The 144,179-nt window shown below is 40.2% G+C and overlaps 1 protein-coding gene and 1 long non-coding RNA gene across 2 annotated transcripts; one reads left to right on the forward strand and one right to left on the reverse strand.

Annotated features, from left to right (window-relative positions):
* The first annotated feature begins 1,801 nt into the window (after window positions 1-1,801).
* On the forward strand, window positions 1,802-99,643 carry PARM1 (prostate androgen-regulated mucin-like protein 1). The gene is made up of 4 exons (XM_081061740.1): window positions 1,802-2,108; window positions 62,712-63,416; window positions 84,335-84,413; window positions 95,654-99,643. Exons 1-4 carry the CDS (start codon window positions 2,066-2,068, stop codon window positions 95,736-95,738), a joined length of 912 nt encoding a protein of 303 aa, XP_080917866.1. The 5' UTR covers window positions 1,802-2,065; the 3' UTR covers window positions 95,739-99,643.
* Window positions 27,814-62,223, reverse strand: LOC308503025. Its single transcript, XR_013994122.1, has 3 exons — window positions 62,085-62,223; window positions 46,369-46,543; window positions 27,814-29,491 (listed from the first exon to the last, which is right to left on the reverse strand). It is a non-coding gene; the product is annotated as an uncharacterized lncRNA (long non-coding RNA).
* Window positions 99,644-144,179: the final 44,536 nt, after the last annotated feature.

Here is a 144,179-nt window from a genome sequence, read left to right on the forward strand (position 1 = left end):
ATTAGTATGTGAGCGTCACCATCCAAACAATCATCTTAGATATCAAAGTCAGAGTCACACATGCCTTGCACTCCAGGGGGACTTCATTCAAGTTTTATTGAATTTCAATTGAATCATTTTTTTCTGTGAAGTGGTTTTGAAAAGGCTTTATTTCTGTAATAGAATTACTTACTTAAATGGTCCTATTTAAAGGCACCAGTTCCTTATAGGATGGCCCTGCAAAAATTCATCTGTGTGTGGTACCTGCCTCCATGACAACTACAACCTAGATGCAGAAATTCTTCATAATCATGTAGATTACACTAGAAACCAGGAAGATCTCAAGTTCAAAAGCATTCAGAAAATGTGTTTAACAGATGGAATTTGTGGTTTCTCTGGCCAGGGAGGGGGGAAGAGGGTGGGCACTGGTTGTATTAATATCTTACTTCTCATTCTGAAAGGAATCAATAAATTTACCAAAACAAAAGAAAAACTACGAGCACCAGTTTTTCTTTCTGGTTATGGAAGCATGACAAGTTCTACAAGTAGTAATGGTGGTCAGGCAGAGGAATTGACCTTGTCACAGATAAAGTGATGAAGCCCAAAAGAGTGAGAAGATAAAACCTGAAGCTCTGATATATGAGCAAGAAGTCACAGAAAAATAAAGCTGTTCTCCAGTGCTACTAATGGTCTCGAGCAAATCAATTCTTTTGGAAGGCTCATTAATTCCTGCAGCTTCCCAGCTCTAGAGCCTAGAGGACCACTCGGCTCATCATCACATAGATATTGGGAGATGACCTGGCATCTGGTCTGATAGAGATGTGAGAAATAAGCAGGTCGAAGGTGGTGGGGAGGATTAAATGAAAGATCAGCTTTGATCTGTGTGAATACACAGAACCTTTGGGCTTTTGAAGAGAAAGTAGAGTACAGGGGATGACCCAGGATGCCTTGGGCAGGCATCTTATTGGTACTATTAGTTAGCTGTGTGACATTGGACAAGTACTTAAACCTGTCTGTGCTTCCATTTCCTCCTCTGAAAATGAAAACAGTGCTCACCTCAAAAAATTGTTGTGAGAATTTGACTTAGTTAAAACCTGTACAGCACCGTTGTATAGCATGCAGCATTACTCAGGAAATGTCAGCCTTTGCTGTTATGGACCTGGTGCACAAAAATTGTTCGGTTATGGGGTCCAGCCCTTACCCACTATGCAACCTTCAGCACATTACTTCTCTGTGCCTTAGTTTTCTCATCTGTAAAATGGAATAATAGTACTTCTATGTCGTAGGGTGGTAAGAAGGAGTGATGATACAACATCTAGTATGATGCCTTGCTCATAGCAATCTCGTGATCAATGCTACCTGACGTTAGTAATGTTTCTTCTAGTAAAAAGCTGAATAGGACAGCAGACATCCTCCAGGACTGGATGTGTGTGAGGGTTTAATACACAGGCAAGACCATTTGGTGAAAGGAAGGAAAATGTTCTCCTGCTTGGAAAGAAATATGTGTGCTTTCTTACAATGGTGGGGTCTGGCTCCTGGAGGCGACCCCTAAAGTGAGATATGGTCACCTGTTTAAAGGCTGTAGGCTCCCGTAAGAAAAGCTGAGATAAATTCCTGAGGGCAGAGTTCTGCTCACACATCCTTGCTTCCCCTTAGTTCCCAAGTGCTAGACACCCCAAATATTTGCAGAACCGTCAAAACTCGGATCTCGCGCCCTGACTGACCAGCAGAGGCCGCCCTGGGCCGGGGCTCACGGGACCCCAGCACTGGGAAAGGGAAGACCAGGGGGTGGCCCTGTTGTCGCTGCGGGGCTCGGGTGGGAGGGGTTTGTCGGTAGCCGGCGAGGCGGCCCAGTGCTCAGGCGGCTGGGATGGAGCAGAAGCGCACCGGGTGCCGCAGGACACACAACTGAAGGAGACACTTCGCCTTCGCCTGGCTTCCCTGCGGGCCGCGGGCGCGGCGCGGGACTCACGGTTCGCAGCGCAGCCCACCGGAGAGAGGAGGCACAGTCCGCCCCGTGCGCGCTGGCAGTCCGGCAAACTCTCCCGCCGCCTGCGCCGTGCTCGGCACCAAACACCAGGGAACCATGGTCTGCAAAATTCTCTTCGTTCTCTGCATTTTCACGGCAGGTATTTTGGGGCGCCGTTCTCCCGGAGGGGCCGGGAGTGGTGTGGGCCCTGGCAGCCAGCACCGGGGTCCGGGCCGAAGCGGGGGAACCGGGAAATAAATCGCCGCGCGCAGGTGGTGCGAGCCTCGGGGATAGCGCGAGTGGATGTGCGCGCTTGGATTTGGGGTGATGAGCGCCTTTGGCGATCCTGGTCTGTGACGGACCGAGGGGATGGCAAGGTCCTTCCTGCCGCAGCCCGCACCCGCACAAACTCTGAGTGTTGTAGAACAGGTGGCTGCGCGGCGCGTTCGAACCCGGGTTGGGAGACACTGGCTGCGACTCGGGGCTTCTCACGTCCCCGAGCGTACCCTGCCAGAGTCGGGGACCAGACTTCTTATCGCGGTTGGACTCGGGGAGGGATGAAAAAGTGGGAGAAGCAGTGGGGGGAGGGTGTCGCATCTGGGAAGGCTTTAAGCAGTGGCTGCGCACCCGGCGGGGTTTGACTGCGTTCCCCGAGACTTGGTCTCTGGTCTCCGGCGTCTCTTCCTAGTTTTGCTTGGACATGATGCAGCATTTAAGTCCCAAGGAAGCTGCCTCGACCCGGTTCAAGCTGGCGATCACCGCTACGGGTTTGCAGTTCTTCCCAATGGCCTCCCCCAAAATGCGTGCCATGGCAGAAACTGATAACTTGGCTAAAAGCAGCATGCCCGCGGTCCACCCACGACCCCCACACACGCACGGCCTCGGGACCACTACCCTCTCCGCGCCTGGCGCGTCTGGCGACCGCGGACAGCGGCGGCCTCTGGCAGGGGATTGAGGACAGAGGGGCAGGGGGAATGAGCTCGGCGTGGTGGGGGTCGGGGAGAGAGTCAGAGCAACGCTTTGAGGCTAGAGTCGTGGGTACCCAGTTTTTCCAGAAAAATGCAGCCCGACAAGGGACAACTGACTATGGATGAAGCAAATAGTAGCTCGAGTGCATGGACACTGACATGTTTAGGTAAGAATGTGCCAAAGCCGCACACACACGCGCGTTTGACTCCTGCTTGTAGTCCGTGTATATTTTTCCTCCTGACTTGTTTGGATTCCTTTCATTGTGGACACAAGTCTCTACAATCCCTCGAAAAGAAGCTAGGGGTTTCCCGGCAGCTCCCAAAGGATAATGCAGTTTTGAGGAAAAGTTTCCCAACTGAAGGCTATCGCGTGCGTTTTTTCCTCTACTTGCTGAAAGCCTGAGAAAACTCCCTTTTCTGTGGTGTCTGTACGGTTTGGAGACGGGCCCGCAGAAGGTTCCCGAACAGTCTCTGGTGGCTTTGGCTGCGTGCGCGGCCCGCGGGGCTGGGAGCGCGCGGATCCCGGCAGGTGGAACAGTGGCGTCCAGCCCGGGAGTTGCTCTGCCTGGCGGTTCCCGTAATCCTCCAAGCTAACGATGTTTACAAAATGACATGAAGGGGTGCCTTTACTTTCTCCTCATTAGAAATCCTTTCATGAGGCTCGAGGCTCAGAAAACTTTGAGTGAACCAGTAGAGCTAGTAGGTAGGTTTGTTTGCTACTTTTATTTCATGGCTTGTGTTTTGTTTGTTTTGTTTTATAACAGCTCTGGCAGTTGGCAAAATTGGGATAAATCCTATTAGGTAGTGCATTGTGGCTTTTTTTTTTTTTTTTCTAAAGAGGTCAAGATCTTTTTCTCTCGGGCAGTTTCAGAGTTTAGCCCCTCTATTCCCGGGGGCAGGAATACTGCCCTTGTTCCCAGACAGAGTGAGGAGGCTGGTGGCTCAGGAACCAGCTTCTCAGCCTCATCCCCAACCCTGCACGTGTGTGTCGAGATCAGAGTCAGGAAAATCACAGCCTCCCAGTTCTGCAGCTCTCCTGACTCCGCAAGACATAGTCATGTTTCTGTGTATATCTCCCCAACAGAGTGATAGAGTTTCCTTCTTTCTTCTGAAGGAATCTCTTTAGGGTCACGGGGTGTTAGAACTACTTGCAATCGTTGTCAGGAAAATAATATAAAAATTGACATAAATACCTCACGAGGCCCTTTGCATCCCAAAGTAAAGGGTTTACAGAAACTAAAAGATCACTTTTTTAGAATAAAGATATTTTTGGTAAAGGAAAGAGGGGTGAGGGTTCTTGAAATGAAAGTGGCATGAACGTTTCAGTGCCTCATCTCTGAGCTCCCTTGGCAAAGCTCTAGCTCATTTCACCAGGCTGTTACTCCTTTTCTGTCCTGCCCTGCCCCTGCTTCCTCCCACCCCCAACCTGCAGCTTTAGAGGCTTCAGGAAAATTTCTGTAAAACTCTTAAGGTGATGCTGTCTAGAGCCAGCAGTGGGGTTTGGCAGGGGACTTTTTTTAGCTTAATAAATCAATATATGTGTACACAGCATTTCCTCCAGCGTGTATAATGGACACTTGCAAATATATGTGTATTGTCAACAACCCAGAAAAAGTAGCTCTCTATATTTACTCACTTGAATTTTTAAAAGAAGGAAGAAGAGAAACTGTGGTGTGTCTTCAGTTCTCTCAAAGTTGACTGGTAGAAAACCAGCATGTCTTTTGTACAAACCATTCCCCAACACCCCTAAGGAGTGTACAAGGCATATAGGAGTCCTGCCTCCCAACTAAAATACAAGCCAGAACCTGTAAGATTTGGCAGCAGAACCAAGAGCAAGGGAGGATGGCCAGCCCCGGGAAGCTTCCATCTTCACCCCTCCTCTCTCCCCTCCGGATTCTCTTCCTTCATTCCCACCACCATCATTGCTGCCCTCCCATGTTCTATGCCCCGATTTATTTAAAAGCTCCCTCACTGAGACATCTGAGATATACAGGAACTTTCAAACGGCCTTTTGCAAACTCTTATGAAGGACAAAGGGGAAAGAAGCATAGGTAAGAGAGACACTGACCCCAGGATCTGACTTCCTGGTCTGGGTTCCGCCCTGTCTGTCCCTAGTCTCCCTCCAGGTTGGTGACTGCATTCCACCCCACTACTTGGTGATCAGGACCAGGAGAGCTAGATTTTAGTCAGCCACCCAGCTAGAGAGTCTATTTGTGTTCTGGGCCTGTCATAGCTCTTCTCCCGGTGACTAACATCTAGAATGTCCTTGTCCTTGATGAAAGACCCCACCCTAAACATTTACGGCTCTGTTCTTACTACACATCCTGAGCATTTACGGCTCTGTTCTTACTACACATCCTGAGCATATCATAAGCATATTGAAACCTCATCATAAATCTTGTCATAAACATTAAAAATATGCACATGCATTTATAGGAACAGCGAGGTTGCCTATGGGTGGTTCCTTTAGCTTGGTTACCTTCTATTCCCCTGAAGTCTGTGTCACAGTTCAAGAAGTGACACCTCCTTCACATGAAACCTGATCTAAGAAGGTGGAAGCTCTTGTTATCTGATACATTTACCGAGGCGGTATTGCAAAGTGGTAGGTAAGAGCTTCAGCTAGATTGCCTAGGTACAAAGCTAAATTTTATGGCTTACTAATTGTATTATTTAGGGCAAGTAAGTCAACCCCTCTGAGTTCTCTTATCTACAGAATTGGGGGATTAAAACCTCATAAGGTTGCTGAAAGTGTTAAATGACTGAAGATACCTACAGTGCATGGGATGCAGTAAGCTTTCAATAAATGTTAGCTATTATTATTGATATTATTCTTATGAATAAAGTTTGCTGTATTCGGCATCAATTAGGTCATCCTCTCCAAAAGCAGAGTTCATATATTTACTCTTGGACTATGTTCTCAACTAATATCCAGGACAGTGCCAGGAGTTCTGGCAAACCCTTATGTGCAGATTAAGAAAAGATTCAGCTGAGCCTACTAAATGGCTAATTTGAAAAGGTTAATGACATACCAGCTCAGATTTAGCACGAGTCCCCAAAATGCTCGGTAACAAATAGAAGTACAGTCTCACCAAGGACTTTATTTTGTCCACAAAGTCTTTTGCAAACTGGTATGTTTCAAAAGCTCAACTCAGCTAAACCTTAAGGTCAGGTTCCCAGAGGCACAAATTTTGGATAATTCAGATCAAACAATTTAGGAAAAGAAAGTCCATGGTATCTAAATGATCCAAATGGCTCTCTCCAGTACCCCAAATCATAATGGTCAGATAGCTAATTTAACTTGAGCATTTGGGCCTGGTCTAATTGTGCTTGTGTTTTTATAAGGAAAATATTGGCCAAGTACTTTCACTGTTTGAGCAGACTTTCTAAAACAGTGATTTTTCCCTTGAGGGCAGCGGGGAATAGCATCCACTGGAGAGAGACATTTAAGAAATATTTTCAAAAGGAGTTGGTTGTCTTAATACGCAAATGAAAGGAATCCTGCCATAGCATTTACAACCGTTTGCTTCCTTTTGTAAGTATCTGTTACGGAAATTGGACATGTTGGTTTAGGAACCAAATACATGCTTGTCTAATAAGAGACTGAATAAAATAGTCACTTGGAAAAATTAATGTTTCATTTAGAAGATAGACGCAGCTCTAAAAAGAGGTGGGTGAGTAGTAAGTACATGTGCCTTATGCAATGAGTACTTTTTACTTAGAAATGCAAGGTTATCATCCCGCTAATGTGGAAGCAGGGTGACTGTAAAATAAGACTAATTTGTGTATGTAGTTCATGATGTTACTTTTTTCAGTCACAGCTTAAATTATTGAAATGACAAGGATTGATGTAACATCAGACTTTCTGATCTGCAGATCTTTTAATGTTCATCATAATCCTTTACTGGCATAGCCTATTTCTTTTACCTGTTTTAATGTTGTTTGTAAACCTTGAGTCCTTTGCCATTTTATAAGTAATAGAAATCATTAAAACAAAATAGACAATTAGATAAATCCTTTCATCTGTGTTTTTCATTGGTGCAGGGTGGTGTAATGTCGATTAAAAATAAGCTGTTTTAATTTTCCTTTGACCAGTGTTACCAGATTTAGCAAATGAAAATACAGGTTGCCCAATCTGATTTGAATTTCAAATAAACAGCAAATTCTAAGTATGTTCCACACAATACTTGGGACATACTTAAATAATTCTTCATTGTTTGTCTTGAATTCAAATTGAACTGGGCATCCTGTGTTTTATGGAGAAACCCTACCTTTGGCCTTTCATTTGCATTCCATCTATGCAATGGGTTTGATATAGGATTAGCTTTATTTTGAATCCTATCACACCCAGATTTAGCTGGGAAGACACAGAGATTTCAGAGCAGCTCTCTCCCAAACAGCAACTACAAGGATTAGTATTCAGGGGCAGCTCTCCAAGGAACTATTTTAAATCTGACTGCATATCTAGTACAGTTCATCGTTGTGTTTCTGAACAACTGGTGGGATTTCTGTAGCCTCTCTGAGGCTACATCACCTGACTCCTTAGTAATCCTTCCTTTTCACAAAAACAATATATTTTAAATGGTAGCAATGTTCTTGCATAGGAGCTGGAACTAGACGCCTTCTAGAATCCAGCTGGCAGCTGATTAAAAAAGAAAGTTATAGAATAGCTTTGGATTTCAATGCTCTCTTCTGTGCCAGGATCTTAATACATCTCAAAAATATTAATTATATAAGGTTTACATAATTCCTGAGGGATAGCTCCATTGGTATCTCTTGAAAGCTATGGCTATATAGAGCCTGAAGCAGCATATTAGGCAAAATTTCAAAGCAGATTGAAAAAATATCCTTTAAGCTATTGGACTATGGTGGAAATTTGTACCTTTTATACCCAAGGTAAAATCTGTAAATAAGTAACCGTTACCGTGTTTCCCCGAAAAGAAGACCTAGCCGGACAATCAGCTCTAATGCGTCTTTTGGAGAAAAAATTAATATAAGAGCTGGTCTTATTTTACTATAATACAAGACTGGGTAAAATATAACATAATATAGTATAATATAATATAGTATAATATAATATAGTATAATATAATATAATATAATACAATATAATATAATATATATAATATAAGACCCGGTCTTATAGTAAAATAAGACCGGGTCTTATATTAATTTTTTTCTCCAAAAGACGCATTAGAGCTGATTGTCCAGCTAGGTCTTATTTTCGGGGAAACACAGTAAGTGGAAAACAAATTGTGGGAAGTTATCAGATGTGATTTTAGAAAACATACCTATTCAATACCAAATAAGATGAATGGTAAAATACAACTTTGATGATAATATCTTCCAGTTGCAATCCAAATTCTGACAACCTGATTTTCTTTTCCATCAGGGAGGAAATAAGGACATGGGAACTTTAATGCAGGTGTTAAACATGAAAATAAGTGGAGAAGAGAAAGTTTTGTTTGAATTTTTTGTTTGTTTTTTTGCCATGGTTGTAAACTTGAAGCTATCATTTAGACTTCCCACTGGTTAGAACATATTATATTTTTCTATATGAGGTTATTAAAATATGTTACCTTTTAGATTACGATATTTTTGCCAGCTTTTGTAGTCCAGAATCATAACGTTATTACTGACAGAGCTGATTTACCCAGTGTTGTATTCACGATGGATTGTTACTAGTGCTATCTGCCTTTTATGAAATCTTTTCAGTTTCTGTTGGAAAAGCCTTTGTGATCTCATCGGTAGACCACAGACAGTTACTATCATACTGGCATTGAACTTTTATTTGATTGTTAAACACTTCATACTATATATGATTCTTGCTTTGTACTGTGATTTTGGTTCTTTAGGAAGAACAATAACAATTATTGTAAGGATAAAAGGATGCTCTTTATTCACTATGCAAAAGCTACAATGCACTGTCTCCATGTGTTTAGGGAAATTCACAGTCATTCTATTGAGTTAATATAGTGTGTTATATTATGAAAGGACTGCAGTACATCTCAGCATTACAACATGAGGGGCATTTCGATGCCCATTTTTTCAATAGAGAATCCTAAAGAAATCTGGTGGACTGAACCCCTCTCTCTTGGCTTGGGAGAAGAGGCAAGGTATTGGTGGATCACACACTCTGGATTATGGGAATTTTTGTTGTTGATAGAGGCAACATCAAGATGGATATGGCCATCACCCAACCAATAGGCAGCCCCAAATGTCTTGTCTAAAAACTTACAATGTTGATGGGATGATATTCAAGAGGAGAGAGCCCTGGAATTCTCTTTTTTGAAAAACTGTTCAGACAGGTCTGAGCAGGAGAAAGGATTATCAAGTTTTGAGGCTAAATGACCATTGATCATTTACATTTTAGGGAATGTTCATGAGGAAGGGAGTATGATATCAAATTACATGTGGAAACTGGGTAAAAATGGGCAATAGGAAGGGACAGCAGCTGTTTCAGAATTTCTGCATAGGATACATGGGAGAAGCTGAAGGACTGGGAGACTATCAGATGACTGAATGGGGGGGGGGGATAATTGGAAATTATTTGGGGCTACAAAAGACCAAACAACCCTCTTGATGCTGCTTCTGGGAATGGAAAATTCATCAAGTTTTGTTTTTAGGGGGTGGGATAAGAGATTCCTCCTCAAATATATATGAATCTAAAAGCCTATTTTCTTATACTATTTTAGATTTGTGAAAGGTTGCAAATGGAGCCTTTCGAGTTAAACAATGTGGGGGCCCTAATGGCAGGTAACTAAAGTACCCGCAGCATTGTGAAAGGGGGAAAGAATGAGAACATGCCCTGAGATGTCAAGAGGAATTCTTCTGCATAGTTTCCATCCATTAAGGAGGGATGAGTGGCCTGGGGTCACTCACTACCAGGAAGACTTTCTGGAACTGAATTTCAAAAAGAGTCCTATTTTGAGCCTATTTTCCTTTAAATGCTTATCTGCGGAGAAACACAGCCCTGATATTTATCAGGTGAGGATGAGATTTGTGTTACTTCATATGAGAAGCAACATGGTGCAGTAGAAGGAGCTTTGGAGTAAGACACGCAATCATGGAATGCCAACTCTGGGATCTTAGTTTCCTCCCTTGTAGGGTTATGATAGAGCGCCATGTGAGCCCACATTCGACAAATGTTTATTAAGCAGGTATATCAATAGGCAGAAGGTTTATTTATTTATTTATTTTACTTCATTTGCTTGTCTGCCTTTTGGCACTGGATTTTAAGGTGCATGAGGGCAGAATTTTACCTGTTTTGCTCCTGTTTTGTCCTCAGCATGTAGAACAGAGCAAGACATAAAGAATGCTTAGCACATATTTGTTAAATTAATTTTTAATGGACAATTTAAGTGTGCTAAATACTGTCCAAGGCTCTGGGGCTACAGCAATGAAAAAAAATAGACAAAACTCAACCCTCAGGGAACTTACATTCTATGAAGATGATTCATTTTGATTTGGTCATAAAAAAATCAATAGTTGAATACCTAATCATCATCTCCAACTCAACATGTCCAAATTTGAACTCTTGAGTTTCGCTCCACCAAGAGGCTTCTCCTGAAGCCTTCACCATCTCAATTAATGGCAACTCCAACTTTCTAGTTGCTCAGGCTGAAAATCATGAATCTACTTTGAGTCTCTTTCAACACCTCTCATCCAGTCCTTCAAGGAAATCAGCTTGTCCTATATTTAAAATATATACAGAATTCAAACACTTCTTGTCATCTCCATTGCTCTCTTTCTGGTGTGAGCCACCCTCCTCTTCCTCCTGGAATACTGCAGGGACCTCCTCTCAGATCTCAAAAATGTATTTTATTCATTCAGTTTAACAAATAGATTTTGGGAACCCCTTAAGTTTTTCCTCTTTCCCTCCTAAGATCTGTTCTTTGCATAGCAACAGTTGATCCAGATGTATCAGGATCAGGAAATGTATCAGATGATGTCATTGCTCTGTTCACAGCTCTGCAGTAGCTTCCCATTGAATTCAAGAGTAAAATCCTGAGTCTTTAAAGCGATCGTCAAGATCTCATGAGCTGCTGCTCCACTCATTCTTGAATCTGGGCAGCTGCCTCTCCTTTGCTTATCCTACACCAGCTTTCTTATACCGTGTTTCCCCAAAAAGAAGACCTAGCCGGACAATCAGCTCTAATGTGTCTTTTGGAGCAAAAATTAATATAAGACCCCATCTTATATTATTATAAATAAGACGGGGACTTATAGTAAAATAAGACCGGGTCTTATATTAATTTTTGCTCCAAAGGGCGCATTAGAGCATCTGATTGTCTGGCTAGGTCTTCTTTTTGGGGAAACACGGTAGATATGGTGGCCGATTCCTCTGTCTGGAACATATTTTCTCTCCATATATCCACCTGACTAATACCCTTATCTCCCTAAAACCTTTTCTCAGATGTCACCTTCTCAGTCAGACTTACCCTGACCAACCCTGTAAAACTGCATTCTGTTCCCCTTGCCAACGCCATATTCCAGTTCCTCTTTCTTGCCTCTTGCCTCGTTTTCTTTAATCTCTACCTCTCTCCATCCCTTACCCTCCCGCCCCCACCCAAGGGATTTTGTCCCTTGCTTACTGTGGTCTCTCCAGTGCTAAATATGGTGTGGAACTTAAGGGGTTCCCAAAATCTATTTGTTAAACTGAATGAATAAAATACATTTTTGAGGGCTGGCCAAATGAAGACTTAATTCAAAAATTTCCTTAGATCACCAGAAAGAGGCATTGGCAAACTTGCTTGCTATCAGGTGCTTATGTTTAATGTTTCTAAATAGCTTTTTTGAAAAATGAGCCAGGCTTTTAGTTTCCATTGAGGGTTATGAAAGCTAAACTTTAAAATCAGATTCTTTTTTTTCTTGTGGTTTTTTTTTTTTTTTTTTTTGGAGCTATGCACATACAGAACACTTCTTTTCAAAATGTAAGCTTTTTGTTTTTTTCCTTTGCCATGGGTACCACTTTAAAATAGCTTAAATTTCTTAAACTCTCTTGCCAATTAAAAAAACATCACCTTTGAGCTTAACTACAGAAGACAATGATACCTCTACTATTTGAACATCTTTGAGAACCTTTTGAATAACTAAAAATAGTTATTCATAGGTGATTCTGAAACGCTGACTGTGTTTTAGTCCAAGCAATCAATAGAAGTGATGTAAAGTCCTGGTGAAAGTCAACCCTGCAGACCTGACACCCCTTGACATGGCGACTGCTGACATCACTCAGGCTGGCATATCCCCCAGCCTCATCATCCGACAAATTCTCGTGGTACTTTCTGCCTTAAATAGGAATGTTTAATTATTTAGCAGGTACCAAAAAGAACATGAGCTTAAAAAAAACAATATATCAGTATTGAAGCCTTAGGGATAAGGGTAAAATTTCAGATTATATCAACTTGAAGAGCAACCTACACAAAACCCAAAGAAGAGCAAAGATAACACTATACTAAAAACATGTGCCTTGCTTGTTCAGTCATGTTCACTTGTCCATTCTTGAGGTGGGAAGGCTCTCAACCATCTTGAAATGCAGCAGCATTAACTGTAAGCAGAGGAGATGCAAGGGAGAGTAACCGTGACCTTCGGCTGGACAATGGACAGGGAACTGTGTCTGGTTTTGTGCGTGTGACACTGGGGGACACGTGACCATTCCCCCAGCTGTCCTCCAGGGGAGATACCACATTCCCTGATTAAAATGAAAAGCAGGGCCTGAATTCTTGCTGGAAGGAAAAGGAACACGCATTAACAAGAGAAGGCTTGTGATACCCAAAATCTCAAAGGCAAGTGTGGCAGCTGAAGGAGTGAAAATTACTACTTCACTAAGAATAGAGTTTCAGTGTGAACAGTTTTCAGAAAGAGGGGAGATGTGGTTTTGAGATTCAGAAATTTACAGCCAAGTTTTGTTTAAAAAAAAAAAGTCACCAACAATAGTTATTGTTCTCTTATGACAGTTTTTAAAAGCTGCACTGAAGCATTGATTTAAAAAAATATTTTACTATGGAAACTATAAACATACACAGAAATTGACAAGAAAATATCTATCCCCTGTCCGGACCTGATTTAAAGTCCTGTTTGTTTGTTTGTTTTGGTTAAGAACTTTTACAAATATTAATACATTGGAAACAATGTAAATGTCTAACTGTAAAGTGCTAGTCAGATAAACTAGCATACGTTCAACGTTCAACCTTTATTCAACTGGGAAAGACTAAGCAACTGTTTAAAAAGAATGAGGTGGTTCATTTATGTACTGACACATAAAAGTGGTCAACATATATTGAACTCATATTTGTAACTTTATATTTCACAATATGTTGAAAAAGCAAGCTACGGAATAAAATGTACATTGTGATAAAATGTTCAAAACATTATGTTTATGTGTATGTCTGGGGAGAAAATGGTTTAGAAGGATACAGTGGTTAACTTTGGCAAGTAAGCTTTGGGTCAGTTTCACTTTTTACGCCCCTTTGTTTTGCCTGAATTTTTAAAGTTTGTATTGCCTTCAGCATTAAAAAATATATTATCAATAGTCTACTCCTTCTTTATCAACAGTTAATATGGTTGTAGTAACTGCTAGATGGCTATTCCTATCCTCAAAATCTTGATTCCAAAAATTCTGATGGAGCTCTCAAAAATAAGATCTTACAAAAGCAAATCATCTCTGAAAGGTTTATAGGATATCATAGGATATCACTGACGTAATGGGCAGGGACAGTTCTGGGAAGGAATTGACTTTAAGTAATATCGTATTTTCTGAAACCAAAGTGCTGCATAAATCATTGATCAGGACAATCATCTTGGATAGTATTTTAAGAGCCTCTGAGATAACTGATCAGTACTTAAGGTACTTTGTTAGTTTTTAATGTCTTCAGCATTTGTCACTTATGGGAGCAATTTTAAATTAAAACACTATTCTCTAAGCTTTTCTAAAATGGAATTTGTCAACTTGGACATCAAATAAGAAAAATAGCCTTCAGAACAATATATGATTTTTTTTTCTTTTGGCAATATTAAATTTGTTATATCATCTTTTCAATAAAATAATCAATAAAATGTGATTTATGCAAATGCTAGGGGACCCATTATTAATTCTCCATGGCATTATCAGAGAACCATGAAAGTAGGACTAGAGCAAGGTCTGGAACACATGGCACTGGAAGAGGCTTTGCAATCTCTGCCAACCCCTTCACATTACAAATAAAACCACACATGTTGAAGAGCAGGGGGAAATCCACAGTTTAAATTTTTAATTGTACTAGGTAGGTATCACACATTCTATCACGTTCATTTCATTTGCAACTTCACCTAAGATTCCCAACCACCCCATGAGACAGGCAAGACTATTCCCATTCAGTAGTTCAGGCCACTGAGTCTCAGAAGTTAAGTAAAGTTAAATAATGAGCTATAGATTACATAGTTGGTGTGGCAGAGCTATGCTTTGTTCTCTTTACCCATCTCAGCCTCTACAGCTGCTGAGCTCCCAAATCAGTTGATAAATCCTTTTGTGTAAATTCAGTCTCTAGTATTTCTCTCAACTCTGATCCTCTTCTCCATCCCACAGATACTATATTGGTTGAGAATCTTATCATCTCATCCGAGACTCTTATAGTAACTCCTAAATAGTTGCAGGTCACCCTTTTTCTTTTCAGTCTCTCACCACTCTTTGGGGACTCATTCATGCCAGGCCAAATTGCCTGCTCCCCTCCAAAGAAGGAGAAGCAAACCCAGATCTGCTTAAAGGTCTTCCAGGTGCTCAGACTGAGGCTGCTAATTTCCATTTCTACTAAAAAGAATGAAAGCTCCTTGGAGAAGTGTCTCATTCCATGTCTGGGTCAGGAAGTGTATATGATGAGCCTTGAATATCTTGTGATATCAGACAGCAAGGATGCTAACAAAGATTACCAGGTTCCTATCAAACGGACTCAGAACCACTTAATGAGACTCCCACTGGCCAAAGATGGAACAAGTTCAGCATTAATACAGATAATTGCAATAGACTGAATCATATTTTAAACTCATGAGTTCATAATGATACCAAAAACAATGGTAACACAAACCATTAATCTCCATTGGAGGATACTTATAAACCAACACATTATTTTGAAATTTAATAGATAAATAGGATTAAGTATTCTTGATTGAACTTATTTTTGCCTTTATGTTATGAGGTATATGACTGGGTGACCAAATATTAAATGATGGGATGACTGACTGTCTCTACACAAGTATTCCAGCTAATAAATAAAGACAACATTGTAGAAATAGAATGTCACCATATGGCATGACCTAATGAGTTAATGGATCTCAGCACTGACCATCAGTGGCTGCCAGCATTATGAAGTGTAACACAGCCAGATATATATCTCTTAATGGAAGACCACACCATCCTGTATAAAATAGTTTTGCCACATTTAAAGGAAACTACATCTGATGAGGCCTCCACATCTAATAAGTAAGTCACAGGAAATATAGAGGACCCAGGCAGATGTTAAATAAGATCATAGGAATGAAATCAGCAAATTCTAGACTATAGAAAACTCTATGGGACAACCTGTTTTTTTCTTTTTTCAATAAATAAATTGCAAGGAAAAAAAGAGTGAGATTGAGAGAAAGATGTGAGAGAAAGGGCGGGATTTATAGACTAAAAAGAGATATAGTAGACATGTCAACCAATCACAATTGTGGACCTTATTTGGATTCTGAATTAAACCAAAACTATAAAAATAAATGATGACATTTATGAGACAATTTTGAATTTAATCATTGGCTACATATTTGACGATATGAAGATATTTTTTATTTTCAGCATGATAATGATATAGCCCTTATGTTTTCAACAAAAGTCCTTATCTTTTAGAGATACATATTGTTATATTTATATAAGAAATGCTATGATGCCTAGGATAGGGTTTTTATAGAAAAAAATTATGGTGAGCTAATTCTTACAACTGAGCAGAGGGAACATAGGGGTTCATTATAGTATTCTCTCCCATTTTGTAGATTTTTCCATTATATAAAATTTGTTAAATTTTCCATTATAAAAAAATTGCAAAAAGAATCTTTCAAAACTCCCTATTTCTTACAGAAACAAGCCCAAACTCCTTAGCAAGTAGCTCAAGCTCTGAATTAGAGGCAGAACAACAAAAAAAGAGGTACTGGTAGTCATGGTGCGAAAGGCTAGAGAGGCATATAGGTCATCCTTGCCTGGGAAGTCTTTCCCAGACGGAAACACCTGCCACATATCTTCAGCCCTTTGCCCATGCAAGTTCCTCATTCTAGACTATCATACTCCATGATTCTCTACCACCAACACTCTCTTCATCCTGTGAGCTCAAATTCCTCCGGAAGTTGTTTGCCTATGGTGGCCCTATTAGACTTTTGGCCTTTGGAGAGCAGGGATCCAGTCTAAATTTTATATCCCTCCATCGCATGCATGACAGCATACACTGTGGGTGCTCAGTACTTGTTGAATTTGTACTAAAGTAACTGAGGCTTAAAGATGTGGACCCTGAGGCCTCCCAGCTTATGAGGGGCTGAACTGAGACTAAAAATCTCAGGTATATAAGAATGTAAGTCCCCTGAGTCTCCAAAACCCCTTCAGCATTGTGCACCACACTCCTCCCCTTGAGAGTCAGGATTTAAGATTCATGGTTTCTGAGAGAAGTAACACATTCACTTAGAGTAGCTAAAAGTTATTTCTCTAATGCCATGGCCATGCAGTGGCCTACAGGACAAATGCTTTTTGATAGTGGAAAGTGGCCTGGGAGCTAAGATAGCACGTAGATAAGGAGTTGCACAATGAGAGGCACTGGACACCAAAAGCCTCCCCCCACCCTGCACACCCCCAGGGAAGCACAGAAAGGAGAGGAGATCCATTTAGCCTCCTTCATACGGACACACCTCAGCACATAAAATTGGGAAAGGGACTGTCATCACTTTCCAGACAAGCTTACTGTCTTTGGGCAACCACCTTTACCTACCCATCGTTATGAAACAAAATTTCACTCAAGATAAGTGAGTCCAGTAAAAATTGCCTTTTAAGCAGAGAACCCTATGATTTCACTGATATGTGGTATATAAACCAAAAACAACAAAAGAACAAGACAAACAAATGAGAAAGAAAAACTCATAGACACAGACAATAATTTAGTGGTTACCAGAGGGTAAGGGGGTGGGGGGTGGGTGATGAGGGTAAGGGGGATCAAATATATGGTGATGGAAGGAGAACTGACTCTGGGTGGTGAACACACAATGGGATTTATAGATGATGTATTACAGAATTGTACACCTGAAATCTATGTAAATTTACTAACAATTGTCACCTCAATAAATTTAATAAAAAAAATTGCCTTTTAAAGGATCCACAGGTAAAGGAATTTTAAAAGGAAGTGTGTTCTCCTGGTAGAAAGCAAAAACCTTCTCCTGTCTTCTAAGTTACCCAGCAGCAGAGGCTGCCAGTAAGTAAATGACCTGTCCCTAAACATTACCTTCCCTCAAACTGCTGTGAACCCCTTGCTCCCTGGAACTATGCCAACTTGCTAAGCTTAGGATAAATATAGATTAACTATTGTCTTAGTTTGAAATCAAGGTTTCAGCAAGGCCACGCTCCCTCCCAAGCCTGGAGGAGAGAAGCCTTCCTTACTTCCCGTAACCACAGACATTATGCAAGCAATAGCTCCAGTCTCTGCCTGTCTTCACATGGCCTTCCTCCCACGGAGTCTGTCTACACTCAGATTCCCCGTTTACAAGGACACTAGTCATCCAGTCATAGGGGATTAGTTCTCGCCCTAACTCAGTAGGCGCTCATCTTAACTCGATTACATCTACACATTCACAGGTGCCAGGGGTTATGGCTCCAGCATATCTTTCTATGGGGACACAATTCAACTCATACCAACTATGTTATTTTCACATCTAAGCCATGTTCATGAAAGACCCTTCCCCACTGATAACAGAAGCAGTAAATAACTTCATCAATTATAAGTTACTTTCATTCAAGATTGCAGCTGCTACATATCACCTCAAGTTGTTTTTTTTTAAATTTGTTCACTTATTTACTTGTTTATTGAGTGAGTGCTCTTGTAGAAGGCTGGTTGAGGCTGTTTAAATCAGGTATTTCTCAGCCAGAGTGCTATGGGCATTTGAAAGGGACAGAACACATGGAAACAACATCCTGGTCCCTGAGCACTAAATAACAGAGGATCCCACAGCCATCGTGACAGCAAGATTAAAGAAAAATACTGGGGGGGGGGGGCGGTGAAGGAACGGAGGGAAGGGAGGAGGAAGGAAATAATGCATTTCTGAACTTATCAAACTCATTGAAAACCAACAATCTAAATTGACGAGATTTTTAACGGCCCTTCTCAGAGCCCCTGCAGAATGGGATGCACTAAAACAACAGCAGTTCTGCTTACTCAACCAGCCTAAGAACCGCGAGAGATCTCTAGTAGCCTCAGAAATGCTCTGATCTGGACATGGCTAGTAGCGTGGGCACTTTTTGGGAGGCATGTGGCAGATTTTAAGGGTACTATTTCACTTAGTTTATGCCATATAGTATAGTTTAATACTGTATTGTTTTCAACATTGTACCTGAGTAGAGACAGAAAGAGAACTGAAAGAGCAAAAGTTGCAGAAGATAAAAAGAGCCTCTATTCTTTCTCAATGCAGCTCATTGCCCTGTAGATCTAATGCCTTTCCTCTGTGTGCAGGGAAGGAGGGATCCACTCCTTAAAAGTATCTTCCTCTTGGTTCATTTTTTAAATTAAATTTATTGGAGATAATAGTGATTAATAACATTATATAAATTGCAGGTGCAGAAACATTATTGGATGTGGGACTTTGGAGATCACAGGAATCTTTCATGGGAAAATGTAGAAATCATGACATTCTAGAACAGGAATTTTTGTCTGTCAGTGTGAAAGTGTGTATGTGTGTGTGTGTGTGTATGTGTGTGTAATATGTGTATATGTTTATTTGTGAGTGGGATGTGTGTTTCCCTTCTTTTTACCTGCTTCCTTCCTTACTAAAATAATTAAAAGAATTTTAAAAGGGGAAGACCAAGTAACACTAGAAAGAATGTCTTTTTCAGGGAAAATTAACATTCATTTTGTGAACTATCTAAAATTCAACTCTCCTACCCATAGAAAAGCAGGATATTCTATACATTTAGCAGCTATAATCATATATACCCATGTCTTCTGATTAGTAACTAGGATGTTTATTAGGTAGAAAATGGATATTTATTTGGTTTTATAGCTACTATTCAATTTTTTAAAACATTTTTAGAATCATATAGCTTTCCTTATAAATCAGAGTGAATATCAACATGTGAAATTCTTTTCCTTGGAAAAAATGTAATTTCACCTAGAGAAGGTTTAGTTACTTAGTTTCATACATATAGGCAAGAGAAATATTCTAAGGAAAGTGAGAGGTCTACTGTCAAAAGTTTTATTGATTTGGGTTATTCTTAAAAGGATAAAAAATTTTAAAGCTCTGATACGAAAAACAAAGATCCTTGATGAGAACTGAGTTCATGCTGAAATAAAAAAAAATTACAAAGCAAGAGAACAGCCTCATTATATTTTTAAATCCCTGGGAGAGCCATTGTTTTGCCAAAGCAATGTGGTAAGACAGCCTGGGACCCAACACCAGTGCCCAGGAGACTGGGAGTAAAGAGCTTTAGAAGCTTTGATTTTTTTTCTAAAACAATTAAGATTAAAGGAGTTAATCAGGAAATCTGAGGTTATATAAGGGGGTGAGCAGGTCAACCAGCTCATGTATCAGGTTTGGGGCACACGTTTGAGATGACCAAACTTTTCCATGGAAGATTGTACTTTATGATAATTGGTCCAGAATGAAAGAAGTAACAAGAAACATTAAAGTTTGAAAAGTGATCCCCACCGCCCCTGATATCTGAGAACATCCTGGCCTCTCCAGAGACATCTGACGGAGGAAAGCAGATGAGCCAGCTGGGGCTCGAACCTCGAAGGGTCCTACAGGAAGAGGAAGGAAAGTGGGTCATGTTTGGTGAAGCAGCTTGTCAAGTTAGGCTGGCCAGTGTGGAGGCTGCCACCTCTACTGTGGCTGGCCTGGCTACCTCAAGACCGCCTCTCCAAACGTGGCATGCTTACTGCTTGAGACTTTACGTGGCACTGAAGTCAGAAATTAGAGGTAGATCTGGAATATATCCTCTGAAGCTCTAAAGCTCAATACCCACAATAAATTCTCAAAATTAGTAGGGAGAAATCATTCACTGTTTGAGCAAGAACCACCCCCAGAAAAAACAAAAGCCTTTTTAGACGGTATGTGAAGGGACAGGAGTTTTAGGGAAAAGACTCAACTTCTTGATTTAATCAGGGTTGGGTTTCTAGGAAGGCACAGAAACATGAACTAGAGCGTCAAAGTTCCTTAACAAGTACCAGTTGATACCTCCTTAAGTCTTTGCTAGTCAAAGTGACATCATTTATCTTTCTGATGCTGTGCCTTTTCTGGTCAAACTTTCGTGACAGCAGCTTGGATTTGAAAGGGCACGCAATTCTCTGCAAAGCACGTAGGGCAAGTTTTTTGACAATCCATATTTGACCTGTGTTTGATTAAATAATGCCCAACCAAAAATAAATTATGCTGTTTCGAAGTTACACAGCGAGCAATGTGTCAGCTACACATTGTACACAGCTATACCTCGCTGTAAGTTCAGTGGTTCTACCTGCTCACGTTCAGAAAACAGGAACAAACTCCTGTGCACCTTGAGCCATGTCCAGTGGTTGGGATGACAATGAATAAGTAACAGGCCCCAGATTCCCATCTGCAATGGGAATGATGGCTCTCATCGCCCAGACTCTGAAATGTGGGACTTATATATGTGTATGCGTTTTCTTGACTTTATTTTTATAAAAATATACTTTTTTTTTAGCATCGGACTTAAGCAACACTTGATTTTTCGTTTTGATGAGGAATTTGGCAGAGCCCAGACGGTTAGCTATGAGCTATATAAATTTAGGAAACCTGATTAACAGATCAAAATTCATCTAAGAAGTGATGTTTAAACCCTGGTGGATAAAGTATGCTCCTAAAAGCATTAGCAGTTTGACTTTAAATGGGACATCAAATTAATTCAATCTATGCTTCCTTGCTATACAGCATAGTTTCAAAGTATAAATCCAATTTATGGTATGGAAAATGGATATGAGATGCATAAGCTTGCTTTGATTTTACTCAAAATGATGGATTCAATGTTCCGGTAAATAAAATATTCCAAATAACTAAGTGGTCTCTATATAATGTAGGTTGGTGCTTTTTACAAATGGACAAAAAAACACACACACACAACATATTTAAAACGATATTTAACATTGATAGTAAGGTCACTGCTAAGTTATATGCTTCCATTTGTCATTTGCTAAATAAGAGTATTATAATACATGAGATGAGCTTTTTATCTGCTCTTTATGATCTAAAACTGACTTTTAACCTCAGGTCTACCAAAATGTAGATGATCCATAAATGAGCACCATGAAACACCTAAAACTGTATCCAACATTGCTTGTATGTGCTTCTGTGCCTTTTTTTCCCCTTGGGAGAAGATCCATAGATTGTATCCATACTTGAACTCTGGGTCCCCAATAAGGTTAAGAACATCTAACATTCATTCTGCAATTAATATGACCCTTAAATGATTTACTGTTTCTTTGAAAATTCATAAGGCTCCTCGGGATGACCTGGTGTTTGACAGTGTCCTTATACTAACCATAGTACTGGCCCAAGTTCACTGGGGCCATGGCTTTCCACCTACCCATAGCTCTGGCATGCATTCCTCTCACCCTCGGATCACCCACAAAGGTAGAGATTGTCCTTTCAAACTACGGATAAGGAAATGGGGGTGCAGAATGAGGCAGTCAGTGAGAGCCCTAGGAGTCAGTCATATGTGTTTTGATCTCCTGCGCTGGTGTTCTTTCCATTATAGTCAGTTATGTAAAATGCCATGAAAGCTACTTTTAATGCACACTAGCTCAGTATTTTGGAAGCCACTTATATAAGCTAAAGTCTCCAAACTCTAAGACCCCCCCCAAAAAAAAACTGATCCAAAATTAATCAAACTAATGGCAACTATGAATTTCAATGTAAAAATGGAAAATACTGCCCTGTATACAGTTCAGACCTCTGCTCCTTAAATTCTAATATAAACATTTGAATAGCACCTTGGGGGTTCCACAGAGCTTTCAGGTACAAATTAACACTCAGTCCTCACAAGCTCTTGGCAGTCAGTTAGCACCCCCATTTTGCAGATAAGGAAAAGTGAGACTCTTAGAAGTGAAGTGACATGCCCAAAACCACAGAGAAAGGGGCAGAGCCAGAACTCAGCACCCATCCCAAATTTGCACCTGTTCATTATACCACAACTGTCTCTGTAGTGTTCTTAGGGCATTGCAAGTAGAGAAGAATTTCACAGGCTAGGAAATATGTTGTCAGGTGAGACCATTTTCGTAGACTCATGCATTGGAGAGGGAGCTGTGTGCAAAAGAAATTTCATAGTAAGATAAACAGTTATTCCCTGGAGTCTAGATTTGAAGAATTTTTCTAAAAGTTCGGAATCTTCCTCCATGCCAAGCAAAGGGCAAATATATTTCTGACCAGCTCCGAGACTAGAAATCCTCCAGAATTCTAGAGGAAAACTACCTAGACTGAAATCCTCCCAAGTTCTAAATGCAGCCCACAAATTTTTATAAAAACTGTTTGGTGGACTCATTTTTTTTTTTCCAGAATAATACATAGCCTACTTCAAAGCAGGGGGACTACAAGAGAGATTCAGGACGAGAAAGACTACTGTTGCTTCCTGTGTCTTATTGGCTTTTTGTAAATTCTGTATAAACCCAAACCCAATGATTATCCTATTATCTTATGCCAACATCAAACCTTTTTCCTAAGTAGTTCTATGACATTAAGTCTCTGGCAGAGGTATTTATATGATCAGGAAGGCTGAAGGCACATTATAATGCACTCGGAGATGCATGATTTATGTCTTTTGATTTTCATTTCTAAAAGATTTTAAACTGGGCATAGACATATAAAATAATAGAGTGTTTTGTCAGTACAAAGAAAAGAACGATTCAAGTTCAGCTAGTCTGATTCTACCACCACAGAGGAAGAGGAGCAGCTCAGATAAGTTCTCGTTCCAGAGCTGCAAAAACCTTGGGTTTGGGGCCCATGACCCTGCTTTTGAATTCCAAATTATTGAAGTCCAATAATTTGTCCAAACCCACAGAGCTATTGGCACTCAAATTTGAACCCAGATCTCTCCGTCATCAGACTCATGTTCTTTCTAATATTCAGTGCTTCTTTTCTGGGCTTCAGTGTCTCGATCTGTAAAATGTGGTCATGTGACGTACTTTTTTAGGAACGTTGGATTCTAAGAGATTAATCTACCCAGAATGATCCTGATACACAGGAGGTCTTCAATAAATAGTATTTCTCTTCCTACACTTTGTTCTGGTAATAGTTCTTATTTTGTTTGTTGATTTGTTTGTTAGGTTGATTGACTAGGATTTTGTTTTGTTTTGCTTATATTTGGACCTCGCTCAGCTCTTTTTAAAATGCAGAAGCAAAAAAGATGCCTCTAGAGAGATGTGTCTGTATGACTTTAGAGGATAGGGAAGGCAGGAGTAATATTTAGTTCTTCAGTTTGTGTCTGGAAAGAAGAGCTGCCGGGCAGGGAGTGGGGTGGTGCTGTTCCGCACCCAGGGAAAATGTGTAGGGTTGCCAGGTGTCTTTTTTAACTCTGCACCAAGACCTTGTGAATAAATCCCTTCGTAAAGCAGCTGCTGTCCTGTTGCTTTGGGGAGGAGCTGAGGCAAGACAACAACTAAGCTGCACCCTGACAGAGGTCTACAGTATTTCTGAGTGGCCTCTGTCACTGAAGGCAGGTAGCCTAGAGCACTGCCCAGGCATGGGAGAAAAGGTGGATGGAACCTCATCAGAATTAGTTGAAAGGGGAAGGATTTCCTTGCCAGTAAGTGAGAGCCTTCTTGCAGAGAGGCTTGGGGAAAACTACTCAGAAATATTAATTATGCATGCATGCATTCATGTATGTATGTATGCAGTCATGTATGTATGTATGTGTGTATGTATTTAACTTTGCTCCCTACCTGAAGGTCCTGGAGCCCTCTGCTTACAGATAATGAACTATCTAAACTTGCATCTAGACTGCTGGTTCCAGGAAAAATGGAAAGCATCTAGATAAGCTGGAGTGGTTGAAAAACGTGGTGACACTTAATCTCAGAAAGACATTTTGATAGTTTCATTCAACAAACATTGACGCTGCACCTCCTTTGAACTGGCACTATACAAAATGATCGAGGAGTGGACTTCATCTTGTATGCACTAAAAGTCGGGTGGGAAATCAGGCTTGCAAACAGATACTATAACGCAGCCTAATGGGCTCTAAATGGAGTGTAGTGGAAACCCAAAGCAGACAGGGTAACTATTTTGCCTGATGGAGAAGTAATATTTGAGTTAGTTTTTAAAGAGAAATAGGAAGTTACCAAGCAAAGAAAAGGCAGAGATGGAGAACCTCCTAGCCAAAGCATGAGCAGAGGCCTCAGGGTCCACACAGGGGGAGTGTGAGGAATTCAGGAGGTGTGGCCAAAGAAGATGAGACTAGAAACCAGTCTTGGGGCCAAGGTGAAATATCTGGGCCCCGGACTGTGGCAGTCAATGGGCTCAAGTCCTGGCTCCGCCACTTCTAGAATGTGACTCTGAACAACTCACTTAGTCACTCAGTACATATCTCAGGGTTGTTGTGAGGATCAAATCAAAATAGCTCTTAGCCCAATTCCAGGAATAGTAGTTCTCAGTAAATGTCAACTCTCAGTAGTATTTGAGGCAGCAATTGTCAATTTTACAATAAAGTCAATAACAGAAATCCTGTTCACATTAGACTTCTCAAGGGTCTTTTTTAAAGAAAAAAGATCTAGAACACAGCTGTCCAATAAAACTTACTGTGATAATAGAAATGTTCTCTGTCTGCACCATCCAGTTCAGTAGCCATTGAGCATTTGAAATGTGACCAGTGCAACTGAGAAACTGCTACTTTAATTTTATTTAATTTAAATAGCTCCAAATGCCTAGTGGCTACTATGTTAGATGGTGGAGGTCTAGAGTCATGGAATCATAAAATGTTTAAATTATAAGAGACCCTAGAGAGATTGATATAAACGTCCCCCATCCTTCCCCATCACCGCCATTCTACAAATGTGGAAATGGTCACATGGTTAGTTAATGATAGACCTAGCGCTAAAGCCCAGCAGGCCTTTGGCTCTGTGGGCAAGGTTCTTATTATCCTGAAGTCTGGTTGGATTATCCTTTTGACTTTAGAAAGTTCCCGTTGCCTAACAATCATAGGTTCCTTTGGCCACCTCTGCTTTCCCTACCATGCACATTTCCGCTTTTTTTGTTTCTGATACATATACTGCATCCAGTACGGCCCGAATAATCCATAACTCATTGACAGATATACTTCAGTTCCTGGTTTTGACAAATGCTAATGGGGAACATTATGTATTGGCAACAGCTCATTTAGTACAAAATGTCCAGCACAATTGTTTTCATGACTAGTACTTTTTTGTTGTTATACTATCATTATTTTTTGTTACTTTGCCTGCATGTTAAACCAAAGTGTCAACAAAAATACAGACTGTCTTATACAATTTACAAAACCGGTGCCCAAATTCTTTATCATTGGAAATTTGAGATTACTGAACCAGTTGGCAGAGTAATTGGTTAAAGAAAGAAGATCAGGTGCAGACCCAAGTCTTTGCAACAAGCAGTGTAATTCGTTATCCTTGATATACGATATATACGCAAATATGCTGAGGGGACTATTATGGTACCCAATTGACAAACGCAGCTCTTCCCTTTTTCTGCCAACAGAAGCTTCAGGCTTTATCTGTGGCAGACCCTCATTAGGAATGGCATGTGGTGTCAGGGAACTGAGCTGCAGGTTTGCTGCCTCATTCTCCTTTTCTGAGGCAGGGCTGTGGGTGTGGAAGGAGCAGGGTGAATAGCTTAGGGAAATAGGGACAGGTCAGTTAGCTATTGACAGTACACACAGTGGTTTTCTATGAAGTGAAGGGCATACTTAACTCTTGCCCTCCCAAGCATTTCTTTTCACTCCCTGCCTAAAGGATAGCATTCACAATTTTGGGCATGGTCGTAACCTGGCTTGCATGCTTGCTGAGTTCATATAGGTCTCCATGCTCCAGACACACTGTCCTCTGCAGTTCCTTGAACATTCTAGCAGGCCCTCCTTTCAGCCTAGATTGTCTTTTTATAGTCAGCTTAGCTAACTCTTACTCATCCTTCAGATCTCCTATAAATGTTAGTCCCTCCAACATACATTCCCTGACCTCTACTCTAAAAAGTAAGTCAGCTCCTCTTGATACCCTGCAAATTACACATAAACACACACACACACACACACACACACACACGGTCTCATTGAATCTTTCCTTCATGTTTTCCTTATGATTCTTGTCATCGATTGAAATACCTTACTTTATGATGTTTAATATCTATTTTCTTAGATTACAGTTTCTGTGAGGGTAGGGATTATGTCTGTTTTATTAATCCTATTCCTAGGATCTAGTCTAGTCTCAGACACTTAGTAGGAGCTTAGAAAATATCTGTTGAATTCAAACAAACATAAAGAAAAATGTATCATGGGTAGGCACTAGTTTATTTAGCAACGAAAAACAAACTATAATTTTTTGTTGAGTGAGTGAATGAATGAATGACCTGACGTGTCCTCCTGAGGTCTCTTGGTGAGTTTCTTCTACTTCTCTGGGAAGTTCAGGAGTAGTCTTGCTTACAGACCATTTAGGACATAAAGAGGGAATAAGGTGGCAAATAAAGCAACATGATGAGTGAATTTGTGATTGCCTTGTAAACATGACTTTGAAGAAAGCCAATACTGAACATTTAGGCAAAAATTAGCTTTAACTCACACATCTCGCCCCCCCATATACCAGGGTCAAGACAATTTTCCTTAACTCTGCAGTTCATCTTGCATGGGTGGACATTGTGCTGAAGTCATTTCTCACCTGATAGATTGTGGGTAGAAAATATTTTAATAAACCTTATTTTATGTAAGAGAAAAAAATTGTGATTGAAAAAATAATTCCTTATTTATCTGACTTTTGTGCAGCTGGGTCTTCAAAAGGGCCTTTGCTGAACAGGAAGATAGGTGTAGAGCTGCATAAGAAGAGCGTTGGTGCGGGGGGAGATCTGGGGTACAGATGGATTGGAGTTGGTGGGTTTCAGAGGCTGCCTGAGCAAGTGGAGGCCACATGGACTGACCTTCCTGTGGAAGAAAGGGGAACACTGATAATGGTGGGGTTTTTCATTAACTTATATGCCATTAACTTTCTTCGACTTACCCTCCCCTATTCTCCACCATGAAATCTCAGTAAAATCCCTTACTAATACCTTGGAGTGTAGGGTTTCATTTTGGATAGCTGTGGAGTATGAAGTTTTGTTCTAAGATTAACAAGCAAAAGCTGCCACATTTGCAATAATCAGAACAATTAAAACAATCACAAAAACATGATCATGTAATGGAAAGGGCACTTCACTTCCATGGTATTCTTTCCAAAACCCCAAAACTCCAGACCAATGAGAAAATCATCAGACCAACCCAGATAAGGGACATTCTACTGGACACCTGACCAGTATTCCTGAAGGTTGTCAAGATGATGAAATACAAAGAAAGACTGAGAAACTGTCACAGATCAGAGGAGAGTAAAGAGACATGAAAACTGGAAGCAATGTGGTTGGTATCTGAGATCCTGGAACAGAAAAAGGACATCAATGGAAAAAATGATGAAATCCAAAAAGGTCTCATTAATAATAACTTAAATTTAAAAGTTTAATTAATAGTAATGTACCAATGATAACTTCTTAGTTATGACAAAAGTAAGTTATTAACAGTGGGGGAAACTGGGTGAAGGGTATATGACAACTCTGTACTGTCTCTGGAATTTTTCTGTAAATCTAAAATTATTCCAAAACACACAGTTTATAATAACTAAAATAGCCAGTGTTTATTATAAATCTAAAATTATTCCAAAATAAACAGTTTATTTAAAGATAAAGCCTCAAAACTAAAATAGTCACTGGTGGCTTTTTGTTCAACTAGTAGGGGAAGCAAGTAAAATAATGACTAAAGTTTTTAAAAAGTTTATTTAAACAAACTAATCACAAAAAGGGAAACTTAAGCTTCCTGCTGAGCAGACAGTGACATTTGTTGTCACCAAAGTGCCTTGATCTTTGGCTCCTATTTCAGCACAGTTGTCGCTGTTAAAGAAAAAGTCGTTCTGATGCCTGTTAAAATGGTAAGGAAGATTTTATTCCAGACTCTTGCAATAGGTGTGAAGACCATCACATAAAGGAAAGAGATGGGGCTCAACTCTGAATCCAACTAGGCCATGTGGAAATTTACAGCTAAGGTCAGGGTGGCGGGGGCGGTCAATGGATGGAAAATCAGGAAGAAGGGAGAGAAATCAAGGGTATGGGGAGTCTTGCCAAACCAACTTAACAGAAATCTTGCTGAAAGCAGGCCGAAGACTTATACATCAAAGGTGGGGAATGAGGAACATGGTCAGGTATCAAAGTTGATCAGAAATCAAGGGTAGGGGAATTCTCACTAAACTCACTTGGCAGGATTCTTGCTAAGATTGGGCTGGGCAAGCAAAAGACAGGATGGGGAGGGGGAGAAGGGGACCTCAGGTTCGAGGCCTAGAAGAGGACTCATAGGAACCTCACAAGAGTTTGGTTAAGGAGAGTCTTTATCACCACCAGTCATGCTGATACCATCTGATTCCAATTGGAGAGGCAGCTATATCACCAGCCCTCCCGTTGCTTGACTTCTATCCAGATTATTTGGTTGTATCTGTAATCTTGGCATGCTATCGCCTAGGAGCAGATTCCCCCTGTGATTTCACATCCAGCATCTGGATCTTGGCCACTGGCACTGCCGGGTTAATGTTATATGAGCCAATTTCCTCCCAAATTAATAGTCTGGTGGGTCTGGAGACAGCAAGCTTTGAGAATTTAGCGTGTAATTTTGCAGATGGTTTGGTACCTACAACCCCCCCCCCCAGGCAGTTTTTCCCCCACAGCAGAAGTCCTTTATTGCAGTCAGAAGATGCTTATTACATACAGTGCAAAGGCAAATCCCATAAACCTGCCAGGTTAGGTGAAGGAGATGAACTACATGAGGGCTCTATTTCCCCATCCAGCATTTTTGTTCACATTAACGTATCCATGTGTGCAGGGCTTTGCAAAAATTGATAAATTCTGTCTCCACTTTGCATTCCTCTTGGTGTAGAATGTCATGGTTGTTTGTCATTTGGGTGGGTCCTGGAGTAATGTTCTCCATGTAAAGCCAAGTGATAAAATGGGGACAGCCAGGCAATTTCAAGCAGAACCAGTTTTGGTTTTTGGCCTGTATTCTAACCTAAAATTATCTTCACAGTAGCCCCATTGCTCCACCTGTCTTTGGCTGTGGGGCACCTCAGAGCTCCATCTGCAGAGAGAGAGACTGTGTCATAGGGAGCATTTAAGGGGACAGCTTGTGGGGGAGGTTGACATTGGCACATGGGCTGAATTGATGAAAACTTAAATTCAAAGCTGTAACCTTTTTTTTGTTTGTTTCAATTGCAAAAAAAGAAAAATTTCATAAGCTAACACATTCTCACTCTCCCAACTCCTTAAATAAATTCTGAAAGGACATGAAAGAAGCTCATAAAATCTAACCAAATTCATGTCTACCTATAAGGTCCTCTTGTTCTGCTGTTATTTAACTTGTGGTTTTTCCTTGGGGAATATCTTAATATACGGAGAAGGTGCAGCAGTGGCTAGAATATTGGGCAAAATGTAAACATTATTAAGCAACACACTGACAGATTGTGGGCTAATCCCCCAATGCTTTGGTAGTTACTTAAATATCCCACCAGCTCAGTGGATAAAGCAGGAAACACAGAATTCTGATGTCTTAGGAAATGCTGGCAAGGAAATATAGGTGGTTCATCATTTCTGATGACTTCACAGGGTGTTTTTTCCCCCTTCCTTTTATTTTCCTTTTTGCAAAACTCTAATTTTATTGCCATCTCCTAACCAGCTTTCAAAATAAAATTAATGTATATCTATGACTTCATTTCTTTTCAGCTGTTTGTAATATTTAAGGACAAGCCAACCATGATTTATTTATAGAATTTGATCCCATTTCGTTTCCTCTATTTTGTCTCCTAGAAAGCAGAGGGAAAAAACTCTAAATATATCAGAAAAATTAGACATTGAACTTTACTTTCCCCCAAATGCTACAAATAAAATTAGAGCATTTGTCTCAAAAAAAAAAAAATTAAGGAAAACAATACTGCATCATTTGGAAATCAGATTACCGAGACATCAGGTCTAGATAATTAAGTTTGTACAGGTCAGGAAATAAGAAAGTCGATTTATTCTGGTGTGATGCTTCACCCTAAATGCAGGTGTTGTATTCTGTAATAAGGCTTCTGTGCTTGCTGAATTCCCTACCATCTCAACCTCAAATGAGTTTTAAAAATTTTTATATGTCATACCTTAAAATTTGTTAGTGAGCATAGAAGAAGGGAACGGAGGGGAAAATAATACTGGCACTTCAATGAACTGAAACAGACATTAATTGTGAAACCAGCTGCCATCCCCTTTGATGTGGTTCTGCCAGATGCACAGAAAAAAAGCAGTTTAGGATCAGTTGTTTATTGTGCTGTCTTTTGCTAATTTTTCATCCTTTTTTTTTTCCAGAACAAAAGGAGTTTTTCCTTTTGATCATTTACTTCTGTTTCCCCATTACTCAAAGGTAGCAAAATACGTGATTTGATTTCATTGAATAGAATTAAACCAAGCTTAAGTTTGGGAAGGGGTCAAAGTCGTATCCTAGAAATACCGTCAGATCAGTACCATCTTTGGTTTCTGCTCCTTCTGAAAGTCGTAGTACTTTCCCACATCCAGTGCATTCTGTGATGCATTGAGAATATCTCCAGTTACATGAGTAAAATCATAATGTTTGACACTTCGTGTCATTCGATGTCACTGCCCCATACCAGGGCATTTAACCTGAGACTCTGGGGATAGAGCTTGGATGCTGGCTAATTTTGTAACATCACCACATGGTTTTCATGGACAACTCAGGAGTGAAGACTACAGCTGTAAAAATATTTCTTTGTAAAAGGAGACAAAAAGAAATGCCATGAAAGACAGTAATAGGTTATTAGGAGATGGTTTGCCAAAGTTGCTCATGTTCAAAAATAGAAATAACCTTCCAGCTAGAGAACCAGACTAGACTGAATACAGGCACTCAGGAAATCGTGTTTTGGCTGCCACTGTCTCCTGGTAGGTAGATACTGTCAAGGTAGCCACGGTGTATGCACAGGACTTCTCTGGTGACAAGGGAGAGAGTGAAGAAGAGCAACTGAAATCTCCCTGCTGTCTGTCTCACTTTCAGGACTGCCCAGAGGGAGCCAAGCTCACCGGCCCCTGTGGTTGTGTTGTGAGGTCCAGGGGCCCTTCCTGGCTTCTAGGTTGCTTCAAGAGGGCTTTGCAGACATTCAGAGAGGAAAGCACAAATGTAAACTCTGGCTTCCCATGCAAGAAGGGACTTACATTCAGGGAGTATATAGCAGAGCGCCCAGAATATTGTATCATCCACGTTGCTGACATGCAAGCACCAAATCTGAATGCATTTGCCACCCCTATTTTACCCAGCATGCGTGTCTTGCCTTCCACACTCCCACAGTGGTCTCCACAGCCGGAGGAGGACAGAGAGGGCAGACGGCTTCACGTTTCACCACAATAGCTAAAGTGCCTATCTTGCTTGTAAAAACAGTCCGTGTCTCAAGAGGAATGATACATTTTCTCCAGCACCTGGTCTGATGGCACAGCTCTGAGAGTGTTTCCTTTCTTCACAGGGCAGGGAACAACAAAGAAAATAAAGGCCAAAAGGCTGGACGGCAGCGTGATAGCACCAAATACCTTGTGAGAAGGCGATGCCTTTGTTCCTCTTCCAGCACGGCAGCCTGGCTGCTCCTTCTCTCCTGGGCACTGCTCAACACCTTGCTATCAGGCCTCAGGCAACACGAGAGTAGCCAGGGAGCACCAGGTTCTGTTTCCCACTGTGTGTGAGATCATAGCGCACCACACTCTCCTCTTGAGATCTGTGGGCTGAGCTCCCAGGGCCGATTACAGGGGCCAAGGGAATGTGGATGCAACCTGATTTATTGTCCACGTCATTGGCGACTCAGAGAAGAAGGCAGTTCACAGCCAGGTGTCTAGCACTGGAAATGGGGGAAGGGCCGTTAGGTCCACTCACCTATAATCCAGGTGTTGGATTGCTCCGGATTAATGGCGATTGTCCTCACACAAGAAATTAGAGGCCATGATTCCCTAAGCTAAAGTTAAAAGTCACAGTATATGGATGGGAGGTACACAGTATCTGAGGTGTCTGAGGTACCTGGTAGGTGAGACATTCTAGATCATTCTCTTCCAAGCCTAATTTGTGCCTTGATGCCAGCCTGGCCAGAGTAGGCACTGCAGAGGGTATGGTCCTTTTGTGTGACCTTGCCCCTCTTCTCAAGACTGAGGGGCTCTGGGCCACATCGGGCCTAAGGCTTCACAGGCCAGCCACCAGAGCCTGTAGTGACAGGTGTAGCACACTTCCTGCATGTTTGTGGTGGCACTGGAGTTGTGGTGGAACCTTAGCCCACTGGCTTTAGCATGGAGCGAAAGGCTAGGCCTATAGAAAATAAAATTGTTCTCACCCTTCTCTCACTTTCCAGTAATTCTAGATCGAGTAAAACATCAAATCTACCTGCCATAAATATCTCTTTCATTGCCAGGCATTTGGATTACCTACTTTGCAGATTTCCTCAGCGCGTTTGAAATCCAGAGGCACTGTCTTCCCCACTGGCACACGTCTACCTACGCTGCTCCCAACCTGTCAGCATGTGCTCAAGGCAGCCATTCAATTTTTATATCATCATAAGCAAAACCTCATCAGGAACAAATGTTCTGCAGACAAATCTAGCTCTGTTTGCCAGAGTTAGATATCAATACCTTGAAGTGAGAGGCCACAGAGAGCTGTGGGAGTCATGCTGTAGGAGACACAGGTCTCCCTGAAGTCCTACCTGTGTTCCTTACAAGTTCGGGGACTTGGAGTGAGTCACCCGACTTCGGACTTTGGGTTTCTCACCTGTGAAATGAAGCTACATAGCAGAGTAGAGAACAGAAAGAGACCTAAGGATTAAGTCCTGAGCATTTGGGGCAAGTGGCTTACTACACACATCTCATTGATTCTCAGACATGCGCCTTTTTCTCTTTACATTTACCACCTCTGAAACTGGATATATCTCACAGGCAATGACCTATTCTAGTTTATTGGCAATATTTGCCGGACTCCTAATGGCACACAAAATAATGTGCGTCTGACAATCACTACTTTTTAGGTCATGTTTCTGAGCTGAGCTTGTTTATCTGGAAATGAAGCGGTTGAGTGAGGTGAGCTCTGAGGTTCTGGGTTCTGCTTCACTGAATTGTCCATTTCAGGGCCTTCCTCCACAGGCGATGTTAACGAGGAGCTAGCTTTACCTTTTCACGGCCATACCCCTGAGCCTAATTTTCTCCCAGGCTGGTCTAGACTCTTCTTTCCAGGAGAAAGTGTTCCAGGTCTCTGAGAAGGTGAGGTATAGAAACACATTCTTCCTGCAACACCAACTAGCTGTATGGTGACAGTCCTTGCCAGGCCCAGAGCACAGCCACAAGCATAATGATTTTGTGTCACAGGGACTTCTTTATTCACTTACAGCTCCTTGAGGCCACGGGTAGTGGGGCCCTGGCTGGGGTTATGCAGGGGCACCAGCATATGTGTCCCTCTCTCTGCGCAGGGCAGAGGGTGACAACACTGAAATTCCTGATTCATTCCTGGTGCCGCAATACTGCACCATCTTCCTAAGGAGCTACAGAGACTGAGGGAGGATGAGCTGGAGGCTGTGAGTGACTCATGGCTCTTCCACTATTTTTTTTTTTTTTTAGAGTTTTTTTTTTTTTAATTAATTTTATTGGGGTGACAATTGTTAGTAAATTTACATAGATTTCAGGTGTACAATTCTGTATTACATCGTCTATAAATCCCATTGTGTGTTCACCACCCAGAGTCAGTTCTCCTTCCATCACCATATATTTGATCCCCTTTACCCTCATCACCCACCCCCCACCCCCTTACCCTCTGGTAACCACTAAATTATTGTCTGTGTCTATGAGTTTTTGTTTCTCATTTGTTTGTCTTGTTCTTTTTGGTTTATATACCACATATCAGTGAAATCATAGGGTTCTCTGCTTTTTCTGTCTGACTTGTTTCACTTAGCATTATTCTCTCGAGATCCATCCATGTTGTCACAAATGTTCCTATATCATCTTTCCTTAACGCCGAATAGTATTCCATTGTGTATATGTACCACAACTTCTTTATCCATTCATCTATCGAAGGACATTTTGGTTGTTTCCATGTCTTGGCCACCGTAAACAAAGCTGCAATGAACATTGGCGTACACGTGTCTCTATAGAGAAATGCTTTTATATTTTTGGGGTAGATACCCAGGAGAGCGATTGCTGGGTCATATGGTAATTCTATTCGTAATTTCTTGAGGAACCTCCACACTGCCTTCCATAGCGGCTGCACCAGTCTGCATTCCCACCAACAGTGTATGAGAGTTCCTTTTTCTCCACAGCCTCTCCAACACTTGTTACTATTTGTTTTGTTGATGAAAGCCATTCTGACTGGGGTGAGGTGATATCTTCCACTATTTTTCCTCCCTTTACTTTTTCAGCTTTGGCCCTGGAGAGTTCACCTTTTTAATTAGAATCAGTGCCTGGAAATTTGTGGGTGCTGAATTATACTTTCCTTTGGCTTTCCTCTTCCTCTTAACCCTTCACCTTCCAATTCAGCAATCCTCTAAGACCTAGTTTATGATTTTTATTCTTTATGTCTTTAATGACTTCCCGGCTGTTTCTGTTCATCTTTCTCTTCAGATGCTGTCTGGACCATTAAGAATTAAGCAGTTTGGGGGATCAAATATATGGTGATGGAAGGAGAACTGACTCTGGGTGGTGAACACACAATGGGATTTATAGATGATGTAATACAGAATTGTACACCTGAAATCTATGTAATTTCACTAAGAATTGTTACCCCAATAAATAAAAAAAAAAAAGAATTAAGCAGTTAGTATGACTTATATTATCTTCTGTCCTGTTGGAGAAACCATTCCCCAGTCACCTGAGATCAGTAGAGGGACCTGAGAGCCCCTCTGAGTTCCATGCCTCCTACACTCTATTGAATATAGTGGCCTGAAAATGTAAAACCTCCTTATATTATACACCAAAGCTGTGTATAATGAAACAATAACTTAACGAGTTGAAGCAGGACTTGCCAATTTCTGTCATGCCTTGGCACACATAGGAAATGATCGTATTTGCACAGCACACTGGGGTTGACAAATGAGAGTGCACAGGGCCAGTGGCTCAGCTGCCCCAAAAGCTAAGGGGCTCCATGTCTACATACATACCTGTAACCTATTCCTGGCACTGCATTGGGAAGCCTGGCATAAAGAATTGTCCTGTTAGCAAAGAAGTAGGACTCACTTGTAGGAGTAGAAAAAACGAATCACAATGCATCATTTGTATACCAGAAGTTCTCCATTAGTTGGGAACATTATTTTGAGTACTAACAGGGCTTCTTTTAGGATTATAGATCAACAAAACAAAAAGCATGAAGTGTAAAAATAGCTAATGTACACAGTGTTTTTAGTGCTTTACATGGCCACCAGGGAAGAACCCCAGTGTCATTAAGAGTAGGGTCCTATCCAGCCCTCAGCCTATTTTTGTTCAATTTGTGAATTAAAATGTTTTTTTACATTTTTGAAAGGTTGTTAAAGAAAAAAAGAATACACAAAGAGAATATGCAATTGAGACCATATGTGGCTCTAAAGCCTAAAATACTACCTGGTCCCTATAGAAAAAGTTTTCCAACTCCCATCATAGAGGATGGCAAGAGATAACGAGACTCAAAAAAACATCCGAAGGACATGTGTAAGCAGCAGGAAGAACAGTGGCTTGCCAGAACTCCATCGTTGCCGAAAGTAGACAAAGAGACTCAATGGAGAAGAGCAAGATAATTGTTATTTACAGCGCAGCAGACAACAGGCGCATTATATGGTAGGGCGGGTTCCTCTGCCACTAAATCCAACAGGACATGATGGGCCCAGATGCTGCCTATGTAGGCAGCTCTGCTGCAGCTGAGGAATCCAGGACCAAGGGCTCAGCACTTTTTACAGCAAGTAGTGAACAAGCCAGGCTCCCGCTGGGGAGCTAGTAGTCAGATGGCAGTCACTCTGTGTCACTTTGAGCTACTTCATTGGCTGTGTGACTAGCCATAGAAATGGCTCAGCATCCGAGGACAAACTGCAAGGTAGGCCTTGCAGTTTGGCACACTCAGCAAGGAAGTACATAGATGCTTGGGCCTATGGCAGACTACCTTTCCTAATAACGGATTGTCCCTTTCATCTTCACCACAATCCTCTGAAGTAGATATGACTACTGTCGCATTTTACAGATGAAGAAACCTAAGATCAGAGGAAGGAAAGTAACAAAGTAACTTGCCCAAGGTCAAAAATAATTTTCCCAAGGTTGCATGGCTCATAGGTTGTGTGAGTAGTGATTTAACCCTGAGCAGGCTAAATGCAAAGCTTAAACAACATCCTATTGCCTCATTTCATTCAGCAAGAAGCCAAGAACCATAAGAACTCAAATTATATACTGATAAAATAATTCATTGTTTTGTCTTCTTCCTTTAATAGCAATAATGCTAAGAGATGGTATTTTACAATGCATGAGGCCTGCCATGCATAATCCATTTAAAGATTTACATACATTTAGATGCCTGCAAAATTTTTGCCAAAAACTTTCCTGGTAAAAAAATGGATTTGGCTAGGTTTTACCTTTCCCAGTTGTTTTAAAAGTTTCCCTTTGCAGTATGAAAGGCAAAACACAGATTTAATTACCCTTCTCTAGCTAATGTTCGAACTGCCTAATTACACTAAGAGCATTAATTGCAGATATTATGAACAGCAACTCAAAATAAAATATTCCCTCATTACTTATCCAGGCCCATCAATTAAACAAAGCCCCAGACATCATCTTCCAAACCTTTTGCATTATTTGGTCTACATTTCCACAAACAAGTAACTGATCTGGGTGTACAGTGTGGAAGCAAGTGGGAAAATACGTTGTGTTTGTGTGTGCCTATGGGTAGAAACTAACACACACAGCAGAGGAGGTTGTAGAAATGGGGTTGTGAGCATATGCACATGAACTTCAGTGACAATGCTAGGTCTAACAGAGGGTGTGAATGAAGGGAGCAGGGCTATTGTATGTGATGTTTGGGCTGCAGGTAACTGAAACTTCTGAAATTGTTTAGGCAAAATGGGGAGAATTTAATGGAAGAAATTGGTCTTCCTTATAATATCTAAAGGCAGAAAGTCCAGACAAGTCTCTGGCAAAACCAGGAAATGTCTCAATAAGGAAGCCGGTGCTCTGCTCTCTGGAGTCATGGGGTCCCCTCACCCTGTTCGACTGCTCCAGGGCAATGTAATGTCACATTAACAAGCTGGGCTGCCTAGTCAGACGGCCGAATTCACATCCCTGCTCTGCCACTTCCGTTAGTCTCTCGTAGCCTCTTGACGTTAAACACCTGAGTTTAGTTGAGTCTATGAGAATTCAGTGAGATAGTACCTGATACTTACTAAATGTTCAACATTTTGGGGGCTTCTCTTTCACGTTTGTTTCATTCTTTTTCTTCTACAAATTGGCTTCCCCTTCTTCTTTATGCACATAGGAAGATGCCCTCCCAATTTAAACATTAATTCTCACAGACTACCTGATGTCTCAGTCCCAAATACAATTTCCTGGAGGAACGCATCTGATTGGGCCAGCTTGGGTCAATGGATCAAGTTCTACCCCCAGTCCAGTCAGCTATGGTTGGAGGACAGGGCCACCGTGTTTGGGTGTGACTACCGGGGTCCATTCTTTTGTTAGTTCTTAGAAAATAAGCGACACAGAATTTTCAGAACACTTTTGCGTCTACTATAAATAGTCATAAATGAGAGAGAGTGAGTGTTCTAGTAGTCCTATCTATAAACAGTAATTATATTAAGGAAAGGTGTCTATAAGTCAAGCCCTATGTTAAATAGTACATAAGAAGATCATGCAGTAAAATTATTTGTAAAGACTTCTTTTACATTTGAAATAATAGTGATACTAAATATGCATTTTATACATTAAAAGTTAAAATATTTGAGGTGTTATTTAAGCCAGGAGATGAAGCCAAGGTCATTTTTGAGCCATATTTGAGCCAAGGTCAGGAGATGAAATTGTGAAGTTTTAAAGTTTGCTGCTCATTTAGCTTGATTACCTTCTGAAGAAATTAACGTGACAGATTTTGCATTGTTTTTGGTGTTCTATTAGGGTAGATCAATTGAAAGGGATTACAGTCAGATACAAAGAAGCAGTCAGCACCCACTACCTCCAGGGATTTTAAATGATCTTTGTTTTCCTTTCAATTATTTGAGACATAAACAGATCATCAGTATCCTGACTCTTGTCAGAGCTGTGTTTATTTCATTAATTCAGAAAAGAATCCATATCCGCTCAATTCAGTATTTACTGTGTGTCATGCAAGGCCTGGTGCCAGGCTCCATGAGTGAAGCCAGGAGAAGTAAAATGTGGTCTGTTCCCTTTGGAACCTCACTGTAGGAGGAAATGGCTGGTATGCAATGGACACATTCACACTGCCATGAAAGTGATGTCCGTGGATACACTGGGCATGTTCACACTGCCATATATAGACAACCATTGTTCAGTTAACCCTATAGAATGGAACCTTTGCACATCATGGGTGGTCAGTCACCTCTTGTTGAATGAATTGACTAATTGGTACATCAATGCAGGATGATAAAAGTGCTATTGAACAAGTATCAAATGTTATGAATGTATAAAAAAGAATCATTCATTCATCAAATAGATACTTCTCTGCCAGGCACTGTTCTAAGCATAAGCACATGGCTATTACTTCTGGCTGAAAACTTTGAGAAAATGACGTGAAGGAGTTGGCATGTGTGCTGGACCTTAAAGATCAGATTCATAGGTGTAAACAAGCATAAATGGGCCTGAGAGAATTCCAGGAGAAGCTAGAAGTTCAGTTTGGCTGGAGATGACAGGTGTGAGGTGAGGTATGATGGCTAAGATTACAAAAGTAGTAGAAGCCAAAATCACTGAAGAAAGGGCCTTCAGTGTTGGAGGATTGGCTTGAACTTGGTTTTGTAAACAGTGGGGAGCTATTAAAACTTTGGAAAAGGGAATTCACATAAGCAGGTCATCCTTGAGGGTGTTTTACTATGGAAATACTATGCGAGATGGGTTGGTGATGCTAGAGGCAGGAGAATCAGGAATGAAACCTTACAGCAAGGGAGTAATAATGGGAATGTAGATTTTAAAATGAGTAAGAGAAACATTGGAGGGTCAGAATCCATTAACATACATGAGACATCATAAATGTAAAACTCTTGGGACTAGAAAACAGATCAGGTGAAAATAGTAAGAAAGCAAGGTGTTGAAAATGACTCCTGAGATTCAAGCTTATCTCATCAGGAGATTGAAGCCATCACTAATGAAAACAGAGACCACAGGGGAAGGATCAGATTGGCAGGGAAGATGAGAATGTGAACTTTGGATATACGAGGCTTGAGGTGAGAGCAGAGTATCTGCATGGAAATGAATAGCACATCCATTGACAGGGTCTTTAATTGAAGCAAGCAAGGCCTGGGAGCTGCAGCCATTGGTCCTTATACCTATGAGAGTAATTTTATTGGTATGTTCATCTACAAAACCAGCTTTTCCAGATGGAAGGAGGAAGAATTTTGCAACTACAGTATAAATAGGGATTAGTGAGCTCCTCCAGAATACTGTTGGCCTCAGCACAACATAGATCTAGCCAGCGATCAAACTTAGATATGCAGGAATGGTACCAGAAACAGCAAATGGACTTCAGGCTCTGTGTGTGATCCAAGAGAAAGAGACTTAGGACCATCCAAGGAAAGTCTTGGAAAGTCACAAGTTGCTACCAGCTGAGTTGAGAAGACACTGAAAATCACAGCAGAGAGTGGGAGCTTAGGATCAGAAGGTGGGAATGTACCCAAAATAATGGGTGACAATCAAGCTTAATAATTAGGATAATCAGACTAATTTTGTGGGTTTTCACCTCTGTCAACCTTTAAAATATTTGGCACATAAATTCCAATTTGAGACCCTCTGGTATTGTCACGTTTCCACTAAGTATTTGACAAAGATAATAGCTAAAGCCATCAGATTGAGTGAATTTGTGAAGTGGAGCTCCTGCATTTATAGAGTAAGAATAGGAACTAAATGACAGAGATAAGTGGACCAAAAGGATGCATTATTATGGAAGCAAAGGAAAGACACTATACTGCCAACCCTTCCAAGAGACCATATAAAGAGAAATATATACTTTGCAACACGGGCACAGCACTGTACTAAGGGCAAAAGTAGTCAGATAATATGGTCTCTGCCCTCTGGGAGCATTTCTTCATGGGCATAGGGATAGATGAAAATTTGGGGGATAAAGTTGTATTATATGTTACTAAAGCATATGGAATAGATTTCCGCTTCTGAACATGATCGAGTAACAGAGGCCAGATTTAACTTTATACCTTAAATACCAACAACAGCAGAAAGAAAAAGAAAAGAAGAAAACATATGAATTAGTGATTTTCTGGTATTGGACAACAGGCAATAATCTCTAAGAGAAGGGGAACAAACGAGGTGAGCTCTACAATTTCCTCACCTTGATACCCAGACAAAGGTTTCAGGCTGGGGTTCAGAGAAAAGGAACTTAGGCAGATCCAGGCAGTCTTCCTGAGTTGAGGAAACAGAGTTGAGAATTTTAGGAGAGAAAAAAGCAGCTAGAATTCCCAATGCCAAGGCAGAGTATGAGAACTACAGAGAGAGAGAGAGAGAAAGAAAGAGAGAGATCCAGAACCTGAAGAGGGTTCCTTTCATGTCCTAAGCTGAATACTGATTAGTACATACTTGTATGGAAACTTCCTAAAGTTGAGGAAAAAGTAATCAGAAAGGAATTGACAAAAAAAATTGTTGACACTTATTCTAGAGTGGAAAAAATTCATGCTCCCAGCAGCCAGAGGAGAGAAACCTGGTAATTCATGGGGCATCAGGTTGAGTACTCAAAAAGATATTGCGTAAGTATAGGGAACAAATTAACACTAGTCTAAAGGTTGCTGTGGTCCCACCTAACAAAGCTTAAATGCAAGCTGTGAAAGGATCAAAATGTTTTTAAGCATCTTAACTATGTCCCAGAACAAGGTTCAAGAACAGTTAAAATAATAGGGGGAAAAAAGGAATTAACACCCAACAACATAAAAAGGCACAATGTTTATTACCTAATAAAAAATTACCAGGCATGTAAAGAAGCAATAAAATACAACTTATAATGAGGATAAAAATTAAATAATAGATCCAGATGAGAAATGATACATATGATGGAATTAGTAGAAAGGAACATTAAAATAATTATAATAAATGTACTCTATATGTTCAAGAATATAAAGGAAAGAATGAGCATTCTAAGGAGAGATGTGGGAGATTTTTTAAAAAGCTAAGCCAAACCTACAGAGAAGAAAATTACAATGTCTAGTATGAAAAAATACACCAAATTGGACTAACAGAACCTGAAACAGCATAAGAAATAATAGTAAATTTGAAAAAAAAAAAACGCAACAGAAAATTTCTAAAATGAGACAATGAGCAAAAAGACTTAAAAAAAATAAATGAACAAATCAGCAATGAGTTGTGTGGGACAACTCTAAGTAGCCTAATATGCATGTCCTTAAAGGAAATGGGGCTTCTGAAAAAATATTTGAAGATCTAATGACTAAAATTTTCCCAATTTGCTGAAAACTATAAACTTAGAAATCCAAGAAGTTCAAAAAAACCCCAAACAAAAGAAACATGAAGAAAACTACATCAAATCAAATTGTTTAAGACCAATGAATAAGAGAAAGTCTTCAAAGCAGCCAGGAAAAAAAAAAAAGACACAACTAATAAAGGACAAAGATAAAAATTACAGCACACTTCTCATTGGAAACAATGCAAGACAGAAGAAAGTGAAGTAACAGCATTAAAGCACTGAAATTCTAGACTGACAGTCTGAAGTACTGTCAATCTAGACTTCTGTACCCAGCAAAAATAACTTTAAAAAGCAAAGGCAAAGTAAAGATTTCTTCAGACACACAAAATCTGAAAGAATGTGCTGTTAGCAGAGAAGCAATGTAAGAAATGTTAAAGGGAATTCTTTAGGTAGAAGGAAGATGATGCCAGATGGAAATCAGGATCTAAACAAAGAAATAAAGAGCTCCAGGAATTGTCTTTAAAAATAAAAAAAGATGTGTGTTATGTGCTTTATGATATATGTACCCCCCAAAAAAAACATAGTACGAAGTAGTAATCTTCTAAAATGGCTCCTAATGATTTCCACTTCCTGGTGTAATCCACTTTCCTTTGTGTGAGATGGACCTAGATACAGCTTCGAATGCATGGGATACAGCAAAAGTGCTGGGAAGTCACTTCCAGGATTAAGTTATGAAAGGTGCTGACTACCATCTTGCTCACATTCTCTTTATTTCTTCTGTCTTGCTTATTCAGATGAAGCAATCTACCACACTGTGCTCTCTTCTATAGAGAAGTCCATGTGGCAAAGAGCTGAGGGTGGCTTCTAGCTAATAGTCATGACAAAATTGAAGTATTCAGGGCAAAAATCTCACCAGGATCTGAATCCTGCCAACCATCATATGAATGAACTTAGCAGATCCTTTCCCCGTTGAGCCTTGAATTGACTGAAACTTTGGACACGCTTCTTGCAGCTTTGTGGAGATCTGCAGCTAGACTGCACCCTAATTACACATCCACAGAAATTGTGAAATAATACATGTTTTTTTAAGCTCTTTCAGTTTGGGCGCAATTTATTGTACAGAACATATAACGGATACACCAGGGGATGAGAAATGAAATATACATGGGGATAAATATAAAACACTTTGTCCCTTAATTTTTTACATATTTTATAATATAATTGAGTGTTAACGCAAAAATATTTATAACAAATGAAGAAGTGAAATGTATGATTTTTTTGGTTTTATTTTTGGTGACAGAAAGCGGATCAGTGGCTGTCTGAGAATAGGGCCGAATATAAAAAATAATGGGATTACAAAGGGGCACAAGGAAACTTCTGATGGATATGTTCATTCTCTTGATTGTGGTGATGGTTTCTATATGAGTACACATAGGTCAAATCACATCAGTTTTATATACTTTAAATATGCACTGTTTATTGTAAATTAATTATACCTTATTTACGTAGTCAAAAAGATATAAATAAAAGAATAAGGAATAGGCAATAGGAGTTTAAAGATGGGAAATATCAATATGGGTTGTAATTATTATAAAAGACTTCACAGATGACAGAGGACCTAGTAATGGAGTCATTGGTAAAATGGTAGAAGAAAAATGGGGAGGGAACTAAGGCAGAGAGGGCAGAGTACCAGCAAGACCAAGAAGCAGGAATTAGTATGGTGTGAAGAGAAGAATAAGGTGATGCCCAGCATGGAGCAGAGTATGCCTTTGGAAGAAAACAGTCTTCCTCAATCTTTCAAGGGTAATTTCTTCCTAAAAACCTCCATAAGGCAAATTCATATAAATCTAAAACATAATTACTATTAATTTCAAGAGATGTTGCTTCCCGAGCCCTGAAATTAAACCACATACTAAAACACCACCAAATCCTCTTCCAATGGACACTCATTTTAGTAAATGACATCAGTTATCATTACATGGACTAAGGCAATTTCCCTTCATTAATTACTCTGTAATAAAGCTGAATGCCTTTGTTTAGCTCATTTACAGCTATTGCATAACACGTATTTAAACCTTTACTGTCCTTTCCTTTTTTATCCCACAAAAGACAAAATAAATCAATAAAAGCAGAGCAAATGGTGCATAAAATTGTCACTACTGCAGACTTACAAACCAAAAATACTGGGAATACTTCACCACTGGGAAGATGACCTCATAGGAGCTCTTCCTGGCACTCAGCTACTTGAGAGGTACAGACCATCCAAACAGTTCTCATAAATGTGAATAAATGCAACATCAGAAGCCAAAGCAGATATTATATGAAACTCCTTGCAAATTTAAATTCCTGTAAACCAAAAGGGCATTCCCTAGGGTATAACTATAATGGGAAATAAGCTTAGAGAGGAATAAATAAGACCAGGTTAAGGAAGGGTTTTAATTGTTAGATCAAGAATTTTGGACTTAATTGGGAGGCTTGTGAGAGCAGGAAAAGTTGAGTCACGTGTCCTGAAGATTAATCTAGAAATCAGGTGCAGAGTAGAATTAAGCGAGGAAACAATACGGTGGGAAGGCCATTTGAAATGCCATCATGGGGTAGACTGATGAGATTGTAAATAAAGGAACTGCCAATATGATACCAAACACATTTAATAATAATAATATCTATTGAGAGCTTCTTATGTGCCTGACACTGTTCAAACTGCTTATATGTACTAGTATTAGCTATGCATTTACTGTGTGTTTACTATGGATATATACTCTTATTATCCCTATTTTACATTTGAGAAAACTGAGGCACTAAGAGATTAAATTATCCGTGGTCACAGAGAGCTAATGAGTATTCACTGTTCAGGCCCCATGGTAAGTACTGAGAGTGACATTAAAGGAGCCCTCTTCCAGAGGTGTCCTGAGTGCACTTCTCTCCAACTCCATGGCCACTGTCTTATTCCAGGGCAGAGGCTTCTCTTCTCTGAAACGGCCTCGAGCAGCTTTCCCTGGCTGAAGACTTGCCAGCCTCCAATCAAGTCTCTGCCCTCACCAGAGTCATCTTCCAAAAGCCTAAGGCTGCTCACATCGCCCCTCTGTTCAAAATCATTGAGATAAAGTCCAAAGCTCATACAGCTCTCATAAGGCCCTATATGATCTGGATCATTTTGCATTCTAAGTTCCAGACATGAGACTTCATGCTCTCTCGTTTCTGGGATTTTGTACATGATGTTCTTTCAGCTTAAAATGCTATTCCCCCTTCTTTCCACCTTCCCTGTTCTTCACTGACTAACTTCTACTTATGCCCCCATCTAATCTGAGAGGTGACTTTTCTCAGAAAGTTCAGTGGAACACCCTAACCCACATGTGCCTTAGGCTCCTCCAATGTGCTTGAACTGTACCCTGTACCATCTCTAATTATACAGCATTCTAATGTCATGCTTTAATCATTGGCTTACTCAATATTAAGCTCTGTGAGGGTAATTACCTTGGTCATTATTTTATACCCAACACTTAGCATGGCACCTAGTATATAGTGGGCTCTGAATAATTTTTTTTTAATCAAAGGATAAACAAGGATTGAATTTGACAGGATATAAAAAACAAAAATGAGAAAGAAATCAAACTTTCTTCTCACACATTAAACCTAGCTAGTGCCATTGACAACATTAAGGGAGCATTTAGGAGAATTGTTTAGAAATTGTTCAGTTCAGATTAGGCCCTAATGAATATGGTGTTAAAATGTCTTCCAAGAAGAGATGCCCTGTGTGCAGCTGGAATGATGGAATCATGGATCATTTGTGAGTCTGGAGATTTAACTTGGTAATTCCCGAAGAGTCTAGTATTGGTTTTCAAAGAGAATTTTGCTTTCCTCCTTTTTTCTTGGTAGTGTTTGCCTACATTGATTGTGGTTTTATTTAAGACAGTGAAACAGAAATCAAAATCATTACCAGGTAATTAAGTTATTACCAAAAATAATCAATAACTATTGCCAAAATTATTAAGTATCATTGCAAATATGATCATACATAGAAGAGAGAATTAATTTTGTCTGTATGGTTCAGAAAGTTTTCTATTTTATTAAATTTATTGGGGTGATATTGGTTCATAAAATTATATAGGTTTCAAGTATAAAATTCTATAATACGTCATCCATATATTGCCTTATGTGTTTACCACCCAAAGTCAAATCAGCTTCCGTCACAATATGTTGGACCCTTGTATTCTTTTCTACCTCTTCCCTCTGGTAACCTCCATAGCATTATTGTTTGTGTCTGTTTTTGTTTGTTTTTCTTGTTCACTTGTTGCTTTCAGTTTTATATTCCACATATGTGTTTTTCAAATCATATGGCTCTTGACTTTTTCCATCTAACTCATTTCACTTACATGATATCCTCACGATCCATCCATGTTGTCACAAATGGCAGTATTTCATCTTTTCTTGTGGCTGAGTAGTTTTCCATTGTATATATATGTATGTATATATATCATATCTTCTTTATCCAATTATCTATCAAAGGACATTTCAGTTGTTTCCATGTTTTGGCCACCATGAGTAATGCTGCAGTAGACAGAGGAGTGCATAGATCTTTATGAACAAATGTTTTCAAAAACTTCAGGTAGATACCCAGAAGAGGGATTTCTGGGTCATATGGTAATTCTATTCTTCATTTTTTGAGGAACCTCCATACTGTTTTCCATGGTCACTGCACCAATTTTCATTCCCACTAGACGTGTATGAAAGTTTTCTTGTATCTTTTTTATTCTGCTGTTACTTGGTTAGGTCCTGAATGAAAGGGTGGATTTCAGAGAAAGAAGCCAGAGCTGAAATGATCTTGATTCAATTACACAGCAAATAGAAATGCTATTTCTGATCTTGCAAAGAACAATTTTGGCTTTTCTATATATCATTATCTGATAAGGACTCAGTAAAAGGTGGATGAAGACTTGTGAATGCAATTACAGTCCCATAGCCATACCAAGCCAAAGTGATTCTGCTTCAGTCCACAGAGACCTGACTAACAGTTAAATGCTTTTAGGGTGAGATGTGAATCTGTCATGCTAAAAGCAGACTCTGAACTAGAGAGGTGTGTCAGCAGTCTGGTTGTCAGGTAGCTCCTGCCAAAGGACATGTGGGTATCTGTTCTATAGCCTGAACAATGACCTACCCATTTTCTTCTAGCTAGCTCTGTGAGGAATTTCTGTGTTTGACTGGACAAGTAAAAATTCTGCGTTTTTGATGGATCATTTAGAAGGGTGTGTGTGTGTGTGTGTGTGTGTGTGTGTGTGTGTGTGTGTGTATTCATGTGTAGCTTAATATTTCACCATAATGCAAACAAAATTCTTCCTTTGCTAGCCTCCATATCTACAGGAATAAGATCCTCTTTTAAAAAGACCTGAAGGATTACTGGAATAAACATATCTGGGCCTAAACCCCAGTTTTGCTTCTTGTGAGCTGTGTAACTTTGGATGAATGAATAAAGAAATTATGATATATATGTATATGAATATTATTAAGCCTTAAAAAAAGAAAGAAATCCTGCCATTTGCAGCAACATGGATGAACTTGAGGACATTGTGCTAAGGGAAATAAGCCAGATACAGAAAGAAAAAATAAAAACACTATATGATCTCACTTACATGTGCAATCTAAAAAAGTAGCATATATAGAAGCAGAGAGTAGAATGGTCATTCCCAGGGGTGGGAAGGTGGGAGAAATGGGCACGTGTTGGTTAACAGATACAAATTGCACTTATCTAGGATGTATAAGTTCTTGAGATCTAATGTACAGCATGGTGTATATAGTTAATAATACTATGTTGTATGCTGAAAGTTTGCTAAGAGAGTAGATTTCAAGAACTCTCATCACAAAAACAATGGTAAACGTGGGAGGACATGGTATGTTAATTAGCTTGACAGTAGTAATTATTTCACTATGTGTATATATATAATACATATGTATATCGAATCATCATGTTTACCTTAAATATACACAATTTATTTTTATTGTGTAAGTTTCAGTTGTACAACATTATAATTCAACATCTGTATATACTACAAAGTGATCACCCCCCAAAATTTAGTTACTATCTATCACCATACAGTTGACATCCTCCCTACCTTTTGCCTACGCCCAACCCCTTTCCCTTCTCGTAACCACTGATCTGTTCTCTCTACCTATGATCTGTTTGTTTTGGAGTTTTGGTCTGCTCGCTTTTTTAGATTCCACATATGAATTAAATCATATGGTACTTGTCTTTTTCTTTCTGACTTACTTCATTTAGCATAATGCCCTCCAGGCCCATCCATGTTGTTGCAAATGGCAACATTTCATTCTCTTTTATGGCTGAGTAGTGTTCCATTATATACACGTAGTGTATACTACATCTGCTTTACCTATTCATCCATTGATGGACACTTCGGTTGTTAACATATTTGGGGGATTGTAAATGATGCTGCAGTGAACACAGAGGCGCATATCTTTTCCAATTAGTGTTATATTCTTTGGATAAATACCCAGCAGTGGGATAGTTGGATTATATGTTAGTTTTATTCTTAATTTTTTTTGAGGAATCTCCATACTGTTTTCCCTAATGGCTGCACCAATTTATAATCCCACCAACAGTGTATGAGGTTACTTGTTTTCCACATCCTCGCCAACACTTATTATTTCTTGTCATTTTGATAACAGCCATTTAACAGGTGTGAGGTGACCTCTCATTGCATTTTGATTCGCATCACCCCTATAATTGATGAATGTTGAACATCTTTTCATGTGTCTATTGGCCATCTCTATGTCTTCTGGGGAAAAATGTCTATTCAGATCCTCTGCCCATTTTTTAATTGAATTGTTTTTGTTGTAGTTGAGTTGTATGAATTCTTTCTATATTTTGGATATTAGCCCTGTATTGGATGTATGATTTGCAAATATCTTCTCCCATTCAGTAGGTTGTCTTTTCATTTTAATGATGGTTTCCCTTATATGTGAAGTCAGATCCACAAAAACATTGCTAAGACTGATGTCAAGGCGCTTATCGCCTGTTTTCTTCCAGCAATTCTGTGGTTTCAGATCTTATATCCAAATTTTTAAACCATTTTGAGTTAATTTTTGTGTATGGTGTAAGATAGTGGCCTAGTTTCATTCTTTTGCATCACTTTAAAAAAATAAATAAATAAAAAGAACTTGGATAAGGGGAAGGGTGATGATAGAAATAAAGGAAGCCTGCAGGAACTGGCTTCAGGGGGAAAGATAAAGCAGTTGTTAGATAGAGTATTGACTTTGAGTGCAAAGCCCAGAAGGCTTTTGGAAACAGAGGGCTAGAGCACTGGAGAGGATGCAGGACTGGATATTTAAACCCGGGAATCACTTTTAAAATAACCTCATGAGGCAGGGCTGCCTTTGTCTCAAACTAAGCATGTATGCATTTAAACATGTGTCACTATACAATCCTAACACTGACAGAGAGAGCATGGGCTACATTAAAGAAGTGATTCATAAGGTATAGAATAGGCAGAGTTACTTTTTGAATAATTTCTTTCTAAGTAGCAACACTTTTTCCAAAGTTATTCTGAATAAGCATACTAAAAGCAAAATTATTCTTCAAGTTGAGCTACCAGCAGAGCCAATTTTTATACAGTTTCCATAATTCACCCACGCGAGCTGACATTGCCAGAGTCTGTCCTTCCAGACCGATGTGTTTAAATAGCATCTGCCAGGAGTGGCTGTGGAGCAGCATTTTAATGGGTCCCAAAGATTTTCATCAGAACATGCTGGTCTCCAGTAACAGTGCCAGTGGTGCCTCCCAGTTGGTACTGCTGACACTTTCCTTAGCAGAGGTGGCCATGTCACAGGCATTTAAGAAATACTGAGAGTAGCTGCAGTTGGAGGTTGGTTAACAAATGAAACCTTGAAGACCAAGTGGTGACTTAGGTTATTTTAAGCAGAGATGCAAACTCCGTGAGTAAGGAGTGCAAGCAGCTTCTCTCTGAAGTAGTGAATATGTTAGGGAACAAGAGTCTAAGAGAGTTCGGATTTAGGCAAATTAAAAATCAGAAGGCTTCTTACATAGGTGACAATTTACGAGGTAATTAGTCACATTAAATGAGGATTCACCATGGAATTTCTTCAAACAGCCAGTTGCCCTCATCATGTATTTGATTAAAATTCATTACCCACAACATCTTTTACATAAAGCATGGTTCCTCATGTTGATTTCAACTGATTTAGTTCATTATGAGGAACACTTCTGCAGAGGGGATTCATTCCTATAAAATTAATCATTTACCCTAATAACACATGAACTGGAAATAAAGTTTGTCTCCCCTTAGCTTATGCCCTTCAGACCGTCGTGTGAGCTACAAGTTTGCACACTAACTGGAACCTCCTAAAGCCTGAGCTCCCACTCTCTCAGCCCCTTTTCTTTATTCGGGGAAAAAGGGATACATGGTTCCCTGCTTCCCTAGGGTGGTCAGCCTGTCTTTGACAACATATTAGGACTTGGACCACATATCATGAGAAAATAAAACACAAGGTCCTAATTCTGAAAGTGCCCCCCCCCGCCCCAGCAGAGAGGCCAAGCACAGTATTGAGGGTCCCTTATAGGGAAAGGTTTGTATTTATGGAAACTGAGTCTCAAAGAAGAGAAGAAGCTTGTCTGAGAAACTATGGCCTCAACTCCCACAAAGCCAGATAGAGACGTTAGGGTTTCAAATTCTGCCTCAGCACTTCCAGACCTGCACACTCAAGTGAGTAACAAAACTCAGTTCTCATTTAGAAACGTACAAAAGACAGAGATCTTCAGATTCTAGGAACTGTATTCTGACCCTGTAAGTTTTTTAAACCTGTAGTTTGGGAGACAGTTTAAAAGGCAGAGAGCGCTAAATGGCAAAAATCATAATTAATTAATACCTTACTTTAGTGTGTTACTTAATAGCCTATCAATTCCCTACACCTCCTTGTTTATCCCTTTCTGTCTTAGTTAGCAATGCTGGAACAAAATTCCACAGACTGGTAGCTAATAAACAACAGAAATTTAATTCTCACAGTTCAGGAGGCTGGCAAATCCAACATCAAGGCATGGCTGTGTTGTGTTGAAAGCCCTCTTCTTGATTCAGAGCCAGCACCTTCTCTGTGTGACCTCATGTGGAGGAAGGGCTAGGGAGCTCCATGGGATCTCTTTTATAAAGGCCCTAGTCCCTTTCACAGGGCTCCACTCTCATGACCTAATCACCTGCCAAAGGGTCCATCTCCAAATACCAGCACATTGAGGGTTGTGATTTGAACATATGACTTGGGGGTCGGGGAGCACAGGCATTCAGACCATAGCACCAGCCTTTCAGCACACTTAACAAACAGACGACGATATGTGTGGAGAAAAGCTGGTAAAGGAGGAAACATGACTGTGCCAATATCAGAGGTCATTATTCCAAAAGACAGGTGCAGAAGGCATTAAGCATCAACATACATGAGAGAAAAATAAAGCCAATGTTGCTGCTGTCCATGGAAAGGCTATATGAAATATAAAACAACTCTCTCTCTTCTAGTACACCTTCCTTTGTATCACTTAGATTACCTGGGTACCTTGGCCGTAGCAGGCACTCCATACATGTTGATTGAATTGGACCTAAACAAACAGAGTCTAACAGAAGTTTTCAAATGTAAACTGCTGTGTGATGCTTAAAATTTAAAAACAATAGTAGGATGCCATTCTAGTGAGTATGTTCTTGCTTATACCTCCTAGCACAGATAAAGGCGGGCCAACTTGTCTAATAATGACAAGGTACTGTCCCTGATCATTGCGGGGGGCTGTTTCCTCTTCCTCCTCAGCCAACTGAAACCACTCAGCCACATGCATGTCCTATCAAGACTCACGGTGGAAACTGCCTCAGAAATTTTGGAACTTTTTTTTAAATAAGGTAGAAAAATACAAATCACATTGAGCTGGTTTTTGTTTGTTTGTTTGTTGGCCTTTTTCCTTTCTGATGCATTCTGTGGGTGTGTGAGGCAGCTCAACTTGTGTAGGCATCCGCCTAGAGAATAGCTCTGGGAACACTGACAGGTCCAGCTGCTTATTGCTTTGTTTAAGGGTATTGGGAGCACTCCATCCATGAGGCTCACAGCAGATGCCCTAGTCTTCCTCTGATGTTGCCTAAAAAGTACCTTTTGAAAATTATTAGCAAATTAAAGGAGGTGAAGGCATTTAGGACTAAGTTCCAGTTAGACAGAGGTCAACATAATAACCTAATATCTACTGAGCTCTTACTTTGTGCCAGGCATTGTGATAAACTTTTTACATGATCTATCATCTATACTGCAAGAAAAGGAAAACCTGACCAACAGTGTCTTAATCCCCAAAGGCATTTGCTGTTTATTTAACAGGAAGTCTGGAGACAGACATCCCAGGCTTAGCTTCTCAAGATCAACAGTATCATCGAGGAGAAAGCTCTTTCTCTTTTTCATTTTTGTCATCTTTAGTGGATTGACTTTCATCCTTGGCTTCACAAGATGGCTGCCACTGTGCCAGACATCACAACTACATTAAAGACAGGAAGGAGGGGGGAACAGGAGGCACCAAGAGAATTTCCCTTTCTTATATATTCCTTTTATAAGGAAGCACAATTTTTTCAGAAGTCCCTTAGCCTATATCCCATCAATCTCAGCTATAGAGCTACATATAGCAAGATGGTTAATAAGAAGTCAAGTCATTGAGGTAGAGTGCCTTCTAGAGATTGAATCCAAGCTATATTACTTTCTTGGTAAATTCACCTCTTTCTGCCTCAGTTTGCTCACATTTAAAATGTGGACCACAATAATACTTACCTCAGGTTGAGTGTGGAGATTTAGTGACTTACTACTTGTGAAGTACGCAGAATTTGGCTCATAATAAGCATTTGGAAAGGGGTAGCTAAGATGCTATGAAGCCAGCAGCTTCATTTATCGGATTGCATTTCATGGGTATTATCCTGTGATTAGTCAAATTGCCTACTAATTCTCCAATAAGAATGCCAGGACGCATCAGCCTGGGATGCCCCGAGAGCTGTCCTTCCAAAGGCAGATTGCCATGGGACTGACTGCCTAAAGATCCATAGCTCTTTGCATAAAAAGGAATCATGGAAGGGGCACTCAGCTGAGCTGGAGACGAAGCGGGAGAAGAAGTGGGCAGGTGTCCTGAGACTGAGAGGCAGTGGTGCAACTGTTCCAGGGCTTCCTCTGCCATTTGGGCAATTCTAAGTCTATAAAAAGATCCCTTGAAGGAAGAGGTTCCGAATCAAAGCAGACCAATATCCTGAGCTTTCTTAAGTTCTAATTGTTTCCAGGGGCTGTAAGGTATGAGAAATGACTTGATTGTGATTTGGGCCTCTAGGAGGAGGTGAAATGGAAGGAAGGGTCTGCAGCTTCCCTCCATCTTGACCAGGCAAGAGACCATTGCATTTTACAAACACCCAAGCACAGACTTTTTTGTTTTTAATCCCATGAAAAAAATTGTTTGAAATGTCAGTAACTTTTGATTGAACAAACCAGAGGGCCCACTGTAGCTGAATTGAGCCCCCAGGACAGAGGCTATGGTCAACAAGCCCATGATTAAGTGTAGCGAGGAAAGAATCTGTCTGGGCTCTGAGTCACCAGAGTGGCTACCTTTGCTTAAAGTTGACCACCACAAGCCAAGGTGCACTCCCTCCACTACCTGCTTTGGAATGCCTGAAAATCCTACTAGCAACGTGAGGCCTGGGGAAGGACAGCCTGCCCACCAAAGCTGCCAGAGAAATGTGTCCAGGTCAGTCTCTAATCTGGGTTCGGGTGGCCCAAGGACCAGCTTTGGCCTCACTGCCCCAGCAGATCCCTGTTCTGCTAATATTGAGATCACTGGAGGGATCCCCTAGGAGTGGGCTGCAGGGCCCCAGATAGAGCACAGGCCACGCATACTTCTTAATTTATCATAGTTCCCTTTTTAGACATTCTTTGTGGGCCTGTGAGTGTAGTCTTGCTCTGGGCCCCACAAATGTTGGAACTGGGCCTGTGGAACCTGACCTTGTTCAAGTTCAGAAAATCCCCTGCTACTTGAAGGAGGCATTAGGTCTTCTTTGCCCATCTTACTATCTACTGCACTTGCCCGTATCCACCTTCAACCACAACGCAACTGAAGAGAAGGTATGTGCCCTTCCTACATGGTCTCCCTTTCCACTGCCCCCCATAAGAAATCCCCATATGGCATCTTCAGAATTTCAGGTCTGTTGTCATCCTTGCTCAATATCCCCAACCCCCACCCCCGAAGCTGCCCACCACAGTCCCAACCAATGTAAGGATAGTGAGTTTTAGGGGGCATTTGACTGACAAAGACAGATGTTGCTTCCAGGGAAAAGAAAGAAAATGGTAGATTTTTTCCCCAGGAAGTACAAGATTCTCCACAAATGTTATTCTCTCATTCACATTCACAGCACCCACGGGGAGTCTGGTGATACCATTTGTCCTGATTTTATGGATGGAGAAATTGAGCCATACACTAGGGCTGCAGGTTCTGATTCGGCAGCTGGAACACAGAGTGCTTTTCCTCTTTTTTGGACTAGAATTGTATCTCATTTCCATAAACAAAATACTCAGGAGAATATGGCTTTTCTACTTCAAACAAATTTCTTCTTGAACACAGTTTGATGGCTTTGGGGCATACACATTCTCTCTAGACATATGATAGCTTTCAAATACCATATGGTTGGACCAGACTCTGATTAGTAATGGTTTTGCAGATGTTAGATGAACTTCTGGAGTGTTTGGTACCCTTCACAGCACCAACCAAAGACAACATGGGGAATTTCTATAAGTGTAAGTGTTTCAAACAGTGGGTTCATGCAACCTAAAGGACACTAAGAACTAGCTTTGATATTAACAAATATATATCATTTTCAGATTATTTTTTTACTCTGTCTTTCTCTCTCTTGAATGCTTGCTGAAGTTTAGTCCATTCAATGCAGGAAGGGAAGGCAGCCTGATTGACAGTCAGCATTTCAAGAGCTGGTGACTGTGGTCTGTGTCACGTAGAGAGAAAGGAAATCTTTGTGATCTCCCAAGTAGAAACAAGCAAGCAAAAATAGCAAATAAAAATTTCACATTAGCTGGTGGGTTTTACAGAACTTACAGACAAAGCAAAGGAGGGGTGCATTTCTGCTATCATGGCCCAGCATATAAGCCGGAGAACATTTCTCTTTTGCAAAGGGTAGAAAATCCTTGTTTTTAATCGATGAGTATTTATTGAGCACCTTCACTATCCCAGGCATTAAGACACACACACACACACACACACACACACACACACAAATAAGCCATAGTCCCTATTATTAGGGCTCCCAGCCTGATGGGAAACAAGCATGGAGAGAAATTATGGCTCAGTACAATGTGTGCTATAACTGAAGTTTGTATGAAGTGCTGTGGCCACACAGAAGAGAAGGGCTCTGTCAAGTTGGAGAATACTCGTAGCGGAGGTAAGCTTCTTGAGTCCTTATCACTGGGGTGGTGAGAAGGGAGTCAGGGTGGGCAGAACAGCAGGTGCAAAGGCAGGGAGGCAGACAGTCAGAATGTTTCATGGACGCACAGTGACTCAGACTGCTAAGATCTAGGGGCTCGTGAGGTATGGGATCAGGAAATCATAAAAGGTATTATGTGTTATGCCACGGAGCTCAAGATTTAACCATAGGACCTTAGGAAGCCTGTTAGGCTTAAAAGGAAGGAGATGGTTCATATGGTCAGATAACTTTTTAAAAGATCATTCTGGTGCCCCACACTAGAGAATTCATTAAGGAAGATAGAGAAAAACTGGTGATTGATTGCCTTACAAGCATATGGCCCAGACTTCAAAATCACCATTGCATTTCCTAGTACAATACAGTAAAGTGGTTAAAAGGTTAGCCTGGAAGAAGTTTCAGGTTCAAGCTTCAGCTCTGCCATGTAGTAGCTGAGTGACCTTGGGGAAGTTACTTAACTTTTCTGAACCTGTTTCATCATCTGTGAAATCAAGATAACAATGGTGATTATGATTAAATGAGATGATGCATATAAAGTGCTTAGCATAGTGCCCTGCGTAGAGCACTTAGCTCATTCACTCATTTTATATATACCTGAGGTGCCGAGAAACATGTATACAAGTGGACTTCGGTCAACGTTGCTCAAGCAGTAGTTCGCCATAATCAGAAATGTTTGGATGCTGATGGTATCCACTTGAGCACCTCTTGTAATTGCAGAAGTCAAACATGACTTGTATTCATCTTTTGTTATCAGTATATATTGAGTATTACAATTAATAGTTTTTTCCTTTCTTAAAATATGTGTACATTTTTTGGCACCCTCCGTGTGTGTGTGTGTGTGTGTGTGTGTGTGTGTGTGTGTGTGTGTATTTGAATTCCTACTGGCAATGGGGATATGTGGTAAAGAAATCCACTATAGTCCCAGTTCCACACCAATCTTAGAGTCTAAAGGGGGAGGCATACATTTTAAAAAGCTTCCCATAAACAGTTACATAGTTACATGCCAATTTCAGTGCTATGGAGTTAAGATACAAGAAATTGAGCACATATGGGGGTGGAGACAGGGAGGATGGATTTAGCAGGAGAATCAGCAAAGGCCCTGAAACTAATACTGGAAGGATAAATAGGAGTAACTGGGGCAGAGCAGAAGGAGAGCTGTTTAGGCAGAAGGAATAAAGAGGCTGGTGTGTTTGAGGACCTGATGGGAAGCAAGGCTGGGGTTGGATCACAAAGAGCCTTCTTGGCCTCAGTGAGGATCTGAAGTTTTCTCCTTAGTACAGGGAGAAGCTAGTGCAGGCTTCCTTTTCTTCCCTCCCCCCTCACAGGCCAATGATATGGTCCAGTTGGCCTTTTAAGAAGCTCGCAGGGGTGGGTGGCTGTGTGGAGTAACCGTTAGTAATTACTTGGCGCACAGATCTTCAGCAGCCGTGGGGCCTCTGCCAGGCAGGCCTGGCGTGATCCACTGAGACCACAGGCAATACTTGCACTAACTTGGCAGCCACAGGAGAGGCCTTGACTGTGTTTTGATCGAGTTTCACTGAGTTTGCCAAAGCTTTGTCACATGTTTTCTCAGGTACTTGACAAGCCAAGGACAGGAAAGGACATGTTGGGGGTAGGGGGTGGGGACAGGGAGAACAGATGAGCAACACAGGTAATCTCACTGCCTGGGACTCTGGCACAGGCTCAGGTTGCTGCTCATGAAACCCAGGAAAAGGTGACAGTTCAGGGCACTCACTGTCCACCGGCTGTTGATGTGGCAGACCCACATTCCTGACACCCGGTCTGGCCAGAAGGTGAGAACACGTGCAGAATGCAGCCTTGCTAGCCTACAGTGTCCTGTAACTCCTCTCAGCACTGGGAGAACTCACCCACCTGTCCCAACCCCCAGCCCCCAAATCCCTCCTTTAGCAAGGCAAGGAACCAGGGGTCAAGCTAGACACAGTTCTTTCATATGTCAAAGAGATGTAAAGAATGATATTGGTCTGCCCTATAAAGGACAATATACATGGAAATGAGGAATTTTCTATCCAACTACACATCTGCTTTTCTTATAAGCGACAATCTGTCAGCTATTCTTGCAACATAAAAGCTGACCAAACTTCAGGAAAGACTGCCATTTGTAAACATGGAGGGAGGAATTTCAGATTTAGTTGGTTGTCATACCCCTAGACCTCTCATTTGGGCCAAGTCTGAAAGAGTTCCTTCCTTGAATCAATCCATTTCAGGTATGTGGGCCTTTCATTGCCAGGCAGGAAACACCACATCTGACAATGTCTCTGTTTTAGAACAATGCTCATTTACCTCTAATTTAGAGATTAATGTGTTAAATTTCTTCATTCTATTTCCTCTGCCATTTTCTCAAGGAAACATTAGAACTAATTCTTTGCTTCAAAGAAAAGTGGCTTTCCTCTACGTGGGAAAATATATGGGGCACTGCATTATTTTAACTTCTTCAGTGGCCCAGGCTGACATGGGCTCCTCCTTATTACTCTGGAATGATAGTTGCTACAATATGTTCTCCCAGCCTCTTGGAGACCAGGGCACAGTGTGGTGGTGGGGGGGGGGGGAGGTCAGGGGGTGGGAGTTCTAGTTCTGGCTTGTCCCTACACAATTCTTTCCAGACAACAATGCTCAATTCTTCCTCTTAAATGTACAAGTTCAATCACATCACTTCCCCTCTCGCTATCTGTTTCCTCACTTAACCAATGAGGGGCTGTCCTTGCTCATCAGTTAGGTCCTCTCTAGCTCTACAAAATTTTTTTTTAAATCCTGAAGAAGTATATATATATATCTTTAGCTTTTTGACTTATTCAGTTTGGTATTCCTGTAGAAACACAAGTCCTACGTGTACGCATAAGAAGGCAGAAATGATATTTCCTCAGTGATTCTGAATGTTCATGCACTAATCTCCAATGTGATGGCATTTGGAGATGGGGCGTTGGGGAAGTAATTAGGGTTAGATGAGGTCATGAGGGTGGTGCTTTCAAGATAGAATTAGTGTCATTATAAGAAGAGACACCCTCCTTCCCTCCCTGCCTCCCTCTATAAGCACACACAAGGAGAAGCCACATGAGGACCAGCTAATAGACAGCCACCTACAAGCTAGGAAGGGAACCTCTCACTAGAACCTGATTGGCCCACACTTTGCTTGAACTTCCAGCCTCTAAACTGTGAGAAGTAAATTTTTGTTGTTAAAGCCACCCAGTCCATGGTATTTTGTTCTGGCAGCCTGAGGTAACTAGGACAGCAAGCATTTTCTAGGACAGTCATGGAGCCTGAGCCGTGGGTATTTTCATGCTAAAAGAAGCCCCATCCCCATTCAGTGAGAGCAATATGGAATATACCATCAAATAAAGCAAAGCAGAGGCTTTTATGTTCTTAATGTTTAACTAAACATTAAGGTTTAATGTTAATTGTTCAAGTGAAGATAACCAGTGTTGTTACACAATTTCATGCACTGTTGTTTTGTTAGGAGTAGAAATCGCCTGAACTAGACTGTAAAGTACCTTAAATAAGTACTCAGTAAATAGCCATGGAAATGAATGACCACTTCCAGTCCCCTTTAATGTACGAAAGGAGGGCAGGAGTTATAAAAGTACATTAGAATTAAATAAGAAAACAGATATCATCCTGGAGCATGTTATTTTTAGTACTATAATGAATCCATGGTACAGCTTTTAGCTCCGCTGTAAATGACAATGCAAGTGTCACCCTGAATATCATATACCTTAAATGGTATCTCATGTGTTCTCATCCTTTCAGAACCAACTCAAATATCTTCTCCTTGTGGTTTTTCTAAATATCATTTGAAAATGACATTTCTCTATTTTTACATTCCATGATCCCCATACAGAATGTATTCATCTTTCCTCAGGGCTCCCATTGCAACTTGTCTTTACTTCCATAAGGCATTTATCGTATCATATTACAGGAAGTTAGGTATCCATTCCATCTTGCTAGATAGTGAACTGTCTGAGGGCAAGGCCATGGGCATAGAAGCTACTCCATAAAAGCATGAATGAAAGAATGAATGACTCATTCCTCATTCATCCAAGACTTCCAAAAACTGACTCAGCTACCTCTTTCTGCCTCTGTCTGCCCATCTATGATAGCAAACTATGAAAAGTAGTAAACATTGTCATTTTTGTTTTTCTGTCCTCAGAATCTTAAATGAGCCCTAAGAGCTACCAGGATGCAGAGCCAGTAAACTCCAAAATCACATATGAAGATCCCGTGTTTTAATAATATTTGTCCCAACTGTTGTTTTGTCCACATTTCAAAGATCTCTTGATTCGTCTTTATCCTGAAATTGTTGACACGTCTCAGCTGCCAAAAATCCACCATAATTTCATGGACTACTATGTGGCCTAATTTGGGAGGTCCACTAGTATGTTTACTAGAGGTTAACTCTCTTGTAGTTTAGTCTTGACCAACTCCTTTTAAATAAAATAAAACCAATTATTTTAATGATAATCCAAATGTTAAGTTTAGTTAAATAATGAGAACACTGTGTTTTCAGGATAGATTCTGGAGCCGAGCTTTTCATCTGCTACTGAATCTATTGTGCGGCAGAATGAAGAAGTAAACAGTTTTATCCCGCGTGCCTGACTACCCCTCATACGTCTCTTCTCTCTTCCCTTGTGCTGGCATCTAGTCCACGTTCTATTCCTTATGAATCTTGATCATGGTTGGCCATTACCTCAATGCTACCCCCAAAGACATCTCCTCAGAGTATGGAGGGTTTAACAGTTGAAGACCTAACAAGACAGAAGGCATAGGGATGTGTCATGGTAGAATGACATAGCATGAGGTTGACTTTTTAAGCAGGATACCTGACCTCATATAATAGCCATCCCTCAGGCAGCTATGATGGATATTGCCATTCTAAGTGGTATATAGAAGATACTAGAGAGATTCTGGAGTATTTCGTAGTAAGTTCTTAATTTATTTTTCCTACCTCCCTCTTTTTCTTCCTTTTTTCTTTCTACAAGTACTTATTGAGCACTTACTTTGACCTAGACACTGTCCTAGGCTTCAGGGAAACAACAGTGAGTAAGACCAGGTCCCTGCACACTGTGGAGCTTATATTCTGGTAGAAGAGACAGATAATAAATAGCTAAATGAATAATATGTAACTTCAGGAACAAACTACTTCATTTTATTAAAACCAAAAACAAGCAAAGGGTATGGCAGTTCCTAATAATATTAAACATAGAATTACCATATGATCCACCAATTTCACTTCTGGGTATATTCCCAAAAGAACTGAAAGCAGAATCTCAAACAGATATTTGTATATTCAGATTCATAATAGCATAATTCACTGTAGCTGAAAGGTGGAAGCAATCCATCAAAGTCCATTAATGAATGAATGGATAAACAAGATGTGGTCTATACATATAATCTAATATTATTTAACCTTAAAAAGGAAGGAAATTCTGACACATGTTATAACATGGATGAAACTTGAAGACATTATACTAAGTGAAATAAGCCAGTAACTAAAGGACAAATACTGTATGATTCTACTTACATGGAATACTTAGAGTAGTCAAATTCATAGAGACAGAAAGTAGAATAGTGGTTTCCAGGAGCTGGAGAGAGGGAGGAATGGAAAGTTGCTGTTTAATGGGTACAGAGTTTGGGAAGATGAAAAGATTCTGAAAATGGATGATGTGATGGTTGAACAATAATGTGAATGTATTTAATACCACTGAACTGTACATTTAAAATGGTTAAAATGGTAAATGTTACGTTATGCATATTTTAACAATTTAAAAAATTTAAATCTTTTTAAAAATAAGCAAGGGGCTGGAGTGGGAAAGATTAGGATGATCTGGGAAGCGTCCTGTAAAGAGGAGGCGACATCTGAGTAGAGAGAAAACAACTGGAACAATGAGGAGAACATGGGACGACATAGGGGATTACTTTGGGATTTTGTTCTAAATGCAACAGAACACCTTTGGAGGATTTTGATCAATTAAAAAACGTGATCTGATTTACCAATTTAAAAGATCATAGTGGCTGCTATGTGAAAAGCAGAGTGAAAGGGAGGAAACCTGGTAGCCAGAAGACTGATTAAGTGACCATGGCAGTTGTGTAGGCATGTAACTGGTGGCTCAGGTGATGTTGAGATAATGGGGAGGTAATGCAAAGTGGTTGGATTGGGATGTATTTTCAAGGCAGAGTTATCATGATTTGTTGATGGATTTGATGTGGGGTGTCAGAGGTGATGTCTCCATTTCTAACTGAGCAACAGAGTAAAGTGAGGTGTCATCCACTGAGATGGAAATGACTAGGGGAAAAGCTGGTTGTGGAATGGGCATGGGGAGGGAATCAAAAGACATTTTATGTAAAAAGTGAAATCATGAACCCAGTATCTAGCAGAGTGCTAGCACATAGAGGCCATTTATTAAATATTTGAATGAATGAATGAAACTGAATGGGTAAATGGAAGGAGGGAGGAAGAAAACAAACTAATTTTAAATTTTACAAAATATAAAGAACATTTTGCAAAATGATATGATCTTAAAGACCCCAAGCTAGAATTTGGAAGAATTGGATTCCAGCCTCAGAAAATATATACAAACCTCAATCCTTCTTTCAGCTTTTTTTTCTGGAACTTCTCACCTTTCCTCCTCAGCAGGGAATGTACTCACACCTTTACTCATCCCAACCAGCAAGCCCATAGCTCTTGTATCCCTGTGTGTAAATGCAGAGCTCACAACCCTGGGGCAGGGAACAGCCAATTAGGAAGCTCCTCTGACAGCGAGCAGCCAATTAATAAGCTTCTCCAGCTCTCCACTCACACAATTCATGCTTTCCCCACTCCCAACACTCCACTCTGGGCATCCCTCCCCACAGGCATGTGGAGCAGGGCCCTCAGCAGTCCAAATTCCCATAAAGTCAGTCCCCTAGAGAGTCACACTTTTTAAGGGCACAGTTTTAAGCAAGCAGGCAACAAGATCAGTTCATTCCATGTTTTGGCTGGACTTGCATTGACTGACCCACTAATTGCTCTTACTGAGCCTTCAGGCTGGTTCCTATTGATAGCCACAGAAAGCGGAGAGCAATTCGTGGGAAGAGACTATTTAAAAGTCACCTTCACAATTGGGTAGGCACAGTGCAAAACGAGAAAGATCCGTGAAAATGCTGGGAGACAGCCTTACCTCTCAGCTTTTCACCCATTAACCACTTTTGTACTGGCTCTTCCACAGGACTGAGGGTACAGAGCGTGCCTACAGTAGCCCTCTTGCCTGTATCTCATCCGGAAAAGATTACACCGACAACGGCCATCTGGACGAGCTCTCCACAAAGCTCTCCTGCCTTCCCTACCAGCGAAACGCCCAGCAACTCAGTGCTCCCTGTCACAGTGTCACCGGTGCAGACATCTCTGCTCCCCAAGAACGTTTCCTTAGAGCCCAGAGAACAGGACACCACCAGCCCCACGTTGACTGGGGAAGGCACAAACTCAGACCTCTTATCAACAAGCGGTGGGGTCCGCTTAACACCCACACCCGGGGAACACAGCTCAGGCACTTCCGAGGTGAGTGTGCCAGCTACAGGGTCGCAGTCCCCTGCTGAGTCTCCTGCACTCACCTCCCCTCAGACTTCAGCCTCATCACCCTCACCCCTACCAACCTCACCACCAGAAGTTCCTTCTACCTCCATCAGCGCCAACCACAGCTCCGCTGACACCAGCACCAAGCCCACAGGAGCTGCAACTACACCAGAGGCCCCAGCGGAGGAGCACAGCTCTGGCCACACCCCCACGTCACATGCCACCTCGGAGCTGGTACCCATGGAGACAACGCCCCAAACAACTTTGCCAGACAAAGTGACCTGTATTCTGGTCGACATGGAGACCACCACCGCCTCCCCCAGGGTGATCATGCAGGAAGTGGAGCACGCGCTAAGTCCAGGTGAGTCTGTCTAGAACACCCCTTGACTACACTGAGATGTTGAGAATGCAGTTCAGTTAACCGGACACGGTTGGTTAGGTTTGGATTTTGGAACATAACGTCTGAGCTGAAGTATAATTCAGAAGAATTTCCACAAGAGCACAAACTTTATTTTTAGTCACTAAGTAATTTCCACATTAATTAATTAATTTCCTCATTAATTGTGGCCAGTTGCCAACGTTGTGACTTGTCTTTACATACGTCACAGGGAATGTAAACGAATGAGACTCTATAAGCAAAGGAATTGAGAGCAGAGCTGTTGATCAAGCTTCCTAGGTTTCAATTCTGGCTCCTGACCTTGGGCAAGTTACTTCATCTCTTTGTGCCCTTATTCTTCCTCATCTGTAAAATGGGAATAAAATTTTACAGATATGTAAAATTTTACATCTCTATCGTATATGGTTCTTGGGGAGATGAAATGAGATGATATAGAAAGCGTTTATAACAGTTTCTGGCAGGGAGTAAGTGTGCAGGAGATGGCAGTTGTTATTATAATAACAAAGTGCTTATGGAAACCATGGAAACCAGTCCAAAAGAGTAGGGTGGGGGTGTAGAGAACTTGCCTATTCTTTATAATCGCTGATATATTTCATGGGAAAGACAATAAATTTTACAGGACAGTGCATTTATTTTTATTCTCCCAGCAACCCTGTAAAGTTAGAATTATTTTTATCTTGATTTGGCAATCTCAGAAATTATGATGGAGAGAGATTTAGTGTCTTTCCTGAGGTCACATGTATCTGACATTGACGTGGAGACTGTAAATTTTAGGGCCCTGAACAGGAAAAGTTTCTAGTGGAAGCATTTGGAAACTTGATTGAGAAACAGGAAGGTGAGAACAGCCAGAAGATGAAAGGGGAACAGGGAACTGTGGGTCCATGCCTGGGCAGCTCCTGCCTTGGGTCTGAAGTGAGGGCAATGTGGGTTCCTCTGTGCCAGCTCCATTCTCGTTAGCACCCTATTTGTGCCTCCAGCCAGCACTTATCACATGGACCAAGCCAAGCACGACCACCTGGGGTCAAAGGAATGGCTGTGACAACAAGAAAGTAACATCTTTAACAACCAATTAATGAACAACCACTATGAATGGACACTCTGTTAGTCACTGGAGGTGGGGAGACAGCTAAGATTCACAAAACGTGATTCCTCGTGGATGAGCTCCCAGTTTACTAGGGAATAAAGTCCCAAACAATTGGAAATTCTTATTTCAAAGATCCAGTGTATCAGTGAGGGTCCCAATAAGAAAGGGAAATACAATCAAAAGGTTTGGCTGGGTTCTAGGGGAACCACAGGGGATCATAATAGCAGAGCAGTTATGCGTAAGGCTTAGGAGGAGAGAAGAGTAACCAGAATCCAGAAGGAAAGTCTTATCAAATAGACCACCTTGACTGGAGCAGTGATTCTCGGTTGAAAGACACAACTAACCCAAGGCTAACCTCCTGAGAGTGAAGGGAATCAGTACTCTAGCCTCACTCTCCCGCTTCCCTCTGATATGCAGCAGGAAACCACAGACAAGGCAATCCATTGATGTGGTGCATACAGCTCAGCCTCCTGGAGGCCTGTTCAGAGAGTGAAGTATAGAAGGGTGGAGAGTGGATCTGGAGAGGCAAGCAGAAGAAATCTGGCACACCCAATTGGAACGTGGATTCCCCCACCCCCATTAGCACCCTGTTTATACCTCCAGCCAGCACTTACCACATTGCATTTAGATGAGTATTTTCTGTCTCCATCTCTGTCCTAGCCCCCACAACCCCCACTTCTGCCTGATACTTTCTGTGCTCCCAGTATGCAGGTAACATCTGTAACATAAACTAGCCACTGGGAGCAGAGTGGGTGTTGACTAGACTCACTGTCTGAAGGACTGTCCCTAACGAAGGTACCACGAAAGTGCATGCTTGCAAGCAGTGGCCTCAACTCTTCCATCTTTCCTAGTTCAGGCCCATCACTACCATCTGTGTGCGCAGCTCTTCAGTTTTCTAACTGATCTCCCTTTTGCCACTCTCTAGCCCCTCCAGGATACTTCGGACAGGGTAGATCCACAAAGTATGAACTTGGTATGCAAGAATCTCCCTAAACTGATAAAACCTACTGCTTTCCATAAGTGCCCTAGTTTCATGCATTTGGTTATCCAAAACAGTCCTATTCCAGTATTCTGCCTTGTGTTTTAAACTATGTGTCTTGATTTCTTCAACTCTAAGCCAGCAGGGTCAAGAGGCACAAAATTAGGGACAGAGCTGGGTCATGACCCTTTGTAGTTCTAGGGAGTACGACCCCCAGTAGCAACTCCAGAGTAAATGAACGAAGGAACGATTGAACGACTGAAGAGATAGGCACGGCAGGTTAGAGGGAGATCACTGATCGTGGGCCAGAGTCCACTTCACAGACCAAAGAGGATTTATCTCTTATGACCTTTAAAATAAAATATATATATATATTGTGCATCTCCCAGGACCCTGCGCTTGATGCAACAAAGCATAAGAAGTATAAGACCTGTCCTTTGAGATTTTATAGTTTAAGTAGAGGGAAAGGGCACAAGTCACTTTCATACCACTCATTAGTTTCTAATCTGAGAATGAATCGAAGTGGGTGAAGGGACCTTGAAGCAGATGTGATACAATGTGTTCATTTCAAAGCTGAAGAAATTATGTCCCAGAAGTTTGGAGTGCTTTACCCAAGGTCACTCCTCAGTGGCAGAGCTGGGCCGAGCCCAGATCCTTAAAACCACAATCAAGTCTTCTTTCAGCATCCAGTGCTACTTTACTACCGGTCTCAGCCCTGCACACCAAGTGGCAGCTGAGACTGTGCTCACAGATTACTCTTTTGGGATGTTCTTGTTCACAGACTTTTGTGCTGCCTTAATAGTGGCAGTGATAATACCACACTTTTGTTCAGCGTCTTGTCTTTTTCTCCGTGGATTCACATAGCATGTTTCTGTTATTCCAAGAACTCGCCCATTCATAGTCACCAATGAGTAATTCTAAAACAAGGTAAATGCTATGGGAGTTAAATTTGACTAGATGAATTAGGAAGGCTCCATGATGGAGGGAGCACAGGAGCTGAGTGGTAGGAGATGGAGGGAATTTAGGCCTACGGAGGTAATTTGGGCACGTGTGTGCAAAGGTGGGGGACCAGCGGCACGGTAGTTAATGCTGCATACGCCTGGCTTCAGAAGCCACCGTAAGCAACTGTAAGCACCAAAACTGCCCTTGTCAAGGTAGGCAGAACTCCACATTGCCAAGTCTGAGGTTAATTCTTAGGCTTGGCTTGACCTGACCTATCAGCAGCATTTGACACAGGTCACTGTTGTCGTCTTTAAAACACTGTCTCCACTTGATCTCCAGGATACAGTCTCACTTAGTTCTTCACCTACCTGGCTGACCGCTCCTTCTCAGTCTCTGTTGCCTTATTTCACCCCTAATTTTCCCACACTGGAGCACCCCAGGGTCAGCATTGCCCTCGTCTCTCCCCAACCTCTCTATATTCACGCTCTCTACCCTCCACACTCACTCCTGACATGATCTCATCCTGTCTCATGACTTAAAATGTCACCCAATGCTGATAACCCTGAGATATAAAATTCTATCCCTGTTTTGTTTCTCTGAAATAAAGACATGTCTATCCAACTGTCACCAAACTCATACTCCTCAACGTGGGTGGCTCCTAGGCATCTCACACTTAATACGTACAAGATAAATTACTGATTTTTCTCAACCCTCAGTCAGCTCCTCCCTCAGCCTTTCCCTCTCGTCTTTCAATTCCTCAGGGCAGAAACCGTGGACTAGTAATCCTAGACTCCTCTCTTTCTCACAAACTCCACATCCAGTCCATTGGAACCCAATCTCCTCTCACCCCTCTGTCATCTCTCACATGTATGGCTTTAATACTTCTGTAACTGACCTCACTACTCACTACACCCTTGCCAGAGAGACCCTTTTAAAACCCAGCACAGATCTGTCACTCCGAAGCTCTAACATTCCAATTGCTTCCTCTATGAGTCAGAGCAAAGCCAACATCTGTGTCCTGCCTACAGTGCTCAGCACGATCTGAATCTGTGCAGAGCCTCTCTGCTCTCACCTTGTTTCCCTCTTACCTGCAAACACACCGCCATCTCACTGCTTCTTGAATAGACCAAGGGCACTCACCCCTCAGGGCCTTTGCATTTACCATTTCCTGTGCCTGAAACAATTTCCCACAAGGTCTTGAATGGCTTACTCCTTTTCATGAGTCCAGACTTTGGTTAGCTGCCTGCTCCTCAGGAGCCTTTATTGGTACTCTTGTCTGAAATAGTCATCTCATCACCTTTAATCCCTTTACCCTGCTTTATTTTCCTTTAGATCATTTACCACTTTCTGACTTTATCTCATTTATTTGGTTAGTGGGTGTCTATTTTCTGTCACTAGACTATCAGCTCCATGAAAACAAGGACTTTCTTCCCAACAAGGACGATGTAGGTTACATCCAACCCCTAGAACAGAGCCTGACACATGGGAGACCCTCAATGCCATTTGTTGAATAAATGAATGAATCAACCAATCAATACCAGGGAAGCTATCTAATTTCTCTGAGCCTTGGTCTTCTCATCAGTAGGATGGGATAAGGATAGTATCTGGGATACTATCTGGGGAGGACTTATCTGGGATAAGGATATCTGGGATAAGGATAGTTGACATAATAAATTTGCAACATAGTAGCCATTGAGCAATGGCTTTGTCAATACCTGTAATTGTTATTTTACTGTGATTTATCGTCATCATCATTATTGTTTTTGCTTTTGTTATTATTATTTTTGTTGTTGTTATATTTATCATCATGAAGAATGCCCACCATCTTCAACAAACTTCTATTGAGCTTTTATGATGCGTCAGGCATCTAGCTAGATACTGGGGAATAGGCCATGAATAAGACAGTTACTTCCTCGTGGAACTTGCAATGTGGCATGTACGTAGTATGGCAAATAACCTAATTTGGTGGATCGCAGACTGTGTGGAGGGGTACAATGCAGAACACGCAGGAAGATTTGAGGACAAGTGTTAGAGGACCCTGAGGAGCAGGACCCTGAGTAGTAAAGCAAAATTTACTAACCAGGCCATTGATAGTCACTAAAGGCTTTTGATCAGGGGAGGGAAACATGGGAATTTTCTTTTTAAAAGGATTCAACTGGCAGGAACACATGTAGTACGTTTCAGGGAGTTCAGGCCTGGAAACATGAAGACCAGTTTATACTCGGCTTCTCGTCATTGATATGGACAGACCATGACACTTAACTACTCTGACTTTAAGAAATCTTAGCTGCAAACTATGTACAAGAGAGGCAATCTTTTAGGGTCCTTTTGGCTTATGATACCATGAAAATTGTTTATGACAATTTTTCTATGTGGAAGAAGTGAGATTCATATTCACGTGAGGTTCACTGGCTAATATACATGTTACATGGATGGGGCTAGTGAGTGACACAGGTAGCCCCTCATCTAATCTTCAGAACATTTCACTGAGGTGAGCTTGAGGTTACCCGTCCTACAGGTGAAGACAAAGGTCCAGAGAGATTAAGTGACTTACTCGAATTCTCACGCAAGTGACCAGATGAGGATTCAAATTCATTTTTCCTGACTAACCTTGAGTCAAGTGTTCCTTTCACTATACCCATCCCACATGAACTCATAGAAGTGAAAAGTTGAGGGAAGACTGATGGCCCCCAGAACTACTGTGGAAATGAGTGACATGGGACATTGTCACATGCCAAGTGCTGCCAGCTGGGTCTCATGAGTGGGGATGAAGAGAAGCAGGTGGCAGTAGCTCTCATCCCAAAGCAGCTATCCAGAAGAAACAAGTTTTGATTTCCATTTTTCAGCTTTTGTTTTGCTTTAAAGGAAGAGAAAGAGAGCCATGATGTGTTAAATTTGGGTCATTTTGTGTTATTGAATCAGACCTCGTCAAGGGTGGAAACTATGACCACAGAATGTTTGACTCCCTGAACTAAAACGAATGACGCTGTGCAATTCTATGCTCAGCAACTGCTTTGGGGGTTAACTGACATTACACACCAACTTTATTCAGAACATCATCAATTCTTGTATATGCAAGCTTTAAAATTATGGTCACCGAGCTTGTTGCAAAGTGGACATTCTTTTGTCTGTAAAATCCAATTGTCGACTGGTCTTATGCTATCCTATACTTTGCATTACAAAGAGATGGATACATAATGGTAAAAATTGGGAAAAGCTTTTGAACTTTAATTTGCTAGTCTGAATCCCAGAATCTATTCAGTATGAACTGTGCTAATAAATACCCTTAAATAAAGGGCACTGAGCAGGCAGACATCGAGACATCTCTGCATCAATACCTGCAAGTGACTTTCAGCTCTACATGACATCTCCTTATCCCAGATTAATTCTTAGGATCGATATGGATTTGAAAAAAGAATTGACTCCTAGAACAGGTGAAAGAATAACTTTTAAAGTACACATACAACAATTTTAGGGGTAAAAATGTGTACTGTAGTAAGTTCATGACCATCATTCTTAGATGACATATTAAAAATATTTAAAAGGGAAACTGATGATTTAATTAATAAATAGGTGAGAAGACCATGCAAAAGAAGGTTAAACATTTACTGACCAGATTCTTTTGGAATGCCCAGAATATATCAGGAAGCAATAACCCTAAATTGTATTATATTTATCTTAGGCTCAGTTTTACAAATACTAGGTCATGGTACATAGACCCAGCCTAGATACAGCAAATGGTACCCCCATCTTTTCAGTTCACTCTCCTTCACTCCGTGTCCTCTCCATCATACATTACTACTGATTTTGAACTCTTAGTAGCTCTCAATTCATCTACTTCTCTTTACTTTTACACTCAGGTCAAAGCTCCCATAATGCCATGTTAGCTCCCAACTGGCCACGTTGTTGCCTCCCCTGTACCAATCTCACCGTCTTACCCAATGACACAGCAGCCAGAATGACAATTAAATGCAAATCTGATCGAGTCACATATAACCTTACCACCACCAGCATCCCAGCGCCTCTGGGGCATCCTACTGCTCTTAGGATGAAATTCACAAGCCCCCAGAGCCCGGCAGCATGGGGCCTCTGCTCTCTTCCCCGCCTCACCTGGCCCCTAGGCCTGGCTTTCTGCATTTCCCATGTAGGCTGTCTCCGGGTTCCATGGACCTGCTGCTCGCCCTCTTGACACAGGGCCGTTCTTCATTTGGATGCTTCTACCTGGAACCCACAACACATCACTTCACCTGGTTAATTCCAATTCATTCCTCAGGTCTCAGCTCAAACGTGACCTGTTTAGGAGGTCTCTGCTGGGGCCCCCAGTCCAGCTGTGGTCTCCCAGTTACAAACTGTCACAATTCAGTTGTATCTCTCCTTCACAGTGTGCAATTATACACGTACTTGTGTAGCTCTTTGTCCATTGCTTACACTGCTTTTCCAGGTACCTGAAGTGGGGCCTTGTCTGTTTGGGCTCACAAACATATTCCCAGTACCTAACAGTGTCTAGCTCAGTATAGGTGCTCAATGAATGACTGATGAATGAGTAAATGAATGATTTTTAATGACTACCTATCAAGCTCTATACCATAAATTCACTATTTTCTTAGCTTCATAAATCCTAACCTTTGAATTGAGAATGAAGGAAAATTAAACACCTTCACTTGTGGTCCTAATCTGTTCAGGTCCTAATCTGTTCACCATAGACTTGGTGGCTTAAACAATGAATTTATTTCTCACAGTTTTGGAAGCTGGGAAGTCCAAATTCAAGGTGCTGGCAGATTATGTGTCTGCCGAGGGCTTGCTTCCTGGATCACACATAGCTGTCTTCTCGCTGTGTCCTCACATGGCAGAAGGGGAAAGAGAGCTCTCTGAGGCCTCTTTTATAAGGGTGCTGATCCGATTCATGAGGACTCCACTTCATGACCTAATCACCTCCCAAAGGCCCACCGCCTGATACTATCACATTGGGGGTTAGGATTTCAACATGAGAATTTGAGAGGGACACAAACATTCAGTCCATTATACCTGTGCATGCAAAGGTACCCCTTTAACACACTGTCAAATAAAAGACCATCAAAAGGGTTCTCTGCTGTCCACTCTGGGTTTCTGCCCACCCCCATTCCCACCACACCTCTCTTGCCACCATGTTTACTCCTATCTTTGGATTTCCGGGTTGACAAAGTTATGGATTTTTATAAACTCTCACTCACATTGTTTTCTTTTGTACCTAATTCTTTAAACAGGTTAAACTTCAAAACCTTCTAATGCCAAGTAAACTACCATAAGGAACTCCAACTGTCAAATTTTTATTTTAGATAAAAATTGTTCTGATTCTTGTCTCTACTACTTTTATTTCTCCTTCATTTACTTTCATTACTTAAATCCTAATCTAGTTTGGGTACATTTCCAAAATATCCTTTGAAAAATATGTCAAGGTAGTAAAATCAGATTGTTACCATCTATACTGTTATCTAGAGGCTACAACTCCATACAACACATTTATAACATAAATATACAACACTTTAATTGTGTCAATGTGACTTTTCATTATGTTTGGAGAGTTTATGTCTCCACGGAACAATGTGAATGTAGTTTCTTTTTTCTGCTTCAAATACTTTCACCAGTTGTGAGTAAAATGATTTTGAAAATGCTTCACTGAGAAAGTGGATGTTAGCTTATAAGCGCAGCTGATATCATTAATGAACCTATGACTTGTTGGCTCATTGAGAACACTGATTGGATTATGCCTATGATTCCATATGCAGACTGAACCCTTATTATAATCTTTTGACTCAAGGGCATGTCTCTTTAATTACAAAATAATAGCAGGAAAGTGAAAATGAATCAGCATCAACCCACCATCTTTATCAGTAAAGGATCTAAAAATCCCACCCCCGCATGTTGAGTCAGGAGCACTGTATTTGGAGAACACATAATAGATACTACATTGATATTGCCCTCAGCATGCCTTGTTTCTCAGGTCCCAGAAAAGAAAAATATTGATCAATAAGAGACATGTTATTTAGCAGTATCTTGCTTTTATCGTCAGACTCAGTCTTCAGGGGTGGACCACACCCTCAGAAATGAAGGTGAACTTAGGTTAAAATCATAATTTCAATTAAGTCCATGGAAACAGGACATCAAAAACCCTTTGCCGTATTTCTGTTTGGAGAAATTATGGTGTTATTTCAAAGCCAGGCTGTAGGAAGGCAAGAATATTTCTGATAGTACAAAATTGGTCATCAGACTGCCTGGTTCAGATCTCACCAATGCCATTTGCTAGATGGGCAATTTTATCCATCAAGGGGTATCACATTTTCCTCATCTGTAAAATGAGGGTAATCATAGTACTGTGCTTGCCTTATAGAATTCTTATTAGGATTAAATGAGACAAGTATATAAAGTGTCTCACATAGTTGGCACTAAACAAATGTTAACTTACTATTATTACAGTTGGGTCTCTAATCCTCAGTGGATACCAACAACAGTTGACTCTTCTAGACTTTGATTTTCTTAACTTGAAAAAATAGAACATTTGTAAAACTCTTTACGATTCCCAAAAGGATTATTACTATAAATATTAGGCAATAAAAATTCATTTAAGCACCCGCCTATAACACAGTACAGAACAGGATAATCTAAAAGTGTGAAAGAGGAAAACAACTATGTTCATGTTTCAAATAGTAATGCTTTCATAAAACTTGGAAAATCTGAAAGGAAGCGTTAAAGAGTACGAACAACTAGAGATTTCGAGCTGGAAGAAAAGAAATCTTGGGAGAGGGAGGATACAAAGGCTGTGCTATAGGATTTTGCCAAGGCCCCACTTGCCCCTAGGGTGACAACTAAGAGCTTGATGTGGTTGCCCTTTTCCCTTAACTGGCATCCCAGTTTGGAAATTATGTTCTTTTCAGAGTTTTCAACTCCAAAACTGGGGGCCTGAGTCTGGGAGAAATTAAAAGTTGGTGAAACACAGTATCCAAAAGCAGGTTCTTGCCCGGCCTTGCTGATTAATTACATGGTGGCCAAATTAAATTAATCATTCCGTGGAGATCCCTGTGTCCTTGGGCTGCAGTAATTATACTGATGTCACTGTCCTTGACCAAGATGTCGAGACAGGTGATCAGAACCTGTCACTCTCTGCTCCGCATACAGGCTGCTCCGGCCCTGACTACTGCCCTGGTTTCTTCCTGGTCTGTTCCAGAGGCTCCAAGGGCAACTGATTTACCCCCAGCCCAGTTTCTCACCCCCATCCCCTTTATGAATCTGGTATTCCCAGGAGCAGTATCTTCAAAAGTATAGCTTAAGTTCCTACATGGATAGTGTATACAAGGTGATGAACCTTTTTCATTCTAATAAAAAACTGTGTTAGTGTTTTAATGTGAATTTGAAAAAAACCATAAATGATTCCATAACTATTATGGCTTAGGATAAGGCTATATGTAGTAAGTATCTAAAGAAAAATAATGACTTGATTTAAAGACAGATATTAGGAAAATAATAGTATAAGTGGTGTGGACATTGCAAAAAATATGAGAGTGGTATGAAGATGTTTATGAATTTTGGAAACATTGCCCTGAAGTCAAGGCTGGGGTCTTGTCCTTTTTTATTACCTCAGCTACGTAATTAAGGTGTTTGAGGCTTTTACTCGAGATGAGACCAAGGGATAGAGAATTTAAAAGCTTGTATACCAGGAATCAAAAGTTCTGAGTTCTAGTCCCAGCTCTGCCACTAATGACCTCATATCAACCAAATCTCTTAATTTCTTTAGACTTCCGTTTGTCATCTGTAAAATAAAGAGGTTAGATTCAACGAAACTTCTTAGAATTTCCTTTCAACAATAAAATTACGTTATTCCATTGGTCATGATCTTGCTGGAAGCAAAACTTGAACTTTCAGTCTTCACTAATTTCTAATACTCAAATTGGCTCAAATCTAATCTGGATTCAAGGTTCTTTCCTGGCTTCAGAGTTTTTATGGGTAAGAGGTTCCTGGAGCTTAAGTAGGACCTTTGTGTTACATTCACGATGAACAAAGCATTTTAGATACACTATTTAAATTGTAAAAGCACTGAGAGGAAGTGAGTGTTTCATCAAAGTTCAGCACGTAGTAAACATCAGCTGTGTGAATGATTGAGTGAATCCCCATGTACACGTAGAGATGGGGACACAAATGAAGCCAGGGAGGGAGGGAGGCTTAAGGTGACTTGCTCCAAACTCTTCAGCTAGTGCTTTTGTAAAGCCAGTTTCCATGTCAGGTCTTCTCATCACAGGAAGTGGAAAGCATGGGTTTGGGGAACCCAGCCTCAGTGGTTGAATCCTGTTTCTGCCCACTAACCAGGTGAACAGATTTTTGTTAACTGCTCTATTTCCTGAACTCCGATATGGAGATATGTGCCCTGCACTGCTTGGCTCGGTGCCTGTCACAGGATAGCCATAGTAATGATGGCTTCTATGACTTTCATCACTAGGATTATTTTTCTTACTGTGTCTATTACTGTTCTTAGCACAAAACTACAGATGTCCCTGAAAACTGTTGTTAAGGCTATTAACAGATTTAATGCTATTAACAGATGGAGGGGTCACCCATATTTCTGGAGGAATTCCCATTCCCTGCAGCCTCCTTTTGGTTTGGGAAGCACCTTTCAGCCAATTGAATGGGAGGAATCCTCTCTGACCCTGACCTATGGCTGCTGTGCGGTCATGGGCTTGTCCTAATGCTATGGGGAAGGGAATGACCACATCCTTTGCTATCCTTAGAAATCGAGTTTAGTTCACGCGTTATAGGTGTCAAAGGAGAGCTGGGATTGGGAGATCTAAAAAGGTAGTTATTCCATGTGGGAGATAAGTCTCATTTGTACTGGGAAAGATTGTAATTGTAAGTGAAGTGAAGAGACTTTAAAACCATGGTAACTGGGGACTATGGAGGCCTGCGTGCCCTGGGTTGGTTCATTGCAAACCAGAGCTCCTTGTGACTTTAAAGCACAGCCCATGTGCCATCTGAGAGAGAAATGCAGGGAGAGGAAACAGGCAAGTGCAAATCTCTTATTACCTCCACAGAGACTTACTTTTTTGTATATATTTTTAACTATGTGCTACCTATGTAGGTAAAATGCTCTTAGATAAAAGTAAACCCAGCCCCTCAACAAGGTCTCTTGATTACAAGAAGTGGGGAAAGTATAGATATTGGGGACTCTGTCCCAAAGTTTGAATCCCAAGTCTGCTTACTGACAGGTCTGCCCACTAACTAGCTTTTAGGTAAGAGTATAAACATGAGGTAAAAAATTCCAGTTGTGGTAATATTTGGCTAATTTTGATAAAGTTTACCTCTGCCACTCTGTGGGAGGTAATGACTAAGCAGTCCTTTAATGATTTAAAGATTTGGGGGAATGGGGCACTGGCGAAAAAGGACTAATTTACTGAGACAAACTTACGTTGTGTTAATTAAAAACACTTCTGTAGCATATTTGCATGTAGGCTATATGAGTTTTATTTTTGTATCTTTACTAAAAAAGTGCAATTTAAAAAATAGCTATGCTTTCAGAAGAAATCAGTTATTTCATGGATTTCTTACTCTGTGCCTACACAAATACTTGGTGTCCCTGGCTTTAAGGGACTTTCGATCGAAAGGGAAGGCAGAACATGTTCACATTAAACCATTAGTATAATAGTATATTTTATGTGTCTTTATCTTGCCTGTATATGAATAACCACCCACAGCAACATATGTTAGTATTACTTATATACTAGAATAAGTTAACTAAATTCTTGCAGACAAAGTAAAGAAGTAAACATCTAGCAAAAGATTGCTCAAAATGAGCAGAGGTCATTGGGATGATTTCCAAGAGAAGACTGGCCTTCACAAGGTTCTTGCAAATCGTCCCTCTGCCCAAAACACTTCCATGGTTCCCGGTCCCCACACTGTCAGGCCCAAACACCGTGTCTGGCTTTCAAAATTTTCCATGATGTGGTCCTGAGTACTCAATCATTTCACGGTCCCTATTAATTTCCATTGTACCTTCTAATGTGGACTGTGGCCTTAGTTTTGTCCCCTCTGTAAATTGTGTGACCTGGGGTAAGTCCTTCTGAATTCTTCACTATTGCGGTCTCCTAATCCATGCAGTGAAGGGGCTGGACTGTGCAAAGGTCCCAACAGTCCTCTTCATTTGTGCGAATTTACAAAGCACTTCATCTCTCCAGACCCTGCCCACAGCCCTGTGAAGTGGGGAGGACCGGGGTTGTGCCATTTTTTAGATAAGGACACCAGCTGAGGTGCTCTGTCTCCAAGCTCAGTGCTAACCCTTCAAGCCTGGAAATGTCAGGTGTTTGTACTCCATCCAGCTGGTTCCTGCCCCAGTCCTTCATTGCTGTCTGAGTCCTGCTCATCCTTCTGAGAACAGCTTCATTCCCACCTCCCAGCTCCAGCTTTTATACACACACCTTCTGGCCAGTTCAAGGCAGAAACAGAGTTTGTTACTACCCACGACCCACCTTCCACCTTACCCACCTGCTTGTCTGCCCATCCAGCCTCTCCCTCCCTGTACGATTCCTGGGGCCTGACCCCTGCCTCTGCGCCCCGGTGGTGAACCTCCGCACCCTGGCAATGTTGTATGTCTACATCGTGTACCATCCTAGCTCAAGGGGAGCCCGTGGAGCTCATTCAGGAGAAGCTTACAGCGTTGATTTAGGATTAGAATGAGATAAGCTTAGCTTCCCACGGTGTGGTGTAGAGGGGGAGGAAAACGGGAGGGAAAATTCAAGCAGATTCAAGGCCAGAAGGCAAAGCAACCTTCAATACTGGTAAAATTAGAACCCACTTAGGTGATAGTATCCCAAAACTGCGATTTTCTTTTTCTCTCTTCTCCTCCCGTATCAAACCCTACACACATGTGTGTGTATACACAACCCAAAGCAAAAACAAAAACAAAACCATACCCTGGGTTATTTAATATACTGCAAGGTACAGCATTTGGCAGCGTTCCCAGCAGGGATTTTGGACCACAACACATTCTAGAAACCAATGACATAGACCTTAGGTCGCTGTTCTGTGACTACTGTCTGCTTCTAACTAGTTTGCCTCCCAATTAATCTGAATTATTGGGCTTTGACCTACCTTCACCAGTACAAGAGGACCCAAACCACCACCCAGCCCCAAGGTAGGCTGATTCCTGGACAGCCAACAGAAAGCAGAAGGGATGTATCAGAGCGGCCAGTTTTAACCACAAGCAGATGCTGATAAATCACTAGAGCCTAGAGTGAAGGAGAGCCTCGTCGGTAACAGCACGGACTCTAGAACCTGCCCTTGTGTCCCAGTTCTTCTAATATTCAACCATGTCATTCTGGGCCCTTACTTTCTCTGTGCCTCAGTTTCCTCATCTGTAGAATGGAGATAATAGAGTTCTCATGAGAATCACGTGAATTGAAACAGTTGAAGCTCACAGAACAGCCCCTGGCACAGAGTAAATAACACGAAAGTGTCCGTTGCTATTATTTTTATTGCTGCTGTTGCTGTTTATTACTATTGTCATTGTAGTTTGGAGGAAGGAGATGTGATATGAGACCATTGCTATAAAGATGGAAGCGTCTTTTCCTAGTGTAACAAAGAGAGATTCAGGCACACACAGAGGTCTAACCTTCAAGCCCCTTTCCTTACTGGTCACCACTGCCCTCCTCCAGCACATGCAGACAGATGCTTTTAAAGAGAAGGAATTCCTCTAGATGGAAGGGGGTGGTGAGGATAAAGGGGAAGGTGAGGGGATTAGAAAGCACAATTGGTAACCACAAGATTGCCATGGGGATAGGAAAGTCAATTTGGGGAATATAATCAATAATGTTGTGAAGATTTTATAGGGTATCCGATGGACACTTGCCTCATTAAGGAGACCACCTCAGGGATGATGTAGATGCCTGATCACTGCACTGTACACCTGAAGCTGAAGCTGAATAATAAATGTCAACTATAGTAATGTATGTATACATACATATTATATATATGTATATGTATATATGTGTGTATAGATACATATATATATATACATATATATATAGAGTCACAAGAAGTGTAGTACAGCGTAAGGAACAGAGACAGTGGAAATTTAATGGCTGTATGCTGTATCAGAAGGGTAGTAGATTGGGGAAGGGGGGGTTATCACTTTGTGACAGGTATAAATGATAAATGTCTAACTATTACAGTGTTTTGTACACATGAAACTAATAAAAAAATTAATAAAAATAAAGAGAAAGAATTCCTCTGAGACAAAAGGTCCGTTTCCCCTTGGTGACCTTGAATGAAGGAGCTGCCACACACTCTTAAGTGGCCTCTTGCTTCTATTCTCCACTTCTTACCTACTCCCTGGACCAAGAAGAGGAAAGAAAATAGCAAGAATATTGAAAAATAGTCAAGAGCGTTGTTAAAGACTCTTAAACTAGATCAGACGCGCACGCGCGTGCACACACACACACACACACACAGACACACACACACACCAGGAACTTGGTCAAAGTACTTACACGTGCATTCTAAATATGCTGACTGTTGCATTTCCAAGGAGAAAGTAGTTTAGGAGTCATCTACAGATAAGATCAAAACATTTACCTTTTTGTCACCCCTGGAAACCCTACCATCACCTCTTCCAGGCCCCAGCCCTCTCAGAGCAATAACAACTTTTTAAAAGAGCCCAAGAAAGCTCTTTCTTTCAGAGATTGCTTTGGTTCATCCCACCACACCCTGCTATTATCATTTTGCATATGATTGGCAAGTGTCATGCCAAAAAGGGCAGGTGAAACCATTTCTTTCATGTTTAAAGTGAGGGAAAAAAAAGGTTCAATAAGAAGAGTCCCCAGAGGAGCATTTGAAGTTTAGGAATATTGCTGACTAAGCCCAGGAAGACAGGAGGGCACCTTTAGGTCAAGGGAGGGAGGAAGTAGTTTGGAAAGGAGAGCTCCTTCTGAGTATGGAATACTTTCAGTGTCTGTGAAGGACTAGCAGGAGTATGATAAAGAAGGCGTATGTCTGTTGTGTGAGAGGCAGATGTGTGGAGAAAGACCCCTTAAAATGAGGACACAGTTTATTGCAGGGCTGCACAGGGCACAGAGCAGTCAAAGCAGGTAAAGTAATGACTTCCAGGACAGCCCTCTTCCTTGGTTAGTCTGACCAGATCTGACCAGGAGCATGGCCTTCTGGGAGCTTGCTCTGGCTACTTCAAGGACATTATCAGACCTTCTTCAGACAGTATTCCTAAAATAACTCTCCCCCAGCTCAGTCATCCATGGGACTCACAAGCACGGGTTGCGGTGGTTGGAGCATAGCTGTAGAGTCATGGGAGTAGATACTCAGGTAAAACCTGGAGCAGGGCATTCCAAGACGGATGATAGGTAGGGAGCCTACTGCTTGGCAACTTTCTGTGCACAGTGGTTGAGCTCAAAAAGTGCCAGTTACCTTTTTTTTTTCTTTTTTTGCCGGTATTATACTTATTCATTCGACATTAATTGAGTTGAGTGCCCACTATGGTCTACAGACTGGTTGGTGCTAAGAGTGCGGGAAAAAGGGGAAAGAGATGCAAGATGAATGAAGTCTGCCCGAGGAAGCTCATAAACACAACACAGTGTTTGAAAGAAGCAGACACAAAGCTAACACACAACAACACTGTAATTTGCTTGGAGGTGTCAGAAAAGCTTTTCAGAAGGATTGATATTTACTTGTCGTGAAGAAAGAGTAAGAGTTGGCCAAGATAAGAAAAGGGATGAGGTAGTAACCAGTACACTAAAGATTAAAAATGCAAAACCTGAAGTGAAATAGTCCTGGGTTCAAATGTTAGCTTAACCATTTACCAGATTGGGAAACCTGAATCGAGTACTTAATCTCTCTGAACCATAACGTTCTCGTCCATAAAATGGGAATAATTCTACTCATCTCATGAAGACAATGAAATGAGATAATCGCTATAAAGTTCTTGGCACAGTGCCACCCAAAATAATGGACAGCAAATGTAGAATAAATAGGTTATTCTTCAGCCTATTCTGATTTTTTTTTGTTGTTGTTCTGGGTTGTTATGAAAGTCGTAAAATGGTACCCAGAAAACTCCCAGCCTGCAGAGAGGCCCAAAATTTAAAGAGGCTTTGGCTCACAGATCTTCTACAGCCGTCTGGTGAGGCAACATGTTGGCAGAGTGGAATGTGCTAGCACAGTGGAATATTCTTATATCTTGGCTCATAAAATATACAGATAAGGTTCCTCCAATTCTCTCTTATTTTCTCCTGGCTCCAAGGCTTTACAGTGTGAGTCACACCCCGTCTGTAACTCCAAATCCCAACGAGGAAGAACTGCAATGCCCGCCACCTTCCCACCCCCACTCCCAGGGCACCACCCACCAAATGTTCCCATCTTCCTCATAGGGCAAAGCCTCCCTTACCCCAGCCACACATTCCTCATGTTCCCTCTCCCTGCCACTCTCTGAGAACAGAAGGAGTAGGAAGAGATGGGGAATTCCAGTTTAGTTTAAACAGAACACAAGAGGAAATGACATTTGTTTTCACAAGGAGGAAATCAAGCCTTTTCAGTTACCATATAAAGTTGTGCTAATGTTGGCTCAGCCACCCCCTCATATGTTCAAACTATGATGCCCTGATGTGTGGAACCTCCCAGGGTGAGGTTCCTGGCTGCTTCTGAAGGTAGCAGCTGCTGTGAAGGTGACAGAGAGCTCAGGACACAAGATGTTGAGGGTCGGGGCCTGATAAAGGTCTTCTAGTTCCAGAGGACCCTTGCTCTCATGGCTGGCACCCTCTGAGAAGGGCTGGTGGGTGGCAGAATAGTTACAATGGTCTAAGTACAATCTACTTTAAAATAGACATGTTTCAGCCTCATATTGGGCAGTTCCAAGCATCAGAAGTACTCCTCTGCTCTGCTGCCCTCAAAGGCCCATCAGGTAAAAAATCACCTGCTAATTCCAGCTCTGGTCATACAAGCTATCCTCTGTGAACAAGAAAAGGTGTCCTTAAAGAGCCCTGTTTGGATACTGGTGTTACACTGAGAGCTAGACAGCCACCAGTCACATAGAGGAGAAGCGGGTCACTCTATCACTTGCTGTTTTTTTTTTTTTTTAAAAAAAGGTACTTGAGTTGGGGCCCCTGCCTGATTTATCTTTAGAAAGAGGTGGCATATAAATAAATCCAGTAAATCCCACAGTTGGATGAGATCCAGCTGCTCAGTTAGGGAAGAAACTTTGAAAAACAGGTCAAATCTACAATTTCCTATACCTATTACACTATCCCTGGGCAAGAAAGAAGAGTCTTACAGGGAAATCAACGATATTTTTCTTTTTCTTCCATTTTTTAAAATGGGGGTGGGAAGGAGGAATTAAATTAAAAGGTCAGCAGCAATCCCTCTCCTGGGTATCTACCCAAAGAATTTGAAATCATTTATACATAAAGACATGTGTGTTCCAGTGTTCACTGCAGCTTTGTTTACGGTAGCCAAGACATGGAAACAACCAAAATGTCCTTCGATAGATGAATGGATAAAGTTGTGGTATATATACACAATGGAATACTATTCGGCGTTAAGGAAAGATGATATAGGAACATTTGTGACAACATGGATGGACCTTGAGAGTATAATGCTAAGCGAAATAAGTCAGACAGAAAAAGCAGAGAACCCTATGATTTCACTGATATGTGGTATATAAACCAAAAACAACAAAAGAACAAGACAAACAAATGAGAAGCAAAAACTCATAGACACAGACAATAGTTTAGTGGTTACCAGAGGGTAAGGGGGGTGGGGGGAGGGAAATGAGGGTAAGGGGGATCAAATATATGGTGATGGAAAGAGAACTGACTCTGGGTGGTGAACACAACAATGGGATTTATAGATGATGTAATACAGAATTGTACACCTGAAATTATGTAATTTCATTAACAATTGTCACCCCAATAAGTAAATTTTTTTTTAAAAATTAAAAGGTCAGTTTTTTTTATTGCTCCTAATTGCAATCACTGTATCTTTTTGAATTTTGAAATACTCCCATCACCTTACTTTGCAGTAATAATCCTCGTTTCACAAGTTCTTAAAAGAGCTCTTAGGAGGCTTCAGTGAACTTTGAATTGTTCTAATTTCAGCACAGTTTGGAGGCCAAGAAGCTAAGTGCAGCCTTGCAAAATAGGAGTGATGGCTTTTCATAACTGGAACTAACATCAGACTTGCTCTGTTTGATCTGGTCTGCACATTTGAGCATTTAGGGTCATAATTCTATCTTCACAATAGTAAAAAGTGGTAGAGAAATGCACTGATAAGTATACTAATTATGCCATAAAGGATTCCAGGAGCAAGGAGATGGGTGTGTGAGTGTCCATAAGTGTAGAAGCTCTGAAATGCTGCAATATGGTCAATCTGTGCAGACACACCAAGCTATGGTCTTAGTCTCTATGTGAGCATTGAACCTCATTGGTGCTCTTTTAGAAATTTAGACATCAAATGGGGACATGGATGTCTGCTGTAGCCCTCTCCCACCCAAAACTTTTGGTAGACTGATTTGCTTCTTAGATCTACTCCAATTCCTTTGGTGGAAGGGGTAATGCCAAGAACAATATACAAAAGCCATTCCTCAGAGACATGAAAAATAAAAGGAAAAATTGCAAAATAATCTACAACTAATAAATCTCCAAAAATCTGGGGCAGTTCCATCAGTTTTGAGACCTAAGTCCACAAGAGATGGGCGCCAGTCCCGGGCAGTACATTTGGAGAGGACTATACCTTGGTGCACATGGTGTCTAGTGGTACATGAGTGGACGGGGCTAAGTAAACAGCTCATGGTCATGTGGCCAATCATGGTGGAACCACACTTGAATCCATATATTTAGTCTCCAGATTTCAGATGCTCTTTCCAAAGTGTTTCAGAGTCTTATTTATTTGTTGAAGTAGCAAATAATTTCCCAGTGGCCCTAAAGAGTAAATGGGGTCCCTAACACCAGCATCAGTGCTAAAAATGTCACTTTAACTATAGGGAACAAGAGCTCAATTGATTCTTGGCATTTCTTAGGTGAAATAAAACTGAAGTCTATATACATTATTAGTCCAAAGCTCATACAAGAAGAGTGTTGTTCTTCAAAGTAGTAATCGTTGGAAGCAGTATGGTTATTCTTACAAGGTTGCATGCTTAAAGTTTTGTTGTTTTTTTTAACTGCCCATTAATAGTTGCTTTTGGAACTAGATTTCAAATTACATAATAAAACATTCATGTTACTTTATAATTGCACCTGATTAATTCTACGTACAAAAAATACTGTTACCTATGAGACTTGACCTTATTTTTACACCTAACTTGACTTTATTCTATACAAGGATAAAAATTGGACACACTTCCCAATGAGAAATTTTAAAAAATGCTTTGATTTGATAGCATCATTCAAATTAGTGCATCTCCTACCAAGATGACCCTTTTGAAGTTGACACTACTGATACAGCAATGTGATTCTGGTTTATTTAAAAACCAACCACATTACTTTGTAGTAACCCTTGAATAAAACATCCTGAGTCTCCCAATAACTTGGAAATGGAAGAAAGAGGAGCCAGAACATATAAAAGAAAAAAAATAGCTGTCAGGAGATTTTAAATCCCCTACCCCTGCAAACAACAGCAGCAGCAGTAACAGATTGGTGTTGTTATTGAAAAGATAATCAAATATCACTGTGGACTGTTCTTTGACTTCCAAACCAGCCAAAAGGTTTTAATAAATATTGACCATTTACCTCACCTCACCTAGCATGAAAAGCATTTTGATAAGAAGTAAGAGCCTGGGTTTTGTTCTAGCTCTGACTACTACGCAGAAGGATCTGAATGAGTACACCTCTTGATTTTCTTTCCTGTGCCTTTCCTCCTTCCCAGGCAGCATTGCCGCCATTACGGTGACCGTCATTGCCGTGGTGTTGTTGGTGTTTGGAGTTGCAGCATATCTGAAGATCAGGTGAGAGGCCCCTTACTCTTGTTTATGAAGAAAAGAATTCCATTTTGTTGGGCTCCAGGCTAAAAGCTGTTTTGCTGAGTGCTTATTTATCAATAAGTGTCTTAGCTTTCAGAAATACTGGCAGGGAAGTGAAAATGGCTGGTGTGCTCCTCACTGGACAGGAATAGATGGTACAGTATCTGAACCTTGGCAAAGCAGAAGAAGTAAGCTGAAATACACAGTGTGATGATGTAATGGGATGAGAGTGAACCTGGAGTCAGGAGACTGAGGCCTCGGCTCTCTGCCCTCAACTCACCTCATCACCGTGAGGAAGCCACATGTCTCCCGACCCTCAGTGTTCTCATCTGTGAAATGGGGTGGGCTCCATGGCTCCTAAATACTGAAGTTCTGAACACGGATGTATAGATATATATCCAGTCTGTAAGGACGTTTCCACTGGTACTAAAGCAAAATGTTGAAAATATAAAGAAAGCATAGCATTTTCTATAAAATTGTTTTTTTCCCCCTTGAGATTATGTCCTTACATTTTTGGTTTTAAAATATCTTTTGTTATGGAATGAAGGTGATCACAGATGGTAACTGAGTTGTTACTTTTTACAGCCAAATAGAAAGTTGCAATACTCTGTGAGCCTGCACTTCTGTTGTCTACTGCTGTATGAAATCCCAAAGTCTCAAAACCACATTATTCACACTAAATATCCTTTCAGCTGTAAAATGCCAAATGGCGAGTGACAGTATTATTTGCCAGTCTGTGCAGTGCCCGTAAAAAGGGACAGAAGGGCACGTGCCACTGTGATGAGCATAGCCACTCCCTGACCGCCAACACATTCTCCTCCCAACAGCGGGAGCCATCTTTACAGAAGCTCCTCTGACCCTGTCACTCTCTCCCTTAAAAGCCCCAGTGGCTTCTCCAGGCACTTAGAATTATAATAAATCCTATCCTCTCAGGTTGGCCCTTGAGCTCATTCATGGACCCATTCCTGCCTGCCTCTTCTCACTCATCACATTTGTCTTTCCTTCTTAACCACTGAGCTGCAGTCACACTGTCTTTCTAGCCAATTCTTAGAATATGCCAGGTTCTTTATCTCTTTAGGCCCTTCACTTTTCTTGGTCCCTCTCCCTGAAATGCTTTTCTTCTAATTTTTCCTCATGCATGGCTTTCATATCTCTCCAGGAGACTTCCCTTCCAGTTTGGTGCCCATTATTTATTCTCTTACTTTCATCCTGGCTGTTACCACTATCTATTATTTGATTTGATTTTTATATATTAGTTTGTTTGTTTATTGGTTCTTTCTCTGACAAAAATGTAAGATCCATGAGGACCCAGACTTTATCTATGAACTCAGTGGTGGGCACAAAGCAGATGCTCTATAAACTGAAGGAGTGAATAACGTGGCATAAGAATACACAGTCACTCAGGCACTGCCATGCAGACACACACATACATTCCTGACGTCTCTTCCCTGCAGCTGTGTTTCTTTTTCAGGAGGCGTGTGCACACCCTCTCCTTCCCTCCTGTCCTGGTTCCCCATATGTGGCTCATGTATTTAATTTCTCATCTCTGTGCACACATATCCTGTGCTACCCTCTCTCCTCACCCTCTTTCATCTCCTCTAGTCACCCCAGCCCAGCCCAACACCCACTAGGGAACACTTCCCTCTTATCTCCTTCCATCTTTTATTCTAAATGTGCACCAAATCAATCTAATGATGGTGTCGAGTATAAGAGCGCCCTGTAATATCACCTGTATCTAAGGTACAAAGAACAGGAAAGCCAGGTTTCGAAGAGAAATTGGAATTAAAAGGCCAGTGCTACCTGTGTTTGAAAGCCTTTTAGCAAAGCATCCATAAGTCTCCTTCATATTAAAAAAAAAATCTTCATTAAGTCTATATTTCCTTGAGCAGCAAAGTTAATTTTGTGAATTATATCTTACTGAGTGGTATTATTTTTCATCTGGTTTAATTACTAGTTCATCACTGAGGATACGTTATATTTTTATTCTGAGTTAAATTGGCTTTTATGAACTAGTCTTGGAACCTCATTCCCACGTCATAACAAAGTTTGTCTTTGCATGAAGGCGGAGGTTGCTCAAAAAGGGGCCTTATGCATTAATTTAGAGTCATTTTGGAATCACCAATGATGAGTTTCTGAAGGGCTATCACCAAAAATATGACTTCCTCTGCAGTGTGGCTTGAAATAGAAATTCTTCCCTCTTACCACATACTTGCCAAAAATGATATTGAAATAACCTGAAGACTCCTCTTGACTTCAGGCAAGAATTCAAGTTTCCCATCTCCAACCTACCACTGACTATAGACAGGCAGTGATTAAGAATTCAGACTCCACAGGTAGGGAGACGTGGGTTTGAAGCCCAGCTCCTCCACTTTGTAGCTGGTTCTGGTGTGACCCGAGCCTCTTATGGAGCCTCACTAACCCTAACTTCCCTACCCTGTAAAATGAGGGCCATAATTTTAACTACTTGGTAGCATTGCTGTGAGGATTAACGGACACTGCTTCCCAAGTACATAGCCCTGCCATCATCATCAAGGTGGTCAACAGGAAGGGACTCCAATAGTAGGACGGTTGCTTGATGATCGTTATGGAGCATTACCCATGTGCCACCCTTCTAAGCATGGGGATCACATCAGTGATGAGACACAGTCCTGCCACCACAGAACTTACTGTGTGTGGAAAATTCTGTTAGCAGGCCATTAAAATTGGTTCTAATGAGTGCTGATTAAAATTGTGTAACATTTTATTTAAAAATTTGAAACTATATTTTCTTCAGGCATTCTCAACTTTGGATAAATTCGGGGAGAGATTCAATTGAATTAGTCATGGTTTCTCTCCCCCATATAGGTCTTCCCTCTAAAATGCAGAAAGGCCCCCTGTTGTGTAAGTATAAGGTTGCTAGTTATCTTTGGCACTACAAATTTAGGGATGGATAAAGTGATCAGACCCCTGTTTGGAAACCCCCGAAGGAAAACCCCTTTCTGCTGCTTTATTAATTATTTTGGCAAAATGGTAACATAAGGAAGTTAATAGTTCTCATGAATCTTAAGGCTGTGCTAAAACCCCCTCAAGGGTTATTTTCCCAGATTCTTGGAAAGCCCCATCAAAAGTACATTTGGCTCAATTGAAAAGTGTGTGTGTGTGTGTGTGTGTGTGTGTGTGTGTGTGTGTGTGAGAGAGAGAGAGAGAGAGAGAGAGAGAGAGAGAGAGTCAGAGACAGAGACAGAAAGATAGGGAGAGAGAGAAAAAGACAGAGAGAATGTGTGATATGTGTGTGTATACCTAAGGCTAGGTTTTACCTTGGCTGGAAATTTATTTCGTGCCTATCATCCCAGATTTCTGAGAACAATATCATGATAAGAGGCCTGTTGTCTATGGTCTTTTAGCTCACTTGGCTGGAGTAGCAAACAATTGGCTAAAATCATAGCCCGTGAGTGAAGCATTAGCTTCTGGCCTAAAACCTGGGTCCCTGCAAATCTACTTGAACAGATAGCCTCACAACCAGAAAAAGGGCACAACTTACAAGCTCTGCTAACAGTAGCTCAGTAGTTTCACCAAGTTTGCTGAAGGCATCGATTGGTAAACTCATTAGCCATCTTTTTAACACTCCTATTCTGTGGGGACAGTGACACCTGCCTGGAGAACCATATCTTTCTGAGACCTAAGCTACTACTGAATGTGGCTTCCAGGGCTCTCCTCTATTATTTATCGACCCCCCCATTTTAGCCAGCAGCAGCGTGGTGAGGAGGGAGGAATGTGGGCTTTGCGGTCAGGTTCTACTTCCTAGTTGGTGGCCTTGGATAAATTATAAGCTCCCTGATCTTTAATTTCTTCATCTGCAAAAGCAGAACTAATACTACCTACATTTCAAGCTTATTTCGAAGATGAAGTAATGAATGGAGAGTACCTGCAGAGACCAGATGGCTTGGTGGTTAAGAATATGTACTCTGGAGCAAGTATATGAATCATTCTGCGCGCAGTTTCATTTATAAAATGGCACTATACGAATACCTAATTCAGGATTGTCATGAGAATTAAATTATGATACAGATAAACATTCAGTGCCGAGTATGAGATGAGGATGATAGAAGCACTAACTCTTGTTATTGTTGTAATTGTTCTTGTTAAAACAATGCTTACTGCTTAGGGGCTTAGAAAAATGGTAGCTGCCAACAATCCCATTCGGTAGGCACCAGGGATTCAAAAGACAGGGGAGTTGTAGGAAGAGGAGAAAGATGGCACAGTAGCTCAGTTTTCTCTTGTTCCATTTTGGCAGTTTCTAAATGCCTGTGAGGTTGCATGCATGTTGTATGTCCATAAAGAGAAACTATCTCTGAGTAGCTTTTATTCCAGGGCTTGTTTGCAACTTTAAAAGAAAGCAACGGCCTTGCCTGCCTCTTGTAGAAAGGTGTCTTTAATTAGTGATGATTGAAGAATGAGGTAAGTCGGTTTTGTCTAAATTGGCTAAAAACAGTTCAGCCACAAGATAATCCCCTGTGCAGGAGACCATATCTGCTATCACCAGCAATGTGGATGCTGCTATAATTAGGTGTGCTGGTAACCCAGGCAGACAACACGGCTGTTCCCTTCACAAAAATAAATGTGATATTGATTTATAGACACAACAGGGCCTGGAACTGAAGGCATCTCGTTAGAAGTCACCTGTTTTGCTTCAAGTCTTCTAGTGATTATATTTATACAACTGGATTCCTTCTGGTTGTTGTTAGGTTTACAGAGTAGGCCCAGCCAGACCTAAAGTCTAAGATCTAGAATTTGTGATCTACACCTTTGGCATTCTGTAGGTCTAGGTGACTTGATTCCTTACCTCAGTGGTCATCAAATTTTAATGTGCATAGGAATCAATGGGAGAGCTTATTAAAAACAGTTTGCTGGGTCTCATCTCCACAGGTTCTGCTTCCGTAGGTCACGGTAGGGCATTTCTCTGCAACTCACAGATGGTGCCACTGTGCTGGTCCAAGAACCATACTTTGAGTAACCTGCTCTATCTTCATCTCCTAACACTCCAAATGCACACTTCACTGCAGTTTCCCAGATAGGTTGCCCTACTGTTTCATGCCGCTGTCACTTTCAACATGCTGATCCCTCTGTTGGACATGTTTGATTCACCTCTTTTGGGTGATTTATAAACACAGTAACTTGGAATCTGATACCAAGTTGTCTAACTCAAAAGAGACCCTCTCCAGAAGTCTCCTCCACATCGTCTTCGTGGTGGGGAAGTGCTTGCTGCACATACATCCTTTGTACCACTCTCTTCCCTGTACTAGAATCATTTTGTTTTCTGGCAGTCCCCTCTACTTGCAAGATATAAAGCCCCTGACAGTACTGGCATATAATAGTAGCTTTATAAACAATTGTTGCCTAAGTGAATGATTCTGGGTAGGAAAGTTTAGGGTGTGGAAGGAGTATTCGTTTCTTCCAAATCAGGAGAAACCAGGTTTAGAAAAGGGGAAGCCATGGGAATCTGTTAAACCACACACTCAAACTAGTTACCTTGTGACTCTGAATTTGTTCACAATAGACAAGTGTTCCAATGAGGCCTGTTTTGTGAGGAGTGTCTGCCAGGATGATATCTGGCAGATAATTTTGAAAAGGAAAATAAACAAATTTTATCTGCCCCTTCAAAGTAAAGGTGATTAGTGAAAGATAAGTTTGAAGGTAACTGCTTTTTAAAAGAAACCCAGACTATGTAAAGAGCACTTTGAAAATGAATGTTTGGAAATATTTCCATCACAGGGATTTTGGTAGAAAGAAGACAGAACTGATAGAATCCTGAATTTTGATACTCATTCTGCCACTAACTTGCTATGGTAACTGTGGACAAATAAAATCACCCCTAATTGTCACAGTTCCTTCACTTCAAAATCGCAGCTTACAATGTCAATTTCTTAGTCTTGACAAATGTGTCATAGTTATGTAAGATGTTAACATAAAGGGAAGCTGGGTAAAGGGCATGTAGGAATTTATCTTTGCAGTTTTTCTATAAATCTAAAATCATTCTAATATAAAAAGTTTACTTTTAAATAATTATAATTCAATAGCTACCATACAGATGTGTTGTCTTCTCCTGCCCCAGAGCCTTTGCACCTGCTATTCTCTCTGTGTGTAGGGTATATTCGATGTGGCTCATCCACATCTCTTTTATGTGTCTGCTCAAATGTCATCTTAGTGAGACTTTCCCTGATCACCATATTCAAAATTACAATCGCCACCTCCCATTTGGAATTCCTCGCTGCCCCTTCCCTGCTTTATTTTCCTCCCTTGCATTTATTACCATCTGCCATATTATTTTTCATGTCTGATTTATTGTGTCTATCCCCACAAGAATGTAAGCTCCCTTAGGACAAGGGTTTTGGTCTGTTGTTCACTAAAGTATCCCCCAGGCATCAGAATAGAGTCTGATAGACGGTAAGTTTTCAATGAATTGTTAAATGAAAGGAGCCAGACACGGAAATGACATTCAGAGAAAGAAAGCCACCAATGAAAACAAAACAAGGATACAATGACAGCTGCACCAATCTAGCTTTGCTAATGGATGATACGCGTCAAAGGCTTAATTACTAATGACTAATAAGCTACAAGTTCAGCTGTGTTTTCCCAGCACTAAGCCATATCTTATTCGTCTTTATATCCCTCCTTCTTAGTACATCATAAGCACTAATAATTCAATAGAAAAGACTCACTTGACTAAAGAGGAGAGGATTTGGGGAAGAAAAGTAATAAATGTGGAGCCTTAATGGGGAACTGGGTTGACCCTTATAAAGGAGGTGTTCTCTAAAATAGTTTTGTTTCAACACAAGGAAAGTAAAATCTCATTCATTTTTAAAGACAATTGAGTTCCATTAAGTACTGATGCCAGTTGTCTTAAAATAGGTACCATTTTGCAGGGGTGGAGAAGGCCTCAAAGCACAGTGTCAACACCACATCTACCAGTTGTCATCAGCAAAGCATCACCGATTGGGGAGAGGACGAGTGGGGAGGGCTGCTTCCTATTCAAGCCAAAGCACTTGAGAAGGATGCAATGAGGCAAGGGCTTAACACGAATCATTCTCTATCCTGTCCCCTCTGGCCCTGCATTTAGCTCACTAAGCCATGTAATACAATAGAATAGTATCAACAGTAATCCCAGTGCCACTGATTAACAGGGACTCTGAGCACTGTGCTGAGTGCTAGCAAGCCACATCATCACGTGGGGGACATTTAGCTGTAATTCTCTGTCCTCTTTCTATATTTAAAGTCAAAATGGTGGCTTTGACCCTTTGTGTTCTTTAATAAGATATTTTCACTTTTTCACAATGAATTTCACAAGCCATACTTCCCTCTGCTGGCATCGACCAAGCAAACTCCATACATAATATTTATGTCCTACTGAAGTATGCAATTATCAAACATGTATAAGAGAACCATTGCATCAAGAGCGATGTACTAGATGTTCAGAAAATAAGAAACATAAGACATAGTCTGCCCCTAAGAGGTTTACCATCTAAGGGGAGCCAAGGGACAGCAAGTAGAAACAGAGTTATGTTGGATGGGTGCCAGTCTTAACTAAGAAATTGAGTAAAAAAAACTGCTTTGACCTGACAATGACATCATTCATACAAATTGCTGTTCAGAATGAAATTAGATGAAGCAGTGTTACATTATAGATATGGGAGACCTAGGTTTTAGTACCAGCTGTACCGCTAAATCACATGGGCAGTCATCTAGATTCCTTGAGACCCACCTTCCTTTTCTTGGGAATGGGAGTTTTTCACCTCTTAGACTCCACAAATGCCAATCTGAAAACCTACCCAATTTCCATCTAAAACATGCCATGATTTAAGACATTTTGACTTAGAGAGTTTAAAGTGATCAATAATAATCCTCCCCTTCTCTCTTTCCTTCTCTCTTTCCTTCTCTCTCTCTCTCTCTCTCTCTCTCTCTCTCTCTCTCTCTACACACACATACAAACACACACACAAATGTGTTTGTCTTACTCTTTCTGTAATATGATAGGGTTTATCCAAATCTGGCTTGAATCCCAGCACACCCAATTCTTCTTGTTTAGACTCATTAATATAATAAAAAGTCCTACGGATTCAATACATTCCCAAATATGATTTATCTATATCTCTGGCTTTGGTTTCCTCATTTATCAGTATTTCTCTCAACTCACTGTTCATTCAAATGAGAAGGCAAAGGAAAGTGAAAGATCCATCATTTTCCTTTATTTTACTAGTGTTTGTGTAAGTAGACATCTCTTCTAATACAGCAGATTCAGGTACAGCTCTGATCAAATAGTCTTGTATAGAATAACCATTATCAGTAAAATCTGATGTCCAGAAGATTTTTAATCTTCTAACCTCACTCCAGCATGATAATTTCTAAAATTCAAATAACAATAATATAAGAAGCTTGTTTTATAACTGTGCCTGGCCCATCATTTCAGGACTTCCTGGTGGGCGGGGGAGGCTCATTTTTCACTGTCTTTTTTTACTACTTGCACATTTGTCATGTGTTTGTATTGTTTTATTATAATAAAAATTGAAAAGCAATATTGGCCAACACTTATTGTGTATTTACTATGTGCCAAGCCTTTCATATGTATTACCTCATTTAATCCTCCGAACAACTCTAGCACAATTTTTTTTAACATTCTTCATTTCATAGATGAAGAAATGGGGCATTAAAAACACATTCAAGGACATACATCTATTGTCCCTACTGATATGGGAATAAAATTATATGATAGACATAAAAATGCTGTGAGAAGTTAAATAACCGTACAAAGGTGAGGCAGGAATGCCCTATCAATAAAGGAACATGCTTTATAGGTAGATGTTGGCCAGGTTTACAACACTAGGTCATGCTGAAATTTAGGCCTGGCTCCAGTCTTGTAATCCCCAGGTTTTTACTTGTTCATTCTATGGCTTCCATTTCTCAACCATCCTGTTGAAGGATTTGATTGGAATTGGAGGTTTTAAACATGGGGAGGGGGTGTGTTGGTGATGAATGACGGGTGACCCCATTTACCAAAACTGCTTCCCCATTCCTGTCAGTGATAAGATCAGTGGTGTATTATTTGTGATCTCTTGCCTTCTCACACCTGCAGAAATGAATATGGACCTTTAGAGAACACAAAACATATTGTGGAACATCCTCAAGTTTCCAGGTGTATAGATTGGGTCAGCTGAGCCTGCCTTCAGGACAGAAATCAGGATTTTGAAGGCTAAGAGTTTGAAACCAGTACATCAAAGGTCTGATTCTTTTCAGCCGATTATCCCTCTTCAAATAGCTCGCAAAAGGAAATAAGCTTCAGAGTGACAACAATTATTTTAGCAACAGATATAAGTATAGCAAATGCTTTCTGTGCCTCTCAGATTGTATTTTCATTTTGTTTAATTTTCATATCTAGTTGAGACAAAAATTAGGGGGGTTAGGCATGTTTATCTGTACTATATATAACATAGCTGATTTCCAGTGGCAAGGTGTAATAATTCACACGCTAGTGTGAACCTCAAAGGCGTCACATGCTCATTTTGTAGAATTTTCCCAATCTTGTCATTGGTTTTAGTCTTTAAATGCCCATAATCCTTTCCAGGAAGATTCCATCTTGTGAACAGAATGGCTTTCCAGGATGTATTTTTTTTCCCAAACACTGTTTCTTCCACCAACATTTATTCTATTTATTGAGGACTTACTGGCAACTGGATATTCTCCTAGGTGTTGGAGATAGAGCTAAGAACAAACAAAACAGGCAAATAATCCATACTTATACCGTGTTTCCCTGAAAATAAGACCTAGCCAGACAATCAGCTCTAATGAGTCTTTTGGAGCAAAAATTACTGTAAGACATGGTCTTATTTTACTATAATATAAGACCAGGTCTAATAATATAATATAATATAATATAATATAATATAATATAATATATAATATATAATAACAGGTCTTACATTAATTTTTGCTTTAAAAGATGCATTATAGCTGATTGGCTAGGTCTTGTTTTCGGAGAAACATGGTAATCTAGTTAGGGGAGAGAGGCAATAACAAAGTAAATTATATAGTATGTTGGAAGGTGATGAGTACTAGGAGAAAAATTATGCACGCACTACTGGAGGCAAGGGAGTTGCAAGTTTAAATAGAGGTCTTAAGGAAGGGCTCACTGAGGAAGTGACATTTGTGCAAAGGCTTGAAGGATATGATCTGGAGGACAACTGTTCCAAGCTGAGGGAACAGGAAATGCAAAGGCCCTGAGGCAAGAGTGTGCCAGGCATGAAGAGGAAGAGCAAGGAGGTCAGTATGGTTGGAGCAGAAGGACTGAGAGAAACTGGAATAGTAGCTGATGTGCTCAGAAAAATAACAGGGGCCAGATCCTGTTGGGCTTTGCAAACCATTGTAATGACTTTGGCTTTTTACTCTGTGTGAGATGAGGAGCAACTCAAAGGTTTTGAACTGAGGAGTGATAACAGTCTGACTTGTTTATTAAAGAAATATTACTTGTGGAACAGGTTCCCAGAATAACCCACCAAAGCCTGTTAAACCCATATTACCATTGAACTAAGGTGCTAATCAGACTCTAAGACGCTCCGCTCAAAGCACTGGATTTAGATCTAGGGGGTGTTGACTCGTAGCTCAATTGGGTGACTTTGAGCATGGCAATCAACATCTCTGAGCCACATTTCTGCATTGGAGAAATAATGATAAACAATACCCGCCCCCTGGCTTTATTTTGAGGGTCAAGTAGAAAGGGAACATAGAAACACTCTGTGGATTGTAAAACACTGTGTAAATGCCAGGAAGGGTGGTGAGAGCAACAGTAGCTATGGTTATCTCATTATTATTTCAGGGAAAATTAAGTTCAGGACCTAAGTCAAAAATGCCAGGACTGCAACCTGCCCTTTCCCATTACTTCTTATTAAATAGACATGGAAATAGGGCCTCCTCCTTCTCCAGCGGTAGAGGGCAAGGAGAGAGAGTCAGGACCCTGCTGATCTCAAAAGCAGGTGCCATTCAGACTTCCAGCCCATCCGTCATTCATAAGTTACAGGGTGCTTGTGGACGGGGCCTCCACAGTTGGTGGATCTGTTGCCAAGAGGTCGTCCTAGTGAAGAATCATGGCTTACCCCTCATAGGCCCTGTGAGCCTACCCCGTTCCGGTTGCAGGCCATTAGGCTTCCCTCAGATGGGCAACTTCTCCAAATAACCACAACCCTCTTCTCTCCCACCAGGCATTCCTCGTATGGAAGACTTCTGGATGATCACGATTATGGGTCCTGGGGAAACTACAACAACCCTCTGTACGACGACTCTTAACAAAGGAGCATGGCCTGGGATGAGGAATAACTGCTCTTTATTTATAAGTGCTTATCCAGTAGAATTAATAACAAATACCTGATGCGCATTGAGCGACAATCTTAAGCCCTGTTTTGTTGGTTTGGTTGTCTTGTTTTCCTCTCTCTCCTCTGGCTGCTACAATTTACCCTTTCTGGTACAAAAAGAACTATTATTTAAAGGTGAGTGGAGGCGGATTTGCAGCTAAAATGGGCCAACCTTGAGGTGGTGGGGCCAGACCACCTCGATGGAGGCTTCTGTACCCACCACAACACCCACTGCAAGAAGGACTGAGGAAGAGGAATTGAGTTATTTTGTTGGGGGTTACTTTTAGGGGAGCTTTTTGTTTGTGGTATTTCTTAAACACTTATTTAGGAAATTACATTAAATCTCAATGAGGGGAAAGAAAATGAGTACTGGGAGGATTTCACCCTGCAGGTGAGGAAGTAGGGGTTTCTCAGATTCCTTTTAAATCTCTATTCAGCTGGTTGTGTCTGACAAGATGCCTGCGCGGCTCTACAAGCTGGATCCCAGCTCTTAGCTGCCTAATTAATGAAAGAGGAAACTAGAAAGTGCCCAGGAGGTGGCCTGCAGGCCGCAGAGCAAAGTAGCAGATTGCTGTCAGATCTCAGCGTATCCTCTATCTGTTCTCCCCTCCCGGCCACCGAAGACTATGAGATGAGCTTAGTTAGAGAAGAGAAAGGGAGAAGCTGGTGGAGGGAGTGTACAGTAGAAGGATAGAGGAAGGAGGGAGCTGACACGCACTGAGTACCTCATTAGGAAAAGTGAGAATCAGCTCTCAATAACTGTCAGAGGCATCCACCGCTTGGAGGAGCCCATAGAATCCTTGCTTTACACCCACAAAGCAACTGGTTCACTGCCTTACTGTCTGTTGGATAATGGCTGTAAACTGTTTTTGAAAAAAAAAAATTTTTTTTAAGGTACTAGTCTATCTGCAGGGCTCAGTAAGGCATTTCAGATACCGTGATTAATCCATGTATTCTTCCCATACATTTACCTTACTAATTCTGCCCTTTAATAAATGAAAACTCCTGGTTACATAGTCTTAAAATCCTGCATAATGAATTTTGAAAAAAAAAACTGATCATTTTTGCAGGTATCCATTTATTGGAATGGTTCTCAACCAGCAGGCAGTCTTGCAACCCCTCAAACTCCCCACACCCAGGACATCTGAAAATGTCTGGTAACATTTTTTATTATCGCAACTTGGGGATGTTAATTGTGGGCAGAGGTTATGAATATGCTAAACATCCTACAATGCACAGAATAGCCCACTATAACAAAGAATTATCTGGCCCAAAATGTCAATAGTGCTGAGTTTGAGAAACCCTAATATTACAATGCCCATTGTGACAGAACAAGACACTCCCAGTTTTTAATTAAATAAAATGATTTGTTAAATTTTTATCCTTTTTAATTTGTTGTCTGATGGGTTGTTTGGGGCATGCATGGTTGCCTTTTTATTTCTTTGTGTGTTCTAGCTAACTTTATTTCATGGCTATATCTCTGTCCTCTTATACCTAACACCTGATATTAGCAACTTGGCATTTGATGTCTTGATTTCATGGCACAGAAAACATGCATTGGGTCTTGTTTCAAAATGGGTTATATTGTCTGACAATGTCATAAAGAACTTGACACTGGTCAATTTTTATTTTTGAACTTGGACCTGCTGCCACTACTCTGTTTCCAGAAACTTGACTCTCAGCTCATCCTATCACTCGTTGCGACCCAGCCAAGTACTGACATGTAAACCACCATTGCCGTGTTGTCCTAAACCTTCTAATGTCAAAGACACCAGTATCTGGGCCATTTCCACAAACCTGCCATCCCACACTCTGAAAAGAATTTATTCCTAAACTCCTTAAGTATCAAAGGAAAAGGAGCAACCGCCAGAAGTATTTTACAACAGGAGTGGGTAGGTAACAAGGGGTGGAATTCGGATATCTCTGATTATTTAAAACAAACAAACAACAAAAACAAAAATGGACATTCTCAGAAAAAAAAACAGTCAAGAATGACTAGCGATGTTCCCTCTGGCCGAGGTTGGCCTAAATAATTGTCCCTCTTCCCTGCCCTCACTCCCTGCATAGGCTTTCATTTTGGCAAAGGACGATTCAATACAAACAGGACATTCCATATATCTGTTTCTCCCTCTATCAAAAACGCTTTGGGAAAATGTCCATGAAACGCCTTTGACGAGGTGCACTTCTGGACATTGCTTCCGTCGTAACTACTGGGTCAGAGGGACCAGCCTCTTCCCACGTTATATTGACCAATGAGTACAAGCCATGGATTCCGCCAGCGGCTTTCCTTACCGAAGGTTCCAATTGTACAAGAGCACTTGATGCGCTTGTGCTCTTATTAAATTCCAAATCCTTATGGTAAAGGGAGGGATCTGGACCTCAAGCAAACCTGTTCAGCAATGTGACAGTTTCCCACGAACACTCTAACACTCCTTGTTATGTGAGTATAAAATACCAGTGGGTGGAACCTTATTTTGCCACATGCATTTTTCCTATTTTTGAGTTGGCCAAAGGATTTTAGCAATTGAATTCAACAAACACTGCTACACACACAGATACACCTCTGAAATAGATGCGGATAATTGATAATCTTTACCTCAGGGAGTCTGTCCACCTCAACCCAAGGGAAATAGCTCCAATGGATTTAAACCACATACCATCCAGGGACAGGACTAGTGAAAGCATCAGAGGGAATGTCAGAGCAGGAGGGAGGCAAGCAGCCTCTTCTAGACTATAGTTTGTTTGCAAATGATGAAACAGTGAAATTAAATTGTTTTCTTGTTCTGGGGCCCCAGTGAAGTCTCCTGCCCTTCCTGGACATCTGTGTTGTCGTTTCGTAAATGGGGGTGATGCTTTCTTATTGGCTTCACCCATGCTACCTCACAAATGTGTTGTGAGGGTTAATGAAATCACATGTACAGTGTTTTCAGTTTCTGCAGAAAAATATTTATAGACATTTTAAGTACTTTACGTATTACATAGATACGTAAGCGATCTCCGTTACTTGTTTGTTGTTATATCAGTGTGTTGTTTTTATTGAAATCTATAAAAAGACAGCTGTGTCGTAACTACACCAGACAGCTGCTACAGCTTTAGGCTACCCCCCAGTGCAGCTGACTGACTGAGGGTTAGCTGTGCCTGGGACCACAAAGTTTAGTTGCCATCTCCATAGGATGGCCCTGGACATGGGTCTCGCAGGCTTGAGTTAGAATCTAGGAGGTAGGGTAGCACAGTATGGATACCTAAGCACTAACAGAAACAGACTCCTGGCCTTTATCATCCTGGGGTCTGCTGAGTTCTTTGTGGAGTTGATTTTGGTTTGATGGCATCTGTTTGCCCTTTATCTTGCTTGCAAGGGTGCATGGTCCAATCCCTTGCATCTGGGAAATGGATTTTGCAACTGGGCCAGATACAGATTTGCACATTGATTCACCTTATTTGCCTTTAACCTCCTTTTTGGCAAATGAATGTACCATTTCAACTTAGATTTTAAAGTACTAGTTGCTATCAGTAATAATGCTAACCAAGAGACCAATGCCAGATTGCTTTCTTGGGGTGACAGTTTCCCACAAACACTCTAACACTCCTTGTTGTGTTAGTATAAAATACCAATGGGTAGAACCTTATTTTTCCACATGCATTTTTTCAATTTTTGAGTTGGTCAAAGGATTTTAGCAATTGAATTCAACAAACATTCAACAAAAATCAGCTGGCATTCTTCAAAGATGGAAAGTCGTGCAACTTCTTTGATATTTAATGTAATTGTATCTACATTTGTTGTAAGATGTATTGCATACCAATTATAATTATATCAATTAAAGTTGTTAAAAGCTTGTGTCCAACAGTGGTGATTCACATGTTGAAATGTTTTGTTATTCAAGCCATTTAGCCCAGTACTGCTTATATTAAGTAGCCCTGGCTTGTTTTTACAGAAAATCTATCCCAATCAATAAATAATATTTTCTGCAGATCAGGAAGATTTCTCTGATCTTGAAAAACAATTGAAGAGTATCAGAAATGAAGAAATTTTACAAGCAGTAATTTTAGTCTTACTTAAACACCATGCCTTACAAAATAGATGTAAAAATAAACACTTCAATTGGATAAATAGATGATGGTGCACAATCAAGTCACATGAAAGTATGTTGGCATGAGCAGTGCTTTTAGCAGTCCTTGGTTTGTTCTTCTGCAAAAAATTGCACTCAGCATACCCATCCTTACCTGACAGTTAAACGGCAAGCAATATCAATCATCCAAAATATAATTTCAATACCCAGAAACTAACCAAAGATTATTCTGATTCTGAAGGAAACAGCAACAACAAAGCCACACATTATGCAACATAGGAGACGAATGGAAGCTTCTGCAAACTAGGGTTCAGTGGTTTCATGTTGTATGTAAAATGAAGGTCCAATTTAATAAGTTTAGGTACCTGGCTTCCAGGGACACAGCATGGAGGATTGGCTGCGAAGAATCAAGATGGGGAATGAGGAGCAAGCATGGAACAGACACTTTCCACTGATTATTCAGTCATTTCTTGAGGCCCTGCCGTGAACACGAAAGCAAGTAAGATTCCATTATTCCAAGCTTGCCTACACAGGATTGGTCAGAAAGCACTTTAATGGTGCATAAAAAGAAAAGGCTTAATAATACATAGTGTTTACATATTGTGAGCTCTTGGGTCCAAATCAATTTTTTCCCCAATATTATAGCTTTCCCAAGTCAGACTATAACCTGTTTCAATTATGTAGTAACCTATTTACAATCTATTGCTCTCCTGAAATTCCATAGTACTAACCAGCTAGGTATATTTTTGATTTTTGTCAGAAAGCATTGAGTCATAAATGACACTTGAAAAGCACTGATCAAATTGGAGGGAAAAACCTGTAAGAGGTATGATTTCTTAAAGGATCTAGTCTTTGGCAAATGTAGAATAGACTGCATTTATTGCACTAAACAGCATTAATCAATTTTAGTCAACAAATGTACTGTGTTTCTATTTTAAGCAAGACACTGAATATTTACTATAAAAAGAAGGCATCTAATTAATATTCATTAGGGACTTCAGGTGCCTGTGGGCATTGTCTAATGCAATCCACGCTTCAGCTTTAGTGGTCATTACACTCTCTCCATCTTATAGCTGGGGAGACTGAGGTTTCACCATATTAAATTCATTCATGCATGTGCCGAACCCTACGTGCTGCATAATGAACAGGATGGCTCTCGTTCTCCAAGTATTTACAGTTCAGTAAGTGCCAGAGGTGAGATTCAAACCAGGGTCATCTGTCACCGGAGTCCTCGGTCTTTTTCCACCCAAGGAACTGGTATCTGACATAAATGTAACCCCGCTCTTAAGACGCTCACACCTCTTGCTATAATGGGCCATTCCACACTTTGCAAAGTCCCCTCTAAGCTATTCTGAGCAGTCTTGAGGGTGCCTGGCAGGCAGCCCGTAGCAAGCCCAGTCAGCTCCTGAGCACACGTCTGCTAACTCCCGCTGCCCTGCTGGGCCACATTCTCTGCCAAGAGGTAGGCAGCCTTCGCCCACCCCATTGTTAGGGCATCTGCACAGGACCCTCTGTCTCCCAGAGTTTTACTGAACATGCCTTAGTTTTCACTTGTGGCCTCCCTGCTCTCCACAGGAGTCAGGTGTGTGCCCACCGCCACCTGGACTAAGACTGTTGCCCTGGGAATCACTCCCCCTTACCCTAAGGCTCCACCATTGTGCCAGCTTGTGTCTCCTTGGTGTCATACTAATGATAGCTTACTCTCACTATGAGCCACATAGTGTTCTAAGCACATGGATTATTATCCCTATAAGGTAGATGTTATTAATAACCTCATTATACAGATGAGAGAACTAAGGGCCAAAAAGGTATAGAAACTTGCCCCAGTAAGTGGTGGAGAATTCAAATGCCAGTAGCTAGCCTCCAGTGTCCATGTTCTGGACCACTTCCACAGAGCGCTCACTCTATACCAGCGGTTCCTGACACACAATCGCCAGCCATCAGACAGGCCCATCCATGTCTGAACCCAGAGTGGGACAACCTGAGGCCAAAGCGGGGCACCCACTAGAAGCAAGGTCCTTTGCTGAAAGAAGGTTTCTAGAGTGGCCAAAGAGACCCACTCTTAGGGTGCCTGGCCTGGCAGACTCTCAACGGCCTCAACCTAGATCTGGCACTTCCAGCCAAGGTCACCCACTTGACATTCACCAACTCAACAGCAGGGCTAATTCAACAGCAGGGGACTCCAGGCTGACCCTTCCCTGTCATCAGATCCACACAGCAGCTGTGGTGAGACAGTCCAGATTGCTGTCCTGTTCTCCCACTAGCCATTTCTCCCTTGGCACTTGGACAAAATTTACTGCAACAAACACTGCTGGGCAGAGTGTTGAAATGTTCAAGTCGGTCAGAAGCCAGGTGTTTCGGGGTGGTATGGGAGACAAATGGCCACCCTAGCCCCTGTGCCAAGACATGCAGCTCTGCAGCAGGAATTCATCAGGGAAAACAAACAAACAAACAAAATACTCTCCATGAATTCCTGAGATATATTAAAATCGTAAAACATTAAGTTAAGGATTCCATATAGAAATTTGTCTCACACAAACTTTGCAAGAGCAGGAAGCAAAAAGGTGAGGGAAGCCACTAGCAGATTACTGCTGAAATTCTTGGGTCTCTAGAATCATCTCTGCTGCCATCATCTCTGCTGCAGGAGTGAGGTGGCAGCCACAGCTGCCTCCACACCTGACAGCAACGGTTTTTGGAGAACGGTGGGTGTTGCCTTTGCCTTATCTCACCAGAGTTGCTCATGTGGACAAGCTCTAGCCAGGATCATAGAGGAAAGGAGATTGCAAGTAATGTGGTTCCTGGCTTCCCCTCTGTATTGCAAAGGAGATCTTAGAAAAGGGTGGTAATGATGCTGAGCTGAAAATAGACATATGAGCACAATCCACCTTTCTTATCATAGATGAGAAAATCCCCAAAAGGACAATAACATCATGATATCCCTAGTGTGACACAACTGTCCATTATACAACTGAGGATGCACTCCCCTGCCCCCTAAATAGAAAATGTCCCATTTGGCTCTGGGAATATTCACTCCTAGTTCACATGCAATCTTCCTTTGATAGCCTGTGACTTAAATGACAAATACACATAATAAAGTGTACCACTTTATGTTAGAATTGAGGGGGGATGAGAAAGAAGAGAAGAAGAACTGGTTAATACATGTAGAAAGAGAGAAATACCTATATACATATGGAAGCAAAGATGAGAACTGAGTACGTACAAAAGACTTCCTTTCTGCAACCAGTCATGTGACCATGTTGGTATTTATAACTTTCTTTTTCCACTAGCCATTGCAGGTTCCTTTTGTCCTCAGCTAACACCTCATCTGATCATGGTTCTTTAGAAGGCAGGTGATCCAACCTTCTGTACAAATGTGAGTGAAACTTAGGAACTGGAAAAGGGAAAGGGAACCACTAAACTGGAAACTGTCTCTACCATTTACAAAATTTGAAAAGAATAAACAAATGAATGGGGGGAGGGAGAGACAGAGAAAGACAGAGAGAGACAGAGACAGAGAGAGAAAGAGAGAGAGAGAGAGAGAGAGAGAGATTCATATTGTATACAATGTGCCAAATACTCTCCTCTCCCTACTTTCCTTACTCTCTCCTCTCCCCCTCTCCATCCCTCCAAGCCATCTTATCCAACCCCAACAAACAGTCGGGAAATGCTGAAAGGGAGAAAATAGAGAAGGGCTTCAAAACCATTCTCAGCACTTAGCTGGCTGCATAAAGAGCCCTGGGTCATTCCACATCCCCATCTACTCCTCCCAGCTCCCCCATTTCTGCTCGGGATCTTCTGAGGAGAATAATACATTCTTCAGAAAACCAGAACTAGATAAAAGACCTACTAGGAAGAGTGGAGGAGAGTAAGAATAGGGTTTTCTTTAATTTATTCACTTTCAACATAGAAGTCCCACAGGTTATTCCTCCTTCAATATTCCACCAACCCCCCATCCCTCCCACCCCTCACATGAAGAGACTAGGCTGCAGATGGTTTTATGAGAGCCGTGATAACAAGTTTTGGAGCTGATATGTATGAAATATATTTAACTGTAATACCCAATGGCAATTAATCTCAGTTCCCAAGGCCCAGGGGCTGTTGGAGGGGTTGTGCCTTCTGCTGTTGAACATCCATTTCTGGAAAGCAGCCAAACTCAGCAGCCCTACTCAAGAGGGCACGGCCTTGAGGCCTTCGCCTGTCCCCTTCCAAGCATTCCCAGCATAACCTCCAGAGTGGAGAAGCGAGATTTACGTTTGTCTCCCATGGGCCAGTTTTAATGCTTCTATGAGTTCAGGTAAACCCTTGAGCTAGCTTCTTGCGGATTGATCTCCTGAGCCATCCAGGGGCTTAACAGATGTCTCTTCAGTACAGAAAGGCACGATCACTCTTTCCTAACCTCCATGAGCTCCTAGAAACTGAGGCATCATGTTCCCTGCAAAGTAACAGACTCTCAATTCAACCATAGTCAAGCCAAAAGGAAAGGAGAACTGACAGGCTAGAGATTCTGCCAGCTTTCTATTCTTTCCCCTTGGTTCCTTCTCTATGCTTAGGACACTAGCTGTGAGAAAAGAGGAGGAAGTGGGAGACCAGGCTGCCTGATAGAGGCATGTGGGGTTTGAAACCAACATGGTTGCATGTGCTCAGGGAGAGCTCCAGTGTTTGATCTGTTACAGGCCCCATGGATTCCCATAAGGAATGCACTGTGATAGAATTATAGCACTGAAAGCAAAACTTAAATTCATTCATTCAGCATTCATAAAACAGTATTCATTTATACATTCTAGATGTATAAACCTGTGAAACAAGACACAATACCTAAGACAACATTCATCCTAAAGGTGCTTTCAATCTTATAATAAAACAGTCACATCTGTGATTCTATACAGAGTAAGGTATACTCTAGTAATGTGCAGGGTATGCTGGGAGTGCAGGAAGGGATGCTGTGAAAGGATGTGAAAATGTTCTGACAACATTATTGCCATCTTCCCTATTCCAGATGTGTCTCTGATACTCATTGCCCCACTGTTTTCCTAATCAACTTCCTGGAATTGAACTCACCGGCTGGGCTCTTCCTTTGAAGCTCCACCCTTTGCTATCCATTGTAGATTTTATCTTGGAAATTCAATTTGTTCCTCCTAACTGACCCTTTTGAACTAGGGGTACTGGCCACTCCTAATCCTGGTCATACTCAGATCAGCCCTCTCTTCCTGTGTGTATCATCATGCCTCAGCGATGTCCCAGCTGGAATTTGCTAGGTATTGTGTCTCCAACTGCAGAAAGAAAGCAGGAGAGAGAGGAGAGTAGAGAGAACAAAAAGGAGAGAGCAGAGGAGAGGGGGAAGGGAGGGGAAGGGAAAAAGAGCGAGAGGAGAGGAGAGAGGGAGGAGAGGAGAAGAAAGGAGAGGAGAGGAGAGGGGAGGGGAGAGTAGGGGAAGGGAGGGAAGAGAGGGGAGGAGAGGAGAGGAGAGGAGAGGAGAGGAGAGGAGAGGAGAGGAGAGGAGAGGAGAGGAGAGGAGAGGAGAGAGAAAATCATCCTTTCTTCATCTTGCCACAATTTCCTAATGATCACCAAAGAACCAAATTGGTTTTCCTGATTGTGTTCTCTGATAGCAGAGAGAAGAGGAAAAGGGAAATGACATTTACTGAATGCCTATTATGTATCTACACTGTAAGGAAGGTATTACGATCTTTTAGAGACCAGGAGACCCAGGCTCAGAAAAGTTAAGTGACTTTCATATTGTCACACAGCTAGTAAGAGGCAGAGTTTCAATTTCAACCCTGGACTATCTAGTGTGGCATGCTTCTCAAACATTAATGTGCTTACAAGTCACTGGGGATCTTGTTAAAATGCAGATCTTAATTCATAGGTCTGGGGTGGAACCTGAAATTCTGCATTTGTAATAAGTTCCCAGGTCTTGCTGATGCTAGGCTTTCCTGGCTTCCCCTCATTTTGAGCAGCGAGGCAATATAAGACAAAGCTTTCTCCTCATAATCCCAGGTAAACCCAAGGGCCTGATGGGGAACAGTTTTCAATAGGGTTAGTAACACAAAACCAACCCCAGGTCAGCATACTTTAGGTTTGATTTTTAGTTGTCACTATGACTGGTAGAATTATTGGCATTTAGTACCTGGGAGTAAAGGATGCGACAATCCTACAATGTATGAAAATCCAGGCTGAGTTTCTCGGGACAGTCCTGCACAGGCTAGAATTATCCCACCTAAAATTCTTACAGCATCCTCATCAAGGACCCCTGAACTGCATCCCGGGATGGTGCGCACTGCTGTCAGAGTGATCTCTTCTGCTGCCTTATCTCAGTCTTTAGAAACATCAGCTCTGCCCTCCAGCTGTTCTGCTCCAAAGTGTCATCTCTGACAGCTGTCCTACAGGATGTCACTGCACACACATAAGTGCATGTTGATGTCTTGTTTCCTGGAACTCCAACGTGACAAAATGATCCAAGATGGGCCTAATCAGAGACAGGTATGTTCACGTATTTCTGGGTACCCCCAAAGAGTGCAGGGATGCTGCACTCTTATACAAACTTGGATATGTTACGAAAGCAAGTAGACCAGCTGACAAATTCATATCATTTTGAATTCCGTGAGAATTTCAGAAGGTATTTATCGAGAAGTTTGGAGAGGAGCTGACATCTACTATGCATCAAGAACTGGAAAGATGCTTTACAAATACTATTTCACCACATCTCTACCGTGCAATAGTCATTACAAACGCAGACTCTGGAGCTAGCACATCTGTGTTTGAATTTCACTTCAGGTAATTACTAGTTATTACCTTGAAAATAATATTTAACGTCTCAGTTCCTCAGTTTCTTCATCTGTAAAATGGGGATCAAAATGGCACCTGCCTCATTAGGCTGCTATGAAAGTTAAACAAATTAATACTTGTAGAATGCGTAGAACAATACCTAGCACAGAGCAAAGACTATGAAAGGCCATATTTGTTAAATAAAATAGCCATGCAAGATAAATTATTTTTCCATATTTTACAGATAAGGAAACTGAGGCTTACCCAAGTTCACACAGCTATAATGTGGTAGAACCTGTCTTATTAACCATAATAAAAACTAATATTCACTCAGAGCTTACTATGTACTAGACATTATAGACACAAAACTATATTTAATATGTAAACCAAAACATATATAACTTATATTTAAAAGTATCAGGAATATGGGAATAGATATAGACTAATTGTTTGGTTCCCAAAAATGTGAATCCAATAAAGTATGGACCAAAAATGTCTTCTTTTTTTAATAGATTTCTTCATAGTCAGAATCAGCCATTCTCGTTGCTCTAGGGACCTTGAAAATGTTCAATATTTGGTTCACTGCAGGTAAAAATTTTCCATTGTTGAGTTCATGAGTGCAAATGGTCAATTCTAAGGGAGGAATTTCAAAGGTGACTTCTCTTACAGTGATCTCCTGCTCCCTTTTCAAAAACACCTATATTGAACAATAGTCATCATCTTGAAGACTTCAGCTAATTTATATGGAGAAGCCATCCATGTCTTTATATCAGCCCTTTCAGCTTCCCCAGAAATCTGATAATTTTTCAGCCTGTTCTCTTTTTGAATGATTAAACCATTCTTTACCCCACTTATCACCTATTCTTGATGGTTTCCTGAACTCTGTTCATAAGTTTTAAAAAGTGACAATCAATGCCTTTGCTAGAATTTATAGCTTCATTCAAGGTCATGCTCCTTAGCCAATCCTGAATACAAATCATCACAAGTTTTTTTTCACCTCTCAAATCAACACATCACTTTGTCTTACCACTAATTATTGGCTTTATTCTGAGAGCACACTGGCTTCAGCTCTCAGGTAATACAAGTTTGTTCGTTATGGTTAAAGTGTTACTGATGATAAGCCTATAAAGTCTGAACTTCGCTTTTTTTTTTTTTCCTGAAGTTAAGCCATCCTGAATCAGGTGGGGCCTGTTTCCAAGTATTCCATTAATCACATATGATGTCTTTGCTCAAAATGACGATTCTAGTCTGTTAACGAGTCTTACTAACATCACTTTTCTTGGAGCTAGAAAAAGACTCCAGATCTCAATTGAGTTATTTTTGGCACTAGATAATTCCATGTCCCAGAGATGAAGTGCTTTGCCTAATCGAGTTTTAAAATGTCAGTAGCATTTTGGAGGGCATTAAAGTATTTCTGACTTTTGAAAAAACTTCCAAATCTCCTTAAGTTTGTTTAATTTGCCTAATGAAGTCAGATAAAAGCTAAAGCTTTTGTCAGTTTCAAGGGGATTCCAATACAGGACCATGGAGGATGAGAGCCATGTCTGCATATTTAGTTTGAAATATATAGCCCTTCATCCAGAAAAAAAAATAGCCCAGCCTTGGAAAAATTGAAGTCACCAGCTTGAAAAGCTGCAACAAACAAAGAGAAGCCATGAAGTATGTTTATAGTTCTTTAATAAAAAACCTATTTATATTTAGCACATGTCCAACCCAATTTGCCATCTGATTTCATTAATTGGCCCTTCTAGGAATTTGGAAGATTGGAGGACAGAATTGTGTCTTATCTATGGTAAACAAGACTAGCATACTTCAAAATCTCCTGCTGTGCTCCATGTGAAAGTATGAAAGGTGAACAATAAATGGCCATTGGTCTGGAGGACATGTAAAGACCAGATCCAACAATATTCATCCCTACAGACATCTTACAAACTATCGTGGAAGAATATTTTCAACTTTGCTGGCAATTTTTTAAATTCTAAATAAAATTAATGCACTGTTTCGCATAATAAATTTAGACAACAAAAATAAATCCCCAACTTTAAAAAACAAGATAGCCAATGCCAGAAATTCTATGATGAAACTATTATTTCATATATTTCTAGTGAGGTAGAATTTGGCACAAACCTTCTGTCACAGATCAGAAACCTGAGAATCATACTCCCAGGTAGAGACGTGTGTATGGGAGATTTGTTGAGGAGTGATTTGGGGATCAATACTTGAGAGGGATGGAAGGAAACAAGACTGAGCAGACGGTGAATTGAAACTGCAAGACCATTGCAACAAAGGTCTCAGTTAATCCTACAGCGAGCTCTGGGGCTGAGGTGACCCTTCAGAGTTGTCTCAAATTGGGGTGTGAATTGCAGGCTCTCCTCTGCCTAACTTTGGGCAAGGCAGCTCTCTCCAGTCTATGGAAAGTTCCAGGAAGGGAACTCAGCTAAACTATCTGCCACCAGCACTTCCATCAGTTGGGGGAATGAATTAACTCTCTTGAGAGGAATCTCAGTGCACAGCATGGCATCCTCTATAGACAACTTCTGCTCCACTTGTATCCATTTGCTTCATTTAATAAATTCTGGGAGGAGCTCCTTCAGTATTCTGTTTGGTTTCTTTTGGAGGGGAATCTTACTAAAGGAAGGTTAGTGAGAAAAACTACCATCCCTACTAATCTGGAGACAGTAACAGACATTTATCATGGCTGTCCTCCACCCACCATTCTAGAGTTTCTTCTTCTTCAACTACTACCTCTGCTGGTCTAGGTGGCCAGGCTGCTGACATGACACAGACACTTATCTCTGCATAAGCATGGCGAGGGGCCACTTCTTTGGCTGTAATTGCCGCCATATTCACCATCAAAGCTGGGCAAACAGTTACCAAGAACAACCCATGTGGATCACCTGAGTGCCCAATACATTCTTCCCTGTCCCCAGTGTGTAACAGCAGCTCTACCTCTGCCTGATGGTCATGGTGAGTTGTTCCTACTAGTATGGTGACTGCTGGTCTCTTGGGACAAAATCTTTGAAATACCTGAGCAGGAGCTTAATCTTTGGATCTTGCTGTGTTCCTTGGTAGACCCATTCCCTCGCTAAGAACCAAGAATATAAAATGCCAGAATCCAGAGGTGCAGAGAAGGAAGCACAAACTCCCTAAAGGAGCCACTGGGGCTGATGATACACAGAATCACTGCTATTTTCACCTTTTCCTTCCTGGGTCCATGTCTTTTGCATTTTAAAAACACAGCACCATTTAATATTTAATGATTTGAGGTGTATCTTAGAGGACCGTGTTCTGTCTGCACAGAGTGTTCTTAACAAGATGGTACCTCAGCTGAACCTTCAACAGACTGTTCCAGTGCTCTGTCACTCCAGCAGCCTGTGGATGGTGGGATATATGACAGAACAGTGGACAACATGTTCATGTACCCCCAAGTGAGCAGTGGCTCACTTTCTTTGCTATAAAATAGGTCTCTTGGTCCAACACAATTTTATGTGGCATGACATGCCTATGGATCAAACTCTATCTAAGCCCTTGGTTAGTGGTGCTGGCTGAGGTCCTATGGACAGGAAAGGCAAGCCCATATTTGGAATAGTTTTTAAGTCCAATAAGGGAGAGGTCCCATAGCTTGGAGTTACTATAGATCCCTTTTCCTTTCTGGGCACACAAATCTGGCAGTCTTATGTGTCACCCAGTAAATAAATTGAATCAGAATTCCCAAGTGTGCAATAAATATGCTGCCTCCAGAAACCAAAGACACCTATCAGCAATTGTATTCCTTCCTAGTGATGGGAAGTGCAAGATGCAATAATCTGCCCCTAACTTTAGAGAGAATGTTCCAGCATGCCTCAGACCATTAGACTAAAAAGTGCATTGATGCTGTGGGCCCCTGAATCTTCTTAGGGTTTATTACCCATCCTCTGGAACACTTTGTATTGATTTTCTGTTGTTGCATTAAAAATTACCACAAACAACAGCTTAAAACAACACCCATGTATTATCTCACAGTTCTGTAGGTCAGAAGAACAGACAGATTCAACTGGATTCCCTGCTTAGGGTCTCACAAGGCCAAAGTCAAGTTGTTGGCAGCGTACATCATTGTTAAAATGTTTAACAATTGCATAACTACCATATCCCATAGGCTATCTGTGGTCTACGTACCATTAGCAGATTTTATTTGCTGCATAATTTTTTGCACAATACACTAAACATAATGCACTAAGTAGCCACTATTTGTATTTACAACTTTCACTATTCCCTCTACAATTAAAATGTGTGGTCTACTTTACTGCCAGCTACTCCATGTGAATAAAACAGTGATTGGTTTCACATTTCAATGGACTCTCTTTTACCCACTGCAAATATGGTTGGTCTTCCTTCAGAATTAATCTCAACATATGCTTTCCTATGTAATACTTACAGTGTTGTTATCAACTAAATGAACAAAATCTCCTACATCATAGGTTTTCAGGAATAAATAGAACAAAAAATTGTGACACAATTTCCCCTCAGATATAATGTGATAAATGTCAGGAGCTATTTGAAATTCTAAAATTGTGGTTTTATAGAACTGCAAAGCAAAATATTTATTATTATGTACTTGTAATATTAATTGGCCCTTCATATTTTATTTCACTGATATTAAGCAATATACAACAGGGCCATTTCATAAAGGAATTTTACCAGTAACACTCAAGCATTATATTTATCATTAACTTTGTGATTAATTTTACAAGATTCTTATGATTTGGGTAATAAGCACTCATTTTTGTCATAAGTTGTACAATTTGAAATGATTCTTCCTTCATTTTGATCTCTTCTTTGTCTTTAGCAATAACATGTATCAGTATTATACTAAAAAGCATCATTTTGTGCTTATTCTTGAAAAACATACTAATTTATTTTGGAGGTCTTCTGTGGAAAAAACTGCTATATAATGTCCATTCTCCCCTTCTTCCTTAATATCAGAACCTCGAATTTTAGATGGACGCGATGCTGCTCAGACAAAGGACTCTCTGCCCACCTCCCTTGCAGTTAGGATGGTCATGTGACTAAGCGGAGATTATAAATAGATGTGGGGCTCTTGGGAAATCTCCTTGAAAACGGTGTGCCTATCCTTACTTCTTCCTGCTGGCTAGAGTGTGATTGTAACATCTGGAACTCCAGCAGCCATTTTTGACCATGAACTAACTGTAAGAACAGAGGCAACAAACTGATGTGGTAGAATAAAGAGAAAAAAGCCTAGGGCTTAGATGACACCACGGGACTCCTACACCAACCCTAGACTTTCCCAAGACTTCCTTGAGAAAGAGAAATCAATCCTTCCCTATTCAAGTCACTGTCATTTTAGTGTTAATTTCTTAAATGCAGTTGAAATCATTCCTATTATACTTCATTTTAAAAAGATTCAAAAGCTACAATATCTTCACGTCTATATTAGACAATATTTTTCTATGGATAATACAGTAAATATCAGAGAAAATTAAGTTGTCAGCCCAGTAACATTCATATTTCAGATTTTTATTGTTATACTTTCTAATCATATGTGTTTTTCTTTCTTGTGCAAAAATCATTGCCATAGATTTTCCAGTCCCAGTTGATGGAAATTCACAATGTTTGTTCATTATATTCACATTCTATATTGAGGAGTTCTGTTCATTCTAAATTATAGTATTTATATAACTATTGTTATTATACTTTTATTCTGATAAATCCTTTTAAGAATTTAAATCATTTAGATAAAATCAAGATACCATGCAACAACCAAAGTGAAAAATAACAAACATAAACAAAAACACCAAATAAAATACAGTGGCAGAAAAGGGTTGGGGAAAAATACTCAACTTGCCAGATTTTCCATGCATAATAGTTTGTAATGGCCTCACCTCCAGTTTTGGTGTGAGGTAGACAGAGAGCTTCTGAGTGTGACAGCTGTAAAGTGAAAAGTCAGTGGTGTGAGATCACAAAGGAAACACATGTATGTCATATAAGCTCACCTCTGTGAACTACCTAAGGTTATGACAAAGAATGACATTAAGATGTTGGACATAAATTGGGGCTAAGATAGCAAATACACATTTTAAAATATGTAATATTAAGTGAAAACCATTTGTTAAGTTTTGGGAGGAATTGAATGTGAGTGTACGGCTCAAAGAAACCAGTTGTGGACAGACGGAAGAGGACAGAATCTCCATCTGGCCAAGGGGATGGCAGCCAGGACTGCAGGTTAGTCTCCTACAATCCATAGATCCTATCCTTTCAGCCTTTAAAACTACCCTCAAAGTAGCTTTATGAACAGCTTCCACATAAGTATTTGTAAAGAACATCTGCTACTTGTACATTCGTCATAAACCCCCCATGGCTGCTCGAACCTATCATGTTATCTCTGTGGGTCTCCACGCTTCCAGCCAAGAATAAGAAAAGGTCACATGTATCTACATCCTTTACCTGGGCCAAGAGAAATGTGGGAAGGAAGAAATGTCTAAATGTGTAAAGAAATCTTGCTTCTGCCCCTTATTCTTGGTCCCTGTACTCTGGAACAAAATCTGTCTGCATCTGGAGAAATAATTGTAAACTTTGTAAACTTCACACCCAATACCAGCATAGCAATGGAGATCAACCAAATGGATACAGCAATGCTTTTAGAATATTTTGGTTTGTTAGGAATGAAACAGAATTTCTCTGAAGCCTATAATTAATCTTATATTGCAAATATGTGAAGTATATACAGAGGGTGCCAAAAAAATGTATACACATTTTAAGAAAGGGAAAAACTGTATTAAAATTGCAATACTCAAGGGGCAGCCAGACGGCTCAGCTGGTTAGAGCGCGAGCTCTTAACAACAAGGTTGCCGGTTCAATTCCACTTGGAATAGTGGGTTGCAACTAAGATTGAAATTGGACTTGGAGCTGAGCTGTGACCTCCACAACTAGATTGAAGGACAATGACTTGGAGCTGATGGGCCTTGGAAAAATACACTGTTCCCCAATAAAAACAAAAAATATTTAATACTCTATATATAACGGTAACAGAAGTCACGTTTGACTTCTGCAATTACAAGAGGTGCTCAAAGTGGTAACCATCAGCATAATTTTAATATAGTTTTTTCCTTTCTTAAAATGTGTATACATTTTTATGGCACCCTCGGTATTGATAAAATGTTTATTGCTTTTTCTTGTAAAACTGCCACACTTTCTGAGGACTTCTTGATAAACTTCTGGGACAACTGGTGATCTCAGGAACCCATTCAGACCTCCCAGACGTCTGAAGCAGAATGTCACAGTGAGACAGTGAGTTTATAGCAGAACCAGAGAGACCTGAAAATACCACTTTGATGTGAAAGGTTGATAAGAAGGGGCTTAGACACCCATGCACAGCACTAAAATAAACTATTCTAAAACTGGAGTCTCTTCTGAATTCATCAGGAGCCTGTCTGCAGGTCCTTGGCAACCTGACTATACTGAGCTATAAATCAGAGCTGCCTAAGAGAGGGGATTGTATACTAAAAGGGAAAAAATCCTGTTGTGCTTCATATTCTTTTACAATCTCTGGCCTCTACTCTAATCATAATTGCAAAAAGGTTTACCCTAAGCATTGAGAGAAAAATTTATCTGCCAAGCACAGTTTTACGGGCTTGGGGAAGGAGGGTGTATTTAGGGGGCTTTAGTTGTTCCATTCTGGAAAGTACAGCAGTAGGATTCCCTCCACCTAGCCCCCTCATCGTCCTTACTGGCCCGTAGGTGTAAGCCATCATCGTGGGCATGGATAGAGAAACCAGAGGAATAAACTGAAGACCATAAGCAGAGCTACTGTGTCTGGTTGCTCATAGGTAGTGCCCTGCCTACCTGCAGGGGTGCTATTTCCATACTCCACAGTATCAATGGCACCCCTGGTGTTGCACAATGTGGTGGCCATGGCCCCAAAAGCCCCTCTATCTTAAAGATATCTTCTCTTCCAGTCTATTCTGGTGCCCATTTCCCACTATACCAGAACTTCTTCAAAAACAGAAGTGAAAACACTTCACAAAGGCTAAAGAACTATGCAGATCTAAGGTATTTTAGGGAGTATGGTATCATTTCCAGTAGCCCCCTGTTAACATATCATTGTGTTATCTAGAGGGATTAACTTATTAACATATTAGCCCATTCTAATAAGTTGATCTAATAAGTTGACATGACATACTTAAAAGCACTTAGCAAATTTTAAGGAACTTTACAATGTAAGGTATCTGAATGACACCCACAGTGAATGGGTAAAGAAGCACTAAAGTCTATTAAACAACAGAGCATAAAAACAGATGAAGACACGTAAGATTTCGTGGGGGAAAGAGAGTCCTGGTGAGCCAAGGTATGGCATTAGAGTACAGGAGATAACCATAGAAAGCAAAAGGTCACTGAGACCCCCAGGGTAGGGGGGTTAGCCAGGCCCACAGGATAAATGAAGATGCTGAAAATAAACGTCATCCCCTTAGCAATTTACCTTTTGCAACCATAAACTCATTCTATTAGGTTGGTGCAAAAGTAACTGCAGTTTTTGCAAATTTTAACCTTTTAAACTGCAGTTAGTTTTGCACCAACCTAGTATTTTCCTGACTCAATCTTCTCCTATATCCGTTCTTGTCAGATTTCAATTTGTTAAAATAAGAACTAAACTTCTTAGTTCACTCAACCAGGGCTATTTAGAAGATTAATTGAAGGTTCAGATCTCCTTGAGTTTCCTCTACTGGGAATAAACACCCTGCCCACTTTCTTCTCTTAATGAAATCTTAGAAGGGCTGACAACGGAAGGGTATGCTTCCCCTGAGTTTTGCCCTGTCCTGCTCAATGGCCATGTTTTCCACTACAGTACCTAACTCATAAGTTGTCTTATCATTTTCTCCCTCTGCCCCAAAACACTGTAGATTTTAAATCCCTCTAGACAGTGCCAGCATCTTACCCATCTTACCATTCCCCATTGCTTAACAAGGAAGGTGATTAATGTTTTAAACTATACTGAACTCCTGAAGTAATAGGCCTCATAGTGGGCTCGTAGCCTCAAGTAAGGGAGGCTAAGTTTATTAAGAAAAATTCAAGGGCCTAACCTTAAGTTCTCAAAAAGAACCTTAATACTTATTTCTCCTCAACAAATCAGAGATGGTACTTAATACAGGTATACTGAGCCCACTGGAGATACAGAAGAAGCACAGGTTTGAAAGAGTCCAGCAATAATTTAGTGGTTACCAGAGGGTAAGGGAGTGGGGGGTGGGTGATGAGGGTAAGGGGGATCAAATATATGGTGATGGAAGGAGAACTGACTCTGGGTGGTGTACACACAATGGGATTTATAGATGATGTAATACAGAATTGTACACCTGAAATCTATGTAAATCTACTAACAATTGTCACCCCAATAAATTTAATTAAAAAAAAAAAAAGAATAGCAGAAAGAGTCCAGGCTTCTCATGCCAGAGTCCCAGGGACTCAGAGAAGAGATGGCCAGATAGTCAATGAAACTTAAAATCTAGCGGAAGGAGACAAATAACAAACAAATGCATAAACTATACAAACCCTAGATATAGCAATTGCTAGTGTATATTTGAAATTTAAACTGAAATTATAACCAATAAAATCTTCCCTTTTCCCATTTGTAAGGAGACTAATATACAATTACATAAAAAATCCTTTTCTTATGTGACATTGCATTTCAAGTGTGAAGTAGGGGGCCTGACCCCTTTAGATATTACTTTATATAATTCCATATATTTAAGATCACGGTTAGGATTGTCTTTAGCATTCCTTGGGGGGAAAAACAGTAACTTAAATCAAAACCAAAAGAAGTTAGCTATAAAATGGAAAATATTGGTATGGTGATTTTTCCAGGTCAAGTTGGTAAAGCTAAAATTACATTTTCCAAGTTTCTTAAGCCTGTATATTATACGGAGTTACAGTTGGTCAAAATTGGAATTTGCATGGAATTTGGAAGGTGGAAATGAAGCAGCAGCCATTATACTCTGAAGGCCATCATGCTTAGACATGAGTGACAGACAGAAGAAGGTGCCAGCGGTTTCCACATTGTTGTCACTCTCCTCCATTCAAAGTCAAGCTCTTCTTCCTGACTCTTCACCCTTCTGTTTAACAGAGATCTCAGGTTCATCAACAGATGTGTGGCTGTGGATCTAGACAGGCAATAGTTTGCTATAGATCTTTCCACCTTGGCAGCTGGATGTGCTTGCTTTCCAGACTGACTGGTTGGTGTCTTTTATGATCCTCCAATCTACCCTTCAGACCGTCATTTCCCCAGCCTCCCACACCTGCATAGAGTCTATTTCCTGCAATAAAACACTTACCCACAGCTCAGAGAGGTCAGCTTCCTAACTGAACCCTGATGTTACAATTGGTTAGAAAGGATCATTCAACTCCATTAATATTTGTTGAGCATCCATCTGGGCTGTCTTCATATACGCTAATCTCATTTTATCCTCATGACATCTATGTGAAGTTGGCATCATACCCTCCTCTTACAGATAGGCAAACAAAAGCTGAAAGGGATGAACTGGCTTGTCTAAGAGAACTCAGCTAGAAGAGAAAGACGAGTAGAGCAAAGCACATTTCCTTGGCCTGCCACCCTCTGCCCCACCCACCTCACAAACATATATACACACCTAACCAATAAGATGCTACATTTTCACATCTCAAAACCAGTTGGAGAAAGAAACGAATGGCTTCATTGTTAAGGAAATTAATCAAATAATTAGTGAAATGGGGCCTAGGGCTAAATAAGAAGCAGGTGGGTTAGGAGAAAATTAAGCATGCTGAGAACACTCCACAAATTCTCACAATACTCCAAGGTAGACTACTGCTATCTTCCTTTTACAGATTGGGAAGCAAAGAAAGTATAAACCTCAAAGCAGCTAAAGCAAGACAAAGCAATCTTCAAATACTCAACTTCTTTACTAACAGAATATTCAGCCAGAATTCTGTAAAAGCCACATGACTTTCCCACACAAATAAGAAGAGAAGGGAAGGGGGAAATGATGAGAGAGACAGAAAGAAAAAAAGAACTAAAAAGGAGAGTGGTAGAAGAAAATAAAAAAGGCAAAATTGGGAATGAAGGGGCAGGGGTTGGCAGATGATTTTCATTTTTTATCACCTGCTTTGGGTCTGGAACTGTGTAGAATCTGGTATATGACACGAATAAGTCACCTCCCACTCCATGGAGCTTACATTCCAGTAATTAAACCAGATATTAACGTGCAAATTAACAATTGCTATATTGTCTGCAATTTACTTTAAATTATTTCACAGTAATTTGTGATATATAGGTGGGCACTTAAATTTATACTTTAGGAGTAGTTGGTTAATATCTGTACTACCCTAATCAGAAATACACTTTCCAGTGTGGTTAGTGAGCATTTGAAAGATTCTAATAAAAATCTACACTCCAGCGACAGATGCGAGGTTTGTCCCTTAATGTAATAAATGTTGGGAATTATTTTTCTTTGATGAAATAAATAATCTTCCAGTTGTACATAATGACTAAAAGTACTGTATAGGCACCACCACACTTACATAAATAAATATAGGAATCTAGCAAAGGTAATAGCCTCATATCTTTTGATATGATACCCAAGGCCTTAGATTTCTTTTGGTACCAAATCCTACTCTTCAGATAGTATTTGATACTGATTAAAAATTTACCTGAATCTTGCGCTAGAATATTTTCACATTTGCCTCAAATGAACCCGTTAGTTAAAAACTCATCTAGGTGCATAAAAAGAGATCTAGGAACTCACCAAGCTTACAGAATAGGCTGTTTGATAGTTTATGTGTCTGTTGATGATATTTGTGATGCAGAATCCATTTTGAGACTGGCTTTCAGTGTTACATCCTTCCTGGTTGTAAATTCCTAAGAAAATGTAATAATTATAAATGACCAGCTTAGGTCACATTACAACAGCAATTAATTTCAGATAATTTCAATGCCCTAAGGGAGAACTATAGGGTAGCATGGAAGCATATGACATCTCTTCCTGATCTAATCTAATAAATCAGAATTAGGGGTTACACTTGGGGGCGGGGTGATAATCCATTATAAGTAAAAGATCAAAGAAGGTTGGACTATTTAAGGCTGACAGAAGGTCACCTGTAATAAGCTGAGTCAGGAAGAGGTTATACTCGTTAAATTGAAAAGGAGCCAAAGCACGCAGGGCCTTGTTGGTAAAGATTTTAACTAGATGGACTTAAAACAGGCTGAATAAATGAATGAATGAATGAGATGTTTCAATGGAAAAACCACAGGAAAGAATACTAGGTCTTAACACACAAACCCTTTCCGTTTGACTACTGAAGACCAAAATAAAAAGGAGATGCTACTTGGAGAAGCTTGATTTTGGCAACTTAGATAAGCCTTCAGCCTTAGCAAGAAAGATTTGTTGGTCTGATCGAAGCCCTTTAGGTGAGTTTTCTGGCATTTTTTGTTCTTGGGCATTAAGTTTATCTTAGTTGGCCATGGTGTTTTTGTACCAATGCCCAATTAGCCTACAATTCCTCCGAGAACAACAAACCTCATTCATTTGCATAATTGTTTCCTTTGCTTCTTCCTTTATAAAAAATAATGAGCCATTATGCATATAATTAAAGCAAGTTTAACAAATGAGGGCCAGGCTGAGAAGAATCACATGAGAAGGTCAAGAGAAATTAAAATCAAGGCCTGTCTGCTAAGCATAAGGCCAATCTAATATGCACTATCTCTTGGGAGCCAAAGGATTCCTTTGGGGCCTCTGCTTTGGGATTTTCACAGAGGTCAGACTTGCTGGAGAAAATATGATTTGACTTCATCCAGCCCTTCTTCTGCTTTTTTCCTTTTCCTCTTGTCCTTCTCAATGAGAAGTATCTGGTTTGCTTGTTATTAGAGCAATCTGTAACAAATTTTCTCTTTTCTCCTTCCCCTGAGTCAGACATTTTCCCAGTGAAACTTACTAAAAAATAGAAATAAGCAAAGTTCTTTCATCCTAAGAAGTCCAGTAATAAGATTTATGAAGACCAATATTTCCTTCTTTAAAATAGCAACATTCATCACTTCTCAGCCTTTTGGCTCAGATCAAGTGTAAAATAGCAACATTCTTTGATCACAGACTGGCTACAGCAAGGAAGAGACTGGTAAATATCTGCTCTTCCAGCTACACTGGGTCTCCTGGTCATGTGACTTCTAAGTGTTTTCTTTTTTCTAGTACCAGTGGATTGTTCCATCTTAGCACCTTATACACATCATAGGTAGTTTCCAATCCCAAGGCTGAATGAATATCCTAGTTCCTGGAAGGTATTATCAGTCATTCTTGTATATGCCAGATTCCTAGATATTTAGAAGGTCATTTATGAGTGATACAGTGAATGATCCACGTCTCACTGCCCGGGATTCTGTGTTCCTTAGGGCCTTATTTTCCCAACTATGGTCTAAGGAACAGCGGCATCACCTGAGAGCTTGTTAGAAACCCAAACTATCAGACCCCATGCAAGACTTACAACAGACATACTACATAAGTTAGAATGGATACTTTTACAAGACCTCCAGGTAATTGGTTTCCACATTAAAGTTCAAGAAGCAATGATTCAGTGAGGACCCATTCAGTTCAGTTTCTTCTAGAGTATTTGGCCACCTCCTATTTAACTTGTTGGTGATAGAGGGTTATGGGGATAGCCCAAAAACATCTGACACTGAACGGATGAGATCACAGCAGTTTATTACAACCTGGACACAGACAGAACAATACACACCTCACAGGCCAAGGCCACACAGGTGTTGTACTCAGGAACAGATGGACAATCAAGGGCTGGGGGAGGTAGGCTTGGTGGTATCAAGAAGGTGAGGTACCCCCTATCTCCCATGGGAGGATGTAATTGGCTTGTATGAATAATTCTGTGGGCTGGCAGAGAACAGAAATCTGCTACTGAGTGATAAGTGGGAACTGGACCTGGCTGTTTGATACTAAGGAGGGTTGCTTGGCTTGGGCACCTTACCCGCAGGAGTAGAGTTGAAGAGAAGCTTGTGGTTAAGGCATTGGAGGGCCCTTCCTCGGCCCCACCTTCCCAATTTCACCAGATGTCAAGGCAGAACATAATATTATTGTACCTTACTTTTAGGCTTTATACCCCACAGGGGAGTTATCTTATAAAAATACTTATTAATTCCATAATATTAAACTATATGCATGTATTCCACCAAGCATAGTGCTTGGACTATGGAAAATGCTCAATAAATATGTATATCACTCCCCGTTTCCTCTCTGCCTTTAGACTTAGCATATAGCAACCATAAGCCTATAATGATTCAGATCCTACCAACATTACTTGAATGCCTACCACATATCAGGAGCAATTAATTGCTCTCACACACATGATCTTATGATAATATTTACTCCAATAGTATTAGTCAGTTGTTTTTATCCCTGTTTTATAGACCAGGAAATTGAAGAGAATTTTACCTAGTTAAAAATGGACCATGTGTATCACGTCTCACTACAGGTTTCATCAATACACTATGTGATATGTTATAATAGTACAGTGAGACTTTAGCAATGCAATAAAAACCTTCATAAGTATACAGATGCCAGCCACAATTCGTGAGAAACCAGCTGTAGAAAAAATTGAATTTATTTAGCTAACTCAATAATATGAAGAGCAGCAAAGATGGGTAGGTATAAAATGCTTTGGACTTGATTTTCTAGTCTGATGCAGATAAAGTCTGACAGTAACTAGGAGGTTACTTGAGATACATATAATTGAAGAAGACAGTCTAGGAGATATAGTAGCTATCAATTTTTCTAGGTTATCTAACTTCTATCTGATTAATTTAGATCACCAGGAACAGTGCAGCTGGACTATATCTTTCTAGTTCCCAAAATAAATGCCCTCACCACCTCAGGTTTAGAGGCAGTATAGCATAGCGGTGAGTCGTGCAGACCCTGAATCTAGATTTCCTAGGTTCCAATCTCATCCTTTGCTTTCTGGCTGGAGGACCTGGTTCCAGTCACTTAATTTCTCTGTGCCTCATTTTCCATCTGCAAAACATAGATAATAGCAACTTCTATTCATAGAGTTGTTGTGAACATATATATCTATATATATTCATATCTATATATGAATATATAGATGTATAGATATATATAAAGTGTACTAGAACAGTGTCTGGGTACAGAGTAAGCATTATTGAAGTTAAGGCTATTATTATGAATAGATATTATGTCCTTGATTCACATGGAGGGTCAATAAAATAAAGTGATCATGTGAGACTTATCCAAATAAATGGAACAAAATAGAAAGCCAAAGAACAGACCTCAGTATATGAAACAATTTAGTTTATGATAAAGGAGACTATTTCAATCAGTTAAGAAAGACTGGGTTATTCAAAAAATGGTGTTGGGAGAATTGAATAACTTGGTCTCCCATTACCTTGCCCTCCATCTCTACGCTTTCATATGCTACTAATGGTGATACTTCGAGTAATCATGATGGCACCTCATACTATGAATTACCAGTATCCCATTTCCCCCAGGAAAAAAAAAAAGAGAGAGAGATCATTCATACAGTCATCATATAAGTCAGAAACTCAATCCCAGAAGTTCATTTTAAAGGTTTATTTCTGGATTCCTCCTGGTACCATTTTATGTAATCCAATTGAATGCTGGCAAGATAGAGATGGCACATTCAAACAGGGTAATAGAGAAGAGCTTAGTTAATAAGGAACTATTGACAAAAATGTGGTAGAAACCAACAAGAATGATGAACCACAGGTTGGCAACAAAAGGTTGAATATGATACCTAGGTCTGAAGAGATGGAATGATTATCAGAATGCAGTAACACCTCTAGCTATTGGACAATCACCTGACAGGAGCTGTGGCATTGGTAGTGGAACTCAGCCACTACCTACCTGAAGCCTGGCATGGAGGGAGATGTGGAAATAAATACTTTGCCTTTATCTCCTCTGGTATCCACTGAACTTCTAGAAGTAAAAGAGCCTGATTGCCCCAGTTGATACACATCTACCTAACCTCCTGGGGCACAGAGGAGGGTGGAGAGATGAGAAGAATGAACTTAAGGAGTAAACAGAAAATAACAGAATATCCAGCATGCCCACTAAGGAAGCAAACGGGTCATTCCAAATAACTCGGGAGAAGTATTGTCTTCTTAGTTTGCTGAAGTTTCCTAATGGCCAGAGGACATCATTCTTGGACAGGATTAAATCCTTACCTCTTACACTGATAGGAAGGGTCTTATTTATAGTCATTGTATCAATGACACCAAAATTTAAAGGACACAGCCCCCTAGACTTGCTCATATTATTATTCATCTTCAAGTTAGTTTAGAATCTATAACCCCTATCTAGATGACTTCAACCTTTGATTGGATTTTAAACTATGTAAATAATAACAAATATCAGAAAGATAAATTAAGAAGACAAAAGAATAAAATACTTAGGAATAAATTTATCTAAGGAGGTAAAACACCTGTACACTGAAAATTATATACTATTAATGAAAGAAACTGAAAAATACACAAACAAATGAAAAGGTAGTCCATACTCCTAGATTGGAAGAATTAATATTGTTAATGTCCATATACTCATAGCAACCCAAAACAATCTACAGATTCAATGCAATCCCTCTCAAAATGCCAATGGCATCTTTCACAGAAATGGAATAATCCTAAAATTTGTATGAAACTTCAAAAGACCCTGAATAGCCAAAGCAGTCTTGAAAAAAAAGAACAATGCACAGACCAATGGAATAGAATCGAGAACCCAGAAATAAACCCACATAAATATGGACAGATGATTTTTGACAAAGGAGCCAAAAATATACAATGGAGAAAAGATAGCCTCTTCAATAAATGATGCTGGGAGAATTGGAAAGCCATGTGCAAAAGTATGTAACTCGACTGTCTGTCACCATGTACCAAAATTAACTCAAAATGGATCAAAAACTTAAAAATAAGACCTGAAACAATAAACTGCATAGAAGAAAACATAGGTACCAAACTTATAGACCTTGGGTTCAAAGAGGATTTTAGGAATTTGACTTCAAATTCCTAAATTTGACTTCAAATTCCTAAAGGCAGAGGAAGTAAAAGCTAAAATAAATGAGACTATATTAAACTAAAAAGCTTCTGCACAGTAAAAGAAACCATCAACAAAATAAAAAGGCAACCAACTGAATGGGAGAAGATACTTGCAAATAACGCCTCCGATAAGGGGCTAATATCCAAAATATATAAGGAACTCATACAACTCAACAACAAAAAAAAACAAATAATCCAATTTAAAAAACGGGCAGAGGACCTGAAAAGACATTTCTCCAAAGAGGACATACAAATGGCAAATAGACATATCAAAAAATGCTCAGTATCACTAATCATCAGAGAAATGCAAATAAAAACCACAATGAGATATCACCTCACCGCAGTCAGAATGACTATCATCAACAAGACAAATCGTAACAAGTGTTTGAGAGGCTGTGGAGAAAAAGGAACCCTCATGCACTGTTGGTGGGAATGCAGATTGGTGCAGCCACTATGGAAGGCAGTGTGGAGATTCCTCAAAAAATTAAAAACAGAAATACCATATGGTCCAGCAATCCCTCTCCTGGGTATCTACCCAAAAATCTGAAAACATTTATCTGTAAAGATATATGTGCTCCGAGGTTCATTGCAGCTTTATTTATGGTGGCAAAGACATGGAAACAACCAAATGTCTTTGATTGTTTGATGATCAATATTGATGACTGGATAAAGAAGTTGTAGTATATATATACAATGGAATACTCTTCTGCCATAAGAAAAGATGAAATAGTACCATTCGCAACAACATGGATGGATCTTGAGATTATAATGCTAAGTGAAATAAGTCAGACAGAAAAAGTTGAGAACCATGTGATTTCATTGATATGTGGTATATAAAACCGAAACCAACAAAGGAATAAGACAAATGAAGAAATGAAAACTTATAGACACAGACAATACTTTAGTGGTTACCAGAGGGTGGGGGGAGGGGAGAGGTAGATGAGGGTAAAAGGGATCAAATATATGGTGATGGAAGGAGAACTGACTCTGGGTGGTGAACACACAATGATATATAGATGATATATTACAGAATTGTACACCTGAAACAGTGTAATTTTACTAACAGTTGCCACCCCAATAAACTTTAATTTAAAAAAAGAAAAAAATGCTGGAGGCATCACACATCCTGATTTCAAACTATATTACAAAGCTGTAATAATCAAAACAATATAGTATTGGAATAAAAACAGACACTTAAATCAATGAAACAAAATAGAAAGCCCATAAATAAACCCATCCATACTTGGTCAATTAATTTATGACAAAGGAGCCTAGAAAATACAAGAAGGAAAGGATAGTCTCTTCAATAAATCGTGCTGGAAAAACTGGATATTGATATACAAAGGAATGAAACTGGACTGCTGTCTTACACCATACACAAAAATCAAAATAGATTAGACTTGAACGTAAGATCTGAAATGATAAAACTTCTGGAAGAAAACATAGGAGTCAACTCCTTCATATTAATTTTTTTAATGATTTAGTAAAGGAAACAAAAACAAAAATAAACAAGTGGGATTATATCACACTAAAAAGCTACTGTACAGCAAAGGACATCATTAATAAAATGCAAAGGCAACTTACAAAATGGAAGAAAACATTTATAAGTCATATATCTGGTAAAGGATTAAAATCCAAAATATATAAAAAACTCATACAACTTAACTGCAAAAAAACAGCCAGTCCAATTAAAAAGTGATCAGAGGTACTGACTAGACATTTTTCTAAAGAAGACATAAAAATGGTCAACAGGTACATGAAAAGGTGCTCAACATCACTAATCCTCAGGGAAATCAGAACCACAACAAGATACCACCTCACACCTATAGAATGTATACGATCACCAAAAGACAAGAGATAACAAGTATTAGTTAGGATGTGGACAAAAAGAAATCCTTTTACACTGTTAGTACAAAAATATAAGACGGTACTGCCACTATGGAAAACAGTATGTAGTTTCCTCAAGAAATTAAAACTAGATCCACAGTATAATGCAGCAATTCCACTTCTGGTTATATATCCAAATAAAATGAAAAGTATTGAAGAGATATCTGCACCCCAGGGTTCATTGCAGTATTATTCACAGCAGCCAACATCTGGAAACAACCTGCCTTTCCATCAAAGGATCTATGGATAAAGAAGATGAGAGATACATATATGTACATACACAATGGAATACTATTCAGCTCTCAGAAAGAAGGAAATCCTGCCATGGGCAGCAATGTGGGTGGATCTTAAGGGCATTATGTTAAATGAAATAAGCCAAAGACAAATACTAAATGGTATCAAGTATATATGGAATCTAAAAAAAGTCAAATTCATTGAAACAAGAGAGTAGAAAAGTAGTTGCCATAGGCTGAGGGGTGGGAGAAATAGGGAGAGGTCGGTGAAAGGGTGTAAACTTTCAGCTATAAAATGGATAAGGTCTGAGGTTAACGGTGGCTGTGTTATATAAATGAGGTTTGCCAGGACAGTGGAAGTTAAGTGTTCTAACCAAAAAAAGAGGAATAAATATGTGAGGTGATAGATGTGTTAATTAACTAGATGTCGGGGTGGGGGGAGGTGGAAGTATAGATGGAAGGGATCCTTTCACAATGTACGTGGATATCAAATCATCAGGATGTACACTTTAAATATGTTACAATTTTGACAATTGTACCTCAGTAAAGGTGGTGGGGGGAAGAAAGCAAATTACTAAAAAAAAAAAAATTTTTTTTTGTAAAAGGATGTACAACTTTCTTTTAGATTTTTTTTTTTAAAGTGGGACCTATGTCCTGTATTTATGGCTTTAATGTATTTTAAGTAAGACATACATTTATTTTTATTTTTATTTTATTGAGGAACAGTGTGTTTCTCCAAGGCCCAACAGCTCCAAGTCGCTGTCCTTCAATCTAGTTGTGGAGGACTCAGCTCACTACCCCATGTGGGAATCGAACTGGCAACCCTGTTGTTTAGAACTTGTGTTCTAAACAACTGAGCCTTCTGGCCACTTGATGCAATGGCACTTGAGATAAAGCCAGGCAGAAGCCCTTTTAAACCTTGCCCAAGACAGTATCCTGTAGGTGAGATGGGACTTAACCAGAAACAGTCTATGTTATGGTTAATTTTATGTGTCAACTTGGCTAGGCTATGATGCCCAGTAATTTCATCAAGCATTAGTCTAGGAGTTGCTATGGAGGTATTTTTTTAAGATGTGATTACCATTTATGTCCATAAGAACAGATTACTTTCCGTAATGTGGATGGGCCTCGTCCAATCAATTGAAGGCCTTAAGAGCAAAGACTGAGGTTTCCCAAAGAAGAAAGAATTCTCCTCAATAGTGCAACATAGAAACCCTGCCTGATTTCAGACTCAAGACTGTAACATCAACACTTCCCTGAATTTCCATTCTACCAGCCTGCAACTAATTCTAATTCTCAATCTCTCTCTCTCTCTCTCTTCTCTCTCTCTCTCTCTCTCTCTCTCTCTCTCTCTCTCTCTCTCTCTCTCTCTCCCTCCACCTTCCCTCCATTTCTTCCTCCCTCTCTCTTCTTCTCCCTCTTCCTCTCTCCCCCATATATACACATTTTCCACCTCAGAGAACATGCATTCAAGAATACCCAGAACGGGCCTCCAAAAGGGGAGAAGGAGAGAGAATATTAAACACCTACCAAGCACAAATACTGCACAGTACCTAATGACAATATCCATCCAGGAAGAACGTTTTTGTCCCTTTCATTTCTCCCCCCTCTATCACCCCTCCCCTGGCTAGGTAAGGATAGAAAACCAAAAAGGAGGGATGGAAGCCCAACTTGGGAGACCTCTCCTTCCCTGCCTTCCTGCCCTAAGAAAATTACCAGTGAGGGAAGTGGAAACACTTTAGCTTTAAATCAAGTTCAGAGTTTGGATCATTATTTGAAACTGAATAGCTTATTTCCAAATAAAAATGAGGCTGTGATTGTACAATCATTTTTTAGTTTATTACATAAAAGTAAACTGGGGCAGGGAAACACTTCCTCTACTGAATATATTTTAAACAGACAGTGAGAAATAAAAAACAAATATGCTTCTTAAATCTTTCCCAAGAGGCCTGCCTTTTCAAGGTACCAGTCACATAAGTATTTCTTTATATGATTAAAAAAACAGCCAATATTAAATTTTTAATATCAATTTAATGAATATTTTCATATCCCTTATAAAACCTAATTGAATACATTGTCTGTTGTACCACCTAATGTCTTTTATATGATGACATTTGTGATAAAAGTCTTCAAAGAATACTTTGATGCCCCTAAAATCCCAATTTTCCAGAAAAAAAAAGATATATTTAAATTTATAATAAAAATTACATTGCCTCATATTAAAAAAAAAGAACAATACTGGAGGTATCACACTCCCTGATTTTTCCTTGTACTACAGGGCTACAATAATCAAAACAGCTTGGTATTGGCGGAAAAACAGACACATAGACCAATGGAATAGAATTGAGAACCCAGAAATAAAACCACATAAATATGGACAGATAATTTTTGACAAAGAAGCTAAAAACATACAATGGACGAAAGACAGCCTCTTCAATAAATGGTGCTGGCAGAATTGGATAGCTACGTGCAAAAGAATGAAACTGGACTGCTATCTGTCACCATGTACCAAAATTAATTCAAAATGGATCAAAGACTTAAGCATAAGACCTGACACAATAAACTGCATTGAAGAAAACATAGGTACTAAACTTATGGACCTTGGGTTCAAAGAGCATTTTATGAATTTGACTCCAAAGGCAATGGAAGTAAAAACTAAAATAAACAAATGGGATTATATGAAACTGAAAAGCTTCTGCACAGCAAAAGAAACTATTGACAAAATAATGAGGCAACCAACTGAATGGGAGAAGATTTTCGCAAACAGTTCCTCTGATAAGGGGCTAATATCCAAAATATACAAGGAACTCATGAAACTCAACAACAAAAAAACAAACAACCCAATTGAAAAATGGACAGAGGACCTGAAGAGACATTTCTCCAAAGAGGATATACAAATGGCAAATAGACATATGAAAAAATGCTCAACATCGCTAATCATCAGAGAAATGCAAATGAAAACCACAATGAGATATCACCTCACCCCAGTCAGAATGGCTTTCATCAACAAAACAAATAGTAACAAGTGTTGGAGAGGCTGTGGAGAAAAAGGAACTCTCATACACTGTTGGTGGGAATGCAGACTGGTGCAGCCGCTATGGAAGGCAGTGTGGAGGTTCCTCAAGAAATTACGAATAGAATTACCATATGACCCAGCAATTGCTCTCCTGGGTATCTACCCCAAAAATATAAAAGCATTTCTCTATAGAGACACGTGTACGCCAATGTTCATTGCAGCTTTGTTTACGGTGGCCAAGACATGGAAACAACCAAAATGTCCTTCGATAGATGAATGGATAAAGAAGTTGTGGTACATATACACAATGGAATACTATTCGGCGTTAAGGAAAGATGATATAGGAGCATTTGTGACAACATGGATGGATCTCGAGAGAATAATGCTAAGTGAAATAAGTCAGACAGAAAAAGCAGAGAACCCTATGATTTCACTGATATGTGGTATATAAACCAAAAAGAACAAGACAAACAAATGAGAAACAAAAACTCATAGACACAGACAATAATTTAGTAGTTACCAGAGGGTAAGGGGGTGGGGGGTGGGTGATGAGGGTAAAGGGGATCAAATATATGGTGATGGAAGGAGAACTGACTCTGGGTGGTGAACACACAATGGGATTTATAGACGATGTAATACAGAATTGTACACCTGAAATCTATGTAAATTTACTAACAATTGTCACCCCAATAAAATTAATAAAAAAAAAAAATTACATTGCCTCTATTCCAACAAATGTTTGCCAACCTACTACATGCTGGATGAATGCTAATGATAAAGTAGATACTGTTCTTGTCCCCTGGAGCCACCGGCTGGTAAGGGAAGACAGTTATTGCATAAATAAATATAAAATTACAAGTTTTGATAAGCATTATAAGGAAAAGCGTTACTGAGAATATAGCAGAAGGTGGCAATTTAGATCATGAAGTTTAGGAACGATTCCTCTGAGGAAGTCACAGGAATGCTAGACTGAAGGCAGAGCAGGAGTTAATTAGGCCAGCATAGAGTAGGAGGAGAGCATCCAGGCAGAGAGAACAGCAGGCCTCCTGCCCTCCCCTGCCAAGAATGGGAAAGCCCCAGGGGTTTTGAAGAAAATGTTGCTGGAGTATAAAGAGTAAAAGGGGCGGTGCTGATAAAAGGGAGGAATCTGGAGAAGCAGTCAGAGTATGCAGCGTTTGGCCTATATGCGGGTAATGTGTTTGGGTGTAGGACTCATTAAAAATTTTATCATAGGTCCGTGGGAACCCATCAAAGGGTTTTGAGGGAAAAGACAGAGTTTGATTTATGTCTGTAAAATGCTTACTTTGGCTGCAGTGTAAGGAATGGATTCGAGGTGGGCAAGAATAAAAGAGGAAAGACCCCCTAGATGGCTACTAGGAAGGTTTAGGGAGAGATAATGATGGCGGGTGGGATGGAGAGGACTAGTGGGTTTAAATTTTATTTGACCAGGCCCAGTGATGGGTTGGATATGGAGAGTGGGCTGAGGGAAGGAGATACTGGGGATGACTCCCAATGTATAAAGATTTTCACTTCAACTTCACTGCCTCAGGCTTGATCCACCTCTCAACCCATCCTCCCTTTCAACTTGCCATCCTTTTAGCACTTGGGTTCAGCAAAAGGACATTTCCCCCACTGTCCTGGAATTTGGCCAGACATCCATGTGAGGAGAGTGGAAAACCAAAGAAACAGCACAGGCCATGGCATTAAAACTACTACAAAGGAACTTAATCATTTGGCCTATAACAGATTGGCAAGCCACAATTACAGGCTCTAATGACAGCCCCTATCAATGTATATTGTTTTTGACAATTGTATTTTCAACAAGAATTCATCATCCACATATTAACAAAACATTAAATTTTAAATAATATTTAAAATTTTAAATACTAATGATTCTAATTTGCCACCCAAACATTAAATAGTGAGACCGCTTGTCTTAGATTCGCAGTGCTCTCTTGCTTTAACTATGTATGTCTAAAGTTGTTCCACCTATTTTATCACTGCTATCTGGTCCAAATTCAGATGATAGCCTAGTGCCAGAAACTGCACTGATCCATAAATCAGACAGACAAGTGCAACAGAATGTCTCAGTAATGGGCTCTGAAGCATGCCAGAGAAGCCATATTACAGCTGGAATAAACTTTACTGTTTTAAAAGAGGAAATAAAGAAAAAGAATGACTCCTGGGTTTCTGGCATCAGCAACCAGGTAGATAAAGTAGGCATTTATTAAGACGGCATAGACCAAAGGGAGCTGATGAAAGGGGATAAGCAAGTTTCAAACATGTTGAATTTGAGATGCCTGAGATACCTGGGTGGGGCAATCAAGTTCACAGCTGTATATATGGATGTGAAGTTCAGAAGAAAGATCCAAGCTAGAGATAGAAAACAAGTTAAAATTGTTGGAATATAAACTAGATGTAAAACCTTGTTAGAGGATAAGATTTCCTTTAAAAAAAATGTGTAAAGTAAACTGAAAAGAAAGCCCAGGACTGAATCCTAAGCACTCCTATATTTAGAAGCAGAGTCAAGAGAGCATGCAAAAGACAAGAGGAGAGGTGGTCAGAGAGAGATGAAAAACAGAACCAGGGTGTCATGAAATCCAAAAAGAATAATTTGCTCCCTGTTTGCATTTAGGAAACTTACCTGGTTCTCAATTGTGATAGCTAACTCACCCAGTATTTGACATATATTGGGTACTAATATTTCTCCACACTCTGCTATCCTATAAATCAACATAGTTCACTAACTTTGCCTGTTGATTCCCTGGTTGTGCTTCAGACAAGAGCTGGGCATTTACTCATGAAAGCAAAGAAAAATAAGATGCAAGGAGCTGCCAGGTGGTGTAAGAAAAAGCTCATAGCCATAAAAGCTGCCTTCAAATAACTTTCTTAGGCAGACCCTAAATTTAACTTTGCAACTTCCTTAAGGAATTGGTTCAGGAGATAGTAGACTAAAATAGAGATGCTGGAAAGCAAAGAATAAGGGGAGAGAGAGAGAGAGAGAGAATTAGAGGGATATCTCTTCTATTAGACTCTCACCATTAAAACATTTAGCTAGGCTTTCAAATCTTTAGATGCTACATTGGCTATTTTGGAAAAGAATGATCTCAATTTGGCATACAACCTAAGGTCAATCAAATAATTTAGAAGGTCTCCACTTGCTACCCAGAAATTTATAAAGATAAAAGGAAAATATCAGTCCATGATTCTTCCTGTTTTAAAAAAGAAAACTAAACCAATCAAATCATCCAAAAACACCTTAAAATTTTGTCAAAGGCAAGTAAAATTACTGTAACTTGAATGTTTAAGTGTCACTCATTGTAGTTACTTTGTTGGTGACAGGTCAAATATATTGAAGAGTTGAATTATTATGTGAAATATGGATCAGTAATAATATGTTGGAGACTCTTATGTACAATATTTACATACATTTCATAAAACTCAATAAAATAATACCTTCAATTGTTTTAATGTATTTGTCATTATATTTTTTTCTTTTTGATATCAGAGATTATATCTATGGTTTATTTCATTCTAAATCTTAAATCAGGAATGCAACTTCAGATAGTAATTCTATTGCTCCTTTTCTAAAAAAGTGGTTAATAATACAGACTTTAGAATTAAATCTGTACTAAGACTAGCTTCTACAACTTACTAGTTATATTACCTTGAGCCAGTTACCCAGCCTTTCTAAGCCTTAAAGTCTGCTTCTGTCAAATGGGTATGTACTTCACAGAGCTTTTTGAGGATTAAATGAGATAAAGGATATGCATACTCAGCTAATTAACTTATGCTCCTAATCACTGCATTTTAACTGCCTTCCTAGATTACTCTCATAAAAAGATCCTCCATGCAGAAGTTATACATTCCCTTGGAGACCTCACTGAGTAAAGAAATGGGGCTTACATTATTGTCATTGCTGATATCAAATAGTGTTCTGATAGCAATAATTGGAGGATATGTTGGAAAAGCACTGGTTATTCAGGTAAATTAAATCCTTCAGGTTTCTGGGTAGTAGCATGAGCTGGAAAGGAAACTACTATGGTATCGGTAGGCACTCTGAGGGCCAAGAGAGCATGCCCACACCTGTCCAGGTTTAATTATGAGACACTATATTCCTGGAGAAAATTTCCACTTTCTTCTCTTTTTCTTTTCTTTTTTGTCAGTAACAAATATTTGAAAGGTGATAGAGGCAGCCATGAGCAGCATTAAAAAAATTGATGATAGCAGCCAAATGGCCATATACACAGAATAGGAAAAGGAAAGATACTTAATTCAGTTTAAGTCCCAGAAGTTTTACAAACAAAATCTAAACATTTTATATTTTAGATTTAGAGATGAGTAAATAGACTCAGAAAGATTAAGCAACCACTCTAAGACATGTAATTAGTAAACAGCAGAGCAGAAACTTGTATCCAAATCTTTCTCATATCAGCGTGATGAGGGAGACTGAATTAATTAGCATCTCATTCTTCACGTCCCTGTATCATACCCTTGCCTATAACTTTGTAGTTCCTCCCAATTATGTAGATGAAGTATATTCTCCCACCCCTTCACTTTGGGTTCAGCCATATGACTTGTTACAGCCAAGAGAATGAGGGGGAAGTAATGAAATGCCAAGGTTCTCAGGGACACTTGCATGTGTGCCACTTGCCTTGTTAGACCGCTGCTATCTCCATGAGAAGTACATGCGCACGGGTCCAAAGAGGAGGAGGACAGACACATGAAGCAGAGCGTAGCCTCTCACCCAACCCAGAGCACATCTGTAACTATAAGAGCTATAATGGTAAATGACTGTTATTGTCAACCACTGAGTTTGGGGGTAGTTTGCTTTGCAGCAATAGCTAACCAATGCATATGCTATCAACAGATGGAGCTTGACATTATAAGTGTTACTCTCATTAAAAAGTCTTGCTTCTGCAGTCATGAGGGTGGTAACACAGAAGGTCAGCTGCAAATGCCATCTTTAGGAAAGTTATTAAAGGTATTATTGAAAACTCAAAAAGGCTCATTGGGATATTTGGCCTTATACATGAGGATGAGAAAATCTGTTTCTGATTTGCCCAGCCTGAATTTTTGCCTTAGTTTTACCAGTTTCAATCTTAGCTTTCTGTTGCCCGCTGTGGCCTCCTGTCTGCTTTATCAGTGTTTCCCAAGTCCAGCCAGCCCACCCACAAATGGCCTTCCTGAGTGTTCCATCTTTTACTTTCTCTTACTGAGCCACTTATGACTTTCGATTGCAGTTTTCTGAAGCAGACCATGTCTTCATTATTTATGGGAGCCTGTTGTTTATGAAGCAGTCTCTTGAACACAGATGTCACCTCCAATGTATTAAACAATAATTGTGGTGGCTTTCCATCGGTAGCAATCTGAACTAGATGCAAAGTTATTTATTCAAAGTGAAGGCTATGTCATTAATCAATAAGTCCCCAAGTGACGGTCTCCTATATTCACCCTTTTCTATCGTCACTATTTTTCAGGTTTTCAATAAAACTGCAGTGAAAAATTAAGGTAATGATCTCTGGAGGGAAAAAATATCACCAGCACTCCTTCTTAGAAAAGCTATTAAAATATGATATATAATTAATCATCCGGTATATGATTATTTTTATTTCTTAATTTAACTTGCTACCTAGTTTCCATGTATGTATGTAGATAAAGGCATTTATTTGTTTTGCTATTCCAAATAGATTGTGAGCTTCTTAAAGATAAGAACTATGACTTTTCCTTCTCTGTGGCCCTTGTACCCATCAGTGCCATGAACATAATAGATGCTCAATAAACATTTGGATGAATGAATGAATTCTCATTCTGCACTGCTGAGTGTTCAATAGAAGCAATTCCCTTCAGTTATGCTTACCAAATGAAATAACCTGCAAAAGCACCCAACACAGTGCCTGACTCACGGGGGCTGCTTTGTTTGTTAAATATATTTCTCACCCTGGGGGCATTATAACACTCTCAGAGAGGTAAGTGACAATAGTTTCTTTAAAATTATTATCCCTCAAGCAAAAGTAACAGAAAACATCTTTCCCCATGTGCCCCTATTAGTTGCAAAATAAGCAGCTCTCCTCCAATCACACAAAAAACTCAGTAGTTGTTTAGATAATATTTACATTATGTAACTTTCTCACTCCACAATTCAGTTCCATAGGTTTACCTAAATAAATGGAAAATAAAAATAAATGAAAAAAAAATGTGATTTCTCTCTAGTTCAGTTACCTGTGTCTATGTGCCTAAGTCCACCCTAGAAGAATGATTCCCTAAATCCTATTCAGGCACCTTTGCTGGGACAGCTTCAGTCACCCGCTGTTCTCTTTCAGGCTATTCTTGTTCCATTCCATTTCCTATATTGCACCAGCATGATCTTTCTAAAACACACTTATTCCCCTATTTGAGAACCAAAATAGCTCTCATTGCCAAGACCAGTGGTTGCTAACTTGTATGGAGGACTCTTCTCGCCCCACCCAAATATCCATGTGCATAAAATCATTAACCATCACATACAATGTTTTAGATGTTCCTTAGATCTCAGGGCTAAAACCTTGAAACCCAGGGAGAATTTTCTACTCTCACACCTAATATCCAAGTTCCTCCACAATTTTCCCAAACTGTATTTCCAAGCTATCTCATCTCCCCAAATTCTCCTAAATAAATTTCAGATGGATTCATCACCCAGAATGCTTTTCCCATTCACATTTCCATGCCCTAGAAAACTGAACAGGAATTCAGAAGTCCTGAATTCCAATTACCTAAGGGACTTTATGAAGTTATATTCTTTCTGAAGCTCAGTTTCCACATGTACCAATTGATGGAGCTGGTTTAAATCACTGTTTCCCATAGTATAATATTTAAACCACTAATTTTAAATAGCACAGTCTCTGATTTTTATTTTAAGATGCGTGTTTACTTTTTAAATAATTTTTAATTTTTCAATTACAGTTCACATACAATATTGTTAGTTTCAGATGTACAATGTAGTGATTAGACATTTATATAACTTGCCTAGTGATCAACCCCATAAATCTAGTGTCCATCTGACAACATACAGAGTTATTATAATATTATTGACTACATTCCCCATGCTGTACTTTACATCTTCATGAGTATTTTGTAATTACCAATTTGTACCCCTTAATCCCTTCCCCTTTTTCACCCTACCCCCTAACTCCTTCCCATCTGGTGACCATCAAAATATTCTCTGTATTTATGAGTTTGTTTCTGTTTTGTTTGTTTCTTTGTTTATTTTGTTTTTGTTTCTGTTTTTGTTTAATTCCACATGTAAGTGAAGTCATGTGGTATTTGTCTTTCTGTGACTTATTTCACTTAGCATAATACCCTCTAGGTCCATACATGTTGTTGCAGATGGCAAGATTTCATTCTATTTTATGAGTAATATTCCATTGTATCTATGTATCACCTCTTGTTTATCCATTCATCTGTTGATGGACACTTAGGTTGCTTCCATATCTAGACTTTTGCAAATAATGCTGCAATGAACATATGAATATATCTTTCCAAGTTAGTGTTTTGGGTTTCTTCATATAAATACCCAGAAATGGAATTACTGGGTTCTTTTTTGTCTCTTCTTATAGCCTTTATTTTAAAGTCTATTTTGCTATCCCACATTTTCTTGTTGTTGTTGTTGTATCCATTTTCCTGAAATATCTTTTTTCATCCCTTTACTTACAGTCTGTGCGTGTCTTTCCATCTGAAGTGAGTGTCTTATATGCAGCATATGTAAGAGTCTTATTTTCTTACCCAGTCAGCCACCCTTGTTTTTTGATTGGAGCATTTAATCCGTTTGCATCTAACATAATTGTTGATAGATATGATATGATATGATAGATATAGTTATTTCCATTTTATTGTTCATATTTTGGACCTTTTTTTTCATCTTCTCCTAACCAAGTCCATTTAACACTTCTTGTTATACTGTTTTGATGTTGATGAACTCTGTTAGATTTTTCTTGTCTGGGAAGCTCTTTAGCTGTCCTTTGAATCTAAATAATAACTTTTCTGGGTAGAGTAATCTTGGTTGTATGTTGTTGCTTTCCATTACTTGGACTATTTCATGCCAATTCCTTCTGGCCTGAAAAGTTTCTGTTGAGAAATCGGCTGACAGTTTTATGGGAGCTCCCTTGTAGGTAACTGTTTTTTTCTTGCTGCTTTTAAGATTCTCTCTTTGTCTTTAACCTTTGGCATTTTAATTTTGATGTTTCTTGCTGTGGGCCTCTTTGGGTTCAGTTTGTTTGGGACTCTCTGTGCTTCCTGCCTTATATATCTATTTTCCTCCCCGGGTTAGGGAAGTTTTCAGTCATTATTTCTTCAAATAGGTTTTCAGTTCCTTGCTCTCTCTTTGCCTTCTGGTACCCCTACGATGCAAATGTTGGTACTCATGATGTTGTCCCAAAGGCTCCTTAAACTATCCTCATTTGGGGGGATTCTTTTTTCTTTTTGTTGTTCTAATGGGGTGTTTTCCACTACCTTGTCTATCAAATTGTTTACTCAATCCTCTGTTTCATCTAAGAATCCTCTATTCTTCATTTCAGTTTATTGTAGTCTTCATTTCTGACTGGTTTGTTTTTATATTTTCTTTCTCCATTTTATGTTTCCTATCTCTTTGTTAAAGTTCTCACTGAGATCATTGACCATCCTTATAACCAGTGTTTTGAACTCTGCTTGTTTGGTAGATTGCTTGTCTTCATTTTGTATAGTTCTTTTTCTAGAGTTATGTTCTGTTATTTCATCTGGGACATGTTTCTTTGTCTCCTCATTTTGGCTGCTTCCCTGTGTTTGTTTCTATGTATTGAGTAAAGCTGCTATGTCTCTGGGTCTTAGTACAGTGGTCTTATATAGTAGGTGTCTTGTGGGGCCCAGTCATGCAGTCTCTCTGGACACCTGAGTTGGGTGCTCCAGGTGAGGTGTGTCCATTGTGTGGGTTGTGTGTGCCCTCCTGCTGTAGTTGAGCTTGATTGCTGTTGGCATGCCAATGGGAGGGATTGACCCTCAGGCTGATTGGTTGTGAGAACTGGCTGTGACTACAGTGGAGGAACTATGGTGCCGGGGATGACCCAATGGAGCAGGATTTACTTTAGCCGGGCTCTGGTGCCTGCCAAGTCTGCTCTTTGGGTGTTTCATTTGTGAAGGTGGTTGGGTGTTGCTCTGGTGTGACCTGAAATTAGCCACCAGGTATGTTGGTTCTAAGGCCTCTTGGGAGTGGTTCTAGTGCAGGCCAAGGTCAGCCTTTGCCTGTGCCCTGCCCAAGGCCACTTGGTATGAACTACAAAATGATCTGCAGATGATTGCCACTTGTGCTAGGCTTGAAGGTGCCTGGGAGAGGCTGAAGTCTGAACTGAGGCTGTCTGACACTAGTGTTGGGCCTGTGGCTGCCTAACAAGAGGTATGGGGCATGCTGAGGCAAGATGTTGGTTGTTTGGTATGTGTGAACTTTTGAGAGATTTTAGGAAAGTCCAAACATGAGCCAAAATGGGCCATTTGTATGAAAAATTCACTGGAGGTGGCTTGGGTGGGCCTGCAAGTTGGGTAGGGTGGAGTTTTAGAGAGGGTGGGCTTGCAGTGTTAGCCAGGTTGATGGAGACTCAGATATAGCACCTGCCTGCGTCTGCAGGCTGGGTGGGGGAAGGGCTCAACAAAGGAACAGTGGCCTCTGTCAGCACTTTTGTTTGGGAGAGAGCTGCTCCTCCAGCCCTCACCCTAATGTCAGGTAACTCAGTTCCTTACTGTATGTTCCCAACACCTTTCAAGCTGCTGCCCCAGTACCGGAGCTCTGAAAGAATGAGTCTGTCAGCAAGTAAGTCCATGTGTGGCCCTTTTAAGAGGAATACCTGGGACCCAGCCACCCTCCATCTCACTCAGCCACAATCTCCACTGGTGTTCACAGCCAGACATTCTGGGATCTTCTCTTCCCTGGGCCGGAAAGCCTTGTGTGGGGCTAAGAACCCTCACTGCTCAGGGGGAATATCCACATCTGAGATATTCCTCCCAATTTTTAACCACCGTGTGTGTGTGTGTGTGTAAGTGTGTGTGTGTATATGTGTGTGTGTGTGTGTGACCAGCATGTTCAGCATCTCTGCCCCTCCTACCAGTTTCAAGATGGCCTTTTCTGTATGTCCTTAGTTATAGGACTTCTATTCAACTAGACTTGAGGCAATTCTCAATGATTCTTGTTCTGTATTTTCATTGCAATTTTGATGTGATCATGGGAGGAGGCAAGCACAGTGTTTACTTACTCTGCTATCTTGTGATTTGCTATCATGTTTATTTTAATGTGATTGGGGAAAACCATACATTTATCAATTCCATATTTTTTAACTTATATCATAAGATTAATACACATGGCATACCTATGACTTATAGATATTATTACATAGCACAAAGATACATGTTGAAAGTGAATCAATTTGAACTCTAAATATATATTAAGTAAATAATAGGTGATGTAAAGATACTGCAAAACTTAGTAAGTTCATGTACAAATCTGAAGATTGAGGAGCACAGGATCAATTGCTCTCCAAGGCCTTTCTCAGTTCTCAGCCACAATAGATCCTTAGACTCTCTCTTTAAGAACTTTGCTCCCAGAACTAAACTTAAGCTGCTTTTTCAGAAACAATAAGGTAATAAATCAAAGACCTGTCTCTTTATTCTCAACAAGATAAAAGATATTTTTTTTAAAAAAATTCATTTTTAGATGAGGACAAAGAAAAGGGATTTTATATGAGTTGACCAAAATCACCAGGAAAGTATTTCTGGGAACAGAATCCAGATCTTGTTTCCTTGGGATTGGCATTGACAGTTTTGTTGGGACCAATTGATGGCATAGTTATGACTCAAAACATAAATGAGCACAAATTTTTTTCTTAATGACTAACACATACACATTCAGATTCAGATAGAAACTGCAGCTGCTCCTTCAAACTACTCCAGGTCTGATGAACAGATGGTAGAAATCTAGGAATGGAAAGATTTAGGGCTGCCTCATAGATAGAAATTGCATAAAGTAAGAACACCAGGAGAACTGAGTGTCACAACTACAAAAAAATGCATTCAATAATTGCCACAAAAAAGGTCTGGGTCCTGCGTGCTGCACAGCACTCATTGCTATGGTTGTTTCTATTTAAAATATTGATGATTCTAAGTCCAAGTATCATTTAACCTGTAGATAGATAGATAGATAGATAGATAGATAGATAGATAGATAGATAGACAGACAGACAGATAGATAGATATAGATAGACAGACAAACAAATAGATGACTGCTACACTCAAAAAGGTAAAAGTTTCTTCTGAATGAGTTTTTCTCTCCTAATTTTAAGATAACCATCCTATCATCCTCATTTTTACATAAAACTAAGTCCTAGGAATTGGGAGCTGTTTTCTTCCTGGATACCAGTCCAGAGAATTGTCTTGTTATATGTTGTTTTTCCATAAAGGGGAAAGAGGGAGTTGTTGTTTAATAGGTAGAGAGCTCAGGTTTTGCAAGAGAAAAAGGTTCTAGAGATCTGTTGCACAACAATGCATATATATGTAACACTACTGAACAATACCTTTTTTAAAAAAATTCTAACCCAAATTAGGAAGGATTGGCTATTAAGTCTGAAGAGTCTCCAATAATCTTGGATTAAATAAGCCCTGAAAAAGCAAAATAAGAAAGAGAAATAAAGAAAGTTTGTGGCATACATTCAAAGATGCATCTAGCTAATGCCTTCGGAGATAAGCCCATTAGGAGGAACATAATGCAACTCAGACTGAGCAGCAAGTAATAAAAATTGTCAGGAGAAACAAAGAGATCCCTTATAAGGGATGTAAAAACATCACATACCAAGAAAGTTACTTATATAAAAGGATAGCTCTGACAATAAAACCCAGACCAGAGCATAATAGGTTTAGTGGAGGATAATGAACAAGATGGAGAGGTACACATGAGTCAATTTGGCCACTGGTAATATCAGAGCACACAGAGGGCTCATCAGGAGGCCCCCAGCCCTTATTATCTCCCTCCTCTTCTCCACCCAATGTTTTATCGTTGATACCTCTCATTTATAAGAAAAATCTAAGGCACAGTTTTTAACCAGTAAACTGAGAGTCTAGAGCCTTACATTCTTTGAATTGTGATTAACCAACAGTTCCCCCTGAAACTCTCTCCATCTCCTCATCTCTAAAGGGAGAGCAGGACAACCTGGAATCTAGGATCTCTTCCTGGATTAAAAGCTGATGATTGGCAGAATGAAGGATATTAGCAAAGTTGGTTGTGATACTTGGTTCTCTGCCTCATCTCTTCCACCCGAACAACATGCTACTAGACACCTCATAGAGAAGAGATTGTACAATTACACCTGTGGGTGGTGAGCCTATTAGTTGTTGCCAGGTTGTTAGACATTGAGGAAAAATGAAATTTGGGATATAATATATTTTATACCTTACAGATAACATGATGAAGAGGGAACAATAGAAAAACAGATATAATTGTACAAAGAACTCTTAAAACTCAACAGTAAGAAAACAAACAATCCAATTTTTTAAAAAATGGGCTAAAGATTTTAACAGACACCTCACCAAAGAAGATATACAGATGGCAAATATGCATATGAAAAGATGTTCCAATTCATATGTCATAGGGAAATGCAAATAACATTGTTAAATCTAATTTAACAATGCAAATCTCATTGTTAAAATAACAATGAGATGTCACTCTATACCTCTTAGAATGGCCAAAATCTGAAACACTGATAACACCAAATGCTACAAGGATGTAGGGTAACTGGAACTCTCATTCATTGCTGGTGGGAATGCAAAATGGTGCAGTCACTTTGGAAGACAGTTTGGTGGATTCTTACAAAAATTAACATAATTTTACCACACAAACCAACAATAGTACTCCTTGATATTTACTCAAAACTTATGTCTACACAAAAATCTGCACATGGATGTTTACAAGTATAGCAGCTTTATTCATAATTGCCCGACCTTGGAAGCAACCGAGATTTTCTTCAGTAGGTAGATGCATAAATAAACTGTGGTGTTGCCAGACAATGGAATATTATTCAGTGTTAAAAGGAAATGAGCTAACAAGCCATGAAAAGACATGGAGGGATCTTAAATGTATATCACAAAGTAAAATAAGCCAATCTGAAAAAGCTATACACTGTATGAGTCCAACTATATGACATTCTGGAAAAGCAAAACTACGAAGACAGTGAAAAGATCAGTGGTTGCCAGGGGTTGAGAGTGGGGGTGGCAGGATGACAAATAGGCAGGGCACAGAGGATTTTTATGGCAGTGAAACTGTAACAATGACTATATGTCATTATACATTTATCCAAACCCACAGAATGTAAAAAATCAAGAGTGAACCATGATGCAAACTGTGGACTTGGTGTGATGATGATGTATCAGTGGAGGCTCATCAAGTGTAACAAATGTGCCCCTTTGATTAGGGATGCTGACATGGGGGGGGGGGCCTGGGCAGGGAGTAATGAGAAATCTACGTACCTTCTGCTCAATGTTGCTGTGAATCTAAGACTACTCTAAAAAAATAAGGTCTGAATAACATTTTTAAAAAAAGAATAACTGAACAAGGTTACTGAAAACTAATAAAATAATCTATATAATGAGCCAAAAAAAATGACTCTACATTTAAGGGAATGAAGTCATTTAACAGAAGTGCCATAGAAGGTAGCAGCACTATCTTAATTCACAAACAATTTGAGACCAAAGGGGGGAAAAAAAAAGGCAAGCAGGACAAGACTTTTAAAAATTGGTATTTCTCAAGAAACTCTGAAAATAATTAAAGCAAATTCTTTTTTAAAACATTCAAGAAACAACATTACAGAGTCTAGAAAGTCTGGCTCTCTCTATGTCTTAGACATCTTGAGCTAGGAATCAGTGTAGCCACTGACAAATTATGATCATTATTCTGTTTCTTTCTTTTTCATTGTTATTATTTTATTATATTCTCTAATTCAAAGATTTTTTCAAATATTGTAATTGCATTTGCCTTGTAGCCAAATTTACAGCAATCATTTTGTCTTCTGTAGTCAGCTTGTTTTGGAGCTGCCTCTTTAAAGTTTTCCCATTCTTGACGTCATTTTGATTTCTTTCTTGGCCAGATACAGGATGTAGTCAAGTTTTTCAAGGAGATGCAGGTGAAATAGTTTCAAAGTCCCTGGATATTATAGTATTTCATTCTGTGGCCTCACATGCAAAAGACATCCTGACTGGATATTTCTTCTTAGAACACAGTATTTTCTCTCAAAACTCTGTAGTTGCCTTCATTGTCTCTCACCTTTTGGTGTCTCCAAAGAAAATCATCTAACAAAAAGCATCACTTTGGTTTCCTTTTTTAGTATTATGTTTTGCTTTCCTTGTTACTTGAGGATATTTTTTCCCTTGACCGTGTAATCCATGAAAATTGAGAGAATGTGGCAGTTATATACTGGTAAGTGTTTGAAAACAAGTTTTCCCAAAAAAGATTAAGTTTATACATTTGTGTCTTTATTATAAATTTTACTGATAAAGTGGATATGTAGCACACAAATTATAAATATAATAAAATATATAATTCTCTTTATCCTAAATCCCATGTAGCTAATTGATGTTCATTGGATGATTTCCTTGATTTTTACTGAACTCTTGTTATACAGCTGTCCGACAGTGGCAATCAAGGAATGAGTGTGGTTCCAAAATGAATGCTGTTTGATAGTTACTTTTACATTTACAAGAAGAAAGGGAAATCATAAAGACTTATGTCAGAACTTCACTCATCTGTCAATGATCTGAGTAAATTCTTTTCTCAGTAGATAGTTTTTTAATCTACTGGAAGACTGTTTCTTTAATTTTTTGTGCTACCATCCACAATATAATAATTACAGACACAGCACACTTTTAAATTTAATCTTCCTGATTAACGTTTTCTCCATCTACTTTCTGCAGTCCAGCAACCAACAAAACAAACCAAGACCTGATTTGTAGCATTTGTTGATTTAAATGGTGAAAACACCCCTACCATAGCTGACTTCAAATTACCACCGTGACATCACTGAGCACAGAGTTGGGAAGACGTGCAGTACCCCACCTTTATACTGTATTTCCTACATACAGATACAATAGGTGGAAGTAACCTCAAAAGGACAGATAATAGTCAAATAGATAGTAGTTAAATAATTAGGGAGTGATGTTTTCAGTATTTACTACCTTTTAAAAATATAATTTAGTTAATTGTAAGTTTATAATTTTTCATTTTTAATAATAGCTGTGTTTAATGACCAGCTCACAGAATTTCTGAAAATTTTAAAACCAGCTA

The sequence above is a fragment of the Rhinolophus hipposideros genome (genome assembly GCF_964194185.1).
Source record: "Rhinolophus hipposideros genome assembly, chromosome: 1".
In the NCBI taxonomy this organism is placed as follows: domain Eukaryota; kingdom Metazoa; phylum Chordata; class Mammalia; order Chiroptera; family Rhinolophidae; genus Rhinolophus; species Rhinolophus hipposideros.

Coding starts and splice junctions, on each gene's coding strand:
- PARM1 (XM_081061740.1), top strand. CDS start 2,066: ATGGTCTGCAAAATTCTCTTCGTTCTCTGCATTTTCACGGCAG. Junction 63,417..84,334: donor GGAGCACGCGCTAAGTCCAG/GTGAGTCTGTCT, acceptor CCTCCTTCCCAG/GCAGCATTGCCGCCATTACG. Junction 84,414..95,653: donor GCAGCATATCTGAAGATCAG/GTGAGAGGCCCC, acceptor CTCTCCCACCAG/GCATTCCTCGTATGGAAGAC.